Below are 144,179 nucleotides of genomic sequence, written 5' to 3' on the forward strand. Positions count from 1 at the left end.
ACCATATTTCCCCCAATATCAAGTGTTTTCTAGCATTAAGTTCATTGGTCTTGTCCATACACATTTCCTTAATGGAAACACTATTATTGTCAATTTTTCTAACTTAATTCACCTTGATGATAACCTATAATTAAACAATGTTCTTTATATCCATGAATTCCAATTTAGACTTATTTTAATATCTAAAATATGCCTAAACTTAAATGCCAGATAAATTTCTCAAATAATTCATGTCAAATACATGGTGTGTCTACAAAGAGGATGATTTGTCAAGTAGATATGCATAAAAAACCTCTACATCCTCCACAAGACATCCATCAGCACACACTATATTTGCAATGTCACTAGTAGATATGTTGATTTAAAGAAAACTTCTATTTGGATCCTTGACTCTAAGGTGCCAGACCATATTTACCCCCATATCAAGTGTTTTCTAGCATTAAGTTCATTGGTCTTGTCCATACACATTTCCTTAATGGAAACACTATTATTGTCAATTTTTCTAACTTAATTCACCTTGATGATAACCTATAATTAAACAATGTTCTTTATATCCATGAATTCCAATTCAGACTTATTTTAATATCTAAAATATGCCTAAACTTAAATGCCAGATAAATTTCTCAAATAATTCATGTCAAATACATGGTGTGTCTACAAAGAGGATGATTTCTCAAGTAGATATGCATAAAAAACCTCTACATCCTCCACAAGACATCCATTATCACACATTATATTTGCAATGTCACTAGTAGTTGTAACCCTAATCTTGCTTATGAAAATGTCACAAATATGTGTAATTTTACTACTATTATTGACAATGCTTTGCTCAATACTTTATATGTTTGACACTATAGATTAAGCCACTCATCTAATAATGTTTTGCAATATATATCTACTTATTTCCTCTACACCAAATATCGGGAGAATTTTACTTGTCATGCATGCCATCTTTCTAAACAATGTAATCCACCTTTCTCTACTAGTTCTTTTGTTACATCAAACTTTTTTTGACTTAGTCCATATGAATATTTGGGGTCCCATAAGGATCCCTTCTTTAGATGGTTTTCAGTATTTTCTTACTATTGTGGATGATTTTACTCGTTATACTTGAAATTTTCACTTGTTTCATATCTCCTCATCACAATAGATGGTTGATATATTCACCAAACCATTGAACCTACAACATTTTAATAAAAATTTGCTTAAACTCGGAGTTCATATTTTATACTCTCCTCAAACTTACAGTGGGTATTAGAACATTAATTTATTAGTTATTAGGTTTGTTATGTTTGTTACTATTATGTTAAGATAGTTATGAACATAGATCAAGTATATCTACTACTTTGATCATTGTCTTGTATGAGCCAATTAATTTTGCTTAGTAGAACAAGTATTTGTAATTCAGTCAATTAACTTTGCTTAGTAGAATAAGTCTTTGTTATTCAATATGTGTGTTTGTTCTGATTCATACATATTACAAATGTATATGTAATAGTAAATAACATATATTTATATTAAAAATTATGTAACCTTATACATGCAAAATCATATTAATGAAACTCATTTTTTTTAAGAAAATGGAGATGATCCATCCTTGAATCCAACACTTGTGTCGGTGCTTTGGCTTTGAGAAAAAATAATGTGAAATTTTCTTCTGATGAAATTAGATATTCCTGCTAATATTAATTTCCTTTTTGACAAATATTTAAAGGGAAATTATTCCACTATAGCCGTGCCTTTTTTACAAGCAAAAATATTATTAATAAAGAAAATACGAAGTATTTTAACCCTTATAAATAATAAAGGATAAAAAAGATCCAGAAACTAAAGGTAACATTTGTTACATTACATAAGAAATGAGAAAAACTAGGGATAGCGAAAATATATGGTGGAAGAGGATGAGCTATGCCCATTTTAGCAACAACAACGCTTTTGATAAGTGTCAAATTACTTAATTATCATAAGCCCTTATTAACTTAAAACATAAAGAATTCACACGAAAAACTCTAATTTATCATAAAAATAAGATAAAACACCTGTGTGGACATTTTGACTGCGCAATTCATGAATACAAGTGAAAATACATAAAAGAAAACATAAACTGCATAAGTTGATATCATACAACTCACTAGGCGTGACTTAAAGCTCGCCTTGTCCGAGACAGGCAAAAAACAAGGTAAAACATGACACCTTGCTGAATCCATCTCTCCAGGTGAAAAAGATAAGATCTCCAGACGAGCACAAGTGGTTGGAGATTCCTTCCAGGCCAAGTTACTTCAGGTTTAAGCTAGACAACTCGCTAAGCGAGGTGGCAAGCTCGCAAAGCAAACACATGTAGTTTATAAGACCCTCTGTTTAAGTAACTTAGGCGTGAAGGAAGAGTTTTCTCGCTTACCAAGCATAGAGGCTCGTCAAGCGTGGTATGTCAACCAAGTCCAAGTGGGACAATTGGACGAGTTGAACTTGACTTAATGATAAAGAAAAGTTGAACTTGTTAAGAGAGTCAAAGACCTCACCAAGTGAGGATACCATAATAGAACTATATAAATAAGGTTATGAATTAGTTCTTATCGATGAATTCCATGTTTTATTAGTTATATGGTCCATATCGTAATAGTTAATAATCTTTACCACAAGAGAGAACTGGGAAGATAATTCTCAAGAAAGATATCGAAGAATTGAAGGTGGAAGCTCTATTCGAGCGAGAGATCGTCATTGATGCTTTTTTATCTCCTTCTTTATGATCATCATTGTAACTCTACCATGAATAAGTATATCTAAACTCTCTTGTGTTAGGGTTAGATGTCATATTTGTTAACCAACTAAGATATTATCTATTAAGAAATACAATTGATTTCATGTTGTTGTTTAGACATAAACAACATACGCATATCAATAAGTGATAATATTAATTGATGGCTAAAAGTATACATAACTTATCACGAAAATGCATGAGGGTAAGATAATGAAATTAAATTCCAACTATCTCAATTCTATATGTTAAACTCTTATTTTTATTTGCAATTACTTTAATATGATTACCGAATAAATCAAACTTTTGAAACATTTGTACTTAGAATTGTAGAAATTATTGGATGATTTTCAATATCCGCACCAATCTCTGTGGAGAGAATACTAACAAATACTATATTTTATTATATTACAACAACTTTGGCATGTAAAATGATTTTTCGAATTCACCATAGCTTCAAGAGTTCAATATCAGATTGTTTTGGAAGAAATTGGTGTTCACGAGGAAAGAGTCGAAGATCTAGATCTTCGTTGGAGAAACAATGGTTCTTTCTGGAATACATAGAAATCTGAAGTTAATTTTTACATACGACACTGCTGTTCAATTTAGAACTAGAAATGGTCGATAAATTGGTGAAGAAATGTCTTGATGCGATAAATTTGTGTTTTCGGTATGACGAAGAAGGGGTTGACTTGCAAGATTAACACTTTAATGCCAAAGTCAATGACAAAATAAGGAGTAATGTGAGAGTTAGAGGTGATAAAAATATACACAAGAAGGGGGTTGAATTATGTATAAGGAAATTTAGTTCTTTTTCTTAAACCTGTTCAGAACCTGAGATGTCAAACTCAGATTCTGATCCAAGTAAGAGTCTGAATCAGATCAGAGTCTAACTTCAGCGTTTATTGCACAACGGAATGTAATGCAAAAGTAAATAAAGAGACACACAATATATCTTGGTTCCTCTTAACTCGAGAGTATTCTAGCCCCCTTGCAACATAATAGATTTTTTACTATAATCAATCAGATTACAATTTGCTCAATCAAACTAGAAAGAGACTTCTGCCCAAGCCCTCAAGCAAGAGACTTCATTTCCTAAACAACCTGTTCAGGACTTCCTGCTCAATCCTACAAAAAGATACTTCTTGCTCAATCGAACCCTGAAAGAGACTTTTTGCTCTGCCCTCAAGCATGATACTTTAATGCTCAATCCATCTATAAATATACTTCCTACCTTGCCCTCAATCATGAGACTTAAATGCTTAAATCCTTGGTTCAAGACTTCTTTGCTTAAGCACTCAGCAAGAGATTTTGCTTTCTCAATCATCAAAAATAGACTTACTCTGAGCACCAAGGATAAAGTCTTCAAATTCTCTTAACAAAAGAATTTGGTATTAACCTTGTGTTTATACGTGTGTTTCTAGGTTAAGCAGATACACATAGGTTTTACACTCTTTAGAAAAATACAAATTGACTGCTCCTTAATGTAGAAGAAAGAAGTTTTCAATCTTCTTCTCTTCTTGCACATATTTTCTTATTTGTTGTTCCTTTCTGTTCTGTTGATTTTCTTGATCATATTCACATATTATTTCTTTAAGTCATATGTGAATATGCCTCACTCTACTCTTACACATTTAACCATTCTGGTTACATTTCCTTTTTTTTTTGTGTGTTTCTTTCACCTGTGTTTTTTGTGTAACACACACACACACACACACTCAACCCATTTTATAAACTGATATCACATCTTTGTGAACACAATCACATATTCTTTAAGCCCCACTCATTCTCCATAAAATCATGGTTTGCATGTTTTCAATCTTCTTTTTATATAGATGTTGAGAATATATATGTTCAAGATTGAAACTACCATGGTACATGTAGCCGTTGAAGGTATTTAGCTAGAGTACATAAAGTAAAATATAAACCCAACTAGCATAAAGACGTTGGGAAGAACAAAGTAGAATTCAAAATAGTTGGAGAGATAAGATACTGACAATGTTAACTTTTGCTTGATTAAACATAAAGTAATGTATCATTGTCACATGATCTTCTTTAGATAACTTCTGATCAAAGACTTCTTGTAGACATTTATTGAAGCTTGATCTGAGTCATTGTTATCTTTATACTTAATTTCTTGAATCACAAACTTTTTATAAAATTAGTTAAAGCATGATCAGAAGTTAAAGTATGTCTTCAGAACCTAGTTGGAATGAGACTTCAGAGTCTTTGGTTCACAAGTTCTGAGTTTTTCTTTATCAGATCCTTGATCATAACTAATCTAGATAAACACTTTCAGAGTTATTGACTTGATATAGACAAAATTCCTTTGAAGCAGAATCTTTAGAACTGCTGATGCAACTTGTTCAGAAGTTGCAGAATCATTCCTTATGATAGAGTCTGCTTGCTTCAAACGACTCCATTATTTAGAACCTTGTTGATCTTTGAATAAGGTTGATCATCTGAAAGACTTGAGTTGACTCTTCAGAGTCAAAAGACTTTGGTTCTGATCCTTCAGATTCAGAACTGCTTTGCTTCTCTTTAATGATTCTTCTAAGTGATTAACTTGATTTATATCAAGGTTAATGTCTTTTGATCCTACACACTTGAATAACCATTAATAAACCATATTGTTCTTTAAATACTTTGTTATCATCAAAACTTTTTAAGGGTATGAATTTTTTTTGTTCCAACAAGAGTGAGAGTGAATTTAAATACCTGAAATTATGCACTTTCCTCTTTATATAGTGTAAGTGGTTAAAATCGTCAACATGAGAGGCGATGCGTTGTACGAATGACCATTAAATCCATCAGACGATGAATGACGAGTCTGTAGGATAAAATCATTTGCTCTTAGTTGAATGAGAGACGATCTACTTCACGCTCTCTTCCGCTGTATGCTGCTTTGGACCTTTCGTTATGGATAGTGTGAATTGTCCAAAATACTTAGTTTTATGTTATCTTTTATATTAGTTTATTAATTTCATTCCTATAATATTGATATTGGACAAAATTTTATGATATAAAAAAAAGTCAGAAATAAGAAGAAAATATATTAGCATGATTTTTGCTCATTTACATTAAAATCTCCGATCCAATTCTTAATTCAGTAGGATATTCGAGTAAATGGAAGAATTTTAGAAGGAAGGGTCCACTAACTAGTCTTTATTTTATGCACGTATGTTTAATTAAAGTTTATAATTTGCATGTGAATGGAAAGATTCTTTGCTTGCGCTTAAAAGTTTTTTTTTTGACTGGTTGAAGTTAAAAACATGTTTTGATTTTCCATTATTATCTTTTGCATATAAGAGGTTATAATACATAGTGAGGTTTCACATGTTAAACATGATCACTTTTAATGATTACAATATTATTCAAAGATCTTGATTTAAATTATTTATTTTAGACGTTTTGAAATATAAAATTATCTATTAAATTAGTATAACTAATATCAGTAAATATTTTTTTCCAGACGATAATAAAGTCAATGCCATTTTAAAAATGATTTCGATAATATAGAGCCCACCTGTATTTTATTTTGTATTTTTTTTATCTAAATAAATCAATAACAAAATTAAATAAAAAATTCTACGCATGTTCTTACGTGAGTTATCTTAATTATTTATATTTATTATAATAAAATTAAATTTGAATCCTTTAATTTTTTTGTCTCTCCTCATTTAAATAATTTTTATTTTGTTCCAAAAGTGTGGGCACTAAAATAATCATTTTCTTTCTAACTTTATTTATTTAAATAATATAATTATTTGCTTCATGGTTCCCAAACAATTCATTTCATTGTCAATTTTCTTAAGAATCTTAGATTTATCAATATGAAAAAAAAGAATTGTACCTAGACTGTTTTTTGTGTATAGAGAGGAGTCACAGGAAAAGAATAATTATATATAGCACAAAAAACATATAAAAATATTCATATACTCGGAACAAGATGAAAAGAATATTTTCTTGAAGAATAATATATATATAATAAAATTTGTTTGAATGTATGATGTGTAGGTTTTAAGTAAGAAAGTGACAATCAAGGTATTAATTAGTTTGAAAATGAAAGTTAGAAAAGGAAAGATAAAAGAGTTGGCAAAATTTAAGAAGAATAAGAAAGGCACAAGTGTGACACGAGCAAAGTGTGTGTCATATATTAGGTGGCACTTGAATGCCCCATGCCTTTGTAAGCATAAGCTTGTCTTGCTTTGGATACCACATTCCTCTTCCATGTATCAATCTTCTTTAATTCATTCCACCAACTCGTACTTCATCGATTTAGTTTCTTCAAAGTATTAATAATTTTAAAATACATAGAAAAAAACAATAAACAATAAATATTTTATTAATATTTTAAATAATTTTAGATATGAAAGCTATGCTACAATTTGAGTATTTTTCTTGATGTAAATTTGTTTTTCCTAAAAAAAAATTATACTTATCATTTTTGTTAGAAGTTCCAACTACAAAAAATAGAAGGAGTGATAATTGTAAAAGAAAAATAAATTTATGCTCTATCAAGATAGTTGGTTGCTAGGGATGAATATTGATTATCTTTCTAATTAACATAACCTTAAAAAGAGAGTGTAGTTAAAAATGGGGTTTCAAGTCAAGTATAAGAGCCAATTTATTACAATTTTTGAAATATATATTTTTAAATTAACAAGGAAATTTTAAATAAAATTTGGTTTAATACTTTTATCAAAAAAACATTTTAAGTATCATTTTGCTATAATTTCTATATCAAAACGCTTTTAGGTATTTACCTACTATACGATATAAAAATGTTATGTGGTTTAACAATGTTGTCAGACGAACAAGTGCAAATAATGGGTTGTGTAATCCTAGAAACCACACGTGACGAACGTGCGAATTCTAGGGCGATTGACGTCAATTACCTTATTGTGGATGCCTTGTCACCATACAACGTCATCCTAGGATGACCCGTCCTCAACGCGCTTGAGGCAGTTGTGCACCTTGTACTTAACCCTAAAATATTTGTTTCTCGGAGGGCAAGTCGGTACAATCCGAGGAGATCACAAGGTCGACTGGGAATGCTATCAGAATAGCCTGACAAAAAATATGGAAGAACTTTCATTGGTTGATGCCACCCTTTCAGGGGTTCCAAATACTAACATCGAGTTTTGGGAACCTAGACTGGGTACAGAATCAAAAAGACTCACATCCACAAAAGATTTGAAGGAGGTTCAAATAGGTCCTCACGCCCATCAAGTGACGAATATAGTTACTTTGTTGTCCACATAGGAGGAACAAGAACTACTCTACCAACTCATTAAGAATGTCGACATATTCGCCATGATGGAGTTAGTTCTAGCTGCCCAAAGTCAAGCTTCACCAACTCCTGCAACTCCTCCCGCGAGGATGGTCATTTCCGAGATAGCTACTACAACGGTGCCTGCTGCCACAACCCACTTCGCTCCTACTATGCCAGTTGGATTCCCTTGGGGAATGCCATCCAACTTAATGCCAGAGGGTTTTGCCCCTACTCTTGCTTCTATGCCGACATCTAGCCCGGTCCTGTCTGTGCCACCTCCCGTTGCGCACACCCTCCCACGTGTAGAAGATACCATTTATCATTCCGAGCCGTCTGAGGGCCGGGACGTATATGAAAAAATGGACGAGATGAAAGATCAATTCCTTGAGTTGCGCAAGGAGTTGAAAACTTTGAGGGGTAAGGACCTCTTGGGGAAAAGTGCTGTTGAGTTGTGCTTGGTGCCCAACGTTAAAATCCCTGTTAAATTCAAAGTGTCTGACTTTGAGAAGTACAAGGGAAATACATGTCCACTCAGCCATCTTGTGATGTATGTTCGCAAGATGTCAACACAAACCGACAACGATCAACTACTGATTCACTACTTTCAGGATAGCCTGACAGGTGTTGCGCTCCGGTGGTATATGGGGCTGGAGAGTGCAAGCATCCGCACTTTCAACGATCTAGGCGAGACCTTCGTAAAGCAGTATAAATATAATGTGAACATGGTTCCAGACAGGGACCAATTGAGGGCAATGTTCCAGAAAGACAAGGAGACCTTCAAGGAATACGCCCAGAGATAGCGAGAATTGGCTGCTCAGATAGTGCCACCCTTGGAGGAGAAGGAGATGACAAAGATCTTCTTGAAGACTTTGAGCTCTTTCTATTACGAGCGCATGATTTCTAGTGCTCCCTCGGACTTCACTGAAATGGTGAATATGGGGATGATGCTAGAAGAGGGGGTCCGTGAAGGACGTTTATCTCGTGATGATGGTTCCTCAACAAAGAAATACGGAGGATTTTCTAGGAAGAAGGAAGGGGAGACTCATGCTGTTTCTTCCCATGTCAAAAGAAGACCCTCTGTGAGGAGGAAGGAGGCCCGTCTGACTGTCAACCAACACCAGGTGGCTCATATAGCACCTGCTTTCAGAGAAGTTCAACAACAACCACAACAACAACATCGTCCACAACAACAGGCTTACCAGCCTCACAACAACACCAACACCGGCACCAACAACTACGAGAGGAAGAGGTTGACTTTTGACCCGATTCCGATGACGTATGCTGAACTTTATCCTTCCTTAATTGATAGGAAGCTGATAACTCCTCGTGATCCTCCTGTTGTACTAGCCAATCCTCAATGGTGGTACAAGCCTGAACTTCACTGTGTGTACCATTCCGGTGCTCCCGGACATGATGTGGAGAATTGCTTTCCATTGAAGACCAAGGTGCAAGACCTGGTGAGGAGTGGGATACTGTTTTTTGAGAGTGTAGGCCCTAATATGAAGAAGAACCCATTGCCCGAGCATGGGAAGGCAGTTGTTAATATGGTTCAGGGGTGCCCTGGCAAGTACACAGTCCTTTATGTGAATGACATAAGGCAATCCTTAGTCGAGATGCATAAGTTGTTGTGTGAGCATAGTCATTATGAGCACGATCACGATAGGTGCCAGGTGTGCACTATCAATGAGAGAGGATGCCGTCAAGTGAGAAAGGACATCCAAGAGATGTTAGATCAAGGGATGATTGAGATACTTCAGAATCGTAATGAGGATGAAGTTGATGTTATCACTCCCATATTCAAAATTCTTGATCCTGTTGTTATCAAGTACGATGGCAGCAAGAAGAAAGTATCGCCAACTCTTGTGATCAAGCCAGCGGGTCCGGTCCCGTATGTATCAGACAAAGCGGTCCCATACCGATATAATGCAGTCATGTTGGAAGATGGAAAGGAGGTGTCGTTGCCTTCAACCTCTGTCGTGAGCATTTCTAACGTTAGTGGAGTGACCCGTAGTGGTCGTGTTTTCTTGGCTCAGCCGAAATCCCACGAAGATGTTGTGAAGAGAGTTGCTGTTAATCCTGCCAGTCATGTGGGGACTTCTTCTTCAAATAATTCTATTCCTGTTGTGAAGGGTGTTGACCCTGTTGTTGCGAAAACCAATAATGCTCCTATCCTAGTTGGCCAGTCTGGCATTTTGAAAGACGATGGTGATGGGATGCTGAGGCTCATCAAGAGGAGTGAATATAATGTTGTGGATCAGTTTCTACAAACTCCATCAAAGATATATGTCTTATCTTTGCTGATGAATTTAGAGCCACACCGTGAAGCATTGCAGAGGGTGTTGGACGTGGCATACGTGGATCACGATGTCACGATTGAGCAGTTTGGTAGCATATTTGCAAATATAACGGCCTGCAACAATTTGAGCTTCTGTGATGCTGATCTTTCCGAGGAGGGAAAAGACCACAATTTGGATTTACATATATCCATGAACTGTAAAGATGATGCCCTGTCTAATGTGTTGGTGGACACAGAGTCTTCACTCAATGTATTGCCAAAATCCACTCTTGCCAAACTTTCATATCAGGGGCCTCCCATGAGGCAGAGTGAAGTGGTAGTGAAGACGTTTGATGGATCGCACAAAACTGTGATTGGTGAATTAGAACTCCTAATCAAGATTGGACCTAGTGATTTCCAGATCACTGTCTAGGTTATGGATATTCATCCGTCTTATAGCTGTTTGCTCGGTAGACCATGGATTCACGAGGCAGGCGCTGTGACATCCACCCTGCACCAAAAGTTGAAGTTCGTGAAGAACTAGAAGTTGGTGGTGATAGGGGGAGAGAAGGCTCTCTTGGTCAGCCATTTATCTTCCTTCTCCTATATTGATGTTGAGGATGAGGTTGAGACTCTGTTCCAAGCCTTATCTATTGCTGAGCCTTCTAGGAAATGACTTTCTTCATTTGTCTCCTATAAGGATGCTAAGTTGGCCATTGAGCATGGTGCAACTACTGGTTTGGGGAAGATGATCAAGTTGGAAGATAACAAATCCCGGGCTGGCATAGGGTACTCTTCTGGTGTTTCCAATGATCTTGGGCTGTTTCAGAGTGGGGGTTTCATCCACACCGTTGAAGATCAGGAAGCTGCTTCCATTGTTGAAGATGATGAAGAGGAAGACCTTGGCAACTTTGTCATACCTGGAGGATTCTGCAATAATTGGGTCATTGTTGATGTTCCAACGGTTATCCATAAGTCAACGTAATGTGTTCATTTTGTTTAAAAACCCTTCTCCCATGCCAAAAGGAGAAGTGAAGACATTGTTGGCATAATTGATTAATACAATGATATTCATTCAATAATCACATGTTAAATGTTTGTTTTCTCAAATTATTTTTCCTTTTTCCTTTTTGCAGGAAATTGGTGATCACCATAAAACCCTAAAAAGAGAATAAAATCAATTTTCCATCTGCATAATGATTTGCCTTGTTTGAATTCTGAAATCTCTTTATACTCGAAATCATTATGCAGGTTAACCAAACCCATTGAACATAATGATCCAACACCATCTCCCAACTTTGAGTTCCCTGTATTTGAGGTAGAAGAAGATGATGTTGAAGAGATTCCTGATGAGATTACCCGTCTGCTTGAGCACGAGTAGAAGATCATTCAGCCACATCTTGAGAATATGGAAATAGTCAACTTGGGGTCTGAAGACTGCATTCGTGAAGTGAAGATTGGGGCACTCCTTGAAGAATCTGTTAAGAAGGAGTTGATCGAGTTGCTACGAGAATATGTCGACGTCTTTGCCTGGTCGTATGAAGACATGCCTAGTCTAGATACTGATATCTTGCAACATTTCTTGCCGTTGAAGCCCGAGTCTGTGCTTGTGAAGCAAAAGCTCAGAAGAACTCATCCTGATATGGCAGTGAAGATTAAAGAAGAAGTTCAGAAGCAAATTGATGCGGGGTTTCTGGTGACTTCTACATATCTTTAGTTGGTGGCCAATATTGTGCCTGTGCCTAAGAAAAATGGAAAAGTCCGAATGTGCGTGGATTACCGTGACTTGAATAAAGCTAGTCCAAAAGATGATTTTCCTCTACCACACATTGATATATTGGTAGACAATACGGCTAAATTCAATGTCTTTTCATTTATGGACGGATTTTCCGATTATAACCAGATTAAAATGGCACCCGAGGACATGGAGAAGACAACATTCATCACACCTCGAGGAACATTCTGTTATCGAGTGATGCCCTTCGGTTTGAAGAACGTCGGAGCCACGTATCAACGCGCTTTGACTACCTTGTTTCATGATATGATTCACAAGGAGATCGAGGTGTATGTTGATGATATGATTGCCAAGTCGAAAACGGAGGTTGAACATGTAGAACACTTGTTGAAGCTTTTCTAGCGTTTGAGGAAGTACAAACTCCGCTTGAACCCGAACATGTGTACATTTGGAGTCCGTTCCGGGAAGTTATTAGGCTTTATTGTCAACGAGAGAGGTATTGAGGTTGATCCTGCCAAGGTCAAAGCAATACAAGAGATGCCTACGCCCAAAACTGAGAAGCAAGTCCGAGGTTTTCTTGGCCACTTGAATTACATTTTGAGATTTATATCCCACATGACTGCCACATGTGCGCCTATATTCAAGCTCCTCCGGAAAGATCAGCATCATGATTGGACCGAGGATTGCCAAAAAGCTTTTGATAGTATCAAAGAGTATCTGTCCGAGCCTCCGATTCTGTCTCCGCCTGTTGAAGGGAGACCGTTGATTATGTACTTGACCGTGCTTGATGATTCCATGGGTTGTGTCCTTGGTCAGCAAGATAAATCAAGAAAGAAAGAATATGCAATATACTACTTGAGTAAAAAGTTCACTGACTGTGAGTCTCGGTACTCAATGCTTGAGAAGACGTGCTGTGCTTTGGCTTGGGATGCTAAGCGTTTACGCCAGTATATGTTGAATCATACAACTTGGTTGATATCCAAAATGGATCCGATCAAGTATATCTTTGAGAAGCATGCTTTAACTGGGAGAATTGCCCATTGGCAGATGTTGTTGTCTGAGTATGATATCGAGTATCGAGCTCAAAAAGCTATTAAAGGTAGTATCTTGGCTGACCATTTGGCGCATCAACCAATTGAGGATTATCAGTCAGTGCAATACGACTTCCCTGATGAAGAGATTCTGTATTTGAAGATGAAAGATTGTGATGAGCCTACGCTCGATGAAGGGCCAGAGCCTGGTTCCCGATGGAGTGTGGTGTTCGATGGTGCTGTCAATCAGTATGGAAATGGTATTGCGGCAGTGATTATTACTCCTCAAGGCACACATTTTCCTTTTACAGCAAGGCTAACTTTCAAATGCACAAATAATATGGCGGAGTATGAGGCTTGTATTATGGGTTTGGAAGAATGTATTGATCTTAGGATCAAACATCTTGATGTTTATGGTGATTCGGCCCTTGTTTTCAACCAGATTAAGGGTGAATGGGAGACGAATCAGCCCGGCCTCATCCCATATAGAGATTATGCAAGGAGGATTTCAACTTTCTTTACTAAGGTTGAGTTCCATCATATTCCTCGAGATGAGAATCAGATGGCGGATGCTCTTGCTACGCTTGCTTCAATGATTGTTGTCAAGTATTAGAATGAAGTTCCCAATATTACTATGATGCGCTTGGATAGACCAACTTGTGTGTTTGCAGTTGAAGAAGTGAAAGATGATAAGCCGTGGTACTATGATATCAAGTATTTTCTCCAAAGTCAGACTTACCCGCCTGGGGCATCTGTTAAAGATAAGAAGATTATCTGACAGTTTTTACCTTAATGGTGATGTGCTTTACAAGAGAAATTTCGATATGGTTCTGCTCAAATGCGTGGATAGAAACGAAGCAGACCTATTGATGACTTAAGTCCATGAGGGTTCGTTTGGTACTCATTCCAATGGACATGCTATGGCTAAGAAGATGTTGAGAGCAGACTATTATTGGCTGACAATGGAGTCTGATTGTTGCAAGTACGTGAAGAAATGCCACAAGTGTCAGATCTATGCGGATAAGATTCATATTCCCCCGACACTTCTGAATGTTATTTCATCACCATGGCCTTTCTCCATGTGAGGAATTGACATGATTGGCATGATTGGAATGATTGGCATGATTGAACCTAAGGCGTTGAATGGTCACCGATTTATTCTCATAGCTATTGATTACTTCACCAAATGGTTTGAAGCGGCATCGTACGCAAATGTGACCAGGCAGGTGGTTGTGAAGTTTATCAAGAACCAACTCATATGCCGATATGGTGTGCTAGACAAGATCATTACGAATAATGGATCTAACTTGAACAACAAGATGATGAAAGAGCTGTGTAGCGAGTTCAAGATTGCACATCATAATTCTTCTCCCTATAGACCCAAGATGAATGGGGTTGTTGAAGCTGCTAACAAGAACATCAAGAAGATTATTCAGAAGATGGTTGTTACGTACAAAGATTGGCATGAGATGCTACAATTTGCTTTGCATGGCTATCATACATTTGTCCGCACTTCAACAGGGGCAACCCCTTTCTCTCTTGTATATGGCATGGAGGTTGTGCTCCTCGTAGAGGTTGAGATCCCATCAATGAGAGTCTTGATGGAAGCCAAGTTGACTGAGGCTAAATGGGTTCAGAGTCATTATGACCAATTGAATCTGATTGAAGAGAAGAGATTAACTGCCATGTGCCATGGTCAGTTGTATCAGCAGAGGATGAAGAAATCCTTTGATAAGAAGGTCAAACCTCGTATGTTCCGAGAAGGTGACCTCGTGCTCAAGAAAGTCTTGTCTTTCGCTCCTGATTCCAGGGGCAAGTGGACTCTAAACTATGAAGGTCCATATGTTGTTAAGAGAGCCTTTTCAGGCGGTGCTTTGTTGCTTACAACTATGGATGGGGAGGATTTCACTCGTCCTGTGAATTCAAATGCAGTCAAGAAATACTTCGCCTAAAAAAATAAAAATAGAATAGCTCGCTAAGTTGAAAACCCGAAAGGGCGGCTTAGGAAAAAATGAGCGTCTCGGTGGATTGAAAACCCGAAAGGGCGATCCAGGCAAAAGTTAGAGACATAAAAAAATTAATATATGTCCCGCTAGATTGAGTACCTCACCCTGGGGCAATCTAGGCAAAAATTAGGGATTTGGCAAGTAACTGCATCTTGACAAGACTTTGTTCTACAACTGTCATCTATCAAGGATTCTCGCTCAGTCATCATCAATTGAAGCTTCGAATACAGTGGATTCAGAGTTGGTGGAGAAACGGTCATTAAGTTCAATGTAGCCCTTTTTCCATGTATATCACCAATTTCAAATTTGTAAAGATCCATGGAGTCTCGCCATTTGCGGACTACCATTCTATTAAATAAATTTGAGCCTTTATCCAATTCTTTGCACTCTTATTTGTTTCTGTTTAACAAATGTTTGCATGTTTTAATTGATGAATATCACTATTTTAAATAAATAAAGTTTGCATAAATAAACTGTTTTAAACAGAATGAACGTTCACAATGACTGAAAGGATAAGTGGAATGTCCTCAGTGCTTTCCCAAGGATAGTATGATTTCCAAAGGGTAAGACATTTGTTCATGTTCTGGCATTCTTGTATCCTTTTCATCAGCTTTCAGTTGTCTCCCCAGTGAGCACAGAAAGATTAGTACATCATCAGCTTCCCAAAGAGTCTGGTATGAGAAGTTCTCTCTAATGGCAGTGGATTAATCTATCTTGATGGATTGCTTTCCCCTAGTAGAATTTGCGGATGTTCATCCAACACATTCTCGGGTAGCTTGTTTGTGCATACATTCGTGTTTCTCCCCGCGGAGTCTTAGCAATCCGTTTTTGGTCGCATGGTTGATTTGTGAATGATCCCTCCTGTTCCAGTCCTTGCCTTGATCTTTTAGAGACGTGTATTCCTCTATATCAAGCACTAGCATTTGTGTTTTATCAATTATATGGTTGTCATCCCTTGTGTGGACTGACCTAAAATCCCTTATAGATTGATAAAAGTTGATATGCTATTCTACTCACAAGAACTTTGTCTTTCCCCAGCATGAGTAGAATTCCCCAGCGGAGCAAGCATGTGTTCCCTGGAGAGCTATCTTTCTAGACAATTGTCTCCTCAGCAGGAAACTGCCTAGAGCAATTGGTGAAGGGCTTGTTTCCCTTTTAATCCCCAGATTCCATTTGTTGATGATGGATTCATTTCCGAGCTCCTCAGCCAGGGTAGTTCCTTCGAGCATTTACAGCTTCTCCCCGGTAGGATTTCTAGATCAGAGTTTGATGGTTGTATCCCCTCTGAATCTGAAGAATTCTTCTAGCATTGAGAGTTATTGTTGAAGATGTGTTTGTTTCCTTCCCCAGTGGAGCAAAATACTATGTCTCCCCTCAATAGAGTTTCCTCTCCAGTAGTTAGAAAGAAGTTGTTTTTGATTGATGTGTATCCGATTGATGGTTATCCCCATAAAGTTTCACATCATTCCTTGATAAGTTCCCCAGTAGAGTTTCCTCTCCGGCGAATCTTATTGCCTGTCCCCAGCTGTGGTCGACGCCCTCCCATGGTTTTTCTTCTTCCAGAGATCATCCCCACCAGAGTTGAGTTCTCTGTTTGGTTATCTTCTTTCGTTACTCCTGAATACATCTTCGTCGTATCCTTAACGAGTGTAGCTTTGGGATAGTATTTGATATCCCTGATGATTTATTTTCATCCTGCTCGGGTTGTTCCCGAACTGAGTTCTCCAGTAGGCTTCGCCCTTCTTGTTGAGATGTTATGTCGGGTGTTTGTTTGTGATTCTCAGACTTATTTGTGTTAGATCTGTCTGTTTGTCAGCATTAATCATACACAAATCACGCATATACATGCATAATCATAGCACTCAGATATTCATGTTGCATTCTTTGCCATATATTTTTGCTTGTTATCTTCTGCTATTGGTGAAATATTCTTCCCCAAGCAGATGTTTGTGTCTGATCTCTCATATAGAGTCAGCCCCATAGGCAGAAAGTGTTTATCTTTCCTTCTTTATTCCCCACTGAGTTATGTCCTCGTGGATGATTATTGCTTCAGTTTCCTCCCCAAGTGTGTTTTGGGATGGAAATTACTCCCCTGAGTTATATCCTTATCGGGTTGAGTCTTGTTTGATTGTGTCTTTCTAGTTTGTTCCTGGATTGACTTTCCTTCCTTGTTATCCCTTGCAGTTTCCCTGTGGTTTAGTTGTTCAATTGCTCAGTAACCAGTCATTGTCCATCCTTTCCCCAGCGGATTCTGTGGCCTTCTACCCAGTAACCAGTAGTTGTAAGTCCTATTTCTGTGGTTTTCTACTCAGTAACCGGTAGATGTAATCCCCTCTTTGTTGGTTATCTTTACCCAGTAACCGGTATTGATATTCCTTCGTTTTTTAGTATACCACCTAGTAACCGGTGATATATCTCTTGGATAATTGCGATTGTCAGGCAATTTATCCCTTGAGAGTCATCTTTCATTTACCCTTGTTTGGTAATGATTGTTTCTCCTTCTGATTGGTCATCATTTTATACCCAGTAACCGGCATCCCGATGTCCTTTCTTTTCGGTCGATTTATCCTTTATTAACCCAGTAACCGGTTGTGGATAATCTTCCATGTGAGTATGTTATCTACGTTATGACGGTAATAGATAATATATCTCATGCGCTCTTCAGTCGAAGTCTTTTTCTTCCCCAGTTGAGTAAGGTTCGTATTTCCTTGTGGAATCGAATGCCCATCCTGTGAGTCGAGTTTACTGTTCTAGCCCTCATTTGGATGATGAGTGTCTTGGATATGTTCCCAATTCACGCCTGGTTGGTCACCTATTATATGCCCAGTAACTGGTATCCCTAGTGTTCCTTCCTTCTGCTCCCTATTACGACTTTTTGTCCCTTGTGGAGTTAGATTTTTCCTGATTCGAGATGTGCCTTTTGGGTCCACCTCAGATGCTTCGGATGATTGATATCTCTCACCCTTATACCTGTCTTAGATATTCTTTCTCCCTGAGCGTGTTGTTCTCTCACCCAGTAACCGGTGTTTTGATAACATGTCTCACTTTGAGTTTATTACCCAGTAACTGGTAATATCTCGGTGTTGCTTCCTCAGCTGAGTCCTTTGTGGACCTCCTCGTCTGAGTCCAGATTTTTTTATCCGATGTGTCCTTTATGGATAGTTTTGTTGTATTGGGGTATTCCCCAATACATGCATCCTTGCGTCAGCTCGAGTCTTTCCATCGATTTATTTTCTTGGAATCCCTTCGTGTCTCCCAGCAAGTTTCCAAGTCGTGACCTGCTCACGCATTTTCACCTTATTTCCTCCCAGAGTCGCTGTCTCCCTAGTGAGTGTGTTACTCCTTTGGATTTTTCAGTCTCTTATGATTTCTTTTCCTTTGTGGCAATTATTCACCAAAAAGATTTTACCTTTGTATGCATACATTTGCAACATGAGGTCTCTTAGGGACCAAAATTCGCCTCTTTGTTTTTATTTAAGCCCATTCTATCTCGTCAAGACGAAGATTTTAACCTTCATATCTCCGTCTAGAATGACGTTAAATAGGGGCATCTGTAAGACCCTAATTTTGACCCTAAGATCCCTCATGGCATCATGTTATTACACAAGTGCATTGCCTCAAGGATCATAACATGTTTGTCTCCTTAACCTAAGGGTTGGGACTTGTTTGAGTGTTGTGAGACCACCAAGCGTGCTTGTATTGTATATTATTGTTTTTTTTTAATTTTTGATTACTAACCAAAAGCACAAAAATATGTCACCAACTCTTTTTGTTTTGAAGCTCAAGCGATCATGTGCTCCAATGCTCCTAGGAGGCTCCTAAGCCCAATGAAATGGCCAGATGAAGATGAGAAAAAGCATGAAAATAGTCCACAAAGCTCCTAATCATCATATATGTCTCCCAAGTATCTCAATTTGCCAATTTGATCAAGATAACCCAAGGGGCTTGAGGATTGTTTCCAAGGAAACCCTAATTCAACTATGCTTTGACTGTGCCTTGCCCATGAAGCAACCTCAACCTATGATCAAATTTAATCAATGGAAGTTCTTTAATTCATCATTTTATGCATATATGAGTCTATTTGAGAGTCCTCAATCATTTATCCATCAAGATTGGAAGTTTGGCCTTGAAAAGTTGACCAGTCAAGTCATCTGACTAAGCTAAGCACCATTGAAATATAACTTTTGATGTGTTTGTCAAATGAAGATGACCCCAAGATGAAAAATGTTCTTAGGAACCATAGAAACAACTTTAATGTTCATAAAAATTCCATCTTAAACTTGTAAGGTCATCATTCATTTCAAAACATTATAGGTCATTTTGACTGAAACCCTAATTTTGGGTCAACCTACCAAGGGCATAACTTTCTTAATTTTTATGATTTTGAGGTGAGACCAAATGCATTGGAAATCTTGAGATATATAATTCAAATGTTATTTTGGACAAAATTTCATAATCATAAAATAAATACATGTGATAATACAAAACATTATAGGTCACATTGGACCTAAGTCATTGAATTTGAAAAGGTACTTATCTTAAAATGCTCATAACTTTGTCATTGAAAATCCAAATGATTCAAAATTTGAGTCTAAATTTATCATCTTGAAAGGATCTACAACTTTTATGTTTGAGGTGTTTTCATTTGAAGCTTTCATCTTGAAAATAGAGGGGTTTGAATAGGCTTTATTTTGGTGAAATTTTTCAAAGGTGACTTAAACATGTTTTGTACCTAAATTTTCACAGTGAGTTTTCATTAATTTCCAAATGCCAAATGAATTTTTGCTCAACATGACTTTCGTTCCTTATTTCAAGGGCTTTCCAACAATTACTCATATTACTTTTTTGGACCTGTCATTGGTGAGTTCTGAAGAGCTCTTCATTTATGTGCATTTTGACATTTCATGATGAAATTTGTGTATGCAAGCCAGTTCCCTCCAAGTTGCACGTCCAAATCCATTCCATATGAACTCAACATGGTTTTGCACTCATCATTGGGCCTCACATGCGCCTGTACAGGCCTATGCATATCCATTTTCAAATGCCATGCACACGAGGTAAGCATGATGCACAACCAATTTCAACTATAAATAAGCACTCCTTCTCATTCATTCATCAACCTTTTGGAGATCTGAAACACTGCAGTGTTGAAACCATAGCCATACCAAAGGAATTTTCCGTAAATTTTTCTGACTTTCAAGCTTGAAATTCAACATCATTAGTTGATTTTCGAAGCTCAATTCCTTAGCCTATCATCTCCACTGCATCCCTAGAGCAAAGAGGAGCCAAGATCTTGAAGGTTTCGTGGCCTAAAGAGCTCCAATTTAGAGGTGTACCTTCACATTTTTTGGATCTAGAACTTGCAATTCAATGTAGCATTCTCTTGTTTGTGTGGTTTTCTGAAGTACTCACATTTGAGGCAAGCCAATGGTGGTTTCAATTTTCTATTTCGTGCATTTACAGTTGATACACCATGATCTTCCACCTCACATTTCTCTCAATATAGGAAGAGTGAGGAATATCCATGGATACAATTGTGATCTCCATCGCACAAGCTTCAATTTCATATCCTTATTTTCCATTTTTGTTAAGAAAAATTTCTCTGCAACTGGTGGCCGGAATTGGTTGGTCCACCAAAGAAGATGGTGGTTTCCACCACCATCACCACGTGTACACATCCACAACCTTTGGATTTGGTTCTCACGTTTTAATCTTGTGCATCCATTATGTGTACTTCATTTAATTCATTATGCCACGCGTTTGACTTGGTTACACCGTGTTCCTCATGATCTGGACCGTTTCTCCTTGCCATGTCAATTAATGAGGTCTATCCCGTGGCTGCGCATTTTTCTATTATTTCTATTTTCTTTTATTTTCAGTTAATTCAATTGATTTTCAAAAATTCATAAATTTTTTATTTAAAGTCAGAAAAATATGAGACCAATTCCATTTTTTTTTGAAAAATCTAGTTTCATATTTTGATTTTTAATTATTTTTGTGACTTCATTTAATATTTTTTGTGAATTATTTGATTTTTAATAGTTTTAATTCATTTTAAAATACTTTCTGACTCTTGAAAAATCCAAAAATATTTTCCTAGCACCTATGGATCATGATAAGTCAATGAAAAATAGTCTCATCAATTTCTTATTTGATTTGAGATTTATTTGAGATTTTAGTTCATATTGTGTTATTTTTTTAGGTTTTTAATTGTTTTTAAATACTTTCTGATTTTAAAAATTGGTGAGAAAATTAGTCAAAGCTTGTTTGACCATGTTAGACCTATGAGAATTCAATTGGACTTGTTGAAGTTGATTTGAATTGAATTTGAGGTTTGACCTTATTTGATTATTTTTATTTGCATTTTATTTTAATTCAAAAAAATACTAAAAAATCTTGTTGACTTATTGACTTGTTATCTTCATTTCTTTTCTGTTTGACATTGATTGATGATGATTTGATTCACATTTGATCAATTGAACTTGATACTTGTCTTCTTTTCCATTCCCTTTCTTCTTCATCCCATTATTTCCATCAATGGCCAATGAGTTAATGTCTTATGGTTGGGCTTGACAATGAGAGGTTTAACCTTCTTTGATCCAAACCAAACTCAACTTGATCCATGATCAAGTGAGTTTTTTTGTGTCCAAGATATGTTGCTTATTGGTCAAGCAAATAACCTAAAGTCCATACAAGGCCCTTCCCCTTTTGTTTTGGCATGACAAGTTTGTGGAGCTTGGCTTACTAGTCATTATCTCTAACTTGTGTTTTTTTGCCTATATTTTTATTGACCAGCCTCAGATAGGTGTGACTACTACATTAGTCCACTTACGATTGCTTAACATAGCGCTACATTGTCTCATGGCAAGCTAATATAACCTTTACTAATTACTAACTTTAATTTGAGCATTTAATTTCTTGCCCTTTACTTTTAAAGCCATTTATTTCTTTCTCATTTATTCATATTGCTTTTTCCGTTTGCTCATTTGAGCACATATTTTATGTTTATGTCATTTTTCTTTTGCTCATTTGAGCTCATTATTGTATATAAATATATTGTTATCTTGTGTTTGCTTTGTGTTTGTTTTGTGTGAACCAAATGCAAAAGGAGAAAGGACTTAGAATTAGGACTTACCTATGCTTAAAGGAGTTCAAGAGCAACTAGGCCTCATGCCTTTAGAATGCTAAACTTGTTGAAGAGCAACTAGGCCTCATGTCTTTAGAATGCTAAATTTCAAAGTTGATCTTAAAGGACTTCTCATCCAAACTTATTCTTTGTCCATTCCCTTTATTGTGTTTGTGAACTTTTTGATGTTTGCTTTTGTGTGATAGGGATCCTACCTTGAGATTGTGAAAAGAGGACCATTGTCATGAGTAGCCAAGTTAAGAGACAAGCCAAATGGAGATCCTAGGAGCTTGAATCCAAATTGGTTGATTGCTTGTTTGTGTGTGCTAAGTCCAAAGGAAAGGAGCATCTTGAATCATTTCTATGATTTCAAGAAAAGGAACTCCACGGGTTTATCTTTCCCCTCTTATATTTATATGCTTTAGGACTAGCCCTTCTCTTCTTCTCCCCACTCTAACCAAGCCAAAATCTTTTCTTCAAACTTTGACTTTGTTTTAAATTAGAAACCTAGGCCTTAAGCCTTTGGCTTTTCAAAACTCTTTTCATTAATACTCATTGTGAATAAATCTTAATCCAACTTTGACTTCATTTTTGTAAATAAATCAAACTTGTAAATATAACTCACTTCAAGTTGTTTTTGTGGTTCCAATGGCCACCTTATTAAAACCTTTTCAAAAACATTAGTCATAGGTTTGAGTTATCATAGTGGTTGATGTAAATCTTACCTCATCCTTAGTGGTTGGATTATAAGTCTTCCATGCTTATTATAGGGTTAACCCCTCCCTAGCATGTTGAAGCCTTCCTCACATGGTGGATTGTTGGTTTAGGTTGAGTTTTCTCCCTTTGATAACAAAAGACCTTAAGGCTTTTGATCAAAACAATTCACCAATCTTTGAGATTTTTACCCCGAACTACGAGGTTTTGATCCTCCTTTGTGATGGTACGTAGGCAATGGGTTCATCCATTCAAACAACAAAAATTTGTAAATATAATCTATTCTCTTCCCATCCCTCCAATCTTTTTGCATAAATCTTTTCACAAATACCAACCTACAACACATATTTGAAAAAAGGGTCACCTTAGAGTACTAAGGATGTTTTGGGTGCGTAAAACCTTCCCATTTCATAACCAACCCCCTTACCTAGATCTCTGACATTTTTATTAGTTTTTTATTTGAAAAACTTCTTACCTTGGCTTTTGTTTGCTTTTTAGCCTTTCCTTTGGACAAATAAAAGTGCGGTGGCGACTCGAATTATATGTTGACTTTTGGTTTAGTCAATAAACCTAAAGGTAACGAAAACCCCGCTGCAGTATCTCAAAAAACAGGCGTACCCAGAAAATGCATCAGTCACAAACAAGAAAGCTTTGAGGAAGCTCTCCTCTAAGTTCTTCTTGAGTGGAAATGTATTGTATAAACGAAGTTATGATTCAGTGTTGCTCAGATGCATGGACAGACGCGAAGTGGAACAAATTATAACTGATGTGCATGAAGGTTCGTTTGGGACACATTCTAGCGGACATTCAATGGCTAAAAAGATCCTTAGAGCAGGATACTACTGGTTGGCTATGGAAACAAATTGCTTCTGTCACGTGCAAACTTGTCACAAATGTCAGATCTATGTTGACAGGATACACGTACCTCTAGTACCTCTTAATGTCCTTTCATCACCATGGCCTTTCTCTATGTGGGGCATTGATGTGATTAGACGTATTGAACTAACTGCTTCGAATGGGCATAGGTTCATCTTCGTCGCCATCAACTACTTTACCAAATAGGTGGAAGCTGCGTCATACGCAAATGTCACCAAATAAGTAGTAGCTCACTTTCTGAAACGTGACATCATCTACCGCTATAGGATTCCCAACAATATTATCACAAATAATGGTTCGAGTCTTAATAACAAGATGATGAAGGAATTGTGAAAGAGCTTCAAGATCGAACACCACAATTCTTCACCTTATCGGCCAAAGATGAACGATGCAGTGGAAGCAGCCAATAAGAACATAAAGAAAATGGTGAAGACATACAAGGATTGGCACGAGATGTTACCCTTTACACTACATGGCTATCGTACTTCAGTACGAACCTCGACCGGGGCAACCCCTTTCTCTCTGGTGTACGGTATAGAAGCAGTGCTCCCAATCGAGGCAGAGATCCCATCTTTGAGAATCCTGGAAGACGTCAAGCTGGATGAAGCAGACTGGGTTCAAGCCAGACTCGAATAACTGAACCTCATCGAAGAGAAACACATGACAACTCTGTGCCATGGCCAACTTTATCAGAAGCGGTTGAAGAGGGCCTTTGACAAGAAAGTGCGTCCTATAGGAACATCCAGGTCGATGACTTAGTACTTACAAATATCCTGCCTATCCACACAGACCCTCAGGGAAAGTGGACCCCAAGATACGAAGGACCATACATCGTGAGAAAGGTTTTCTCAAAAGGAGCCTTGATTCTCTTGACTAAGGATGGGGATGATCTAGCATCACCCGTAAATGCAGACGCAGGTAAAAAATATTACGCCTAATATGTGACCCACTAAGTTGATACCCCGAGGGGAAACTTAGGCAAAAATGGGCATCCCGATGGACTAAAAAAAGAAAAGGTCCGGGCAAAAATTAGGGATATAAGACAAAAGAATTGAAAACCCGCTAAGTTGATTCCCCCCAAAGGGCAACTTAGGCAAAAAGGGGTGTCCCGCTAGAACGAAAACCCGAAAGGGCGGTCTAGGCAAAAGTTAGGGACTGATAGGAAAAGACTGCGTACTGTTCAGGGTTTGTAAATACGTTATCCCAAGCAGTGGAAACTCGAGCGAAGGGATCAATCCAATCACCATCGACTGAGGCAGAGTGCTAAGATTCAAAAAGTATAACGGATATAGCATGATTGGACCTTAATGGAAATCCAAGACTTTCTCCTCTCCAATATTTTTTTATGCAATTACCTCATTTAGGAATTGCTTCCTTATTGTAAAACGCCCATTTATGGGCTCAATTTCAATCAATAAAATTTTCATTCAGAATCTCCTCGTTTTACTTTTTCTGCTTGTGTGCGAAATATAATTGTTATTTCTATATAAACAATGCATTGAAAACTTCAGGGATAACAACAATAACACTGAAATGAAAACTTGATTTTACGTTGATCGCAAAGTGTCTAAGGGTAACCACGATGCCCAATTTGTTGCATACAACGCACAGAGACATAAGATCGCGAATGTCCCGAGACCTGTAGGACTACGACCTGAGAGATTACAAGAATCACCATTCACCTTGGTAACCCCCCCTGTGTATCTACACACCATTCTGGGTGTCAGAAGATTCATGGAAAATTCCTTCTTTCAACAGCAGCGGGAAGGCAAGACGTTGGGAAGTCACGCGAGACGCATCCCACATCATACAAATTAGAAGCCTTGTAAACCAAGAAGATATACCTCTGTTCAGGGCACACCACGCCCAAACTTGGGGCATCTGTAGACCCTCATACCATTGCATAAGCCCGTCATGCACAATTCATCGCTTCATGCATATCATTCGATATAATCATGAAGCTCTCTAACAAGAAAGAAGCAAGCCCAAAACTATCTTGGCACTACTCAATAGCCCATTTCTGTTGGCACCTTCCTTAAATCCTACCCTGTGGATAAACCCTTTTCCAAATGCATCATCAAGAGTCCAACTCAAGTCAAAAGATCATTTGTAAGCCCTGTCCCGTTGGCTAAACCACCCCCGGCGTCCCGTTGCGTTGACAATCCCCTCCATAAATTTATCAAGCCCAAACTTTGTTTTGGCCTCTCTACCCATTTCCCCAGCTGTGTCAAAAATACATAATATCAGACCTCCCTATGTGTCTTTGCAAATTGAATATGTTTGACCAAGCCTTCCATTTGCTCTAGAGTGAGTCGTATGGCTATAATAACCCTTCTTTACCGGTCCCGATAAGGTTAACTTCGGAAACCTTCTTCTCTTCGTGATGAGGTCAACTTCAGGATACATTTATTTTCTTCCTGATAAGGTTAACTTCAGGATCATTTCCTTCCCTTTCCGATAGAGTCAAGTTCGGAATCTCGTTCCCATCTCTTCTCTTCCTGATAAGGTTAACTTCAAGATCCTTTTCTTCTCTCCCCGATAAGGTAAACTTCGGGATCCATTTATTTCCTTCCTGATAAGGTTAACTTCAGAATTCTTTATCCATTTTTTCTCTTCCTAACAAGGTTAACTTCAGGGTCTACTTCTTCTCTTCCTGATAAGGTCAACTTCAGGATTCATTCCTTTTCTTCCTGATAAGGTCAATTTCAGGATTCATTCCTTTTCTTCCTGATAAGGTCAACTTCAGGATTCATTCCTTTTCTTCCTGATAACGTCAACTTCAGGGTTCATTTCTTCTCTTCATGATAAGGTTAACTTCAGGATATTACACTTTCTCTCCCCGATAAGGTTAACTTCGGGCCCCATTTCGTCTCTTTCCTATAAGGTTAACTTCGGAAACCCGTTTTCATTTTTTCTCTTCCTGATAAGGTCAACTTCAGGATACCTTTCTTCTCTTTCCGATAAGGTTAGATTCGGAAACCCGTATTTATTTCTTCCCTTCGTGATAAGGTTAACTTCAGGACCCTCTTCTTCTCGTTCCGATAAGGTTAACTTCGGGAACCTCTTTTCCTCTTCTTGTCTTCCTGATAAGGTTAACTTTAGGATCCTTTTATTCTGTTTCTGATAAGGTTAAATTCGGAACCCTTTTTTTTTCGTGTTGTCTCTTCCCGATAAGGTTAACTTCGGGACCCCCTAGTTTTCTTCTCTAGTTCCAATAAGGTTAACTTTGGAATGTTTCCCCAACGATGTCGTCATTTCTTCTCTTCCTGATAAGGTTAACTTCAGGATCCTTTTCTTCTCTCCCCGATAAGGTTAACTTCGGGATCCATTTCTTACCTTCCTGATAAGGTTAACTTTAAGATACTTCATTCTCTCCCCGATAAGGTTAACTTTGGGATCCATTTCTTCCCTTCCTGATCAGGTCAACTTCAGGGTTCTTGACCCATTTCTTCCCTTCCTGATAAGGCCAACTTCAGGATTCTTTATCCATTTCTTCTCTTTCTGATAAGGGTAACTTTAGAATTCATTTCTTCTCTTTATGATAAGGTTAACTTCGGATCCCCACTGTAAGACCCCAATTTTTGCCCTAAGATCCCTCATGGCATCACAACATTGCATTTGCAAAGCCTCATGGATCATAAGCATCTTGGTTCCCCTTGCCTTTGGGTGAGACCTCTTGTGAGTAGTTTGAGATCACCAAGCATGCTTGAATTGTATACTATTGCTTTTCTCATTTTATTCACTAATCAAAAGCACAAAAATATGTCACTAACATTTCTTGTTTGTAGCTTGAGCAATCACAGGGTCAAAAGCTTCTAGGAGATCCTTTGTGCAATAAAAAGATGAAAGCAAGCATGGCAATGGTTCCCAAAGCTCTCATATATCAAATATGCATCCCTAGTATCTCAATTCATCATTTTGATCAAAGCAAATCAAAGGGTTTGAGGTTTGTGTCCCAAGGAAACCCTAATTCATCTGTGTACCAAGTGTGCCTTGCTCATGAAGCAACCTCAGCCCATGGTCAAATACAATCAAGGGAAGTTCTTTAATTCATCATTTCATGCATATTTGAACTTATTTGAGTGTCCTCAATCATCAATTCATCAAGATATGAGTTGTGGACTTGAGAAGTTGATCAGTCAATTCATCTGACTATTTTGAAATGCACTGATACCTAACCTTCTGTGTATTGGTAAAATGGAGATGATACCAAGAGAAACAATGTTATTATAGACAATATGAACAACTTTCATGTTCATCAAAATTGGATTTGAAGCATGGAAGGTCATCGTCCATCCCAAGACATTATAGGTCATTTTGACTGAAACCCTAATTTTGGGTCAACTTCCCAAGGACATAACTCATTCATTTTTTATGATTTTGAGGTGGAACCAAATGCATTAGAAAGCTTATTGTGTCTACTTAAAAAGTTATGTTGAACAAAATTTCAAAATATCAAAATAAATACATGTGATAATGCAAAACATTATAGGTCACTTTGGGCCAAATGCATTGAAATGGAAAAAAGTCCAACTTCAAGTGCCCATAACTTCTTCATTAAAAATCCAAATGATGCAAAATGTAAGTCCAAATTGAGTGTCTTGAAAATCTCTACAACTTTCATGTTGAAGGTTTTATCATTTAGAGCTTGCATCATTGAGACAAAAGGGTTTGAACATTGGCCAAATTTGGAAACTTCACTTTTGCATGTTTTGCACCCTATACTTTAAACTCAAAATTCACTAATTTCCAAGGCCCAATTGAATTTTTAATCAACATATCATTTGTTCCTTATGCAATAAGCTTTCTAACCATTACTCATTAGGTAGCATTTGGAGTTTGGAAGCACCATTTTGGAAGACATGAAGATCGAATGCATTTTGTGAAATTCCATTCAAATTGCCATGCATGAGCTGTTTATACTTAATGTACACGTCCATTTGCAATTCACATGAACTCAGTAGCTTGTTTCAGTCTTCATTAGGCCTTCCACATGATCACACAAGCCCATGCAATGAGAAATCCATTTGCCATGCTGTAACACCCCAAAATTTGCCCTCCTCATTCCTGCATTCATTTAGCATTTCATATTGCATTTCATCATGTCAATCAGAATTAGATCCGAAAAAAAAAGAAAAAAAAAAAAAAAAAAAAAAAAAAAAAAAAAAAAAAAAAGAAAAAAAAGAAAAGAAAAAAAAAACGAAAAAAAAATAAAAATAAAAATAAATAATTTTTTACAAAATAAATAAATAAATAAAAATAATAATAAAAAATAATAAATAAAATATAATAGAAAAACTTGGACTTGGACCTCTCTCATTTGAGCCCACAGGTCCACAAAAATCAGGTTATAAATTCAGAGTTTTAGTGAAAGAAATTTTCATTCTATTCCTATTTCCCTGTATGGGAAAAAGATAGTGAGAGAAGGACCCTGTCTGGGAAAAAGAAGGAAGAGAAGCAAAATACTCTGAAGTTTCCTTGGAACAAAACCCTGGACAAAACCTGAAGAGAAACCTGACAGAGAACTCAGAGCAGCCTCCAAACCCTGAAGGGCCTAACGGGTGCAACTCAATTTCAATCAAGCTCTCCAATCAGGTTTGCCCTATTCCCATTATTTTACGCCTTCAATTTGAATGTTCTAAATGTGTGATGTATTATGAATGGGTGAAACCTATGCCTTGAATGTTTAATCACATGATTTCTGAAGTGTATGCCATAGGGTTTGAGGTTTCTGAAACCATACTGTTATCCATGAAAAAAATGCTTATGGTGTTTCACTAACCCTTTTGTTGAGTTTTTGTGAGGGCTCACATGACTTTTGCAGGGATAACTTGCGTGGTTTCCCACTTTATTTGTGGGATAACCCTTGGAGGTTCATTCCGATTACCTGTACTGACCCACTTTCTTTGATGATGTTAGCTTGGAAGGATCTCAGGGTTTCCCATTCCTCTAATTGCTGTTACTTCGGATCTTTATCTGCGTGGTACTTTTACATTTTTCCCGCATTTTACTGCTTTCCTAGCTGGAAGACCTCGATAGGAGGAAATGTTTTTGTGTTTACTTTATGCAGGTTCCTTTGTCCAGGGTTAAGAGCTATGAGGTCTTATCCTCATTACCCTTTTGCATGCGCGTTCCTACAATGCAAACAAACCCTTCATTGATTTTTCTTCTCCATAACACACGTTTACTCCTTCTACTACAGGCGAGTAAGTCTCCAAAGGTCGAGCATCCGGTAGATTGCGTAGTGACGTCGTTCGCCCAAAACCCAATCCACAACCCCGTAGTTAGCCAAACTACGACTTGCTCTGATTCTCATTCCAGATGAGATACGTAGGCATAAGACACGATGTCTTAGCGAGCACACATCCCCCAACCCATAGGTCAGCCGAGCTACGAAGACTCTGATTCTCATATTCAGATGAGATACGTATGCAGTGGATGCGACATCCGCGCGAGTCATTTTCATTTAACCCTTTTTTTTTGGTAAACAGCACAAGATAAACTCACACCCTTTAGACGAAAACTACAAAAGTGGATCCCGTAGAGTACTACGGATGCGTAGGGGTGTTAATACCTTCCCTTCGCATAACCGACTCCCGAACCCAAGATTTGGTTGCGAGACCCCGTCTTGTCCTTTCCTTTTTCAGGTTTACTTCGAGCGTTTCCTTTCCCTCCTTTGGGATGAATAACGCATGGTGGCGACTCTTCTGTCTTTTTTCTTTCGCCGGTTGTTTTTTTCGCGCACTGTATTTTTCAGGTTGCGACAGCTGGCGACTCTGCTGGGGACTAAGAAGTTGACCTCTTGCTGGTCCATCTTCCCTAAGCGAGTCCCTCCTAGCTTTTATGAATTTCTTGTTTATTGGGTGTTCATGCTTTTGTACATTTATTTGCTTACCTGCTTGTATGCATCTGTTGTATCTGCTGGATCTGTTTGTTTGTTTGTTGGGATGGGATGTTCTATGAGAGATAAGCCCATTACCCAGGCTTGAGTGTACACACAGGTTTTAGAGTGGATGATCATGAGGCTTGCGTGACATGTTGCTACGTTAAGTCGTTCGTGAAGAACCACACCTAGACGAGGTTTCTTTTGGATATATTATGTCCTACGGATGTTCCGTAACGACATGGTGTTCCTTTAGAAATCGTCGACTCTGGTGACCATTTCCCGAGAACTCAGTCGAGGCCTCTCCTCCGAGACGTGATTATGTTAGCTCTGGTGGGCGTATTCTCGCTGATCAATCCGAGGACCCCGAGACTGGGAACTTGCTTTAGGATGTCCTGTTGAGGGGAGTCAGTGGAGGTCTTTTATCCCATAATAATGTCAAACCTTCAGTGGTAAACGTATTATTCGCGACTGAAGGGCTGAAGCTGACGAACTTCTGTTCTTAGAACCTACCAGTGAGGGGTGGGCTAAATTCAGGAAATCTTAACCTCCAACCAACCCGGTTTTCTGGAGCAGAGTTTTGGTCTTGTATTATATTCCTCAGTGAATTTCTCTCCAGGAAGTGCAACCTGACAGATGTTCAAGCGGATCCATCAATTCTGATTGACATGCCTTTGCATTGCATAACATCATCTGCATATTTGCATCCAACATCTCATGCTTATTCATTTGCAGGGTATTCCCTTTCAAAACGGGGGTGCCTTAAAACTGAACAAGCAGTGCATCGCATACCATGCATATTAACCCTTGTCTGTTTTGCAGGTGTCACCGCAGTGTCTAATGTTTGTTCCCTGTATCAGGCAGTTATTGGTCCCAAGCGAGTTCACAGATACCCGACAAAGGAAAACCGTCCACGACTAGCGATGGACCAAGTTTAGAAAGAGCTGGCTGATATGCGTGAAAGGATGGATCAGTTCATGACATTGATGACTGGTATGGCAGCAGGTCAAGAAAAGCTGAGGGAATTGGTTGGGCAACCGAGGCCTGAGGTGGAGATACTAAATGCTGAGGGAAACCCTGGTAACCCTGGGAACGCCAATAACCCTGTGAACACTGGTAACGCGGGTAACGCAAATGCTTATGGAAACCCGGGTAATGTTGGCAACACAGGGAATGTTGGAAATGGTATTGGCGGAAGGTACAATGTGAATCAAGGAATTCGGATTAACGGGCACCCCGTTACTGAAGATTATCAGTATGATCAATTTTCTTTGCACGACGAGGCCCTCGAGACCACTCGCCGTATGGATGAGCTTGCTGAGAAGCTCTGTAAGACCCCAATTTTGGGCCCTAAGATCCCTCATGGCCCATATCATTCATATCATAACCTCAAGGATCATTGCATGCCTTTGTCCCCTTCTAGTGGATAGATTGCCTTGTGGGTTTGTTTCTTGATCACCAAGCATACTTTGCATTTGTATATCTTTGCTTTCATATGTTTATTATTCAAAAAGTACAAAAATATTGTCAGTCTAACCTTGTTGCTTGCAGTTGAAGCAATCATCAGCAATTAGGTCAAAGTCAGTCATTGATCAGTCAAAGCAATGGATGGTGGCCATTCTTACAGAATTTGGGCACCATGATCAATAATCAAAGGTTCATACATCTTGGGATATCATTTGAAGTCAAGATCTCAAGGAATTAGGGTTTGGAATTCATCAGAAGTGTTCCAGTCATGCAAAACCCCAGACAGTCAAACTTGGTCAACTGTTGATTTAATCGAGAATTTGATGGATAGAATTGATCTGAAGGAGTTCATTCATGCTTGTATAAACCTCATCTATCATGTTCAACCTCATCATGGAAGAAAATCAAGCCAATCAGAAAATTTTCCAGAAATAGAAAGTGGACCTGTAATTTCAACTGCCAAAAATGGAAACTTCTTGATCTTAAACTTACATCATGATACAAGCTTCAAATGAATTTTTGCCCAACATGAAAGTTGAAGATCTTGTTCTCCCATTTTCAAAAAGTCCAAGAACATCAAAATCCCATGTGTGGTTGTCAAGATATGATCAAATCATTTTCACCAATTTTTGAACTTCAACAAGCCATATCTCTCAAACCATAAGGCCAAATTTGGTGGGGTTTTTTCCTACAAACCACATTTTTCATCCTCTTTCCAAAAATATAAATTTCATGACCTAAAACCCTGCCAATCAAAATGACATTTTTGGACCTTTCTCATTTAAATTCAAAGTTTGACCAAACTTTGACTTTTTGAGTTTTTGACTTTGTCTTGATTTGGCCAATTGGGAAATGTTCCATATCACATTTGTGACTTGTCTCAAGCCTTAAACCATCATCATACCACCATTTTCCCATCATTTTGAATCAAAATGCAAATTTGGCAATGTTGCAAATAGAAGTACAAAAGAGTAAAACCAGTACAGCATTTTCTGTACAACCAAAAACAGCATTTGGGTGGTCCTTGACAGCCTGTTTAGAGCCCATCTGAGCAGCCTTGCACCTCCCATTTCCCACTTTGTCCACAATTAGCAACTTTGCAAATGAAGGCATTTGCACTAAACTAGCTTACCACTTGATTAACAAATGCTAAACAGACCCTTATAAGCTTTCTTCTGTCACATTTTTGCCCTAGTTTTGCAGCAGCCACACAACCAGAAAACACTCTCTCCTCTCACTCTCATATTGCATTTTTTGGCAAAAAGGAAAATTCTGCAAAACCCTCGAAAACCCTTAAGCCTTTCCACTTTGTTCCTTCATCTGAGCACCATTTGGAGCTTCTTTTCAAGCAAAGAACATCAACTGTAATGGTAGCTTCATGTCCTGTTCTTCAAAGCACACAATAATGGCAGTTGGAGCTACTGAGTGTTCCAAGCATTTTTGAACCTACCTTCTTCAAGTATTCAGCATTGCAAAGCACAAGGGTCATCTTTTCAAGTATAGCAACCTCAAAATACCACTGTTTCATCCATTTCTTCATAACCAAGTAAAAATCTCGATCTCTTCTTTCTTTATGCCATGATATGCTTTAGATAGATTACATAATGCTGATTCTAATGAGTGTTCATTTGCTTGAAATGGTTGGTTATGCTGAGAGAAACATGGTTTTCATTTTTTATGCTTGAAGTTATTTTCCTTCGATTTACTCACATGGTTGTGATTTCATGAAAACCCTTGCCATATGATGCTTGTATGTAGTTTGATGAAGCTATTGATATGCATATGGTTGATTTCTGGGCATGTTGATTTTTGGTGATTTTGCATGTTGAATGGTGTATACTGATGTTAAATTACCTGTCCTGTCCAGATTTTTGATTGGATGTTGTATTGGTGTGTTGTTGAATGATGTTGCTATACCAATACAATGTTGTTTGTGTGGTTTGGTCGAGTCATTTTGTTTGATGTTGGTGACAACGTGAGTATGCTGGCTGTTATTGTGTGATGTTGCTTATGAGCTGAACAGGTTAGCCATGATGTTGTTTGGTTGCTTGTTGGTTGGAACTTCAATTAATGATGATTTTGATGAACACATTATGTCATGCTAATTATACCATGCTGATATGCTAAAACCCTGCTGTTATGATGAATGTTGCTACTGCTGTTATGATGCTTTGCTGTTGTTTAAACATGACCATGACCAGAATTTCCTATGGTTAATGATTGTTTTGTTGTGGTTATTGTTGCATGAGGATAGTTTGGCATGACTATTGTGTGATTGTTTATTGTGGATGCTGTTGTTCATGATGAGCACATGATGATGAATACTGCTGCTGTTGTCTGTTTTAATTGCATGAGCCACTACCACTTGCTATGCCATATACCTTGCTGTTCACCATGTATTTTTTTGAATTTTCGACTGATGAAAACATGTGGATGCTGTTGTTGCTGCTGTTATGCATGAACCATGCCATACCCAGAAATTCACATTGATTTATGTTCTGTTTGTTTGTGTTAAGATGCCAGTTAAGTGTTGATGCCATGCTGGTTGTTTGTTTGACATGATGATGAATGTTTACATGCTGCTGTTTGCAACCTGCCTTGCCCAGAAATTTGCATGAGTTTGTGCTTCACTTGTTTGTGCTTTGAGGTTGCATGATGTTAGTTGTTGACATGCTGTTATGATTGTTGTTCGAAACTTATTGGATGATTGATGAACCATACTGCTAAACCATGCTGCTACAACCAAACCATGCCCATAACTTTTCCTGCTTGTGTTTGCCTTGTTGTTCATGTCATGATTAACCTTGTTACCACCTTAATGTTTGCATGATGGTTGCATGATAATGTATGGACCTACTGCAATGCCAATGTTGCTGTTATTGAACCCTGCTGCTGTCCTGTCCAGACTTTGGTTGTAATGTTGGTTGTTGGTGTTGGCTTCCATTGCCTTGCTGTTTCTAAAACCCTAGTGGCTGCCCAGATTTTTGAATGCTATGCTGCTATGTGCTTTTGTTCATGTGTTGGGTGATTTAAATAATGAACATGATGCTGCTAGTTAAACCCTGCTGTTGTTATTTAAACCAGACATCATGACCAGAAAATCCATGAAACATGTTGTTGCTGTTGTTTGTTTGGTTTGATGATAATGAAGTTGAATGCTGAATACCATGGCCCTGCTGCTCGACTGTCTAGAACTCCCATGATTATGCTTGTGTATTGCTGAATGATGATGCTGTTACCATACTATGGAAATATCGGTTGATTGTTGAATGTTAGTGATGATGTTGCTACTGCTGTTACATGAACTATAACTCTGCCCAAAACTTGCATGTTTATCGTGTTGGTTCGTAGATGCTTGATCATGGTTTGATGGTTATGTTGCATGCTGCTGTTAGGTGATTTTGTTTTGTTGGATTGCTTGAACATAAGTTGCCTTTGCCATGTATGCTGTGAAACCCTAAGGGTTTTATGTGAAAAAACAGAATTTGAACTCCATTGGCCAAGTTTACTGTTCTATTGGTGAGGACCAATAAGAACATTTCCCGTGTCCTGCTTAAGCTGTGTCGTTTTGTTAAGTAATGCTGAATATTACACTAATGCCATCCGTTGACTCATTGTTTGACCATTTGCCATGTCATCTTGTTCATACTTCATTCAATTATTCATCAACTTCCACAATTCATTTTAAATTCATTTTAACTCCAAAAATTGTGAGATTTTTTGCATTAAACTCATGAATGTGTCTAGTATTTTATGGTGAATTTTAATTAATTTTTCATGTTCTGGATTTTAAATGATAAATGATTTTTCAACATGTGTGCATAAATGATACATTGTGCCATTCCTTTTGTGAAATTGTCATATTGCATCCAATGCCTTTGAATTTTTTGTGGTGAAACTAGACACATTGATCTTCATTTCCATATAGAGTTTGTGCATTTATCATTTGTGGATTGAGAGTTATGATTTTTTGAAGTCATGTGTTGCATTTGGTGTCATACCATGATCATGCATTTTCACAATTTTTGTTCACATGCTTCCTCTTATCCAAATCACTTCAAATTTTGCATGAATGATCCCTTGTATGTCTAATTGATGTATGAATTTTCTTGGAATTAATCTTGCTGTTTTCCATTTGATTGAGAATTTTCTTCCATATGTGGTCATTTGTTGACTTTTTGTGCTATACCTTGCCAAATCTTTTGTGAAATTCTCAAATCTTATTGTATGACCATGAAATTTCATATGTGATAACTAGACATCTCAAGCTTTGCATTGGTGTTAATCTCATTCATTTATCTTCTGTTTTCAAATTGATATGATTTTTTGAAGTTGACCCATGTTTGTTGACTTTCACCATGCTTACTTGAATTTGGTTTGACTTCATGATTTTACTTGAATGCCTTCCTCTCATCCAAATGCATTGAAATTTGACATGCTTGCTATGTTAGATGTTAGGATTGAGTGTGATTTATTTCATAATTTTTGAGATTGTTTGAGTTGACTTTTGAATGAAGTCTTTGATGTTGACTTTTGCATGCTTCTCTTGCCATGCTTTGCATCCTTTTGCATATGAAATGCCATTGATGCATGATATAATTGTGAATCCAATTGAGAATGCTTCTCGAATGTTTAAAGTTGGTTTGGGTTGACTTTTCCTTGCTGCCTTGACTTTTTCTTTCATCTTTGACCCTAGGCTAGTCCTAGTGGTCTTCTAAGCTTATGTTGAGTTCATCTGTTTCAGGTTGAGCACCAATGCCCCAAAGACTTTTCAATTTTGATTGAGTTGGTTTGTTTATCATGTGCTAACACTTGTTTTGTAGGTTGACTCCTATGCTTGAGTCTTTGTGCCTTGCACAATTGGTCCCTCTGTGGTTGACTTTGGGTTATTTCCTTTTGATTTTGACTGTTGACTTGTTTACTAATGAGTTTGACTTTTGCAGGTACTTTAGTTGCTTAAGTTCTCTGAACTTGCTTGCTTTGCTTTTTAGCATTTGCTTTGAGGTATAAACCTTTCTTCTTCATGTAGTCTGGAGACCCGGTCTGTTATTTGACCGGGCAAACTGTCTGAAGTCCTCCTTAAGAGGCAATGCCTGTGTTTGTTTATATTTGTCCTAAGCAGGAAAAGTCCTTCAAGTAAGGCAATTGGTGGAAGGTAGGGATAAGCAATCTATCCCCCACTATTCAGTGTGTCCTCTCTTTGCTCCCATTACATGGTTGAAGCAATGAGATAAATACCCAAGATCTAATCGAGTCAATAATGTGGAGAGAGTTCCTACTTTCTGAACTCCCACACTTTCTTTGATGCTCTCTCTGATTTGAGATAGAAGCAATGAGGCACACCCCTCATCTCCTTTTCATCTGCTTCACTTGAGCCCCTCAATGGCCAGGTTAAGAGCAACCTTCACCCATTACAGTGGACTTTTAAAGTCAAACCCTCTTGTGTGAGCCCCCATTGTTTGGCTATAGAGTGTGCTGTTTGCTATTCATTGATTGATTGATTGCTACATGTGCACTTGCTTGCCTGTATGTTATGCATCTATCATCATCAATTGCCATTAATGCATGATCATCTCATTTATCTTTGTAATGCTATCATTGTTGTTTGCCCATTGAGGACAATTGCAAGTCCATTGCCTTGGCATTTGTTCCTATGATATGGAAGGATAGAGTGTAAGACCTCATTGGTCACTCATATCTTCTGTTTATCTGTTTGTATGTGAGGATACAGTTATAAGTCCCTGTAAGTTGGCATCTGTTGTCCTATGATCATGATTTGATCTGTTTGATTTGTATGTGAGGTTGCAGTTATAAGTCCCTGTAAGTTGGCATCTGCTTTCCTGTGATCATAATTTGTTCATCTGTTTGTATGAGAAATTGCAATTGTAAGTCCCTGCAAGTTGGCTTTTGCTTTCTCATCATCTCATGTTGCATAGTTCTTGTATGTGAGGATCCTTGTAAGTCCCTGCTACATGGCATTGGTATTCCTATGATCATATGTGTGGGGTTAACCTAAGTCCAGACAGATTGGCAGTTAACTTCCATTTTCTCATCTTTGTTTTTCTTTTGAGGAGATTAGTGTAAGTCCATTGAGTGGCATCTGATATCCATTTCTGTTTTAGGAGACTGGTATAAGACCATTGATTGGCATCCGGTATCCGTCTTTCTTACTTTGTTGTTTGTTATTGCTTATTTCCATTCCAAAGGACACACTTGAATCATCTCCCATATGATCTCAAGAAGTGAACCTTCTAAGAAGTTTTACTATCCATCCTCATCCATTCATCATTCATTATGTCCTAGACTTTTTCACACTTTACCTTTCAAATTTGACAAAAGTGTTGTGCAAACATCTTCATGTTTTCAAACTAAAAACCTGGACTCAAGTCCTTGACTTTTTCAAACTCCATTTTCATAATACTTCTTTTGAATCAATCTTAATCATACTTTGACTTCATTTTCATAATCACAATCAATTAACTTCACTCATTCACTTGTTTTGGCTCTGTCCATTGTTAATCTTTTCATGCATTAGCCATAGGTTTCAATTATCTTTGTGGTTGATGTAAATCTTGCCTATCCTTAGTGAGTCGACAGTAAGACTTCCGTACTTCAAACAGGGCTAACCCCTCTAGTACGTCGAAGCTATCCTCGCATGGTGGATGTTGTTTTGGTCGAGTGTTCTCCCATTGATAATGAAAAGCCTCAGTGCTTGTGTTTAAAACTGAATCCACCAACCTTTTGGAAATCTTTTAGCCGAACTACGGCGTTCTGATCCTTACCTTTGATGGAAGGTACGTAGGCAACGGGTTCATCCGTTCGGACCCAATACCCAATAATAATAAAAATGTATATTCTTTTCTCATCATCCCAATCATGTTTGCACAATCTTTATGTCATAACAAATAATAATTTTTGCATAACAAGTGTGAAAAGGGCTCCCTAGGAGTACCTAGGACGTAGTGGGTGCCTAACACCTTCCCATTGCGTAATTTACCCCTTACCCAGACTCTCTGATCTTTTTATTAGTTTTCTACGTGTAAAACTTCTTAGGCTTTTGTTCGCTTTTTAGCCAGTCCTTTGGATAAATAAAAGTGCGGTGGCGACTCGAAATTGAATGTATCTCTAGCTTATGATTTAATCGATAGATCATATAGCGACGAATACACCGCTACAGAAAAGTGGCGACTCTGCTGGGGAGACCTCACCAGAATCCCTGGTGGTATTGCCTACTTTTCACCCTTGTTGTGCTATATTGTTATTCTTTATCTGACATATTTTTGTACAATTTGGGATAACTGTATTGATTGTAATGTGTGAATTGCTTGATATACATTTGCTGTTTGCTTTGGTGATCTGTGAGATGAGTTCTGTACCCGAACTCGAGTGCACTCTAGGATAGGAGAATGGCATAGTCTTGTTGACTGGTGTGGTGTAGTCCTTAGCCAGTTGACTTGCGAGTCCATTCACTTGGTGGAGGTCATGTTGAACTAATAATGTCACACAAGTTATTTGTGGTTAGGCATTATTCTTTCAATCATGTTCCGCAGAAGCCAAGGACCTTAGTTTACCAAACCCATCTTGGCCTATTTTTAGGACCGTAGTGCGGAGGTCGTTCAGATGTCAGTTCTGATACGATTGTTACGCGATACTACACTCATAAGAGTTTCTCTTGAGAATATTCTTGGAATACGAGTATTCGTTCCTCCGATAATATTCGAAAGATGGAACGATGATTATGGGAACCTCTGATAGAACATGTCTGGCAGGTTTAAACCCTAGTACACTCCCTTTGGGTGGTTCTTAACCGAGACTTCATGCTCGTGACCCTCAGCAAACCCGTGATTCGTGGTTGAGTCGTTCAAACATTGTTAATATCAATGGATCCCGGATCAGGTGTAAAACCTAAAATCCACCAAAGCGGCTGGTTGATATTAAGAATGTCTGAACCGGTTCATGTACCGTTAATATCAATGGAACTTGGGTGTTGATAAGGTGAAAACCTAAATCCACCAAAATGGATGATTGATATTAGGGATACATAGAGCTTTCCCACGACCTTTGTTTGGTGTGTTTTGCTTGATCCTTGAGTGTGTTTGTTGCATTCATGCATTCACGCATTCATCCGCATCCATGTCATCAGAAAAAGAAAATTTTCAAGGAACTCAAAGGAGTTTATTTGCAAAAATTTTCAAAACATGAAAAAACCGGGAAAATTTTTTCACCTGATATATCTGATGAGATATTCTCATGTATGATCAAGATACTTAAATATTTCAAAGTTTGCAAATAAAACCCTCGGGTTCCTTTGATATAAAAAAACAAGCATATGCATAAACACTTCATGCATCATTTGCATAAGCAGGTGTTTTGTTCCGGTCTCCCGTCCTGTGGTCTGACCCTGCGATCTTCATTTATTTTGAAGACACACTTTGCCGGTATTATACCAGAGCCGATTCTGCCAGATTGATGGATCATCCTGAGCAAGAGAATTGTGAACTCAAGGAGGAATTTTCCAGACCAAGTGCTTTTAATGGATCTATTCCTGCTGATGGATTTATTCCTGTTGATGGATTTATTCCTGTTGATGGATTTTTTGCTTTTAATGGATTTATTCCTGTTGATGGATTTATTCCTGTTTAACCAATCCCGGGCTGGCATTGGCTACTGTTCTGGGGCACTTAAGGAGCAAGGTTTATTCAAGTGGAGGATTCATCCATGCCAATCAACCCGAAGAAGCTGCTGCTATCTTGGAAGTATATGCAGAAGATCTGAACAGTTTCATCATTCCTGGTGGTGTCTGCCACAATTGGGTCGCTGTGGATGTTCCTACGGTCATTCATAAGTCAGCGTGATTTGTTCATTTTTGTTTAAAACCCTTCTCCCATGCCAAAAGGAGAAGTGATGACATTGTTGGCAGCATTTAATACAATGATGTTTTCATTCAATTAATGCATTGCTTAAACATTTGTTTTTCCATTTGTTTTCACTTTTTGCTTTTGCATGAAATCAGTGATCACAAAGAACCCATGAAAAACACAACAGCTTTTTCATCTGCATCAATGATTTACTTGTTTAAATATCAAAAGCTTTTCATTATCCAGAATCATTATGCAGGGATTTCTAAACCCATTGAACATAATGATCCAACGCCATCTCCCAATCTTGAAGTCCTTGTATCTGAGGCAGAGGAAGATGATGTTGAAGGGGATTCCTGATGAGATTACCCGCCTTCTTGAGCACAAGAGAAGCTCATTCAGCTGTATCATGAGAATCAGCTAAACAGTCAAACTGGGGCATTAAAAAAAAAAAAAAAAAAAAAAAAAAAAAAAAAAAAAAAGGAGGGTGAAAAAAAAATAAGAAAAAATCAAAAACCAGGAAAATTTTTTCAAAATTTTTCCAAGGGAAAAAGAAAAATTATACCCTCAAGTCCCTAGTTGGCTGATGCTGAATGGATTCAGAGTCGTTATGACCAGTTGAATCTGATTGAAGAAAAGAGATTAACTGCCATGTGCCATGGTCAGTTGTATCAGCAAAGAATGAAGAAAGCATTCGACAAGAAGGTCAAGCCTCGTGTGTTCAGAGAAGGCGACCTTGTGCTCAAGAAAGTTTTGTCTTCCGCGCCCGATTCCAGGGGCAAGTGGACTCCAAACTACGAGGGTCCATATGTTGTTAAGATAGCCTTTTTAGGCGGAGCTTTGATGCTTACAACAATGGATGGGGAGGATTTCACTCGTCCTGTGAATTCAGATGCAGTTAAAAGATACTTTGCCTAAAGAAAAAGAAGTATATGCAAATGAAAAAAACAAATGAAAAAAAACGGAATAGCTCGCTAAGTTGAAAACCCGAAAGGGCGGCTTAGGCAAAAATGAGCGTCTCGGTGGAGGACCCGCAAGGGTAATCCAGGCAAAAATTAGAGACTTGGAAAAAAATAATATATTTGCATACCCGCTAGATTGAGTACCTCACTCTGGGGCAATCTAGGCAAAAATTAGGGATTTGGCAAGTAACTGCATCCTGACAAGACTTTCTGGTTCATCAGTCGTCATTTCGTCAGAAGATTCTCGATTCGTCGTCAACTGAAGCTTCGGATACATCGAGATTCAAATTGGTAGAGAAAGGATCATTATGTTCAATGTAGCCCTCTTCCAATATATATCACTGATTTCAAATTTGTACAGATCTATGGAGTCTTGCCATTTGCAGACTACCATTCTATCAAATCAATTTGAGCTTTTTATCCAATTTATTTGCATTCTTATTTGTTTCAATTCAACAAATGTTTTGCATGTTTTAAATTGATAAAATGTCATTGTTTTAAACAAATCAAATTTTTCAAAAATTTTTGTTTTAAACAAAGTGAACATTCACAAGATTGAAAGGATACTCAAGAATATCTCAGTGCTCTCCCGAGGGTGGCATGATTCCCAACAGGTAAGACATTTGTTCATATTCCTGGCTTGGTGGTATCTTCTTTCTTCAGATCTTTGTTGAGGTTGTTCCTCAAACAGAGTTGTTGTTGGGGTTGTTCCCCAGTACAGTCGCAAACAGAGTGTTGTTGAAGACTTCGTTTTCTCCAGCAGCAGTATTTCCCTAGCATGGGTGTTTTATTGTGAAGTTTCGGCGGTTGATGGTTTGTCATCTTGGTGCCCCGTTACTTTCTCCAGTGGGTCGTATGCCCCAGACTTTATTTGTCTCCTCAGCACAGTCATGAGTATAGCTGATTGATTGATACTCCCCTCGGAGTCGCGAGTAGGGCTGTTATTAATATCCCCACCAGAGTTGCAGGTGGAGTTGTTACCGCTTTTCCCCATGCAATGTTGCCAGCGGAACTGTCTGTTTCCTCAGCATGATCGCTTTCTTTTTGAAGACTCGGTAAGTCAGTGGTTTGATACCCGGTACTTTACCCTTTCCCCGGCGAAGTCGTCCGTGGAATTGTGGCTATCTCTCCATCAGAGTTATTCTCTTCAGCAGAGCAGGATTTATTTTCCTATTCAGTGGTTGTTTGGGCTGACATCCCAGTATTGCAATCATCTTTTCCTCAGCGTAGTCTGCAGGATGTTTGTTGTGGCAGTTTTACCTGTTGAATACTCCTTCAATCCCCCGATATGGTCAGATGATGGCTCTAGCCTCCAGTGAACGGATTTGATTTCCTGACTGTTTGAGATCCCCAGTAGAGTGGCTTATGTTGCAGAATCTACTTGTTGCGATCAGTTTTGCTGTGTATTCTCCCCAAGTGGAGTGGTTTGTGCAGAATATATTTGTTTGATCTGTCCTCCCTCAGTGGTTCATTCCCAAGAGAGTAGCCGACAGTTTTCCCCAGTAGAGTTGCTTATGCAATCAGATTCTATTTGGATGATATCATTCTCCCTCAGTGGGTTGTTCCCCCAGCGGAGTTGTGTGGAGTTGCTTCTACAGCAGTTCGTGCTTATGCATCTTTTGTTTCTCAGTTAACACTGGGATCCCTTGCAGATACTTTGGGACCTCTATTGTTCCCCTACAGATTTGTCTTGGTGGCTGTCTTGCCCGTTGTGACTTTCTGTACCCTGATTGGGTTGTTTCCTGATATTTTCTGATTCTCTGCTTCTCTAGCAGTACTTGCAGATCCTTGCTTTTCAGCATATAGATCTCCGCAGATTGACTCTCCAGCTGGTTTTTCCCCTGGAAGTATAATACCGGACGTTCGATTCCTGAACCTGTTTGTGTTAGAATTGTCTGTTTTGTCAGCATTCATCAAACATAAATCACGCATATTCATGCATATTCATAAAACATTCAGATATTCATGTTGCATTTCTTGCCATATATCTTTTGTTTGTCGTGTCTCCTGCTATGGTGATATAGATCTCTTTACAGATATCCCCAAGCAGATGTCGGGTGTTATAAAATCTCTCCATATAGAGTCAACCCCCATAAGCAGAAAATATGTTGTCTTTCCTTCTGCAGTTCCCCACTGAGATATATCCTCATGGATGACGGTTTCTTCCGTTTCCTCCCAACACATATATTGGGATGGATTTTCCTATTTGAGTTATATCCTCATTAGGACGTGTCTTGATTCAGTCTGTCTTTTCGGATTATTCCCGAATCGACTATTTGTCAAAATATCTTGTGCTTCCCAGTGGGTTGTTTCCCAGCGGAATGTTTTTGGGCCTCTACCCTCATACCGGTAGTTATAAGTCCTATCTTTCCTGGCCTTCTTGACAGAATTTGTGGTTATACACCTTTTATTCTCCAGCCAGAGTTTTGGTTTTCTACCTATTACCCGGTAGTTGTAAATCCTATTTTCCGGCTCTTCAGCAGTTGGTGGTTTGTTATAAACCCTATTTTGGTTTCCCGGGCGGATTTGTGATTTGTTCCACCCCACGCGGAGTTTTTGGTCTTCTACCCCGTATTCGGTAGATGTAAACCCTAATTTTATGGTTATCTTCATTCAATATTTGATGTTGATTTTCCTTTGCTGGTGTAAGTTGCTCAGATCAGCACTTGTATACTCAGCAAGTCTTTTGTGGATAATTGCCGTATGCTAGCAATTTTATCCCCAGTGGGTCTTTTCACCGTATGCTAGTGATTTGTTCCCCGGATCATTGGTTGTTTACCAGTGCATCCCCAGCTAGTCTTCTGTCGATAATTGCCGGATGCTTGCAATTTATCCTCAGCAGTTCGCCTTTCATTTACCCTTTTGTTGGTAATGTCTGTTGCTCCTTTTGATTGGTTATCATTATATACCTAATTTGGTATCCCGATGCCTTTCTGTTTGGTTGATTTATCCTTTGTTAACCCAGTAACCGGTTGTGGATAGTCTTCCATGCGAGTATATTATTCACGGTCTGCCGGTAATGAATAGTATATCTCATACACTCTTCAGTCGAAACCTTTTGCGTTTCCCCAGTCGAGTAAGATTCGCTATTTCCCTTTGTGGAGTCGAATATCTTTGTTGTCGGATAATTGCCGGATGCTTGCAATTTATCCCTTTGAGTTGTCTTTCGTTTACCCGTATGCTTGGTATCGATTGTCTCTCTTTTTGGTTAGTCACCTATTATATACCCAGTAACTGGTATCTCTGGTGTCTTTTCCTTTCGAGTGTATTATTCACGGTCTGCCGGTAATGAATAATATATCTCATGCGCTCTTTAGTTGGAATCCTTTGTTGATTTTCCCCAACTGAGCAAGATTCGTATTCTTTGTAGAATCGAATATCCATCCTTTAACCAGTTTGTGTTTCGGATGATGAGTGTTTTGGAAGTGAAAACCAATTCACGTTTTCGGTAGATCACCTATTATATACCCAGTAACCGGTATCTCTGGTGTTTCTTACCATGCGAGTTTATTATCTACGTTCTGACGGTAATAGATAATATATCTCATGCGAGTATCTTATCCACGGTCTGCCGGTAATGGATATTATGTCTCATGCACTCTTTGGGTTTGTGTCCCCAGTTGAGTAAGATTCGTTTTCCCGTTGTGGATTCGAATGCCCATCCTGTAAGTTGTTTCGCTTTTTCAAGCCCTCCTTTCGGATGATGAGTGTTTTGGAAGTGAAAACCAATTCACGTCTTCGGATTTTTATCCTATAAACAACCCAGTAACCGGTTCAGGATAATTTTCCCTTTCGAGTATATTATTCACGGTCTGCCGGTAATGAATAATATGTCTCATCTGAGTATTCTATCCACGTTCTGACGGTAATGGATATTATATCTCGTTCACTCTTGAGTCAATCTTTTGATTGTTTTCCCCTCAGAGTAAGATTAATTTTCCTTGCGGAATTGAATGTCCATCCTATAAACAAGTTTGCTTTTCTAGCTCTCTTCAGGGTGATGAGTGTTTTGGAAGTGAAATCCAATTCACGTTTTGATCGGTCACCTATTATATACCCAGTAACCGGTATCCTTGGTGTTCCCTCCTTTCCGCTCCCTATTATGACCTCGGTCCCCCTGTGGAGTCAGATTTTCCTGAGTTTGTTACCCGTATGCCTGGTAACATCTCATTTTGCTTGTTACTTCCCCAGTGAAGTTTTCTGTTGTTTCTCCTCCAGGAGTCAGCTTGTGTCTCTCCAGTGGATTTATTTTCCTTTGAAATTCTCTTCCCAGTGTGAGTTCTTCACTTCCCAGTGAGTTCTCCAGTCTGTTTTCTGTTACCCTAATCAGAGTCGTGTTTTGTTCACGTTATGACGATTTTGTTTTTTCCCTAGTTTAGAGTCGTGTATTGTCCACACATTTCTTTTTCTTTTATTATCCCCATAGAGTCTGGTTAGAGTCTCTGTTCCTGGTGAGTGTATTACTCCGATGGATCGTCTTTTCTTCTGTGTGAATCATATTCCCCACAGAATTTGTGTCTTTTGCATACATACATCTGCATCATGAGGTCTCTTAGGGACCAAAATTTGTCTCATTACTGTTATTTAAGCCCATTCTACCGCGTCGAGATGAAGATTTCTAAACTTCACTTCTCCGGCTAGAATGACCTTAAATAGGGGCATCTGTAAGACCCCAATTTTGGGCCCTAAGATCCCTCATGGCCCATATCATTCATATCATAACCTCAAGGATCATTGCATGCCTTTGTCCCCTTCTAGTGGATAGATTGCCTTGTGGGTTTGTTTCTTGATCACCAAGCATACTTTGCATTTGTATATCTTTGCTTTCATATGTTTATTATTCAAAAAGTACAAAAATATTGTCAGTCTAACCTTGTTGCTTGCAGTTGAAGCAATCATCAGCAATTAGGTCAAAGTCAGTCATTGATCAGTCAAAGCAATGGATGGTGGCCATTCTTACAGAATTTGGGCACCATGATCAATAATCAAAGGTTCATACATCTTGGGATATCATTTGAAGTCAAGATCTCAAGGAATTAGGGTTTGGAATTCATCAGAAGTGTTCCAGTCATGCAAAACCCCAGACAGTCAAACTTGGTCAACTGTTGATTTAATCGAGAATTTGATGGATAGAATTGATCTGAAGGAGTTCATTCATGCTTGTATAAACCTCATCTATCATGTTCAACCTCATCATGGAAGAAAATCAAGCCAATCAGAAATTTTCCAGAAATAGAAAGTGGACCTGTAATTTCAACTGCCAAAAATGGAAACTTCTTGATCTTAAACTTACATCATGATACAAGCTTCAAATGAATTTTTGCCCAACATGAAAGTTGAAGATCTTGTTCTCCCATTTTCAAAAAGTCCAAGAACATCAAAATCCCATGTGTGGTTGTCAAGATATGATCAAATCATTTTCACCAATTTTTGAACTTCAACAAGCCATATCTCTCAAACCATAAGGCCAAATTTGGTGGGGTTTTTTCCTACAAACCACATTTTTCATCCTCTTTCCAAAAATATAAATTTCATGACCTAAAACCCTGCCAATCAAAATGACATTTTTGGACCTTTCTCATTTAAATTCAAAGTTTGACCAAACTTTGACTTTTTGAGTTTTTGACTTTGTCTTGATTTGGCCAATTGGGAAATGTTCCATATCACATTTGTGACTTGTCTCAAGCCTTAAACCATCATCATACCACCATTTTCCCATCATTTTGAATCAAAATGCAAATTTGGCAATGTTGCAAATAGAAGTACAAAAGAGTAAAACCAGTACAGCATTTTCTGTACAACCAAAAACAGCATTTGGGTGGTCCTTGACAGCCTGTTTAGAGCCCATCTGAGCAGCCTTGCACCTCCCATTCCCACTTTGTCCACAATTAGCAACTTTGCAAATGAAGGCATTTGCACTAAACTAGCTTACCACTTGATTAACAAATGCTAAACAGACCCTTATAAGCTTTCTTCTGTCACATTTTTGCCCTAGTTTTGCAGCAGCCACACAACCAGAAAACACTCTCTCCTCTCACTCTCATATTGCATTTTTTGGCAAAAAGGAAAATTCTGCAAAACCCTCGAAAACCCTTAAGCCTTTCCACTTTGTTCCTTCATCTGAGCACCATTTGGAGCTTCTTTTCAAGCAAAGAACATCAACTGTAATGGTAGCTTCATGTCCTGTTCTTCAAAGCACACAATAATGGCAGTTGGAGCTACTGAGTGTTCCAAGCATTTTTGAACCTACCTTCTTCAAGTATTCAGCATTGCAAAGCACAAGGGTCATCTTTTCAAGTATAGCAACCTCAAAATACCACTGTTTCATCCATTTCTTCATAACCAAGTAAAAATCTCGATCTCTTCTTTCTTTATGCCATGATATGCTTTAGATAGATTACATAATGCTGATTCTAATGAGTGTTCATTTGCTTGAAATGGTTGGTTATGCTGAGAGAAACATGGTTTTCATTTTTTATGCTTGAAGTTATTTTCCTTCGATTTACTCACATGGTTGTGATTTCATGAAAACCCTTGCCATATGATGCTTGTATGTAGTTTGATGAAGCTATTGATATGCATATGGTTGATTTCTGGGCATGTTGATTTTTGGTGATTTTGCATGTTGAATGGTGTATACTGATGTTAAATTACCTGTCCTGTCCAGATTTTTGATTGGATGTTGTATTGGTGTGTTGTTGAATGATGTTGCTATACCAATACAATGTTGTTTGTGTGGTTTGGTCGAGTCATTTTGTTTGATGTTGGTGACAACGTGAGTATGCTGGCTGTTATTGTGTGATGTTGCTTATGAGCTGAACAGGTTAGCCATGATGTTGTTTGGTTGCTTGTTGGTTGGAACTTCAATTAATGATGATTTTGATGAACACATTATGTCATGCTAATTATACCATGCTGATATGCTAAAACCCTGCTGTTATGATGAATGTTGCTACTGCTGTTATGATGCTTTGCTGTTGTTTAAACATGACCATGACCAGAATTTCCTATGGTTAATGATTGTTTTGTTGTGGTTATTGTTGCATGAGGATAGTTTGGCATGACTATTGTGTGATTGTTTATTGTGGATGCTGTTGTTCATGATGAGCACATGATGATGAATACTGCTGCTGTTGTCTGTTTTAATTGCATGAGCCACTACCACTTGCTATGCCATATACCTTGCTGTTCACCATGTATTTTTTTGAATTTTCGACTGATGAAAACATGTGGATGCTGTTGTTGCTGCTGTTATGCATGAACCATGCCATACCCAGAAATTCACATTGATTTATGTTCTGTTTGTTTGTGTTAAGATGCCAGTTAAGTGTTGATGCCATGCTGGTTGTTTTGTTTGACATGATGATGAATGTTTACATGCTGCTGTTTGCAACCTGCCTTGCCCAGAAATTTGCATGAGTTTGTGCTTCACTTGTTTGTGCTTTGAGGTTGCATGATGTTAGTTGTTGACATGCTGTTATGATTGTTGTTCGAAACTTATTGGATGATTGATGAACCATACTGCTAAACCATGCTGCTACAACCAAACCATGCCCATAACTTTTCCTGCTTGTGTTTGCCTTGTTGTTCATGTCATGATTAACCTTGTTACCACCTTAATGTTTGCATGATGGTTGCATGATAATGTATGGACCTACTGCAATGCCAATGTTGCTGTTATTGAACCCTGCTGCTGTCCTGTCCAGACTTTGGTTGTAATGTTGGTTGTTGGTGTTGGCTTCCATTGCCTTGCTGTTTCTAAAACCCTAGTGGCTGCCCAGATTTTTGAATGCTATGCTGCTATGTGCTTTTGTTCATGTGTTGGGTGATTTAAATAATGAACATGATGCTGCTAGTTAAACCCTGCTGTTGTTATTTAAACCAGACATCATGACCAGAAAATCCATGAAACATGTTGTTGCTGTTGTTGTTTGGTTTGATGATAATGAAGTTGAATGCTGAATACCATGGCCCTGCTGCTCGACTGTCTAGAACTCCCATGATTATGCTTGTGTATTGCTGAATGATGATGCTGTTACCATACTATGGAAATATCGGTTGATTGTTGAATGTTAGTGATGATGTTGCTACTGCTGTTACATGAACTATAACTCTGCCCAAAACTTGCATGTTTATCGTGTTGGTTCGTAGATGCTTGATCATGGTTTGATGGTTATGTTGCATGCTGCTGTTAGGTGATTTTGTTTTGTTGGATTGCTTGAACATAAGTTGCCTTTGCCATGTATGCTGTGAAACCCTAAGGGTTTTATGTGAAAAAACAGAATTTGAACTCCATTGGCCAAGTTTACTGTTCTATTGGTGAGGACCAATAAGAACATTTCCCGTGTCCTGCTTAAGCTGTGTCGTTTTGTTAAGTAATGCTGAATATTACACTAATGCCATCCGTTGACTCATTGTTTGACCATTTGCCATGTCATCTTGTTCATACTTCATTCAATTATTCATCAACTTCCACAATTCATTTTAAATTCATTTTAACTCCAAAAATTGTGAGATTTTTTGCATTAAACTCATGAATGTGTCTAGTATTTTATGGTGAATTTTAATTAATTTTTCATGTTCTGGATTTTAAATGATAAATGATTTTTCAACATGTGTGCATAAATGATACATTGTGCCATTCCTTTTGTGAAATTGTCATATTGCATCCAATGCCTTTGAAATTTTTTGTGGTGAAACTAGACACATTGATCTTCATTTCCATATAGAGTTTGTGCATTTATCATTTGTGGATTGAGAGTTATGATTTTTTGAAGTCATGTGTTGCATTTGGTGTCATACCATGATCATGCATTTTCACAATTTTTGTTCACATGCTTCCTCTTATCCAAATCACTTCAAATTTTGCATGAATGATCCCTTGTATGTCTAATTGATGTATGAATTTTCTTGGAATTAATCTTGCTGTTTTCCATTTGATTGAGAATTTTCTTCCATATGTGGTCATTTGTTGACTTTTTGTGCTATACCTTGCCAAATCTTTTGTGAAATTCTCAAATCTTATTGTATGACCATGAAATTTCATATGTGATAACTAGACATCTCAAGCTTTGCATTGGTGTTAATCGCATTCATTTATCTTCTGTTTTCAAATTGATATGATTTTTTGAAGTTGACCCATGTTTGTTGACTTTCACCATGCTTACTTGAATTTGGTTTGACTTCATGATTTTACTTGAATGCCTTCCTCTCATCCAAATGCATTGAAATTTGACATGCTTGCTATGTTAGATGTTAGGATTGAGTGTGATTTATTTCATAATTTTTGAGATTGTTTGAGTTGACTTTTGAATGAAGTCTTTGATGTTGACTTTTGCATGCTTCTCTTGCCATGCTTTGCATCCTTTTGCATATGAAATGCCATTGATGCATGATATAATTGTGAATCCAATTGAGAATGCTTCTCGAATGTTTAAACTTGGTTTGGGTTGACTTTTCCTTGCTGCCTTGACTTTTTCTTTCATCTTTGACCCTAGGCTAGTCCTAGTGGTCTTCTAAGCTTATGTTGAGTTCATCTGTTTCAGGTTGAGCACCAATGCCCCAAAGACTTTTCAATTTTGATTGAGTTGGTTTGTTTATCATGTGCTAACACTTGTTTTGTAGGTTGACTCCTATGCTTGAGTCTTTGTGCCTTGCACAATTGGTCCCTCTGTGGTTGACTTTTGGGTTATTTCCTTTTGATTTTGACTGTTGACTTGTTTACTAATGAGTTTGACTTTTGCAGGTACTTTAGTTGCTTAAGTTCTCTGAACTTGCTTGCTTTGCTTTTTAGCATTTGCTTTGAGGTATAAACCTTTCTTCTTCATGTAGTCTGGAGACCCGGTCTGTTATTTGACCGGGCAAACTGTCTGAAGTCCTCCTTAAGAGGCAATGCCTGTGTTTGTTTATATTTGTCCTAAGCAGGAAAAGTCCTTCAAGTAAGGCAATTGGTGGAAGGTAGGGATAAGCAATCTATCCCCCACTATTCAGTGTGTCCTCTCTTTGCTCCCATTACATGGTTGAAGCAATGAGATAAATACCCAAGATCTAATCGAGTCAATAATGTGGAGAGAGTTCCTACTTTCTGAACTCCCACACTTTCTTTGATGCTCTCTCTGATTTGAGATAGAAGCAATGAGGCACACCCCTCATCTCCTTTTCATCTGCTTCACTTGAGCCCCTCAATGGCCAGGTTAAGAGCAACCTTCACCCATTACAGTGGACTTTTAAAGTCAAACCCTCTTGTGTGAGCCCCCATTGTTTGGCTATAGAGTGTGCTGTTTGCTATTCATTGATTGATTGATTGCTACATGTGCACTTGCTTGCCTGTATGTTATGCATCTATCATCATCAATTGCCATTAATGCATGATCATCTCATTTATCTTTGTAATGCTATCATTGTTGTTTGCCCATTGAGGACAATTGCAAGTCCATTGCCTTGGCATTTGTTCCTATGATATGGAAGGATAGAGTGTAAGACCTCATTGGTCACTCATATCTTCTGTTTATCTGTTTGTATGTGAGGATACAGTTATAAGTCCCTGTAAGTTGGCATCTGTTGTCCTATGATCATGATTTGATCTGTTTGATTTGTATGTGAGGTTGCAGTTATAAGTCCCTGTAAGTTGGCATCTGCTTTCCTGTGATCATAATTTGTTCATCTGTTTGTATGAGAAATTGCAATTGTAAGTCCCTGCAAGTTGGCTTTTGCTTTCTCATCATCTCATGTTGCATAGTTCTTGTATGTGAGGATCCTTGTAAGTCCCTGCTACATGGCATTGGTATTCCTATGATCATATGTGTGGGGTTAACCTAAGTCCAGACAGATTGGCAGTTAACTTCCATTTTCTCATCTTTGTTTTTCTTTTGAGGAGATTAGTGTAAGTCCATTGAGTGGCATCTGATATCCATTTCTGTTTTAGGAGACTGGTATAAGACCATTGATTGGCATCCGGTATCCGTCTTTCTTACTTTGTTTGTTTGTTATTGCTTATTTCCATTCCAAAGGACACACTTGAATCATCTCCCATATGATCTCAAGAAGTGAACCTTCTAAGAAGTTTTACTATCCATCCTCATCCATTCATCATTCATTATGTCCTAGACTTTTTCACACTTTACCTTTCAAATTTGACAAAAGTGTTGTGCAAACATCTTCATGTTTTCAAACTAAAAACCTGGACTCAAGTCCTTGACTTTTTCAAACTCCATTTTCATAATACTTCTTTTGAATCAATCTTAATCATACTTTGACTTCATTTTCATAATCACAATCAATTAACTTCACTCATTCACTTGTTTTGGCTCTGTCCATTGTTAATCTTTTCATGCATTAGCCATAGGTTTCAATTATCTTTGTGGTTGATGTAAATCTTGCCTATCCTTAGTGAGTCGACAGTAAGACTTCCGTACTTCAAACAGGGCTAACCCCTCTAGTACGTCGAAGCTATCCTCGCATGGTGGATGTTGTTTTTGGTCGAGTGTTCTCCCATTGATAATGAAAAGCCTCAGTGCTTGTGTTTAAAACTGAATCCACCAACCTTTTGGAAATCTTTTAGCCGAACTACGGCGTTCTGATCCTTACCTTTGATGGAAGGTACGTAGGCAACGGGTTCATCCGTTCGGACCCAATACCCAATAATAATAAAAAATGTATATTCTTTTCTCATCATCCCAATCATGTTTGCACAATCTTTATGTCATAACAAATAATAATTTTTGCATAACAAGTGTGAAAAGGGCTCCCTAGGAGTACCTAGGACGTAGTGGGTGCCTAACACCTTCCCATTGCGTAATTTACCCCTTACCCAGACTCTCTGATCTTTTTATTAGTTTTCTACGTGTAAAACTTCTTAGGCTTTTGTTCGCTTTTTAGCCAGTCCTTTGGATAAATAAAAGTGCGGTGGCGACTCGAAATTGAATGTATCTCTAGCTTATGATTTAATCGATAGATCATATAGCGACGAATACACCGCTACAAGCTCAAATCTTTGGAGTCTCAAAATTCCTTAGGCTTTGATGTCACAAATCTTGGTCTGGTTCAGGGAGTAAGGATTCCTCACAAGTTCAAACCCCTTACTTTTGAGAAATACAACGGGGCTTCTTGCCCACGCACTCATCTCCAATCTTATTTGGGAAGGTTGGGAGCTCACACGGAAGATGAAAAACTGTGGATGTACTATTTTGAAGACAGTCTAACTAGAGCTTCTCGTGAATGGTATTCTCATTTGTCTCGTACTACCATCAAGAGCTGGAAAGACTTGGCAGAGGCTTTTGTCAAGCAATATCAATACAACTTGGACATGGCTCCAAATCGGACCTTGTTGCAAGGTATGTCCCAGACTGCCAAGGAGACCTTTAGAGAATATGCTCAGTGTTGGAGACAGATTTCTGCGTCCGTCCAACCCCCTATGTCTGAAAGGGAGATGGCGGACATGTTCATGAACACTTTTCAAGGCAATTATATTGAGAGATTGGCTGCTTGCCCGTCAATCAGCTTTGTAGAGATAATTATTGCTGGAGAAAGAATCGAGAGTCTGTTGAAGATGGGCCGAATTCAAGACAATAGTGTTTCCAACCCATCAGGTCCCAAGAGACCGTTTGCTGGTAACGGTCAGCAAAGAAAAGAAGGCGAGACAAGCGTTGTGTATGCCGACAGAGGCAGGAGTAAAGGACGCCCTAATTATTATCAAGATCAAGTGGCCGCAGTCACTATTCCAACACCTGTTCCTCAACCGCAATATCATCCGCAACAACAACCCAGGTACAACAATCAACAACAAGGAGGTAATCCGGGTCAGCAGAGACACTATCAACAACGTCCAAGGCAGACGGACCGGGTCATCGAGCCAATCCCAATGCCTTATTCAGTATTACTTCCCAAGCTGATTGACATGAATCTGGTTACGTTGAGAACTCTGGCCCCACCAATCGATCCCAATAATTTGCCTAGAGGTTATGATGTCAATGCTAGATGTGCTTTTCACTCCAACACACCTGGCCATACTACAGATAATTGTAAGGCTCTCCAGTTAAAGGTACAAGATTTGAGAGATGCCCAGGCTATCAATTTTGCTCCGGTGCCTAATGTTATCCAGAACCCGATGCCGGCTCACGGCGGGCAGAGGATTAATGCTGTTGATAGTGGGGAAACTTTGAATTTGGTTTCTGATGTGACTAAGGTGAAGACTTCGCTATCGGTGGTTAAAGACCGACTTCTGAAAGGACAGATTTTCCCGGGTTGTGGGGAAGAATGCAGAAATTGTCAAGCTGCCGAAAACGGATGTGACAGTTTGAGAAGGGGTATTTAGCAGCTGATAGATGAAGGTTGTCTTCAGTTTGATCAGGCCCGTCCGGTGAAGAATGATGTATCGACGGTGACGTTTTATTTCACTCCTGAAGAAATATATGTTCCCGAGAGACTCGCTCCGACAACAATATATTTCCCAGAAAGTACAGAACCAACAGCGGTGAACATCGAAAGTTCAGCACCAGTCGTAATTTACTCTAACAGCCCTCAACCGACTTTGGTTGGTCCAATCACCATCACGGTACCAGGACCTGTTCCGTATGAGAAAAACAGTGCTATCCCGTGGCACTATGGGGCTGATATCTACTGCCAGGGGCAGAAAGTTAACGAAGAAGACATTGACATTGGTAGCTCCGCTGTAGACAATGTTGGAGGGGTTGGTGGCTTCACTCGCAGTGGACGCCTATTTGCACCATCAACATTACGCGCAAATACTGAAGCCGAGGAAGCTCCCAAGGCTAAAGGGAAACAGGTATCCACCGAAGAGGTTACTACTGAGGAAGATCCTCCTAAGACCGCATTCGAGAAGGAAGTGGATGAGTTTATGAGGATTATCAAGAAAAGTGACTACAAGGTAGTCGACCAGCTAAATCAGACACCCTCAAAGATCTCCATTCTCTCACTATTGCTGTGCTCTGAGGCGCACAGAGCAGCCTTGTTGAAAGTACTGAATATGGCCTATGTTCCACCGGAGATAACTGTTAACCAGTTGGAGTCGGTAGTTTCCAATGTAAACGCTAGCCGGGGGCTAGGTTTCACCGATAATGACCTGACACCTGAGGGCAGGAATCACAACAAAGCCTTGCATATCACAATGGAGTGCAAAGGGGTGGTGCTTTCCCATGTTTTGGTTGATACAGGCTCTTCTCTGAATGTTCTTCCAAAGAAAGCCTTAATGAAGTTGGATTGCGATGGCATCATCCTGAGGCCAAGTAACTTAGTTGTGAGGGCTTTTGATGGCTCTAAGAGAGCTATCTTTGGCGAAGTTGAGTTGCCAGTTAAGATTGGACCGCAGGTGTTCAAGAGCACCTTTTATGTGATGGATATCCAGCCTGCCTACAACTGTCTGCTAGGTCGGCCTTGGATTCATGTTGCCGGTGCTGTTACTTCTACCCTCCACCAGAAGCTAAAATATGAACTAGAAGGTCAGATCATCACTGTATGTGGTGAAGAGGATATTTTTGTTAGCCACCTGTCTACATTTAAGTATGTAGAGATGGATGGCGAGATGCATGAGATGCTGTGTCAGGGCTTCGAAACTACAAACATCAATGAGGTCGCGCCCGAAGCTGCCTTTTCACCTGAGTTTGAGAAGGTCGGGACTTCTATCTCTTCATACAAGCAAGCTGTCGAAGTGGTTAAAGCTGGTAATGCCCAAGGCTGGGGCAAATTTGTGGAGCCAGTCATCAAAGAAGACAAGTTTGGATAGGGGTATGCTCCGGGATCTCAGAAGAATGAAATCGGTACTCTCTCCAGCGGGGGTTTGGTTTCCCCCCACATCGTCAATGCTGCAGATGAAGACAAGGCTGACAGCGACTGTGACTTAGATAGCTGGATTCGCCCGTGTGTCCCGGGAGAAAAGCTCGACAAATGGTCGTCTGAAAAAACCGTCCGGGTTACTCTGCTGAAAGAGTGATTTTTATTGTTTTCCTTTATTACATGCATAATAAAGTCTTACACTTTGCCCAAGGTGTAACGGCTCATTTGTAGGGCCATCCATTTAGTTACGTTTCACAATTATTTTTATCATCAATAAAGGACGACTTTTGCAAACAATTTTGTGTTCTCTTTCTTTCAGTTTTTTTTACTTTTTACAAAAAAAATGGCAATGTTTCTTTTTTCGTTTTTCCTTTCTTTCAAAAAAAAATCTCTCTCATTCTAAGGTAAAGCATGATCCTCCATCATGCAGAGCCGACCACTCGGATCTCACTGCTAACGACACTGCTATGGTCAAGTATGACTTCGACAATCCTATCTATCAAGCCGAAGAAGGGGCTGGGGAAGATTGTGAATTGCCTGAAGGGTTAGCCAGATTGTTGAAACAGGAGGACCGAGCTATTACACCTTATTAGGAGGTGGTTGAGACCATCAACGTTGGTACCGAAGACGACAAGAAAGAGATCAAGATCGGGGCCAGTCTACAGGCCGAGAGGAAAGACCGTTGATCATGTACTTGACTGTGTTAGAAAGGTCAATGGGTTGTGTGCTCGGTCAGCATGACGAGTCAGGTCGAAAAGAGCATGCAATATACTACCTTAGCAAAAGTTTATCGACTGTGAACAAAGATACTCATTGCTCGAGAAAACTTGCCGTGCTTTGGCATGGGCTGCTCGCCGACTAAGACAGTATATGTTGACTCACACGACTCTATTGATATCAAAAATGGATCCAGTCAAGTATATTTTTGAAAAGCCATCACTTACCGGAAAGGTTACTAGGTGACAAATGATACTGACAGAGTATGACATCCAATACACTTCACAAAAAGCCATCAAGGGAAGTGTCTTGTCAGACTATCTTGCAGAGCAACCGATTGATGATTACCAACCTATGAGGTTTGACTTTCCTGATGAGGACATCATGTTTCTCAAATCGAAAGATTGAGAGGAACCACTCCCGGAGGAGGGGCCTGACCCTGAATCCAAATGGGTTATGATGTTTGATGGGGCGGTCCACGTCAATGGTCGCGGAGTTGGTATAGTGTTGATCACACCGGAAGGGGGTTCATATGCCATTTGGTGCCAGAATAACTTTTCCCTGCACCAACAATGAAGCCGAATACGAAGCTTGTATCTTAAGACTTGAGGAAGCCGTCAATATACAGATTAAAACCCTGGATGTATACGGGGATTCAACTTTGGTCATCAATCAAACCAACGGGAAATGATGCTATGCTAGAACTACGTACCCAGAATTGACGTATCTTGGTCAGAGACGAATGAAGAAAGCATTTGGTCAGAAAGTGCGCCCTCGGGGGTATCAAGTCGGTGAATTGGTACTCAAAATATTTCTTCCTCCCAACACAGATCACAGGGGCAAATGGACACCGAACTATGAGGGTCCGTACGTGGTTAAAAGGATTTTCTATGGCGGAGTTTTGATGCTAACAACCATGGATGGCGAAGGATTCCCGTCCCCTATTAACTCAGACGCAGTTAAAAAAAAATACTTCGCATAAAATAGACCCGCTGGACGATAAAAAGAATAGTCTGGGCAAAAAAAGGGCATCCCGACGAACCAAAAAAAAAAGAGAATAAAGAGGTTCGGGCAAAAATTAGGGATATAAAAAAAGAGTACACCCGGTGAGTCGAAAACCCAAAAGGGCGGCTCAGGCAAAAATGGGAATCCCGATGGATTGAAAACCCGAAAAGGGGGCGATCCAGGCAAAAGTTAGGGAATAAGCGAATGACTGTGATCTGAGTTCATCAGTGTTATATCACCGTTTCATTCAATCCGGCAATCTTCGAAGGGTAAAGATCGACTAATCATCCACTTCAGAAAGCAAGATGAGCAGAGCGTCTTAAGGACATACGAGTCATAGCAGAGTCGAAACTCAGTGGGACCCCGTATCCCCGTTGTCATTAGGATAGTTCTCTTTTTATAGCGATCACCTCTTTTCAGGGATCAGCTTCCTGATACCCTCGCCTATTCCTGGCACAATTTTTCTCCCCATTAAGAGTCGAATAATTCAGTTAAAGAGCCTCTTTATTTTTCATTTATCAGTTTGTTTGCAAAAATGTCCGAATTTTTGATAAAACATATTGCATATGAACATAATGGTGGCTTTTGCAGATGATTTGCACAGGAAAACATTTAAAATTTCTTTGAATGTGCTTAATCCCGAACGGTGAATTCAAACCGAGTAATTCCCCCAAGGCATACGTGTATTTTTGGTTGTAGGTCACAGGAACCGGATGCTAAGTCATGAATCCTCATCCCCAAGCGGTTGACAAAGTCTCTCCTCAGCAGAGCATGTTCCCCAACAGAGTTGACAGTATCCAGACTGTCTATCCCCAGTAGAGTTGACAGTATCCAGACTGTCTATCCCCAGTAGAGTTGACAGTATCCAGACTATATATTCCCAGTGGAGTTGACAGTGTCAGACTGTATCTTCCTAGCAACAGCGGAGTGGTTGCATAACCAACAGATGAGAGGGTGGCGTTCCCAGTGTTCATCTCATTCCCCAGCAGATTATTTTTAACAGATTTGTTAATCCCCAGCTTGAGGGCGATTAACAAGTTCATATCCCCAGCAAAGGCCGTTTCCTACGACATTTCCCCAAGAAGTGTTTTCCCCACAGACTCTCCTCACAGAGCCTCGCCGAACAAAGTTTCTATAGTTGATACTCCCCCCGCAAGGTCAACTTTTCAAGCAGCCAATTTATTTTTGGTGGCTCATTGGTCCCGGCAGACGGATCATTCCCCACAGAGCATTCAAGGATTGATACAGCGATCTGTTCCCTACCGGAGTTTGCTTCCCCAAGCAGATTTCTTTTTACACCATGCATAACATTTGCATTTGCATGCATATCATATCAAGCATACACATAAGCTGATAAACAGGTTCTTCCAAGCAGACTGAAGAATTACTTTACAACCAAGGTCATGAGATCCAACCAGAGGATCAAGCGTGAGTGATCCAACCTGAGGGTCATTTTGAAGATTCAACCTGAGAATCGTTTTCCAGTGATCCAGCCTGAGGGTCATTTTGAAGATTCAGCCTGAGAATCGTTTTCCAGTTATCCAGCCTGAGGGTCATTTTGAAGATTCAGCCTGAGAATCGTTTTCCAGTGATCCAGCCTGAGGGTCATTTCGAAGATTCAGCCTGAGAATCGTGTTCCAGTGATCCAGCCTGAGGGTCATTTCAAAGATTCAGCCTGAGAATCGTGTTCCAGTGATCCAGCCTGAGGGTCATTTCGAAGATTTAGCCTGAGAATCGTGTTCCAGTAAGCCAACCTAAGGCTCAATTTGAAGATTCCCCAGTGAAGTCGCCTACAAGCTTTATTTCCCCAGCAAGCCCAAGTCTAATTGAGGAGTCGTTACAACATGTTCTAGCCCGAAGAATATGTACGAAGCCCAAAAGTGGAATATGCTCGAAGCTGCATATCTAATATGAAGGTTGGGTGTAGATTTCAAAAGAGGGTCAACCAGCGCATGCCTCAGATGCGGGATCCTAATGACGGGAATTTATCATCAAAACAATCCAGATCTAGCCAGAAGATCGAAGTAGATTCAGCCAGAGAATCGAAATAAAGAAGATCTAGCCAGAAGATCGAAAATCGCAACAATTCAGAACTAGCCAGAAGATCGAAGTAGATTCAGCCAGAGAATCAAAGGAAATAGATTCAGCCAGAGAATCGAAACGGAGGAGATCTAGCCAGAAGATCGAAGAAGATCTAGCCAGAAGATCAAAATCGTATCCAGCCCGAGGATCAAAATTAATATCCAACCAGAGGACTAAATTGAGTATAGGTTCAGCCAGAGGATCGAAACTCCAGATTAAGCCAGAGGATCGGAAGAAAAATAAACACCACGGTGTATTTCCGCGTTTTTGTGGTGTTCTCGGAGCGCAAATTTTCGGTCTGTCTTTGGTATTCAATCACAGCTCACCCCGTTTGTCTGATAAGCTGTTCGCTTTCATCCTACTCGGTTTAGTTGATGATTGAATAGGGGCAGCTGTAACACCCCAAAATTTGCCCTCCTCATTCATGCATTCATTTAGCATTTCATATTGCATTTCATCATGTCAATCAGAATTAGATCCGAAAAAAAAAAGAAAAAAAAAGAAGAAAAAAAACGAAAAAAAAAGAAAAAATGAAAAAAAAGAAAAGAAAAATAAAACGAAAATAAAATAAAATAAAATAAAATAATTTTTTACAAAAAAAATAAATAAATAAAAATAATAATAAATAAAATATAATAGAAAAACTTGGACTTGGACCTCTCTCATCTGAGCCCACAGGTCCACAAAAATCAGGTTATAAATTCAGAGTTTCAGTGAAAGAAATTTTCATTCTATTCCTATTACCCTGTATGGGAAAAAGATAGTGAGAGAAGGACCCTGTCTGGGAAAAAGAAGGAAGAGAAGCAAAATACTCTGAGGTTTCCTTGGAACAAAACCCTGGACAAAACCTGAAGAGAAACCTGACAGAGAACTCAAAGCAGCCTCCAAACCCTGAAGGGCCTCACGGGTGCAACTCAATTTCAATCAAGCTCTCCAATCAGGTTTTCCCTATTCCCATTATTTTACGCCTTCAATTTGAATGTTCTAAATGTGTGATGTATTATGAATGGGTGAAACCTATGCCTTGAATGTTTAATCACATGATTTCTGAAGTGTATGCCACAGGGTTTGAGGTTTCTGAAACCATACTGTTATCCATGAAAAAAATGCTTATGGTGTTTCACTAACCCTTTTGTTGAGTTTTTGTGAGGGCTCACATGACTTTTGCAGGGATAACTTGCATGGTTTCCCACTTTATTTGTGGGATAACCCCTGGAGGTTCATTCCGATTACCTGTACTGACCCACTTTCTTTGATGATGTTAGCTTGGAAGGATCTCAGGGTTTCCCATTCCTCTAATTGCTGTTACTTCGGATCTTTATCCGCGTGGTACTTTTACATTTTTCCCGCATTTTACTGCTTTCCTAGCTGGAAGACCTCGATAGGAGGCAATGTTTTTGTGTTTACTTTATGCAGGTTCCTTTGTCCAGGGTTAAGAGCTATGAGGTCTTATCCTCATTACCCTTTTGCATGCGCGTTCCTACAATGCAAACAAACCCTTCATTGATTTTTCTTCTCCATAACACACGTTTACTCCTTCTACTACAGACGAGTAAGTCTCCAAAGGTCGAGCATCCGGTAGATTGCGTAGTGACGTCGTTCGCCCAAAACCAATCCACAACCCCGTAGTTAGCCGAACTACGGCTTGCTCTGATTCTCATTCCAGATGAGATACGTAGGCATAAGACACGATGTCTTAGCGAGCACACATCCCCCAACCCATAGGTCAGCCGAGCTACGAAGACTCTAATTCTCATATTCAGATGAGATACGTATGCAGTGGATGCGACATCCGCGCGAGTCATTTTCATTTAACCCTTTTTTTTTGGTAAACAGCACAAGATAAACTCACACCCTTTAGACGAAAACTACAAAAGTGGATCCCGTAGAGTACTACGGATGCGTAGGGGTGCTAATACCTTCCCTTCGCATAACCGACTCCCGAACCCAAGATTTGGTTGCGAGACCCCGTCTTGTCCTTTCCTTTTTCAGGTTTACTTCGAGCGTTTCCTTTCCCTCCTTTGGGATGAATAACGCACGGTGGCGACTCTTCTGTCTTTTTTCTTTCGCCGGTTGTTTTTTTCGCGCACTGTATTTTTCAGGTTGCGACACATGCACACGAGTAAACTCATGCACACAGCCATTTCCAGCTATAAATACATGTGCTATGCTTCATAATTCTCCAACCTAAAGGCGCCTGAAATGCTGCAAGAGTGAATCCCTAACCATACCAAAGGAACTAAATTCACTTTTCTTCAAAAATTCAGATCTGAAATTCAATTGCATTTGATTGAATTTTCAGATCTAAAGTTCCTAAACCTTCATCATCTGATCCATTGAAGTTCTGTTTTGTAAAAGGAGCCAAGGAAAGAGACTCAAAGCTTCACAATCCAAAGGTTTTGATCAACTGTTTTTTGCTTTAAATCTCCTTATTCCTTGATCTATTGAACTTGATATTGTGTTGTCTGAAGTCCTCTCTATAGAGGCATCATTGTTGTATGCTTAATTGTTGAAATCGAGCAAGTTCATAATGAACACCATCAAACTTCCATCTCTGATTTCTCTCTTAATAGGAATCTAGAGTAGAAGTGAGTGGTATAGAAGTGATGTACATCACTTCACCTTTCGAACAGTGCCTGGATCGTCCATTTTAGTGAGCATTTGAATCTCTGCATTTTTTGGCCTTCGCCGGAGCTCATCGGAGAAGACGGTGGCGCTGGCCACCGTCTCATTGCCAGATTATATCTGGACCGTTTGATCACTTTCCCAGATTGAATCATGACCTTTGTTTGTTATGACTTTTTTAAATGCATTGTGTGACGCGTTTGACTAAGACATTTGGTAGGCGCGCGTTTGAGATCCATCTGATCTGCCAAGTCAATTAATGAACTGGATCCAACGCCTCTCCTTTTTTCTGATTTTTCTAATTTCCATTTTATTTTTTTTATTTCATTTTATTTCAAAAATTCATAACTCATTTTAATTCCAAAAAATATGGGACCAATTGCATTATTTCTCTTTTTAATTCTAGTTTCTAAAAATGATTTTTAATATTTTTTATTTTGTCATTTGCTATTTTTTAATAATTTTCTCTTTTCTGTTTATTTTTAATTCATTTTAAATAGTTTTTGATATTCAAAAAATACAAAAATATATTCTCAACATATTTGAATGATGATGGATTTATGAAAAATATTCTTATCAATTTTTTAATTGATTTGAGATTTATTTGAAATTTTAGTTCAATTAGGTTATTTTTATTCATTTTTAATTGATTAAAAATAGTTTCTGACTTTTAAAAATGCTAAAAAAAATTGTCAAACTTTGTTTGACCTTGTTGAACTTGGGATAATTCACTTGGACTTTTCAAAGTTGATTTGAGGTGATTTTGAAGTTTGACCTTTCTTTAATATTTTAATTCAAGTTTACTTTCAAATATTAAAAATGCCAAAAATATTTTGTTTATTTCTTGACTTCCAATCTTCATCCCACTTCTATTTTTGATTGTTTGATCATGATCCTCAATGTCTTTGGTCAACTCTTAATAGATTGGTACATTCCTTTCCATTTTAATGAACTTTAATTCTTCATCTCCATTATCCATCTTCTTCTTATTCTTCTTTTCTTTTTGATGCATGAGTTAAAGGTTGATAAGTTAGCATTGATTAGGGAGGTTTAATCTTCCTTGACTCAAATCTAATTCATCTTGATCAATTGATCAAGTGAATGGCTTTGCATTAAGGATAGATTGCTTCCTAAATCATGCAAAGGACTTAAACCAATACAAGATCATTTCTCTTTTTTTTCTTTTTGGCATGGCAAGTTGTTGGAACTTAGTTCACTAGTCAAGATTTCTAACTTGTGTTGTTGCCTACATTATTATTGACCGGCCTCAGATAGTTGTGACTTCTACATAAGTCCAATTACGATTGCTTAACATAACGCTAAATTTGCCTTATGGCACACTAATTACTAACATTAACCATTAACCATTAACATTTACTTCTTGCACTTTACTTTTATGCAATTTATTATCCTTATACATATTATTCATTTGCTTTTTCCTTTGCTCATTTGGGCACATGTTTATGTTAATGCAATTTGCCTTTTGCTCACATGAGCACATAATTGTGTATATATCATTGTGCTTGTGTTTTCTTTTGATTGTTGTGGACCAAATGCAAGAAATGGACAAATGGACTTAGACTTTAGGACTTTCCCTATGCAAATTTGGAGTCAAAGAGCAACTAGGCATTGAGCCTTTAGAGTGCTATAAAAGTCAAAGAGCAACTAGGCATTGGGCCTTTAGAGTGCTATAAATGTTGAAGAAGACTTTGAAAGGGCCAATTTCTAAACTCCTTCTTGTTCATTCTTGATTGTTTGATGGAACTTTTTAATGTGTGTGTTCTTGTGATAGGTATTCCAACATTTAGCATAAGTGAGGAACCATTGCCATGAGCTTCCAAGAGAGAGAGATCTAAAAGCCATTGGAAGATTCCTAGGAGCTTGTTGTGATTATGTGCTTGATTGCTTGGATGTTTGTTTATTTTGATTGCATATTCCAAAGGATGGGAGCTACTTGGATCATCAATATGATCTCAAGAGAGGAACTCCATTTGTGGTCTTGTTCTCTTACCTCTTACCTCTTGTATGATTAGGACTTTAGCCATTCTTCTTCTTCCCTCCACTCTAACCCAAGCCAAAACTTTTTGTGCAAACATTTAACACTTCTTTTCAAACATTAGAAACCTAATCCTTATGCTTTTGATTTTCAAAGTTTCTTTTCATAACACTTATTTGGAATTGAATCTTTAAATCAACTTTGACCATATTTTTGTAAATACTTTTCATTGGTAAATATAACTCATTCAAATGTCTTTTTGTGGTTTCAATGACCATTTTCTTAATCAAACTTTTCATAAACTTTAGCTATTAGGTTTGAGTTATCCTTGAGGTAAATTGTAATACTCACCTGTATCCTTAGTGGTGGACAATGAGTCTTCCATGCTTATTATAGGGTTAACCCCTTACTAGCATGTTGAAGCTATCCTCACATGGTGGATTTGTGGTTTTAGGTTGAGTTTTATCCTTTGGATAACAAAAGACCTTAAGGCTTTTGGACCAATCAATCCACCCACTCATTTTGAGATTCTTACCCCGAACTACGAGGTTTTGATCCTAATCTTTTTTTTAAGATGGTACGTAGGCAATTGTTTTATCCATCCAAACAAAATGTAAATAAACTTGTATATTCTTCTCTCATCTCCCCAATCATGTTTGCACAAATATTTTTCACAAATACCAACCTACCTTACAACAATTGTGAAAAGGGCTCCCTTAGAGTACTAAGGATGTCTTGGGTGCTTAAAACCTTCCCATTGCATAACCAACCCCCTTACCCAGATCTCTGACATTTTTACTAGTTTTTGATTCGATAAAACTTTTAAGTTTTTGTTCGTTTTCTAACCATTCCTTTGGATAAATAGAAGTGCGGTGGCGACTCGACTTGTATGGTTTACCTTGGATTTAGTCAATATCTCTAATGGTAACAAATACCCCGCTACAGAAAAGTGGCGACTCTGCTGGGGAGGTTTTGCCTAGTGGATTTTGCCTACTTTTCATATGTATTGTATTGTATATTGTTTTGTGACATATTTTTTGTGCAATTTGGGATGACTGTATTGATTGTAATGTATGAATTGCTTGATATATATTAATTCCTTGTATGCTTGGTGATCTTTGTGAGATGAGTTCTATACCCGAACTCGAGTGCACTTAGGATAGGAGAATGGCACGGTCTTGTTGACTTGTGTGGAGTTATTCCTTAGCAAGTTGACTTCCAAGTCCATTCACTTGGTGGAGGTCATGTTGGGATCAATAATGTCACACAATTAGTTGTGGTTAGACATTACTCTTTCCAATATAGACCTTAGAAGCCAAGGACCTTAGTTTACCAAGCCCCTCTTGGCCTATTCTTAGGATGTAGTGCGAAAGTCGTTCAAGTGTAAGATTTGATACGATTGTTACGCGATACTACACTCATAAGAGTCTCTCTTGAGAATATTCTTGGAATACGAGTAGTCGTTTCTCCGATAATATCCGAAAGATGGGATGATGACTATGGGAACCTCTTGTAGAACATGTTTGACAGGTTAAACCCTAGTACACTCCTTTTGGGTGGTTCTTAAACCGAGACTCCATGCTCGTGACTTGCAACAAACCCTTGATTCGTGGTTGATCCGTTCATGTATCCTTAATATCAATGGAACTTGGGTGTTGATAAGGTGTAAACCATAATCCACCAAAATGGATGATTGATATTAAGGATAATATGATCCATCCCATGACCTTTGTTTGGTGTGCTATGCTTGATCCTTGAGTGTGATTGTTGCATTCATGCATTCAGGCACCCATTTGCATCCATATCATCAAAATAATAAGAAAATTTTCAAGGAACTTAAGAGGTCTATTTGCAAATTTTCATACATGGAAAGACAAAGAAGGAATACAAAGAAGTACAATTTCAGACGACCAGACTTGAAAGAGCTAAGGAAATTGACATCCTATGTATTAGATCCTTTGGGTTTCAAGGCTCGTTTTGGGAAGCTTCTTCCTCTTCTGACTACTCAGGTGGACGAAGGGTTAATGAGTGTATTGGTGCAGTTTTATGATCCTTTGTACCATTGCTTCACATTTCCGGATTTTCAACTTTTGCCCACGCTTGAGGAGTATGCCTATCTTGTGGGCATACCTATTTTAGACCAGTTGCCGTTCAGTGGCTTGGAGAGTATTCCTACTTCTCAGGAAATCGCTGATATGTTGCATATAGATGAATCTCTGGTTGGTGCTCATATGACTACCAAAGGTGGAATTTAAGGTCTCCCTTCTGAGTTCCTTATTGCTCAAGCTACTGTGTATGGGAAGGCCATGAGTGAGGACGCCTTTGAGGCCATATTTATACTTATCATCTATGGGTTAGTGTTATTCCCCAACATCGATAAGTTTATGGATGTGAACGCTATTAGGATTTTCTCTACTCTTAATCCCGTTCCGACTCTGTTGGGTGACACTTATTTCTCTTTGCATATGAGGAATGCAAAGGGTGGTGGTGCCATTGTGTGCTGTTTGTCTCTATTATATAAGTGATTTATTTCTCACTTACCGCAGACGATCGCCTTCAAGGAGAACAAAGGATGTCTACGGTGGTCCACGAGACTTATGTCTCTCACTAATGATGATATCTCTTGGTACAACCGCGTGTATGATGGTGTGCAGATTATCGACTCTTGTGGTGAATTCTCCAATGTACCTCTTCTTGGTACATGTGATGGGATTAGCTACAACCCCATTTTGGCATGTCGTCTGCTTGGGTTCCCCCTGAAGGATAAACCTAATAACATTCTGTTTGAGGGTGTGTTCTTTCAGGAGGGTAAAGATCCCCAAGGCTTGAAGGACAGGATGGTCCGCGCTTGGCGCAAGATTCATAGGAAAGGAAGGAAGGAGCTAGGTCCGAAGAATTATGTCGCTTTGGAGCCTTACACTGCTTAGGTTAGGAGGAGAGCTTCTGAGTACCTCATGCCTTACGAGTATCCAAGACCTACACCTTTGGTTGTGGTTGGGCCTTCAACCCTCCCTGACGAAGGAGTAGAGGAGTTGAGAGACGAAGACCGTTCACATGCTTGGATCCGTGAACGAGAAGAGTTGCTTCAGCAGATCAAGGAGAAGGATGCTTTGATTGAGTTTCTCGAGCATCAGGTTATTGATGATCCTAATGATGTATGGACTTCTCTACTTCCTCAGTCTTCCAGGTTTTGGAAGAGGAAGTACGATCGACTCGCCAAGGAGAAGGTAGATATGGAGGCAGCCTATGAGGAAGAGGTGAAGAGGCTTCGTGCATCTTATCTTCCTGTGTCCCGAGCTTTAGATGATTGTTTCTAGGGATCTATAGGATGATCATTTTCCTTTTTTCTTGTATTGTATTTGGTTACCAATGCTGTACTTCTTTGGTGTAAAAATACTTTCCAGATATTATGATATGTTTCCATATATGATAAAAGTGTAATATTTCCCAAAATTTGCAAATAGAACTCTAAAGTTCCTCTGAAATAAAAACAAATCATATGCACAAGCATTGCATACATCATGTGCATAAGCAGGTTTTGCTCCAGGCTTCTTGTCCTATGATCTAACTCTGTGTTCTTCATTTATTTTGAAGACAAGCTGACTCACCGGTACTACACCAGGGCCAACTCTTCGAGACTGATGGATCATTTGGAACAAGAGAACCACGAGCTGAAAGAAGAGGTAGCCAGATTGACTGCCCTGATGGAGTCATTCTTGGCTACCCAGAGCCAGTCTTCTCCAACACCCTCAACTCCTCCCCAGAGGACGGTCATTTCTGAGATTGCGACTTCTAATGTGCCTGCTGCAACAACCCATTTTGCGTCATCTATGCCAGCCGGGTTCCCTTGGGGAATGCCCGCCAATTTTGTGCCAGAGGGTTTTGCTCCTACTCTTGCTTCTTTGCCGGCATCTAGCCCGGTCCTTTCAGTTCCACCTCCCATTGTGCACACATTACCAAGAGTTGAAGATACCATCTACCATTCTGAGCTATCTGAGGGCCCAGACGTTTATGAGAAGATGGATGACATGAAAGATCAATTCCTTGAGCTTCGCAAGGAACTGAAGACTTTGAGGGGGAAGGACCTCTTTGGTAAAAGTGCTGTTGAGTTGTGCCTTGTGCCCAACGTGAAAATTCCTATTAAATTCAAAGTACCTGACTTTGAGAAGTATAAGGGAAACACATGCCCTCTCAGCCATCTTGTGATGTATGCTCGCAAGATGTCGACGCAAACTGATAATGACCAATTGCTCATCCACTATTTCTAGGACAGTCTATCTGGTGCCGCTCTCCGGTGGTATATGGGTCTGGAAAATTCGAACATCCGCTCTTTCAACGATCTTGGCGAGGCCTTCGTCAAGCAATATAAATACAATATGGATATGGCTCCTGATAGGGACCAGTTGAGGGCAATGTCCCAGAAAGAGAAAGAGACCTTTAAAGAATACACCCAGAGATGGCGCGAGTTAGCAGCTTAGATAGTACCACCCCTTGAGGAGAAAGAGATGACCAAGATCTTTTTGAAGACCTTGCGTTCATTTTACTACGAGAGAATGATATCCAGTGCTCCCATAGTCATCATCCCATCTTTCGGATATTATCGGATAAACGACTACTCGTATTCCAAAAATATTCTCAAGAGAGACTCTTATGAGTGTAGTATCGCGTAACAATTGTATCAAATCTTACACTTGAACGACCTTCGCACTACGTCCTAAAATAGGCCAAGATGAGCTAGGTAATCTAAGGTCCTTGGCTTCTAAGGCATATATTGGAAAGAGTAATGCCTAACCACGACTACTCGTGTGACATTATTGATCCCAACATAACCTCCACCAAGTGAATGGGCTTGCAAGTCAACTTGCTAATGAATAACTCCACACAAGTCAACATGACTATGCCATTCTCCTATCATAAGTCCACTCGAGTTCGGGTATAGAACTCATCTCACAAGAGACCACCAAGCATACAAGCAATTAATATATCAAGAAATTCATACATTACAATCAATGCAATCATCCCAATTTGCACAAAAATATGTCACAAATAATATAAACAATACAATATAACAAAAATGTGAAAAGTAGGAAAAACCCACTAGGCAAATGAATCCCCAGCAGAGTCGCCACTTTTCTGTAGCAGGGTATTCATTACCTTTAGATTTATTGACTAAATCAAAAGTAAATCATACAATTCGAGTCGCCACCGCACTTCTATTTATCCAAAGGAAAGGTTAGAAAGCGAACAAAAACCGAGAAGTTTTATCGAATAAAAAACTAATAAAAATGTCAGAGATCTGGGTAAGGGGGTTGGTTATGCAATGGGAAGGTTTTAAGCACCCAAGACATCCTTAGTACTCTAAGGGAGCCCTTTTCACAATTGTTGTAAGGTAGGTTGGTATTTGTGAAAAATATTTGTGCAAACATGATTGGGGAGATGAGAGAAGAATGTACAAATTATTTACAATTTTGTGTTTGAATGGATAAACCCATTGCCTACGTACCATCTTAAAAAGATTAGGATCAAAACCTCGTAGTTCGGGGTAAAAATCTCAAAAGAAGTTGGTGAATTGATTGGTCAAAAGCCTTAAGGTCTTTTGTTATCAAAGGGAGAAAACTCAACCTAAAACCATAAATCCACCATGTGAGGATAACTTCAACATGCTAGTGAGGGGTTAACCCTATAATAAGCATGGAAGTCTTATGGTCCATCACTAAGGATATAGGTGAGTATTATATTAACCTCAAGGATAACTCAAACCTAATAGCTAATGTTTATGAAAAGCTTTGGCAAAAAGTGGCCATTGAAACCTCAAAAACAATTGAGTGAGTTGTATTTACCAATGAAAAGTATTTACAAAGTATGGTCAAAGTTGACTTTAGGATTCAATTCAAAATAAGTGTTATGAAAAGAAGTTTGGAAAATCAAAAGCATAGTGCTTAGGTTTCTAATCTTGAAAACAAATGTTAATGTTTGCACAAAAGTTTTGGCTTGTGTTAGAGTGGAGGGAAGAAGAAGAATGGCTAAGTCCTAAACATACAAAGATGAAGGAAGAGAAATAAAACCACAAATGGAGTTCCCTTCTTGAGATCATAGTGATGATCCAAGTAGCTCCCATCCTTTGGAATAGCAAGTAATAATCAAATAACTAAAGCAATCAAGCACACAATCAAGCAAACTCCTAGGAATCTTCCAATGGCTTTTGTATCTCTCACTTTGGATGCTCATGACAATGGTTCTTCTGCTTGGCATGTTTTGGAATCCCTAGCACAAGAACACACAAATCAAAAAGTTCCACAGAACAAATAAAGAATGGACAAGAGGGAGCTTAGAATTTGGTCCTTTCAATGTTCATCTTCTAGCTTTAAGCATTCTAAAGGCATGAGGCCTAGTTGCTCTTTGACATTTATAGCATTCTAAAGGCATGAGGCCTAGTTGCTCTTCAAACTCCATTAACTTAGGTAAGGTCCTAGAATCTAAGTCCTTTGTCCATTTGCATTTGGTTTCACACAATCAAAACAAAACAAACACAATAGTATATACACAATAATATGCTCAAGTGAGCAAAAGGCAAATTGCATTAACATAAACATGAGCTCAAGTGAGCAAAGGGCAAAAGCAAATGAATTATATGTACAAGAATATTAAATTTGCATTAAAGTAAATTGCAATAATTAAATGACTTGAATTAAAAGTTAATGGTCAATAGTTAGTGTTAGTGTGCCATAAGGCAATTTAGCGCTATGTTAAGCAATCGTAAGTGGACTAATGTAGTAGTCACACCTATCTGAGGCCGGTCAATAAAAATATAGGCAACAAACAAAAGTTAGAGACCTTGACTAGTAAGCCAAGCTCCTAACACTTGCCATGCCAAAAGAAAATGAGAATGATCTTGTATTGATTTAGGTTTTTTGCTTGACCAAGAAGCAACCTATCCTTAATGCAAAGCCATTCACTTGATCTATGATCAAGATGAATTAGATTTGAATCAAGGAAGGTTAAGCCTCCCATATGTCAAGGCTAACAACCAATCTCTAACTCATTGATCAAAAAGAAAAAGAAGAAAAAGAAGAAGATGAATAAGAATGTACATGAATTGAAATTCAAAAGAGATAAGAAAAGTACATTGACCAAAGATGAATGGGATCAAGGTCAAACAATAGTAAACAGAAGCAAAATGAAACTTAGAAGTCAAGAAACAAATAAAATATTTTTGGTATTTTTCAAAATTAAAATAATACTTGAATTAAAATAAACAATTAAAGGTCAAACTTCAAATCCATTTCAAATTAACTTTGAAAAGTCCAAATGGATCATTCTAAGTTCAACAAGGTCAAACAAAGTTTGACAAAAAATTTCAGCATTTTTAGAAACCGGAAACTATTTTTAAACAATTAAAAATGAATAAAAAATAACCTAATTGAACTAAAATCTCAAATAAATCTCAAATCAATTAATAAATTGATGAGAATATTTTTCATAGATTCATCATCATTCAAAGAGGTTAGGAAAATATTTTTGTATTTTTTTGAATATTGAAAACTATTTAAAATGAATTAAAAATAACCAGAAAAGAGAAAATTCACAAAAAATATCAAATGACAAAATAAAAAATATTAAAAATCATTTTCAGAGACTAGAATTAAAAAGGGAAATAATGCAATTGGTCCCATATTTTTTGGAATTGAAATGAAATAGTTATGATTTTTTGAAATAAAATGGAATTAAGAAAATAAAAAGAAATTAAATCAGAAAATAGAAAATGGAAAAATATCTGGCGCGTTGGATCAGCCTCATTAAATGAGGTGGCACATCCAAGGATGGAGAGACGCGCGCGCACCATATGCCTTAATCAACTGAGACACACATGGAATTAAAAAAAGTCATAAGAATAGAAAGCTGAGATTAGATCTGGAGATTCAATCCAACGGTTCACAACGCATCTGGCAACGGGGACGGTGGTGTACACCACCGTCTTCTCCAGCTAACTCCTCAACTCTGGTGGAAGTTGCAGGTATGGAAAACTTAACCAAATGAAGCGATCCTCATATCATTGGAAAGCTGGGGTGCTGTACATCACCCATGTACCATTGGTTTCTCCTCTAGACTCTCATAGGAAGAGAAATCAGAGAGAGAAAATCATGGTGTTCAATCTGAACTTAATGAATTTACAAAATTAAATGCACAATTCAAATGCCTCTTATGAGAGGACTTCAGAGGAGCCAATAACCACAAGAAAAGAGCTATAATCAGTGAGTTTCGATTGAAAAAAGTTTGGATATCAACCTTGGAAATGCAGATCTATGAAGCACGATTCCTTCCAACTCTTGACTGCAGTGTGTTCTTGAGATGGAGATGGAGAAAGGCTAAGGAATTTAAGTCCAATAATCAACCAATGAAGTTGAAAATTAGATCTGAAAAATGAAAGTGAAATTGCACAATTCCTTTAGAGTGAGGTTTGGATTGAGTTTTGCAGCATATAAGGCGCCTTGAGGTTGGAAAATGATGAAGGTATGCACCTGTATTTATAGCAAAGCAAGCTGCAAGGCATGGGAAATTCATTTGCATGAGTGATGAGGGCCTCCATGCATGGGCCTGTACAGGCGCATGGAGGGCCCAAATCCAATTGGAAATGCAAGCTTAACATCAGCATAATAGTTTTGGACGTGCAGATGTAATGGAATTGGAGTGTGCATGTAGTTTTCAAATGGTTTCTAAAAATGCACATGAATCTTCTCCTCTTTGAAACTACCTCTTACCAAAATCAAACATGGCCTTGTAGGTAATGGTTGGAAAGGTTTTGACATGAGGATCAATTGTTATGTTGAACAAAAATCCATTTGGGATTGGGAAACTAATGAAAATTGATCATAAAGTTCAAGGTGCAAAACATGTGCATGTGAAATTTTCCAAAATGGACCAACTTCAAGCCCTCCGTTTCAATGATTCAAGCTCCAAATGACAAAACCTTCAACATAAAAGTTGTATATCTTTTCAATAAAATCACTTTGAACTTAAATTTTGTATCATTTTGATTTTGTATGATAAAGTTATGGGCACTTGAAGTTGGGCTTTTTCACATTTCAATGCCTTTGATCCAAAGTGACCTATAATGTTTTGCATTATCACATGTATTTATTTTAGGATTATGAAAATTTGTTCAACATAACAAATGAATTAGACATCTTAAAATTTCCAATTAATTTGATCCCACCTCACAGTCATAAAAAATGAAGGAGTTAGGTCCTTGGGAAGTTGATCCAAAATTAGGGTTTCAGTCAAAATGACCTATAATGTTTTGAAATGGATGATGACCTTACAAGCTTTAAATAAATTTTTGATGAACATGAAAGTTGTTCATATGGTTCTTAAGAACATTTGTTCTCTTGGGGTCATCTTCATTTGACAAACACATTAAACGTTAGGTCTCAGTGTACTTCAAAATAGTCAGATGAATTGACTGATCAACTTCTCAAGTCTAAACTTCAAATCTTGATGAATGAATGATTGAGGACACTCTAATAAGCTCAAATATGCATGAAATGATGAATTAAAGAACTTCCCTTGATTTTATTTGATCATGGGTTGAGGTTGCTTCATGAGCAAGGCATAGTTGATGCACATATGAAATAGGGTTTCCTTGGGAAACAATCCTCAAGCCCTTTGGTTTATCTTGATAAAAAATGACAAATTGAGATACTTGGGAGGAATATATTATGATTGAGAGCCTTGTGAACCATTGTCATGCTTGCTTTTACCTTCACCTTGCCATTCTTTGAGCATAGGGTCTCCTAGGAGCCTTGGATCTTATGATTGCTCAAGCTACAAAACAAAAGATATTAGTGACATATTTTTATGCTTTTGGTTAGTAAACAAAATGAGAAAAGCAATAATATACAATTCAAGCATGCTTGGTGGTCTCAAACCAACTCAACAAGTTCCCACCCAAAGGTAAGGAGCTAAGATGCTCTGATCCTTGAGGCAAATGCAATATGCAATGATATGATGCCATGAGGGATCTTAGGGTCAAAATTAGGGTCTTACACTATCTCAAATTCGTTTTTTGGTTTTCATTTTGTTCTCTCATCTCCATCACTCTCAACAATCGACGAAAATTCATCTTCGTCTCTCTCAACTCAATCCTCATCTTTGTCCCTCTCAATCATCCACGTCTCACACATCCTCAACCACACGCTCATATAGCACCTACAGACTATCGTATAGAGACGAAGAAGAAGGTGGTGAGAGACCAAAATATCATAGCATTTACCTCATTTGCTTCTAACATTTTCAACCTCCGATCCGTTCCGAAGAAGTAGGTGGTGAGGGACCAAAGCTCAAAGCGTTTATCTCTGTCTTTAATCTCTGATCTGTTTCCGATAGGTTCTTCTTCACATCCTCCTTATTCTTTGCGTTTCTTGTTTCCAATCAAATACATGAGTATTATGGAGTGATATCCTTATGGCATCGGGGTGGGATTAGGCTCAAGTGAGAGTTAATTTAGGATTTCCAAGTCTAAGGTCCTTGACGTTTGTGTGTCGATTTGAACTGTTGATGAGGAATTAAGTGAAATGGTGTATGAATCCTAGTAGGGGGTAAGAAGACGGAGGGTGTGGTGTAATTTTGGTCGCATTTGGTCCTCCTCCGCCACCGGAGGCGATTTCTAGCACGACGAAGGGGGTGATGATGAACGGATTTGCGATGAGGGAAATACGTTTGGTTTGTTTACCAGAATTATGTCTTCACTTAAGGAACATTTGGGATACCATGTTCATTGAATTCATACGTGTTTCATGACACCATCAGATTGGACCACATGCAATCTTAACTGCGCATCCATTGACAAAACCGTTGCGCCGCCATTCCCTGCCACGTGTGTTTCCATTTCATTCATTGGATGCTGAACAGTTACAAGTCCACATGCTGGATATGCAGTAGGCCTCATGCCCTGAGCTGATCCACACCCTCAGTTCGCTCCATGCACCCCCTGGTAATCCTTAGAACAAAGTGATGAACCCTATGCCTCGAGGCCCAATGAAAAGACTCTTTGTACCATATTTTCCAGACGCACCCCCTGGCCCATTCTTGTTTTTATTTTATTTTCTTCATTACTTCTTCATGATTTTAATTTCTTATTCTTCTTAAAGCTTGACTCTAATTGATTAATATGATTAGAAAATATTAGGATTTTGTTTGTTAGATTTTTAATTGAGTTTAATTAGGATTTTAACATGTTTAGGATTAATCCATTTGATAATCACGAGAAAATGCCAAAAAATAATGATGATTAACCATTGGATTTTTGGTTTGTGTGATCACTAATATTTTGCCATGTTAATTCAATCATTATGTCATGTTAGGAATAAAGGATTGATTTAAATTCATATGCCATGTTCATGTATTGTGTGACTTTAATTCCATTTAATTGAATTGTTCATTCTTTGATTGTGGTTATTAGGTCCAAATTGAAAATGATATTTCAATTTGATATGATGTGTTTGCATGTCCTTTATTTTCTCACCATGATCATTATGTCATTCCATCATTTCAACATTTCATCCATTTGTGTTAGCATTTTAAATCTGTTTTATTAATGCATACTAACCATTGTTGTTTTGTGGTGACATGTGAATGAGAGATCCAAACCATCCAAGTTATTCCTTTTATTTTTATTCATTAGTTTGTGTTGCTTGAAGTTCCATGCCTCTTGTATGGTTTAGGCATGGTACACAATTTTTAAATTGTATTTCCCTTTCATGCCGTTATGTTGTATTATATGGATCAATCCCCCCATTATGGGTTAAATGTTCCCCCCACCCTATAGTTATGTAATAGCTTAGATTTATTCCTTTCTAGTTAATTCACCATGCATGTTAATAACCAAGATAAAATACAAAATGATAAATAAAGCATTTTAAAAGAAACAAAAGGTACTTGATTCAATGTCAAGTTGTTTTTCGAATAAAACTCACACCATTGCAACGTGAATGCTTGATCCAACGTCAAGCATTCTCCATCCGTTCCATGATCCATTATCCACATCCCTCCTTCATTCCTTTCTCAAACTCATTCTATCATCTCTTCTCCATTCTCTTCTCAACCTTATTCTATCTCTCACTTCTTTTCTTCACACACTATTTTTCATAATAAATTCAAATGCTTGATCCAACGTCAAGTACCTTTTTCAAAACATTTTCATAACAAATTGGAATGCCAAATAGGGTGTACGTGTTTGTACACAACATTCAAGTAATTGGGTTGTAGGCCGTACTTAGCGTGAGGACCCGACACTTGAATTTCCCTATTAAAACATCTAATGATTCAAACAATTTAGATCTAGGTTCTATGAGGAATAAAAAGAAAAGTTAGGACTCCATTGTCCTCTCAATTCCCAAGTACTCTGATTATTGACTGTACTTAGTCAAGGGTTAGAGACTTGTCTCCCTCTAAGTTCCAATGATTATACTTGCCAAACTCTTTTCAAAATTCGAATCTCTTTTTTGGATGAAAAAGAGTGGTTAGGACAACATTATCCTCTCAACTCCCGAGTTATTGGACTGTTGACTGTATCTAGCCAAGGGTCTGATGCTTGTCTCCACGCATAAAATTGACCCCAACAAATCAAATCATCTTTTGCCTTAGGGCTTTCTCTTCAAAACCTTTCAATAAGGACGTGTTACTTCCGTTCTACCGTGAACGAAGCTTAAGCCTCCATGCGCGAGCAAGTAATGTTTAACTGCTAGAGTGCGAACCAAGCGTATCCACTTTACTGCAAACAAGTAAATACTTTCCACTCCCATGACAGAGTATACCAGCAAGTGAACAATAGCGCACGAATGTCAATACTGTTCAATAAAAACAACCTAACAAATACTTCATTTTTGATTCGAACTACAAAGTTATGACTTCCTTATTGCACGTATGAGGGTACGTAGGCACGAGGGCCCAAATCCTTGGCGAGCACACTAAATTAAGACTTATTTTCTCCCCACCTTATTCTTTAATCTCATTCTCAATAGAAAGCAATATACAGATAAATAAAAATCCATACGCATTGATACAAGCAAGTGGTTCCTATGGAGTACCATGGATGTGAGGGGTGCTAATACCTTCCCCTTGCATAACCAGCTTCCGAATCCGCTCTTGGTTGCGAGACCATTTCTCTCATTTGGGTTTTTATCGCTATTTTCCCTTTCCTTTGGAATAAATAAAATCTGGTGGCGACTCTGTATTTTTTGCGGCGCTTCACCTGACTTTGAAAAGTATAAGGGAAACACTTGTCCGCTGAGCCACCTTGTTATGTATGCCAAAAAGATGTCTACTCAAACTGATGATAAGTTGCCGATTCACTACTTCCAAGACAGTTTGACCGATGCTGCTTTGAGACGGTATATGGGGTTGGACAGTGCAAGTGTCTGTATTTTCAATGACTTGGGTGAAGATTTTGCTAAACAGTACAAATACAACGTTGATATGGTGCCCGATAGAGACCAAATGAGGTCTATGTCTCAAAAGGATAAGGAGACATTCAAAGAGTGTGCTCAGAGGTGGAGGGAACTTGCTGCCCAGATTAGTTCGCCATTGGAAGAGAAAGAGATGACGAAGATATTCATGAAGACTTTGAGTTCTTTTTACTAAGAACGTATAATTTCCAGTGCCCCCAATGACTTTACCGGAATGGTAAACATGGGGATGAATCTAGAAGAGGGAGTTTGTGAAGGACGTCTGTCCAAGGAAGAAGCGTCGTCCAGTAAAAAGTATGGTGGTAGTTTCTCCAAGTGGAAGGAGGGGGAAACTAATTCAGTATTTGTGGGGAGGCAGAGGAGGCCTCGTGTCAGAAAGAGTTCTCAACCACGTCAGCATCAACATCAAATTTCATCAGTGATTCCTGTATTTTCCAACAATTCCAACAATCAATCTGTTCCGATTCAACAACAACAACAACAACAACAACCGCAATAAAGAACCAACTACAACAACATCAACAATAATCAACAACAAAATTTTGAGAGGAATAAGGCCTCCTTTGACCCTATTCCTATGTCCTATGCATAATTGTATCCATCTTTGGTTCTCAAGAACCTTATTCAACCAATAAATCCGCCACAAATTCCCGAGCCACTTCCATGGTGGTTCAAATCTGAACTACGTTGTGCCTTTCAACAAGGAGCCCCTGGCCATGACATAGAGAATTGCTATCCGTTGAAGTATGAAGTACAAAAGCTTGTGAAGAGTGAGATGGTGTCCTTTAAGGACCGAGCGCCTAATGTGAAAGCTAATTTGTTGCCTGCTCATGGTAATGCTTCAGTCAATATGGTAGATGGTTGTCCTGGTGAGTTCAAGATTTATGATGTCCGCTATATCATAACATCCTTAGTGGAAATGCATAAGGATATTTGTATGGTTAGTGAATGTGAGCATGATCATGATGGTTGTGCAATTTGCAGTGTGAACCCTCGAGGATGTGTTATTGTCAAGAGGGATATTCAAAGGTTAATGGATGAAGGTCTTATCCAAATTTTCCAGTCCCGTCACTTGGGAGATGATGTGAATGTAATCGTGCCTGTGTTCAAGACCCCTGAGCGGGTAGTAATCCAACTTGATAGCAGCAACAATAACAATGTCAATAGATCGGTATCGCCATTGGTTATACGGTTAGCGGGCCCTGTCCCTTATGCATCCGATAAAGTTATGCCATATCAATACAATGCCACAATGATGGAAGATGGTCAAGAGGTTCCTTTACCAGTAGTAGATTCTGTGGTGAATATAGTTGATATTGCAAAGGTGACCCGTAGTGGTCGTGTCTTCGGTCTGGTCTTTCCAAAAGGAGGTAGAAGATGCTGCAACCAGCAAGAGGGTGGAAATTCCAGTATCGAATCCAGTTAGTGCTCCACTATGTCAGTCTGGTGAATCCAGTAAGCTGAATACTAATGATGATGATGAGGTATTGCGTTTGATAAAAAAAAGTGAGTTCAATATGGTGGAGCAACTACTCCAAACCCCATCAAAGATTTCGGTGATGTCTCTGTTGATGAATTCCGAAGCACATAGGGAGGCATTGCAGAAGGTACTCGAGCAAGCCTACGTAGAGCATGATGTGACCGTGGATCAGTTTGACCATAATGTTGCTAACATTAGTTCCTGCAATAATCTATGTTTTTGTGATAAAGAGCTTTCTAAGGAAGGTAGAAATCACAATCTCGCACTCCATATTTCAATGAACTGCAAGGAAGACATGCTACCCAATGTGTTGGTCGATACTGGTTCGTCTCTGAATGTACTTCCAAAGTCAACCTTGTCCAGACTTTCTTATCAAGGCTCCCCGATGAGGTACAATGGCGTGATTGTTAAAGCGTTTGACGGTTCTCGAAAAAATGTCATTGGTGAAGTGGACCTTCTGGTTAAGATAGGTCCGATTGATTTCCAAATTACTTTTCAAGTGATGGATATCCACCCGGCCTACAATTGTTTATTGGGAAGGGCATGGATTCATGAAGTTGGATCAGTGACATCTACTCTACACCAAAAGCTTAAATTTGTGAAGAACGACAAGCTTGTCGTTGTTGGTAGAGAGAAGGCGCTTTTAGTGAGCCATTTGTCATCTTTTTCTTATGTTGAAGCTGAGGAGGAGGTTGGAACGCATTCCAAGCCTTGTATATTGCTGAAAAAGTGAAGAAAACTGGGGCACCCATGTCTTCTTTGAAGGATTCTCAGAAAGCTATTGAGACTGACAAGACTGATCAGTGGGGTCGTGTGATAGAAATTGCCGAGAACAAGAATAGGGCCGGATTGGGATTTCAACTAGAGTCGTTCAACATCAAAGCTGAAGATGTGCAACCGAGTTTCTGTAGTGAAGGGTTCATTCACGGTAATGATCAACACTCAGTTGCTGTGATCGAGGATGATGATAATGAAGCTTGCGCCAAATTTGTGATGTGTGGCAGACTTGCAACAATTGGGTTGCTGTTGATGTTCCTATTGTTGTTCATCGATATAAGTAATTTTTTGTTCATTTTTAAGAAAAATCCTCCTCCTATGCCTAAGGGAGAAGTGAACATTGTTGGGCATTTTAATTATCATCAATGAAATACAATTTTATTGATCCACATCTATGATGTTTTATTTTTACTTTTTTCTTTTCTTAAAATGGTAATCACAAAAAACATGAATAAATAATAATCTTCCATCTGCATAATATTTGGTCACAATTCACTTCTCTAAAATCAAAATATCAAACCATTATGTAGGTTAATTCTCAAATCCATTCAGACGTTCATAGAGTAGATTGAGCTAGTCAACTTGGGTTCTGAAGATGATGTGAAGGAAGTCAAGATTGGGTCTCAACTGTGTCCAGAGGCTAAGAAGGGGTTGATTGATCTTCTTCGAGAATATTCTGATGTGTTTGCTTAGTCCTATCAAGATATGCCTGGGTTGGATTATGATATTGTGGAGCAAAGATTGCCGTTGAAGCCAGAATGCCCGCCAGTCAAGCAGAAGTTGAGAAGAAGTCATCCTGACATGGCAGTTAAGATCAAAGAGGAAGTGTAGAAACAAATTGATGTTGGTTTTCTTGTTACCTCTGAGTATCCACAGTGGGTGGCCAATATTGTGCCTGTTCCTAAGAAGGATGGAAATGTTCGTATGTGTATTGATTATAGAGATTTGAACAAAGCTAGTCCGAAATATGATTTTCCTCTGCCACACATTGACATGTTGGTAGACAATATATCTAAATTCAAAGTATTTTCAATTATGGACGGATTTTTCGATTATAATCAAATCAAGATGGCACATGAAGATATGGAGAAGACCACATTCATTACACCCTGGGGAACATTCTGTTATAGAGTGATGCCTTTCGGTTTAAAGAATGCACGTGTAACATACCAGAGAGCTATGACCACTCTTTTTCATGATATGATGCATAAAGAGATCAAATTTTAGGTTGATGATATGATTGCCAAATCAAGTGATGAAGAAGAACATGTTGAGCATTTTTTGAAGCTATTCCAGCGTTTGAGGAGGTACAAACTCCGCTTGAATCCCAATAAGTGTACTTTTGGTGTTCGTTCTGGTAAGTTGTTGGGCTTTATTGTCAGTGAGAAGGGTATTGAAGTTGATCCTGCCAAGGTTAAAGCAATATAATAGATGTCTGTGCCCAAAACTGAGAAGAGTGTCAAAGGTTTTCTTGGCCGCTTGAATTATATATCAAGATTTATATCGCATATGACTGCCACATGTGCGCCTATATTCAAGCTTCTTCGGAAAGATCAGTCTTGTGATTGGACCTAAGATTTCCAGAAAGCTTTTGACAGTATCAAAGAGTATCTGCTTGAGCCTCCGATTCTATCTCTTCCTGTTGAAGGAAGACCTTTGATCATGTATTTGACTGTGCTTGATGAAAGTATGAGTTGTGTTCTTGGTCAGCAAGATGAGACTAGGAAGAAAGAGTATGCAATTTACTACCTCAGTAATAAGTTCACCGATTGTAAGACTGAGTATTCTATGCTTGAAAAGACTTGTTGCACATTGGCTTGGGCTGCTAAGCGTCTGCGCTAGTATATGTTGAATCCTACTACTTGGTTGATATATAAAATGGATCCAATCAAGTTCATTTTTGAGAAGCCTGCTTTAACTAGAAGGATTGCCCATTTCCAGATGTTATTATCTGAGTATGATATTGAATACCGATCTCAGAAAGTTATCAAAGGTAGTGTCTTGGCTGACCATTTAGCTCACCAACCAATTGAAGATTACCAGTCAGTTCAATATGATTTTCCTGATGAAGAGATCTTGTACTTGAAGATGAAAGATTGTGATGAACCATTGCTTGATGAAGGGCCAGAAACTGGTTCCTGTTGGGGCATGGTATTTAATGGATCTGTTAATTAATATGGAAATGGAATTGGGGAAGTGATTATTACTACTCAAGGCACTCATTTTCGTTCACAACTAGATTAACTTTCAAGTGTACAAACAATATGGCAGAGTATGAAGCTTGCATTATGGGGATTGAAGAGGCCATTGATCTCCGAATCAAATATCTGGACGTCTATGGATAAAATTCCTATAAAATGTACAAAATTTATCCTCCTAGTTTACTTTTTTTTTCAAATAGAGCATGTCCCCCGTGAGCAAAACTTTCAAGAGGACATCTTGTCCAAGCTTGCCACATCAAAGACAACAGGTTTCAATATAACAATTATCCAAGAGATTCTCACCTCCCCCAACATTGAGGCAAGTGAGGTGTACTCCCTAGAAGTTGTCCATAATCTAGGTGGATGTCGCTGTTACTGCATTATTTACAGTATGACGAACTTCCACTAGACGAGGGAGAAACAAGAAGGATTAAAAAATAAGTTGTAAAGTACACACTGCTTTCCAGGAAACTTTAGAGAATGAGGAGGGTTAAGCCTGTGTTGTGATGCCTAGGAAAGTACAAAATTTCTTTGGTACTAGCGGAGGTGCATAATGAGGCCTACAACAGTCACATTGATAGAAAAGCCCTTGCCCACAAACTATTAAGAGTTGGGTATTATTGGCCTACCTTAATGAAATATAGTATCACCTTTGTCAAAAGGTGCGATCAATGCTAGAGACATGGTGACCTTCATCACGCCTCAACTGACTCCTCCAATTGATGACTTTGCCCTAACCTTTCTACTAATGGGGCATGAACATTCTGAGCATGTTTCCCTTGGTGTCGGGCCAACCGAAAATCTTGATATTAGGAGTCGATTACTTCAACAAATAGATAAAATATGAATTCGTAGCCAAAATCACGATGAAAAAGTGTGTCATTTCTACTGGGAAAAGATAATATGCATGTATGGACTTTCTAGAGCCATTATCTCCTACAATGGGACCAAGTTCTCTAGTACTCTAGTTACTGACTTTTGCAAAGACTTGGGAGTACAAACAAAATTTGTGTCTATTATACACCTGAAGCTAACAATCAAGCCTAGTCAGTAAACAAAGTAATTCTGAAAGGACTTAAGAAGAAGGTTGATGATGCCAAAGACTTATGGTCGGAACTACTCCATAGGATATTATGGTCATACCACACCACTCTGTATTCCACCACCAAGGAAACTCCATTTTCCATGGTCTATGGAGCGGACTCTATGATACTTGTAGAAATTGACACACCCTCGTGGCGACGATCCTAATTCAATAAAGAGGCGAATGAGATAGGCTTGAACTGTGTGGTAGACCTAATTGACAAGATGAGGTAAGTCGCCCATGTATGAGAGTTTTCCGCCAAACATAAGGCCATCGGAAGATATAACTCTAGAGTCAACCCAAGAGAAATACAAGAAGGCAACCTGGTCTTGAAGTAAGTAGTCTTACATGCGCAGTAGGGAAAACTACAACTAAACTGGGAATGACCTTACCACATATTTCAAAAGCTTCCTCACAGAGCATAGAAGTTGTAGGAACTGTAAGGACGTGCTCAAAACCTGGAATGTTATTCATCTCAAATATTATTCCAGTTAAATTTATATGTAATTTATCCTATAAGTGTCTTTATCATGTACTTGTGCATAATTCTTGAGCAATTTATTCTCAAGAGAGATGTTTTCCCTTGATGTTTTATGATGGACTTCCTAAACGAAAGTCCTTGCGTCCCCTTGAGGAAATGTGTAATACCCCAATTTTGACCCTAAGATCCCTCATGCTATCTCATCATATGTATTGAATTTGGGATCACACCTTAGCATCCTCCTTACCCCTCATTCATTGGGTTTGCATTGGGAGAGATTACCAAACACATTTTTATTGTATCATACTTTGTTTTTCATTATTTACTAACCAAAATACCAAAAATATGTCAATGTATAGTTTACTTCTTTTGTAGGTAGTGTGTGGGTTCACCTATGCTCCATCAAGCTCATATCTAGGGTTTGAGATTCAGCTTTGGTTATGAATAAAATCAAAGGTGAATGTGAGACGAATCAACCCGGTTTGATACCATATAGAGACTATGAGAGGAGTATTTCAACTTTCTTTACAAAGGTTGAGTTTCATCATATCCCTCGAGATGAAAACCGGATCGCAGACGCTCTTGCAACGTTGGCTTCAATGATCGTGGTAAAATTCTGGAATGAAGTTCCTAATATGATTGTGATGCATCTTGATAGGCCATCTCATATGTTTGTTGTTGAAGAAGTTAAAGATGAAAAGCCATGTTATTATGATATCAAATGTTTCCTCCAAAGCCAGATTTACCTGTCCGAGGCATCTTTGAAAGATAAGAAGACTTTGAGGAGATTGGCGGGTAACTTCTACCTGAATGGTGATGTGCTTTACAAGAGAAACTTCGATATCGTTTTGCTCAGATGCGTGGATAGACACGAAGCAGACCTATTGATGACTGAAGTCCATGAAGGTTCCTTTGGTACTCATTCCAATGGAGAAGCTATGGCTAAGAAGATCTTGAGGGCAAGTTACTATTGGTTGGCATAGGAATCTGACTGTTGCAAGTTTGTGAAGAAATGCCACAAGTGTCAAATATATGCAAATAAGATTCATGTTCCTCCGACAATGTTGAACGTAATTTCCTCTCCATGGCCCTTATCCATGTGGAGAATTGATATGAATGGCATGATTGAACCCAAAGCTTCGAATGAACATCATTTCATTCTGGTGGCCATTGATTACTTCACCAAGTGGGTTGAAGCGACATCGTATGTGAATGTAACCAAGCAAGTTGTTGTAAGGTTTATCAAGAATCAGATTATATGCCAGTATGGTGTGCCAAGTAAGAACATTACTGACAGTGGATTGAACCTGAACATAATATGGTGGAAGCTCTTTGTAAAGACTTCAAGATTGCACATGATAATTCTTCTCCCTACAGACCTAAGATGAGTGGGGTTGTTGAAGCTGGAAATAAGAAAATCAAGAAGATCATTCAGAAAATGGTTGTGACGTATAAAGATTGGCATGAGATGCTCCGATTTGCTTTGCATGGGTACTGTACATCCGTCCTCACTTCAACAGGGGCAACCCATTTCTCTCTTGTTTATGGTATGGAAGTTGTGCTCCCCGTGGAATTTGAGATCCCATCACTGCATGCCTTGATGGAAGCCAAGTTGACAGAAGCTGAATGGTGCCAGACCAGATATGACCAACTGAATTTGATTGAAGAGAAGAGGTTGACTAGCATGTGTCATGGTCAGTTATACCAGCAAAGAATGAAGAAGGCATTTGATAAGAAGGTCAGGCCTCGTGTGTTTAGAGAAGGTGACCTCGTGCTCAAGAAGATTTTATCTTTCAAACTAGATGTTAGGGGCATATGGACTCCTAATTACGAAGGCCCATATGTTGTTAAGAAAGCCTTTTCAGGCAGTGCTTTGATTCTTACAACTATGGATAGTGAAGAGTTCACTCGTCCTGTGAATGCCGATGCAATCAAGAAATACTTCGCCTAAAAAGAAAAGAACAGCTCGCTAAGTTGAAAACCCGAAAGGGCGACTTAGACAAAAATGAGCGTCTCGATGGATTGAAAACCTGCAAGGGCGATCTGGGCAAAAATTAGAGACATAAAACAGAAAATTCGTCCTGATAGATAGAGTACCCCACCTTGGGGAAATCTATGCAAAAAATAGGTATTATGGCAAGTAACTGCAGTCGGTTGATCCCCTAGTCATGGGAGCAGTTTTGAGCAAGTCAGTCGGTTCAGATTCGTCATTCTCAATCTAAGCCAAGAGCGCAACGGATATTGAAGTTGGTAGGAGGAGAGTAGTGGTCATTTTATTCAATGTAGCCCTTTTCCATGTAAATTACCATTTTCAACTATTTATAAAGATCTATGAAGTCTTACCATTTACAGACTACCATTCTTTTAAATAAAGTTGAGCTTTTTGTCCAATTGTTTCTACTCATATTTATTTTTTAGCTAAATAGAATTGAATTTTATGCTGATAATTTTGAAATAAATTAAATAATAAAAATTATTTTTTTCTTAAATAATGAAAGAAATTACTTTAAAAAAGCAATCAATTACAGTAAGGAATATCAACAACAATTTGAGAACAGGCAAGTCCTAAAGTGCGAAACATTTTTGGTCTTCCCCAAGCAGTGGGTTTGGTAAACTTTTCCTCCCCAACAGTAATTAGGTATACCCGACTGAGTTTGTGGATCACCTCCACAGTTGAGTTGTAGGCTCACATCCTCAACAATTTGCATGGACAAAGGCTTATCTCCTGTAGTCCCCAGTGGAGTTCATTTCTGATTCCCGATGGTGTGGATTCAGAGCAGTGTTTGATTTAGTCCCCTGCGAGGTTATCTCCCATTTGATATGATGTTGATCTAAAATTCCCCACAGAGGTAACAACTTGGATCCTCGACATATATTTTTCTCTCTCCCCATCCAGGATTGAGACATTTAGAGCCAGATCATTTACGTTCATCCCTAACATGTTTCTCCAATTGGTGTTTCCATCTTGTAGAGATTAGCCTAATGTTGTAGTGATGATTCCAATCTATGACATTTGTATCCTTTGCGATAGTTTTGTCAGCATAATCATATATAAACAATCAAATATTTCATTTTTTCATTTTTTATTGCATTTGATTCTGATTCTCTATTTTGGTGATAATATTTCCCCATGCAGTTTTGGTGTGTCTGTCCTCCTTCAATTGTAGAGTGTCGGCTCCTTTAAGTAGAAAGTGTTTAACCTTTCTCTTTCCTCACAAAGTTATTTCCTCGTGGATGATTATTATTTCAGTTTCCTTCCTAGTTAATTATCTGGATGAAACCACTCCCTTTGAGTTATATCCTCATTGGGTTGAGTCTTTGTTTGACCGTTTCTTTCTAGCTCTTACCTAGATAGATACTTTTGGTCCCCCTAAAGTCTATTGCCCAGTAACTAGTAATATTCTTCTTGATTTTTGAGTACTTTACTTTTACCCAATACCCGGTAAAAGTAACCTACTTCCTATATTTTCCCCATCGTATTCGTTTTCACATTTCCCTAGGAAGTCTATCCTTGATATGTTCATCGTAACTGGTGATAGATGTTCTTCCTTTGTGGTTTTCTACCTAGTAAAAAGGTAGTTATAATCCCTACTTTTCATTCCCCAGAGAATTAATCCTTGATATGTTCATCCTAACCGATGACGGATTTTCTCCACTTTGCGATCTTCTGCCTAATAACCGGTAGTTGTAAATCTTGCTTCCCCTTACTGAGTCTATCCTTGATATGTTCATCCTAATCGGTGACATATATTCTCTCTTTGGTTTGTCTATCCAGTAACCGATATATATAATTCCTACTTTTTCCAGGTAGTCTATCCTTGATATGTTTACTCTAACCGGTAACAGATATTCTTCCCATTTTCTCAGGTGGTTTATCCTTGATATGTTCATCCTAATCGATGATGGATATTCTTCCCCTGAGTCTATCCTTGATATGTTGACTTTAACCAGTGATGAATATTCTCTCTCTTTGGTCTTCTGCCCAGTAACCGGTAGTTGTAAACCCTATTTGATATATTCCCCAGTAGGCTATTCTTACCTAGTAACCGGTAACAAATACACCTCCTTTTTCTCAGCGAGTCATCCTTGATATGTTTACCCTAATCGGTAACGGATATCCCTCTCTCAGAGTATGCTATCCTCCCACCCAATAGCCGCTAATAGATAATGTATCTCTGGTACTCATGTGTTAAAGTTTATTCTTCCCCAATTGAGTTTGACTTAGGTATTTCAACTTTGCTATGATCTACCTATTTCCCCCTGCAGAGTTTCCTGGTTCCCTAACCGAGTCTTTCCATTGATTTATTTTCATGGAATTCCCCTCGTGTCTCTAGCAGTTTTCAAGTCGTAGTCTGGCCTACGCATAAAGTTTTATTCCCCAGAGTCTCTGTCTCCCCAGTAAGTGTTTTCCTCATGGAATGCATTATACTCCTGTGGAATTTTAGTCTCCCTGGGCTCTTTTCCTTTGTGGCAATATTTTCCCCATAGAGATTATTTTTTACATTTATATCATATGCATCATGAGGTCTCTTAGGGACCAAAATTTGTTTCTATAGGTTGTTATTTAAGCCCATTCTACTGAGTCGATACGAAGATTTTAACCTTCACTTCCTCAATTAGAATGTCCTTAAATAAGGGCAGCTGTAAGAGCCCAATTTTGACCCTAAGATCCCTCATGATATCTCATCATATGCATTGACTTTGGGATCACACCTTGGCATCCTCCTTACCCCTCATTCATTGGGTTTGCATTGGGAGAGATTACCAAGCACATTTTTGTTGTATCATACTTTGTTTTTCATTATTCACTAACCAAAATACCAAAAATATGTCAACGTATAGTTTACTTCTTTTGTAGGTAGTGTGTGTGTTCACCTATGCGCCATCAAGCTCATATCTAGGGTTTGAGACCCTCAATGAAAGGATACTAATCAAGAGATGGTTCACTTGACTCTAGACATCATATATGGATCCCCATGATATTCACACATCATTTTGATCAAGAAATCATCAAGAGTTTAAGGATTGTTTACCTTGAAAGCCCTAATTCATCTGGGCATCTTGTGTGACTTCCTCAACAAGTTTCTTCACCATTTGATCCAATATTTCAATGGATACTTCATTATAAATCATCCTACACATATATGTGCCTCCATGAGTCCCAAATATCAAGAGAATGTCAAGATAACAAGTTGGTTCATGGTGGTTGACCAGACAAAGTCAACTAGTCAAAACTGGGGTTCCCTAGACCCTATCTCCTACAATTTTTGTCACATGAAAATGATTCTAATATAAAAGTTACTCCTTATTACATTAAAAACAACTTTCATGTTGAATTCAAGAGCTAGGTTTTCTTGGAAAGTCATTTTTTATGGTGAAAGATTATAGATCATTTTGGGCCATTACCATTGAACAAGTGATTTTCCTCAACTTCTAAAATGCATAACTCCTTCATGCCAAATCAAAATGAGGTCAAACTTGTTACCAAATTTAATAGGTTTGAAAGAACTACAACTTGTATGAAGAAAGTTTTTCCATTTGAATCCCATAGAAAAAGTTATTCAAGATGGAAGAAGTGAACATTTGACTTGGTACTTAGAAAATTTTCTAATATGTTTGATTTTCCAAAATTCCACCTCAAAATTCATCATGATCCAAGCTTCAAATGGAAAAGTGTTCAACATGAAAGGTTTTCCCCTTGATCTAAACTTTCCAAAAAGTCCAAGATAATCTAATTTGGATAAATTTTGAAGGACTTGCAAATGAGTGTAATGCATGGCACCATTTGGAAGATTTTCATGACCAATTTCCATTTCACATTGCATGGTTTCATGATTTGCATTCAACATCACATGTGCATAATTTTGGACCAACTCCAATCATTCTTTGGGCCTAGCACATGCCCATGAAAGCTTGCATGAGGTCATTTCTATTTTTGGATATTTTAATGGAAGTGTGCAAAAAGCATTTGAAAGGTTATAAATACAAGTGCTCTCAGCTCAGAAATGCATGAACACCTTGCCCAAGCTTTGCCAAGACAACTCAGACCCTTCACTCGATAGAATTTCTTGAGGATTTCATTGAAATCGAGTTTGAATTTCACCTTCTGTTTTGAAATTCAAACTCCAAGAATTCATTTCCCTTTTCATCTCAATTGATCACTACAAGCAACAGGAGGAATAATCAAGCAAATTCAGATCAAGATCAAGCAAATTTGAAGCTACACGAAGGTGAAAATTTAGAAACTTCATCTCTTCGATTCTCTCTCAATTATTCACTATTCTTTGTGATTTTTGGTTGGCTAAAGTGATACCAATGTAGGAAACAAGATTGAGTTGCTTTGAGGTCAAATCGAAGCAACTCAGTTCATGATCCTCAAAATTCAAATCCCTGTATCTTTTTATATACGTGGAATTGGAGAAAATTGAGGCAGATTCGTGATCCTGAGCATTTTCTCTTCAAATTAGTGTCCTTGTTTTCCATTTTTCATGAAGTTTAGGTTGGACCAGTCCGGTGGTCCTCACTGGAGAAGATGACCGGAGCTAGGGCTCTGGTGGTGTGTTGGCAAGGTTCCAACCATCTGATCTTGGTCCAACGTTTTAATCTTAGCCATTGCTTTTGCATACCACACATGTACACGCGTTGACTGAGATGTTGGATGGAAGCGTGTGCTTGGCCATCAGATCTGCCACCTTAATTAATGAGGGAGATCTGATGGCCCTTGTTTTTTTGAATTTCTTTTTATTTTCTGATTTTTCATTTAATCCCTTTATTTTGTTTAATTCATATTAATTTCATTTTTAATCCAAAAAATATGAAATTTTCACCAAAAATCTTTAAATATTTCTCTCTTTCATTTTCTGAATTAAAATCATTTTTTGGATTAATTTTGATATTTTTCATGAATTAAATGTTTTTGTGCATATTTTTAATTATTTAAAAATACTTCTGACTTTTCAAAAATGATGAAATTTTTTGTCCAAGGTCCTTTAACCTTGTTTGACCTAGGATAAATCTCTTGCGCCATTTATTTGGTGTTTTGAAGAGGTTTTATGTTTCGACTAAACTAATTTGTATTTTAATGCATTTTTAATTTGATTTTTAATTGATTAATTGTGTAAAACTTGTTTTGAGCCATTTTTATGGTCTTGTGATGTTTGACTATTTGTTTGGGCCTTGGTAAAAGTTGATTTGACTTTTATTGGATTAAAATTATTGGATTTAGGGGATTGATGAAATATACATTTCATCTCCCAAAATGAATGAATGATTTTAATTTGGTAAAATTCCTTCCATAACCAATTTGTGTTTCTCTCATTCCCCCCCCCCCCCCCCCCCCCCCACCCCCTTTCATCTTTATCCCTATTCTTTCCCATCTCTTTCATAGACCAATAAAGTTTCAATATCCTAAGGCTATTTGGTTCATCAATAACCTTGTGTCAGATGAACCAATACAAGTATGTATGAGATATATCCATCCCTTTTGATCTTTTTTTGTGTGTGGTATATTTTAGGAGTTTAGTTCATTATACCAAATATCTAACATGCATTAACACCAAGATTTTTATTGCTCGGTCTTAGATAGTCGTGACTTCTACATAAGTCCAATTACGATTGCTTAACATAGAGCTAAATTTGACCCTAAAGGCATATCATTCTAGTAAGTGAGATTGTAAGTCTCCCATCTTTCATGGTATTGTGTGGAAACTTGGCCTTTTTTCCTTCCTATGGAAGATGTATTGGTTTAAGGATCCATGCTTGTGAATAGATGGTTGTGTATTCTCCAAAGAATGACTTAATCAATTAAAAAGCAAAACACCACTAACATTCAAACTTTAGCTAACATTTGACTAACTCTTATTAATATTGCTTTACTTTCAAGTCATTTACTTTATGCAATTTAATTTCTAGTCATTTATCATTCATTTCCATTTCCATTTCATTAAACTTGTTTATGTTTATGCCATTTTTACTTTGCTCATTTGAGCCATATATTGTGATTGTATATATTTGTTTGTGTATTTTGATTGTGCTTGTGGTCTTAGGACCTTAAAATACTTAATAAACAACAAAAACCCTAAAAAATCTTTGAGTGGACTGTTGAGCTTGATCTGAACTTTGGACTTAGGATTAGGCAACATTCCATATGCAAAAGGACTTGGCCAATGCCAACATTTTGAAACCAAGTTATTGAGAATTGAGCCTTCATCTGGTGCAAGTATTGGAGATTTATTTGAACTCATCTACTACATGGTCTTGATGCAGCTGTTATTTTGATCTTGTGTCTAATGCCTTATTCTGAGTTAATCAAGGAGTATTTCATCTGATACGTGAGAAGACAAAGAAGACTGCTAGTTATGGGATCTGCTTGCTTGGATGTGGCTATCTTTATGATGCCTTGATCTTCATGATGCCTGATATTGCTAATTGCTTGATTCAAAGTCCAAAGGGAAAATGGGTTTTCTATAAGACATTATTGTCTGTTGGATTGCATCCCATTGTCAGATCTTTTCAACTCTTAACTTTTAATTTTATGCCTAGGTTAGCCTCTTCATCTCCTCCCACTTCTTAAATTTCAAAATCTCTCCCCCTTTTCAAAAACTTTTTTTGCTTGTGATTCCAAACTTGGACTCTGTTTAAATGATTAGAAACTTTGGCCTTATGCCAATGAATTTTCAAACCTTTTTCTTAAATCAAACTTGTAAATAAATCTAATCATATTGACTTAAAGTTTCAAAAGACAAAAAGAACTAACACTCATTCAAGCTTTTGGGCCCTTTGTGCCTCTTTTTACTTAAATTTTGATTAAAAAGCAATCCACTCTATCGCACCTTGAAAAATGAGAACACGACGCACGGTCGCACGCTTGCGGGATGGACTGAACAGAGTCGCCACCAAAATTTATTTATTCCTAAAAGGAAAGGGGAAATATCGGTAAAACCAAAAAATGAATGACAATGATTATGGTCGTCACAACCAAATCAGGGTTAGGGAGTCAATTACACAAGGGGAAGGTATTAACACCCCTCACGTCCGTTGTACTCAACGGGATCCATTAGGTTAGTTGTGCACGTTAGTGTTAGTTTGAAATGTTAGACTTCTCAAGTTATTAGGTGGGAAAGAAAGAATATAAGAGAGAATAATGTTTTTGGATTTTTAACGAAGGAGACTAAACCCAAGTTTTTTATTAATGGGTCTGGCAAGATTTACAAATGCCGCTCCTACGTATCTCCGGGTGCAATAGAGAACTAAAGGCTTACGTAGTTCTGAATCTATGCGTCCAAACAATTTTCGAAAGTTAAAATGAATTTTAACTCTGAGATCGCAACACAATAATAAACCAAACATCAACCAAGCATATTATTATTACATCAATATTACAATTGTTTTTATTTTTTTAATTTTTATATCAACTCAAAATAATCAAAAAAACAGAAAGTTAACACAACACACATGCGCTATCCACGATGAATCTGCATTGCTACAAAATTGAAATAGAACTAAAATAAAATAAAATATGAAAACAATATTAACAATAAATATATATATAGATATATATATATATATATATATATATAATATATATATATATAATATAGAAATATAGATATATATATATATATATATATATATATATATATATATATATATATATATATATATATATATATATATATATATATATATATATATATATATATATATATATATATATATATATATATATATATATATATATATATATATATATATATATAAACTCACAACAGTACATATATATTTATATTGAACTAAAAAAATGAAATTATATAAACATAAAACTTAAAATTAAAAGTATATATGTATAAATTCAAACCAAAGGTATAAATGTATATACATAAACTCAAACCATGTGTATATAAAACAAAACAAAACAAACTAAAAGTAAATATATAAATATAAAACTTTAAACTAAAAGTGTAAATAAATAAGTATATATATAAAACAAATAATAATAATAAAATTGAAAGTATATATATAAATATAACTTAAAATAACAAATAAAAGATAAAGAAGATAGAACAAGTAAAAAAAAATACTTGAAGATCAGAGAAGAAAATGAAAGTATACCGGAAGGCAATCGGTTTTACGGTAGTCGGGAATGAGATGTTTTTTTCGCTTGTTGAAAAATGGTGGATGATGCTTGGTTGTTTTAATGAGTATGGTGAGAGTTATTTTAAGATGTGATTTTAATGGTGAGTTAGAGAGATTTATGAAGTAAGTTATGGTGTTGGTGGTTGATAAAAATATGAAGGTTATGTTTGTGTTGTAAAAATGGTGATGAAAAATGAGAGTGAGAAATCTATGTGAGTGTGTAGAAAAATGGTGTTAATGGTTTTCTTGAGTTTGAGGTTTTTTACATGGTGAAAGGGTTGTGTTCTTGGTGGTATTATTGTAGAATTTGTTTTTTATGGTGTGAAGTGTGAATTATGGTTGACTTGTGTAGTTAGAAGAATGGTGTTGTAGGACTTGCGTTTGAATTGAAATGTATAATGTGAATACTATACTATCAAGATGGAACATCTCATGTTGCTTTTCTTTTTCTGTTTTTTTTTCTGCATCTCCAATTTTGAAAGTGAATAGGTGTGAGCGACACAACTTTTGATGGGGATTGGTCTCCTTAATTCATCAGCTACCACATGTATACATAGTATGGTTAAATTTGGGTTACCAATTTTTTTCTCCAAAAGTGCCCCTTAGATATTTTTTTGAATTCAAAACAAGTTCATATTAATAAAATCAAGTAAAATTCAAACAAATTAAAATAATCAGAATAAAATTTAAATGAAAACATAAATATTCCTATTTATATTTTATGAACATGTTGACAAAAAGATAAAAAGGAATAAAAATCGGAAGCAAAAATACTCGAAAAAATAAAATGAATGCACTAAAATGATAAGCGCGAAATAAAATTCTCCAAAACATACAGGTTTTTTTTCAAATTTTCAAATGGAAAACACCCGGTTAAAACGCTCAGACGGACCAAAATATGACCGAAAAATTAGCCGAAAAATAAATAGAGCACACTAGGTTAAACTACGTAAAATGTAGATTAATAAAACTGATGTCAGCAAGCTTGATTTTGAAACTTTTTTGCCCGATGTTTTGACACACATTTGATAATTGATTCAACCGGTTTTCCTGTAGATCCGAAAATTTATTTCGACTGACATCTAGGCATTATGTGGTATGAAATTAATGTTATGCTATGTAGAGGTGTAAAAACTATGATGAATGTGTTAATTGGTGATTCAGGGTTAAAATCGGGGTGTGACAGTTGTCCCTATTTAAGATCTTTAACTAGAGAATATGAATCAGGACACTCTTCATATGATCATAGTAGGAGATAGTTAAATACTAGGAAGACCCAGATTTTGATCCTGAAATGCAAATGATATGATATGAGATATTATGACTCTATTTATTTTTGATTTGCTGGGAATATGATCAGACATAAGATAAACCCTAGCAGGATGTTTTATGATGAATCAAGAACGAAACAAAGATCGGTGGGGAATGATGAAGACATATGGTAAAGGTGACCCGTAAAAAATAAAAAATGAGGGTAGAAATTCATTGGGGATAACAATCCTGCTGGAGGATAGACAACTAGGGAATATGCAAAGAGATTTTAACAACAGGTTCGTACATGATCTGACAAACACCACAATATTCAAAGAATTTTCAACAGCAGGTTCAAACATGACCTGACAACACTTAAATATTCAAAGAGTGCTCAATTAACAGGTTCAAACATGACCTGGTAGCATTAGGGAACTTACAAAGAAGATTTGAATGACAAGTCTAACCATGACCTGATGACAACTTGAATATCAAGAAAAGTTTAATTAACAGGTTCATACATGACCTGACAACACTGGAAAAATTAAAGAATTCCATCAATAGGTTCATAAATGACCTGACCATTGGAATATTCAAAGAGTTTCAATAAAAGATTCATACATGACTTGACAATACTAGAAAATCAAGGAAATTTTAATCAATAGGTTCATATGTGACCTCAACATTTGGATATTCAAAGAAAGTTTCACTCACAGGTTCAGACATGACCTGACGACACTTGGGAAAAATCAAAGGGAGTTTTATCAACATGTTCATACATGACCTGACGACACTGGAAAATTCAAAGAAAGTATATCCACGGGTTCATGCATGACCTGGCAATTTTGGAGGATTCACAGAGGTTATAAAATAGATTCATATGTGACCTGACAACACTAGAAAACCCAAACAAAACTTCAACAACAGGTTCATACATGACCTGACAATATTGCAAAACTCAAAGCAAGTTTCATCAATAGGTTCATACATGACCAGACACTTTAGAATACATCTGATAGTTTTGAAGATTTCTCACAAGAAATTCATCCGATCAAAGATTTTGGAGATTCCTAAAAGGGAATTTATACAAAACAAAGATAAATGGGAGTCTTCTTATAAGTAGATCATCCATGCAAAAGGCTACGATGATTCTTTACAAAGAAATCAAACAAAACCAACATCATTGGAGTTTTCTGACACGAAAAACCTCCAAGCTTCTGGGAAATCCTCAAGATGATAAGCCATACATGACTTTCACGAAACAATAAGGAAAGACAGGGTAATCAAACTCTATGTACGTGCCAACAACAATTGGACTTTGACCGTAAGCAATGGATTAAAACTAGCTTTTAACAGATTTTGCCAACAACAATTGGACTTTGACCGTAAGCAATGGATTACAACCAGTTTTTAATGGATTTTGCCAATAACAATTGCACTTTGACCGTAGGAATTAGTAAAACAATTACTAGCTATAACGGAGTTTTCCAGCAACAACTGGACTTGAAATTATGTTGGCAACAACCAAACTTCAGATACCAATTACGATTGTATTTACAAACGGAGTGATAGTGACGACAACGACAATTGGGTTTAAAATGAGTTCTAGTAACAATTGAGCTTGGAATAATGCTAGCGATAGTTGAATTTTAGGAGACACCAATGAGCCTTGAAATAATGCTAGGGAATGGCATATGGGTTCTGGAAGTGTGTCAGAACAAAAATGACATGTCCGGGAATTCATTGGAAAGTAAAAGAAAAGAATTCTAAAAATACATCAGAATTACAAGTGATATTCTGGAAATACATCAGAGTACAGACACATCCGGTAATACATCGAGGAAATTCTGGAAATACATCAGAATACAAGACAAACATATTTGAGAGTACATAAGATAGATGGGGAAACATCTGGAAACACATCAGACAAGTTATGGGAATACATTAATAAACAAAGGAGTAATCCAGAAATTCATCGGATAATCCAAAAAGGAATTGAACCTCGTAGACAAATTTTTGATAGGTGCCAACTGAGTTGGACTTGAAAATGATTGTGAAAACTGGATGATGGTTTAAAGGCACCAAAGACAAACTGGAATTAGAGGTCAAAGGATATAGGATCAACAACAAGACCCGAGTCAATGCAAAATGAGCACGAAATACATTTTGGCTATGCATGATTTGAATTTGTTTTTATGCATGATATATGAATGATCATGATATGGAAATGCTGACACTTAAGTGGACTGGGAGTATGTAAAGGCTTTTTTTGGAGGTCATGATTCCTCAACACCGAGAGCTCAACCAAATATTTTGTGATAGATGTTGTCCAAGGAGAATTCTATCAAGCTTGACAGCCACAACTTAGCCAAATGGATCCTTTTCGAGGATTAATGAGTCGTGCTAGCATAATTTTCGGGCACTCTTCTTAAACTCAATAGTTATTGATGTACGACATAATTTGTTTGAGCAGTTTAAAAGCATGAAGGGGGTCTGCCCCTCTGTGGCTCATCTTGCCCCAGTCTGTTGGGTCTTTGAAAATGTTCACCTTGAAAGTGAGTTTGAAATAGCTTGACATGAGACAGTCTCGAGATGACTTGCCCGAAGTGTTTGAAACTTGTAGTAGTCTGCCCCTGATTAACCAAATCTTGGAATGGTAGTCTTCTGATCGACTGTCCTTGGATAGTTGGACTCAATGAGCTTCTGAGGTGACTTTCCCCAGTCTGAGTCTTGAAGCAAATTACTCTTGACTAAATGACCCTTGGGGTGATTGGCTCGGATCAACTGTTACTCAAAGTGATTTCTCCTGACTAGACTTCTTTCACTCTATCAAGTTCCTCAATTGTATATTATCGGAATTTCTTTAATGCTAAGTGCTGACTCACAAATAAGATTGTTCATTCAAAAATGGTAATTTTAATGCAATGCTTATGCAAAAATTTGAAATCAAAATTTATACAATGAACGAGTCACTGATAAGAACACAATGATGATCTAGTCACTCACAGTATGGAAGATGGTGTGATTAATTTGAATGATTAACAAATATTGTTTGGAGTCAGGTTAACACAACCTTGATGTAATATGCTTTCAAAATAGACCCTGCCTCAATTAGGTCTTTTAAGGGTTGTAATGTGGTCTGATTCACAATTTTTCTGAAACAAAAGGATATAAGGCTAAAAATTTAATTTTTACCTACCCCTTCTTCTTGACGATCTCTAGTTCCTATGTTCAGTTAATTCAATACACGGATTCGACTTTGAAGGTGTGAAGGTGAAAACGAGGATTCAAGATGAGATTTTCTTGAAATGGTAGTCACCTTATTTTGTTTTTGTTGAGGATTTAGTGACCTCTTTTGATTTTTTATATCCCTAGGTTTTGCCTGGACCACTTCTTTGAAGCTTTTGGTCCATCGGGATGCCCTAACTCTTGCCTAAGTCATTTTCTTTTGCGGTGTTTGACCTAGAGGGCTTTTCTTTATAGGTGTCGAATGCCACATTATTGGTGAATAAGGATCAACCAACACTAATTTTAGCTCTTCTCAGCTTCGACACTTCAACATGTGTGCGAAGGATAACATGTGGTTGAACCTAACTGGAGGGTGTACAAATGGACGAATTATTTTGAAAGATCGAATGCACGGTCAAACTATTTGAACATAACTACGCTGCCCCAGGTTAAGATTAAAGGTTTTAGATCCGAAAGAAACACCAACTTCTAGGCTCAAAGCGGTTTACTAGGAATTAACTTCTTATCTCTTCAGTGTTTGGGGATTTGAAACAATGCATTATATCATCGACAAGGTTTTCTTCAAAAGCATACCACAACCACTTTAGGTGATTCGTTTTCATCACCCTCCTTCCAATCTTTGTTAACACAACGGTTTGGTAAACAAAAGTGAATGAGAGAAGTATTTTTGTTTTTAACATAAATGAAAAACGAGTGAATACGAATGGACTAATTCAAAAGATGCATAAACATTTCATTAATCTTACCAATTCAAAGAAAACGACTATGCTTAAAAGCAACTAACAATCAACATGCAAGGAAATTACAAAAGAAATGCTGAAACAGCCAAATGATTGCCAGCTTTAGGGAATTGACTTCTTCAAACTTGATCGATTAACTTCGAGAGACACCCCTTGAGGTCTTCGCACTAGGTGATAAGTTGACATTCACCACCAAGCTTCCTTCTTGAAAGGCTATGTACCTGTTTTCAGTCAACTGTTGCACTTTGGCTTTGAAAGTGTTGCAGTCTTCAGTTGAATGCCCTTTTGATTCGGCATGATATCCATATTGCACATTTGGGTCATACCCGGGTGGGTAAGGTTATGGAACCGACTTAAGAGACTTGGGAACCACCAACGAGTTTTGAATCAGAGGTTGAAGAAGTTGGCTATATGTCATGGGAATTGGATGACGAGAAGTATTCTTTATTTCCAAGTAATTTTGAGGCCTATGCTGATTCTGATGTTGGTTTCGATATCTCTGGCCTTCGGCTCGTTGATTTGGATAAGTAGCAAACCAGGGTTATTGAAAATGAAGACCAAAAGGTAGTGGTTACTGGTATGACACTTTGGGTGTTGCTAACTGCTCATTTTCATCCACTTGAAAGTTGGGATCAATAAGCTTTTTGACATTGACACGACGATCTTCAAGTTCTTTTCCTTCAATCTCATCATTGGACACATCCATCTTGGATCCACTACTCACTTCTCCTTTACTTCCATCGGCATGGGTCGTGACATTGGAAATCCAAGGCGATATTTAAATGCTCTTACCGGGAAACGATGATATCTCATTAGCTACATCCCTGACCTCTTCATTGTGGTACAAAACCTTGAGGGGTTTTAGGGGTCCTTTTCCTTCTCACTACTTGGCCCAGAAATCAAGATGTATGTACCCGAGATTTCCTCCTTGAGTGTTGGTGACCTTATGTCAATCAATCTTTGCATCTTGAACTTAAAACTCTTGCATTCCTCGATGGAGGGCCCCATTGTTCCAGTATGGTATCCGCACTTGACCTTCGGGTGATCTTCTTCAAAGACTAAGCTCTTTTTGTTAATCAGTTCTCGTACCAAGGCTTTCAGTGCTAAGCAAGAATCCATGTCATGTTCCAATGCTCCTTTATGGAATTCACATGTTGTATTTGGATTGTACCATGGTAGGTATGGTGATGTAGGTGTGAGAGCTCGAGGGGTCACCAAAGCATTCTGGATCAGCTGTTGGTAGAGTTTGCTATATGGCACTGAAATTGGGTCATTGTGATCTTTGTTCCCCTTGCTCTGACTCTGATTTTTTTTCCGAACCTGACTTCGGTGATTTTGAGGAGGAATATCCAGAGGATTTTGATGATGACATCCGGCGGGAGGGTCATATGCCGGTAGATGAGGAGTTGCCGCATAGAATTTCCCTTGACTTAGGGTAATACCGGATGGATGTGGAGTAGTAGCTCCCTCTATTGCAACAATAGGTATGAAATGACCCTCTTTTCTCAATAAGGATTGCAGGGTTTCCACGACCCATCTGATTTGGCTCTTTAAAAGATTAAGTTCCTCCTTCAATGCTTCTTGACTTTTCCTTAGCTCGTCCATCATCTTCTGAGACATGGTTCTTTGTTCTAGACGCGTGTTGGGAATCACTTTGCTGATCATAGACAAATGATGGATGAGTTTTTTGTATTTTTCCTGGAAAATGACATGCATTATGATGAGATGCAGATGCAATGGAATGTGAATGGATGCAATGCAAGCTATGTATATTTGTTTTTTTTAATACACATGTTCAAAAGTCTGAGGTACTGATGAATCTAATTGCTTTGTATGGAATAAGGTGCTCACTAGGTATGGTCTAGGGTTTCAAAAAATGTTCCTAGAGTCATGGATCCATTAGACTGTTTGCTTCATGTGGCAACTTACCTGCCAGGCATCAAATCCATCAAAAGAATCTACTCTAAGTGAGGTTCTCGCATCGACCAAACGAGAAATTCATCTCGCGGACCCACACCATGCAACCACATTTCTTATTTGGACACATGACTAAGGTTCTATAAATGGTCCTTAGATTCATTGATCCTAATGAAAATATCAAAGCTTAACAACTTACTTGTCGGGAAACAACATCCTCCCAAGGATCTACTCTAATTAAGGTTCTCGCACTGACCCAACGAGAAATTCATCTCGCGGACCCGCACTACTCAACCTCGTCCTATCTTATGTTTTTACTTGAGACTCGGGTAAAAAAGTATTTCCCACAAGGTTTACAATCAGAGTATCCAAGTACCAAAGCATAATGGAACCAATACAACATATTATATTAATATGACAATAAAGATAGCAAAAGCAAGAAAGAAAATCCACAAAAGTAAACAAACAAAGGAACATAAACGACCTAACTAGGCTTGACTCACTTAGTAAGTTATTCCCCAGCAGAGTCGCCATCTATCACACCTTGAAAGATGAGAACACAACACTCGCGAAGCACGATAGCACGCTTGCGGGATGGACTGAACAGAGTCGCCACCGAAATTTATTTATTCCTAAAAGGAAAGGGGAAATATTGATAAAACCCAAGAATGAATGATAATGATTATGGTCGTCGCAACCAAATTAGGGTTCGAGAGTCAATTACGCAAGGGGAAGGTGTTAACACCCCTCACGTCCGTTGTACTCAACGGGAACCGTTAGGTTAGTTGTGCGCGTTAGTGTTAGTTTAAAATGTCAGGCTTCTCAAGTTATTAGGTGGGAAAGAAAGAATAGAAGAGAGAAGAATGTTTTTGGATTTTTAACGAAGGAGACTAAACCTAAGTTTTTATTAATGGGCCTGACAAGATTTACAAATCCTGCTCCTACGTATCTCCGGGTACAATAGAGAACTCAAGGCTTGCGTAGTTCTGGGTAGAAAATGTTTGTTTGTTGGTCGATTTTAGCGAAAAATATATTGTATTAATCGACGAAAAACATTGTTTTATCCAAAATAGACGAGGAACGGACGTATACCAGACATCGAATGAATTTACAAATCGACATTCATAAAAACGTCATTTATCTCAACTCAACAATTATGGACGAAGCATTGTTTCACATCATCTTAAGACAATATGTCTTTTGTTTATGAAAAGGTTTTCCTGATCAATCGCACGACGGCGAAAAAAGAGTTTGATTGGTTGAATGTATTTTTGGGCTGAAAAGATGAGTATTTATGACTTGCAAGCTCTTACGACTTGGGTCTAATACTCGGGATTACGTCTGGACCTTTCACCCAGGTAATCTTTTCCTTTCAATTTTATTAAGAAAAGAAGTTTGAATATTTACAGGTGTTTTGAAGGGAAGATGAACACTTATGGCATACAAGCTCTTACAACTTGGGCCTAACATTTGGGACTACGACTGGACCTTTCACCCAGGGAATCTTTTTCTTTCAATTTTTTTTAAGAAAACAGTTTGAAGTGATTTGAGGGTAATTGAATTACAGACAAGTAAATGCGAGCACTCGAAAAGAAAATAGCTCATTGTAAGAAGATCCAAGAATAAGCCACGTGACTGAAAGCCAATCGAAATCGAGAGCAAACTGAATTTAGCTCTAAGTTAACTTAGAGTAAGAACCACTCTATAAGAAGTTGAGCCAACTGAATCTATGCGTCCAAACAATTTTCGAAAGTTAAATTAAATTTTAACTCTGAGATCGCAACACAATAATAAACCAAACATCAACCAAGCATATTATTATTACATTAATATTACAATTATTTTTATTTTTTTATTTTTTATATCAACTCAAAATAATAAAAAAAATAAAAAATTAACACAACACACACACGCTATCCACAATGAATCTGTATTGCTACAAAATTGAAATAGAACTAAACCAAAATAAAATATGAAAACAGTATTAACACTATATATATATATATATATATATATATATATATATGATATATTATATATATATATATAATATAAAAGTAAATATATATATAGTTAAAACTGAAAGTGCATATAAACGAAACTTAAGCTTGACTATATATATATATATATGCTATAAAGATTATATATATATATATATATATATATATATATATATATATATATATATATATAGTATATATATATATATATATATATATATATATTATATATATATATATATATATATATATATATATATATATATATATATATATATATATATATATATATTATATAATATTATATATATATATATATATATAAAACTCGCAACAGTACATATATATTTATATTGAACTAAAAAAAATGAAACTATATAAACATAAAACTTAAATTAAAATATATGTATAAATTCAAACCAAAGGTATAAGTGTATATACATAAACTCAAACCATGTGTATATAAAAAAACTGAAAGTAAATATATAATATATATATATATATATATATATATATATATATATATATATATATATATATATATATATATATATATATATATATATATATATATATATATATATATATATATAAAACAAATATAGTAATAATATTAATAATAAAATTAAAAAAATTGAAAATATATATATAAAGATAACTTAAAATAACAAATAGTAGATAAAAAAGATAGAACAAGTAAAAAAATACTTGAAGATCAGAGAATAAAATGAAATTATACCGGAAGGCAATCGGTTTCGCGGTAGTCGAAAATGAGATGTTTATATATATATATATATATATATATATATATATATATATATATATATATAATATATATATATATATATATATATATTATATATATATAATATATATATATATATATATATATATAATATATATATATATATCTATATATATATATATATATATATATATATATATATATATATATATATATATATATATATATATATATATATATATATTATATAAAACAAATAATAGTAATGGTGAGTTAGAGAGATTTATGAAGTAAGTTATGGTGTTTGTGGTTGATAAAAATTTGAAGGTTGTGTTTGTGTTGTAAAAATGGTGATGAAAAATGAGAGTGAGAAATCTAGGTGTGTGTGTAGAAAAATAGTGTTAATGGTTTTTTTGAGTTTGAGGTTTTTTACATGGTGAAAGGGTTGTGTTCTTGGTGGTATTATGTAAGAGTTTGTTTTTTATGGTGAGAAGTGTGAATTATGATTGACTTGTGTAGTTAGAAGAATGGAGTTGCAGGACTTGCGTTTGAATTGAAATGTATAATGTGAATACTTTACTATCAAGATGGAACACCTCCTTTTGCTTTTTTTTTTTTTCGTTGCATCTCAAATTTTAAAAGTGAATAGGTGTGAGCGGCGCAAATTTTGATGGATATTGGTCTTCTTAATTCATCAGCTACCACATGTAGGGTTAAATTTGGGTTGCCATTTTTTTTCCAAAACTGCCCCTTAGATATTTTTTTTGAATTCAAAACAAGTTCAAATTAATTAAATCAAGAAAAATCAAATAAATTAAAATAATCATAATAAAATTTAAATGAAAACATAGATATTCCTATTTATCTTTTATGAACATGTTGACAAAAAGATAAAAATAAATAAAAATCGGACGCAAAAATGCTCGAAAAAATAAACTGAATGCACTAAAATGATAAGCGCGAAATAACTTCTCGAAAACATACATGTTTTTGTCAAATTTTGAAATGGAAAACACTCGGTTAAAACGCTCAGACGGACCAAAATGTGACCCAAAAATTAGCCGAAAAATAAATCCAACACCATAGGTTAAACTACGCGAAACGTAGATTAATAAAATTGATATCCGCAAGCTTGATTTTGAAACTTTTTTGCCAGCTGTTTTGACACATATTTGATAATTGATTCAACTGGTTTTCTTGTAGATCAAAATATTTATTTCGACAGACATTCTAGGCATTATGCGGTATGGAATGCATGTTATGCTATGTAGAGGTGTAACAACAATGATGAATGTGTTAAACGGCTGTTTCATGGTCAAAATTTGGGTGTGACACACTCATTTTGAAATTGATACGACGAACTACGAGGTTTTGATCCCTCATTTTTATGTTGGTACGTAGGCACAAGACCGAAGGTCTTGTCAAACACAAAAATATAATCAATGAATTCTTTTCTGATCTCCACACTCTATTTCTTCAAACATCTTTTATACCAAAACACATACACACATAAAAAAGGGCTCCCTAGGAGTACCTTGGAGACTTTGGGTGCTTGTAAGACCCCAATTTTGACCCTAAGATCCCTCATGCAATTTCATCATATACATTAGCATTGGGATCATACCTTGGCATCCTCCTTACTCCTCTTTCATTGAGTTTGTTTTGGAAGAGATCACCAAGCACCATGTGATTGTATCATACTTGTATATTATCATTTTTACTAACCAAAATACCAAAAATATGTCTTTGCCTTGGTCTAACTCTTTTGTAGGTAGGGCATGATCACCTTTGATCTATCAAGTTCACATCTAGGGTTTAAGACCCTCATGGCTAAGAGCACAACCAAGGATTGACCCACAATGTCTCTAAGCATCATATATGAACCAAATGATCTGTACTATTTTGATCAAGATTTTTTCAAGTGTTTGGAGTTGGTTTGCCATGGAAACCCTAGTTTATCTGGGTATCTTGAGTAACTTCTACAACAAGCTTCCTCACCAATTGATCAAATTTCTCAAGGGAAACTTCAAATTATATTATCTCATGCATATATGATCTACCGTGAGCCTAAAAAGTCAAGATAATTGCAAGTTAGCAAGTTGGTTGATGGTGGTTGGCTAGATGAATTCATCTATTCAAAACTGGGTCTCCCTAGACTCTATCTCCTACAATTTTCATCATATGAAAATGACTCCAAGAGTAAAGTTACTCTAAATGACATTTGAAACAACTTTCATGTTGATGTCTAAATCTAATTTTGCTTGGAAAGTCATTTTCTATGTTGAAACGTTATAGGTCATTTTGTCTAAACCCTAATTTGAAAGTCAACTTCCCAAGGTCATAACTTGCTCAATTTATATGATATGAAAGATTTCCAAGTTGCACAATCAAATTCAAGGTTTATACTTCAATTTTTATGTTTATAATGAAAGATAATTAAAATTTTATGAGCATGTGGTATGAGGATACATTATAGGTCATTTTGGACCAATACCATTTAACAAGTGATTTTCCTCAACTTCAAAAATGAGTAACTCACTCATTACAAATCCAAATAATGTCAAATTGGTGACCATTTTGAAGGTATTTGAAATAGCTACAACATTTATGAATACACTTTGCTCATTTGGAGCGTACATAAAAATTTAAGCAAGGTGGAATAATGAAGTATGTGACTTGACACTTAGAAATATTTCCAACATGTTGAAATTTCCAAAATTTCACCTCAAAATTCACCATGATACAAGTTCCAAGTGGAAAAGTGTTCAACATAAGAGTTGTTCCTCTTGATCTAAGCTTTCCAAATAGTCCTAATTTATTCATTTTGGATGAAGTTTGAGGGGTATGCGCATGGTGTAAATAGGGTTGTATCAGTTGGCAAGATTCAAGCTTCAAATGATCAAATAACTTTGCCTTGCCATTCAAGCTTCATTCAAACTTCATTTCATTGGATTTTGGATCTAATTGATATGCTTCATGGGCCTGTACATGTCCATGCACACGTGCCATTCACATTGCCAAATTTGGAAAAAATTTCAAGTGTACAAATAAGACTTCATTTTGCTATAAGTAGAGACCCTCTATGCTCATTTCAAAGGACCCTTCCGCGCCAGCTTTGCCTCCATACTTGAAACCCTCATATTTTAAAGGAAAACCTGATAATTTTCATTTGAAAATTGTGTTTGAATCTCACTGTTTGGAGATTCAAAAACTCCAGGATCCAAAGCTTTGTACCAATCCTAAGTCACTTCTGCAAGCTTCCTGAGCAAGATCAAACACGATTTGAAGCAAAAGAGATCAAGTTCTGCACAACATTGAAGGTACTTTCCAGATTTTTTCTTCTCTTCAATTCTCACTCAATTCTCATCAATTCTCTTGGATTTTTGGTTGTCTGAAGTCCTACCAATTTAGGCAAGAAGATTGAGTTGCTTTGAGGTCATATTGAAGCAACTCAATTGACACACCTCAAAATTCAACTCCACATATCTCTCTATATATTTGGAGTTAGTTAAAATTGAGGTGATATTCGTGATCTACGCCATTTTATCTTTCAGATCATGTCTTCCTTTTTCGTTTATGTTATGGTGATGATTGAACCAGTTCGACTAGGGTCATTGGATAAGATGACCGACGTTTGGCTCCGACAGTGATGTGACACGGTTCAGATCCATTGATTCATTTTAAAATGTTTTAATCTGGGGCGTCCAAAGTAATTACCACACGTGTGGAACATTTGACTTGGTGTATGGTGGAACGCGCGCTCAGATCCACTTGATTTGCCACCTCAATTAATGAGGGAGATCAAGTGGTCCACGTTTTTTTGATTTTTTGATTTTAATTTTTATTCCTTTGATTTTCATTAATTAATATTAATCCCAAAAATATGAGAGTTTCACTAATTTTTTAAAAATAAAATCCTTTTTCATATTTTGAATTAAAATTATTTTTTGGATCATTATTCATATTTTCATGATTTAATTCATTTTGTGAATATTTTTAATTGTTTAAAAATACTTTTAGGTCTCCAAAAATTCTGAATTTTTTTCTCCAAGGTTCTTTGACCTTGTTTGACCTATGATAAATCTCATGGCCATTTCTTTGGTGTTTTGATGAGGTTTTAGGAAATTGACCAACCATATTTAATTTAATGTATTATTTTTAGTATTTTTAATTGAATAAATGCCAAATAAATTGTGTAGAGCCATTTTGATTGACTTTGGAAGTTTGACTTGTGTTGTTGGACGTTGGTCAAGGTTGATTTGACTTTGCTAAGTTAAGATCATTGGATTTAGGGGATTGATGGAATGTACATTCCATCTCCCAAAATGAATGAATGATCTTAATTTGGTAAAAGTCCCCCTTTGTCCAATTTGAGTTTGATCAACTTCCCCTCCCTCTTCATCTCATTCCCATTCTTTATGCATTCATATCATAGACCTATGATATATCAATATCCTAAGGCTAGTTGATTGCAAAATCAACATAAGTATGGATGAGATTAGGTCCCCCACTTTGCATATTGTGTGTGGTATGTTTCATGAGTATAGTTCATCATACTATGTCTCTAACATGCATTAACACCAAAAGTCTATTGTCCGACCTCAAATAGTTGTGACTTCTACATAAGTCCAATTACGATTGCTTAACATAGCGCTAAATTTTGACACAAAGGCATAACATTCTAGTTAGTGAGATTGTAAGTCTCCCCTCTTTCATGGTATTGTGTGGAAACTTGGCCTTTTTTTCCTTCCTTTGAAAGATGTCTTGGTTCAAGGATCCATGCTTGTGATAAGTGGGTTGAGTGTTCTTCAAAGAATGACTTAAACAAAAGAGAAAAAGTAAAAGCAATACTAACTTCTAACTTATTAACAACTAACATTTAATTTCAAGTCATTTACTTTTAATGCACTTCATTTTTATGCCTTATTCATTTGCCATTATTCATACCATTCTAATTGTTTATGTTAATGTCATTTTCACTTTGTCCACTTGGACCATATTTTGTGATATATTTTGTTTGTGTTTGTTTGTGTGGTCTTTGACCATTAATGTACATAATAAGAACAAAAAACCCTAAAAAATATCTTGTGTGGACTATTGGTTTGATTTGAGATAATTGGACTTAGAATTTAGGCAACACTCCCAATGCAAAGGACTTGGCCAATGCCAACTTTCATGTAACCAAGTGCTTGTGATTTGAAACTTCATCTGATACATCATTGAAGATGCATTTGAGTTCATCTGCAACATGATCATTATGAACCTGTTATTTTGAACCTATGATTTATGCCATCTTGGAATTCATCTGCTACATGGACAAATTTGAAGAAGATGATGGAGTTGCTGAGCTTTAATGTGGCTATATTTATTTGATGACTTGCTATTGAAGTTGATATTTTGTGCATTGTTTGTTGCTTGATTCTAATGTCCAAGGGAATTTGGGTTTCTATATGACATTCTTGTCTATTGGATTTCAGCCCATTGGTCAGATCTTTTCAACTCTTAACTTTTAAATTTATACTTAGGATTAGTCTCTTCATCTCTTCCCCATTTCTTTAATTTCAAAATTTATCCCTCCTTTTAAAAACTTCTTTGATTCTGATTATTTTTCTAAACTTAGACCATATTGCAAACTAGAAACTTTGGTCTTATGCCATTGCATTTCAAAACTTCTTTTCTTAAATCAAACTTGTAAATATACTTAACTATACTTGACTTAAAATTTTCAAAAGCCAAAAAGAATTAACTCAATCAAACCATTTTTAGGCCTTTGTGCCTTTCAAGCCTAACTTTTGTTAAAAGCAATGCATCCACTTTGAAATTTATACCATGAACTACGAGGTTTTGATCCCTTATTTTTATGTTGGTACGTAGGTATAAGTCCGAAGGTCTTGTCAAACACAAAAATATAATGAATGAATTCTTTTCTCATTCCTCCCATTCTATTTGCTTGCAAACATCATTTGTACAAAAACACATATGCACACAAGAAAGGGCTCCCTAGGAGTACCTAGGACACTTTGGGTGCTAACACCTTCCCTCTGTGTAACCAACCCCCTTACTTGTAATCTCTGGAATTTTATTAGTTTTGATTTGAAAACTTCTTATTCTTGGGTTTTGTTCGTACTTTTCCCTTTTCCCTTGGTAACAATAAAATCGTGGTGGCGACTCTTGTTATTTGATGTCTTGTTTATCCATAGCTTGACGATCATGAATTTACCGCTACAGAAATTAAGTGGCGACTCTGCTGGGAGTAGTCTCCAGTGGGTTTAGCCTACTTTGTTGTGTGTATATAATTGTATGTTTGATGCATGTATATTGGTTTGTATGATATAATCTGCTTGTTGTGCTTGGTGATCTCTGAGTTGTGAGAGAAGTTCTAACCCGAACTTGAGTGCAATTAAGATAGAAGGATGGTATAGTCATGTTCGAATTGTGTGGAATAGTCCTTAACAAGTTGGCTTGAGATCCATCTACTCAGTGGAGACCCTTTTGGATTTGGAAATGTCACACAAGTATTTGTGGTTAGGCATTACTATCTCTAATATGGGGTCCGATAAGCTGAGGAACGTAGAACATTTAACCCCTCATGGCCTATTTAGGACGTAGTGCGGAGACTGTCCAAGTGTAGACTTGATCACAGTTGTTATGCGATACTACACTCAGACGAGTTTCTCTTGAGAATATTATGGGTTGATGGGTCAGTCATCCTAACCTGTAAATCCGATAGATGGAATTAAGACTATGGGAACTTTTTAGAACATGATCTACAGGTTAATATCCTTAGTTTACTCCTTTGGGATGGTTCTTACCCAGACTCCATGCTCGTGACTCACAACAAACCCTTGATTCTTGGTTGATCCAATCAAGTTTTATCAATATCAATGGAACTTGGGTGTTGATAAGGTGTAAACCATAATCCACCAAAATGGATGATTGATCTTGACAATGACTTGATTCATCCCTTGACCTTTGTTTGCCTTGTGTGTGATCCCTTATTTGTGATTGTTGCATTCATGCATTCATGAGCATCATAACATTCATCACATGAAAATTTCAAGGAACTGAGGTATTATTTGCAAATATTTTCAGACCATGGATTGTGGATGAAGGAACACTAAGAAGTATAGTTTCAGATGTCCCAAATTGAAAGAGTTAAGGAAGCTAGTATCTTTTGTATTAGATCCCTTGTACTTCAAACAACATCATGGGAAGCTTCTGTCCATCTTGTCTGCTGATATGGTTGAAGGACATTTGAGTGTGTTAGTCATATTCTATGATCCTCTCTACCGTTGCTTCACTTTTCCCGATTATCAGCTAGTGCCTACGTTGGAGGAGTATGCCTATCTCTTGGGAATACCTGTTTCTAACAAAATGTTGTTTAGAGGATTTGAAGAGATTCCCAGATCTCATCTTATTGGTGAAGCTCTTCACTTGAAGAAGTCTGAGATAAAGGCTTATTGGGCGAAGAAAGGAGGATTGTTTGGGTTTCCATCTGATTTCCTCATCAAGAAAGCTATGCCTTTTCTCAAGCCGATAGTGTGGACGCTTTTAAAGCTATCTTTGTGTTGCTCATCTATTGTTTAGCTTTGTTCCCTAACATTGACGGTTTTGTTGATGTTAGCGCCGTTAGAATTTTCTTGATGGGGAATCATGTTCCTACTTTGTTGGGTGATATGTACTTCTCTTTGCATCTAAGGAATTTTAAAGGTGGTGGAACTATTGTCTATTGCATTCCTCTTCTGTACAAGTGGTTTATTTCACACTTGCCTCAGACACCTGCTTTTGTGGAGAACAAACAATGTCTACGGTGGTCTCAGAGACTTATGTCTCTCACTAATCATGATATAGTTTGGTATGATTCTTCATTGAGTAGCTTGGAGATTATTGATTGTTGTGGTAAATTATCTAATGTGCCTCTCATTGGTACACAAGGAGGAATCAACTACAACCCTGCTTTGGCTCGTCATCAACTTGGGTTCCCCTTGAGAGACAAACCTAATAACACTTTGTTAGAAGGTTTTTTATATCAAGAGGGTAAAGATCCCCAATGTTTGAAGAAGAAGATTGTGCAAGCTTGGCATAATGTGCATAGGAAAGGAAGGATCCGAGCTTGGTCCGTGCAATTGTGTAGCTTTGGAAGCTTACACTCTTTGGGTGAAGAAAATAACTTTGGAATTGAAGATGCCTTATCCTTGTGAGAAACCTATGTCTATGGTTGTGGCTGAGTCATTGACTCTCCCTAAATAAGATATAGAGGAGTTAGAAGACGCATTCGCCAAGATGAAGCGAGAGAAGGAAATGTGGGAAGAGCAGTTCCATGCTTTGAGCAAAAAGCATGAGGAGTTGCAACTTGAGTCTAAGGACAAAGATGCACTTATTGGGCTACTTGAAGATCGAGTGACAAAGAGACAGAGAGAGTCGGAGGTTTCATCTTCCTCTAGCATGCCTCAGCCTTCCGTTGCTTGGAAGAAGATTGTTGATCAGCTTGTCCTCGAGAAGACTCAGATGAAGACTTCTTTTGAGACCAACATCCGACGCATTCGAAGGAAGTACGCGCCTACAGTCAAATCTTCTGACGTTGTTGTTAGGGATCCTTAGGATGACTAGTCTCCTTTTCTCTTGTATTTTTAATTTGGTTTCTGAAATTGTACTCAGTGTAATCCTTCCAATTAGTATAAATAAAAGAGATTTTTTTATAGTCATATCAAATTGTTGCAATTATTGTTAAATATAAATTTGCAAATAACATAGTAAGTTCCTTGGAAATAAAAATAATCAAGCATTGCATTTCATGCATCATTTGCATAAGCAGGTTTCTCTTTCGCCAGATGTCTCATTGGTGTTTCTTCTGTGCTTCAGCGAAGCTGACTCATCGGTACAATACTCGCGCCAATCACTCCAGAATTATGGAACATCTTGAGCAAGAGAATAGAGACTTGAAAGAGGAGATCGCCCACCTGTCTTCCATGATAGAGTCAGTTTTAGCGGCGCAGAGCCAGTCTTCTCCAACGCCTGCAACTCCTCCTCCTCAGAGGACTGTTATTTCAGAGGTGGCTACCTCTACTATTCTCGCAACTGCTGCTCACTTTGCGCCCAACATGCCTGCCGGATTCCCGTGGGGAATGCCACCAAACTTCGTGCCTGAAGGCTTTATGCCTACATTTGCTTCTATGCCAGCATCTAGCCTAGTTATACATGTGCCACCGCCTGTTGTGCATACCTTACCTCGTGTGGAAGACACCATGTATCATTCCTATCCGTCTGAAGGCCCGGATGTGTATGAGAAGATGGATGAAATGAAAGATCAATTTCTTGAGCTACACAAGAAGTTGAAAACTTTGAGAGGTAAGGACCTATTTGGGAAGAGTGCTGTTGAGCTATGTCTTGTGCCGAATATGGAGATTCTAGTGAAGTTCAAAGTGCCTGACTTTGAAAAGTACAAAGGGAACACATGTCCACTCAGTCATTTGGTGATGTATGCCCGAAAGATGTCTACTCAAATGGACAATGATCAGCTGTTGATCCATTACTTTCAAGACAGGCTGATTGGTGCCGCTCTGAGGTGGTACATGGGGTTGGATAGTGCGAGCATCCGCACGTTCAACGATTTGGGCGAAGCATTTGTGAAGCAGTATAAATATAATGTTGATATGGCTCCCGATAGAGATCAGTTGAGATCATTGTCTCAGAAGGATAAGGATACATTCAAGGAGTATGCTCAGAGGTGGAGAGAACTTGCTGCTTAAATTACCCCTCCTCTAGAGGAAAAGGAGATGACCAAAATTTTCCTGAAGACCCTGAGCTCATTTTACTACGAGCGGATGATTGCCAGTGCCCCCAATGATTTTACCAAAATGGTAAACATGGGGATGAGGCTAGAAGAAGGTGTCTGAGAAGGACGGTTGTCTAGAGAGGAGGTATCGTCAAGGTATTCGATGTACGCTTCATTAGAAGGTCCTTGGTGACGATGCACAAGGATATTTTCTTGGTGAGCGATTGTGAGCATGACCATGATGGTTGTGCTATCTACAATGTTAATCCTAGAGGTTGTATGATTGTGAAGAGGGATATCCAGCGGTTGATGGATGAAGGCTTGATACAAATTGTTCAATCACGTCACATAGATGATGATGTTAATGTGATAGTGCCAGTATTCAAGACACCAGAGAGAGTGGTGATTCAATATGATAGCAACAACAGTAACAGTATCAGCAAGAGATCAGTATCACCGTTGGTCATACGGTTGGTGGGTCCAGTCCTGTACGCATCTGATAAAGCTGCTCCTTATTAGTACAATGCAACTATGTTGAAAGATGGTCAAGAGGTTCAATCACCTACGACCAGTTCTGTCATAAGCATTGTTGATGTTACTCAAGTAACCCGCAGTGGTCGAGTGTTTGGGCCGATGTTCCCAAAAGATGTAGAAGATTGTTCAGTCGGTAAGAAGGTGGAAGTGCCCGCTGTAGATCCAGTTAGTGCTCCAAAGAGTCAGTCTGGTGAATCCAGCAATTTGAAGACTAACGATGATGATGAAGCAACTGCTTCAAACCCCCTCAAAGATTTCAGTATTGTCTCTGCTAATGAATTCGGAAGCACACAGAGAAGAACTGGAAAGAGTTCTTGAGCAAGCTTTTGTAGAACATGATATTACGGTGGATCAGTTTGATCATATTGTGGCTAACATCACTTCCTGTAATAATCTCAGTTTTTGTGATGAGGAACTCCCTAAGGAGGGTAGGAATCATAACTTGGCTTTGCATATCTCTATGAACTACAAAGATGACGCTTTATCCAATGTACTAGTTGACACCGGATCCTCGCTGAATGTGCTTCCAAAGTTAACCTTATCAAAGTTGTCATACCAAGTGTAGCAAGTCTTCAGACAAAATTAGGTCAACTGATCAGGAGAATCAATCAAACCAGCAAGCATGTGCAATTCTCAAGGAGACAAAGCCCTAGGGTTGGTTTAACAAATTCACATGACCTAGGGATCATTTTGAAGTGGTTTGACCAAAGATTGGATGGTCAGAAGTCATCAGTCAAGCTGAATTGCATCTGAAACCCTAGAAAGTCAACTGTGGTCAACTGTGCCTGATTTTATGGATTTGAAGGTGGGAGATGGTTTGAAAGGCTTCATTCATGTCCATATAAGTCTCCTTTGACATTTCAAAGATCAAGATTGAAGAATTTGAGGTCAGACGAAAAGTTTCCAAAAATAGCAGGTGACCTGTAATTGGAAACTGCCAAAAATGGAAAGTTCTTCTCCTCAAATTTACTTCATCATACAAGCTTCAAATGGAGTTTTGTCCAACATGAAAGTTGAAGATCTTGTTCTCACCTTTCCAAAAAGTCCAAGAACACTCATTTCTCATGTGTGGTTGGCAAGTTATGATCAAATCATTTTCAGAAAAAGTTGAAATTCAAAGTGCCATAACTTTTGAATGGAAAGGCCAAATTGGATGATTCTTTTTTGAGCAAGTCACATTTGACATGTACCATCACATTGCATCATTACATTTCATTAAAAATCAACACATCAAAATGGCATTTTTCAAGTGGACTAATTTGTATTTTGGTGGGAAAAAATGTGTTTTTTGAGAAATACATGGCATTTGCACTACAAACCAATTCCAACACATTATAAATGACAAATATGACTTGCTCAAAGTGGACTTTTACTGTTACATTGGCTGCATTGTGAAAAGGCCATTTTGGACAATTGTGCATAAAACTTCATTTTGCTAATTCACATCATATTTGCTTAATCTTGAGTAGCATTTGGATTAGCACACCATATAAAGTCTCTAATCATAACAGAAACTCCTAATCACAATCACTTTTTCAGATCCAAACTCAGAAATCACCAAATTCTCTCAATTTTCTTCAAAACTTTTTCACACTTTTTTCACTTTTCCATTGAATTTCTTCACTCTCTTTGCTGGTACTTGTGTTGATCTTCTTTTGCAGGTATTGGTGAGGAACTGTTGCACAAAATCGTGGCCAAATCCTTGAAGATTCTCGACTGTTGCATCCAAGCTCTCTCATGGGAGTTTGATGATTCTTGGATCTGGTGCATAATCGAGCTGAAGTACCTATTCCAATCATCTTCCTAAGCATTAACCTGCATCTGTTTCACACTTTGGAGCATTGAAATCACCGAATCAAGACCTGCATCATCCAAACGGTTAGAACTCGACCGAGCTAATTCTCAAAACTATGATATGGCTTTGATAGATCTCCTATTGTAGAGCATGCTGCAACTTGTAGAATTGAATTTCATTAGGTTTTGAATGAGATATTTGGATTTGAACCTTTGAATATGAAACTTAATTCGATCGATCCCGTTGATATAGTTAGAATTAGGTTGAATCATGTGGATATTGTTGATGTGCTTGGTTAGACGGTTCGATCCATATGCTATTTGTCTATTTTCGTGATGATTTGTTCTTGCTGGATTTCTGGATGGTGAACACTATGAACATGCGAAGAACATTTTCCCAGACGCGTTTAGATCTGATTGGCCTGGCCTTGCATTTGAATTTGTGTTTACCGCGTCCTCCGTCCAGTCACACGCTGCCACGCGTGTAAGTCAAACGCAGAGTTTCACTTAAAGACCTTCATATTTACCAGTTTGCCATTGTGACATTTAATTTGTTTTATTTCATTTTGATTTCATTTTTAATTTCACTTTGCCATGCTGATCTTAGAAAATTCATAACTCCTTCAATTTTGATCCAAATTTGATGCAATTTTTTGTGCCATTCTCCTTGTGATGTGCTCTATTTTTTGATTATTTTTAATCATGTTGTGCACGTGTGGAAAAATTATTTGGCTAGGGCTTGTTTGAATGTGTCTTTTGTGCACCATGCTCACTCTTTTGATCATAAAATCTTGATGCCTAATTAGAAATTCATGAAATTTTTTCGTGCTTGATCTTGACATCTTAAGGAGCATTTTGATATGTGGTTTGTAATTTTTGAGTTCCTGGACTGAGAATTATGACATGATCTTTGGAGGTGTTACATTTTATGCCATGCCATGCTTTGTGCATCTTTTTGATTTTATTTTCTATGCTTGTTGAACTTGAATTGAGCTGGATTTTTGCATTAGAATACTTGTGAATGTTAAGAATACATGTGAAATTTTTCTGGAATTTTTGAATCCATTTCCTATTTGATTGGGATTTTATTTGCTGTTTAGTCATTTGTTGACTTTTTGTGATACATGTTCCCATTTGATTTGTGAAATTCTGGTTATTAATTGGATGGATGTGAAATTTGGCATGAGAATTGTAGACATATTGAAGTGCATCATGGTTTTAGTCCCATTCATTTATCATGTTTTGTCTCTGTTTTATGATTGGTTGAAGTGAATGCATGTTTTGATGCTTTGTATGAGCTTGCTTGAATTTGTCTGGACTTTATGAATTTCATTGACCTGCTTCCCTTGATCCAAATGAGCTGAAATTTGGTATGATTGACATGTTATGAATGCTGGTTGATCATGAATTGTTTGGTGATTTATTGAAATGTTTTGGTATTGATTTGATTGTGATCATTCTGTTTGGTCCTTTGAGGTTCTAAATTGCATGTTTTGTGCCTTTTCCTTCATGAAATGATAATGATGAATGATATGAATGTGAAACCACTTGGATTTGTTTCTTAATTGATTGATCTTGACTTTTGATAAGTTTCATGTTCTGTTTTGACTTTTTGATATCATTTTGACCCTAGTCTTGTACTAGTGGTCTTGTGTTCTCACATTTGAGATTTGTTTCAGGTTAAGAGCACAATTTGCTTATGCTTGATGATGTGCACTCAATTGGAGTTGGTTTGTAGCTTGTTTATGACTAACTTTGAGTTTCTTTTGTAGGATTTGAAACTTGAGTTTGTGCCATGTGGCTTGCACCTTTGTGCATTGACTGTTGTTTGACTGTATAGTTAACTGTTGACATTGTCTGTTTGCTTATTGTTTGAGCTGAGTACTGATTATATTAGATTGATTTCAGGTACCTTAGTTGCTATAGTTCCTTTGTGAACTTGATTGTGCTTTGCTTGCTAGCTTGAGCACTGAGGTATAATGATCTCTTCTCCATGTAGTCTGGAAGACCTGGCCTGTTACTTGGCCAGGCACCTGTCTGAAGTCCTCCTTAAGAGGCAATGTTTGTGCTTGTTTATTTTTGTCCCCAAGCAGGTAAAGACCTTTGTTAAGGCAATTGGCAGACACAAGAGGTGTGTAGTCCACCTCCTGCTATTCTGTTGAGTCGTCCCTTGGCTCACATCACATGGTGATGCCTTGTGGACATTAACCCAAGATCAGTGGAGTCAGTGTCATAAGTGTAGAAGGGTTCCCACTTTCTGGACCCACACTTCATTGTCTGAAGCTCTCCCTGACCAGGGATAAGAGCTGTGAAGTCTCATCTTCACTCACCTTTCATCTGGCTTCACCTTGACTCTCAATGTCAAGGTTAAGAGCTACCATTACCCAGATACAAATGGCTTGCTCTTGCAGCCTAACCCATTGATTGAGCCCTACTTGTGTGTATATAGTGTGTGCTATTTGTGATTGTTTGCTTTGCTGTTTGAGCTGATTAGGATAGGCTTGCTCCCTGTGCAAGTTAGCTAGAAACCTTGACTTAGGGATGATTTTGCATGATAACATCTAGGCTCGAGTTAGTCTCCCTAGTTGTGTCTCCCTCTGTTATCTGGTTAGGCTAACCTTGTGTCCCTTCGTAGGGGAACTACGTCGCCCTGATCCTCATACCAGATGAGGTACGTAGGCAGGAGATGAGCTGATCTCTCCGGGCGCTCTTTTTGTTTTGTCTTTGTGTGTGTTAGGAAATGGATGTAAGCCCAGCGATTGGCATTCCATATCCTCTTGTTGTGTGCTTGGAGTCCGGTATAAGTCCATCAAGTGGCATCTGGTTTCCAGTGTGGGTGTGTTTGGTTCGGAAGCTGATGTAAGTCCAGCGATTGGCGTTCGGGTTCCATGTTTGCCCATTTTTGTGTGGAGTTCGACGTAAGCCCAGCGATTGGCAGTCGATTTCCTGTGTTGCTTTGTTTGTGTGCGTGAGCCGAGCTACGGATGCTCTGATTCTTCATCCAAGAAGATACGTATGCATAGGATACGACATCCTAGCGAGCATGTGTTTTCCCCAGTTCGAACTACTTTGACTCTGATGTCTATGCTTGATAGACTAAGTAGGCCCAGGATGCGATATCCTGCCGAGTCAGTCTTGTTTGTTTTCTTGTGTCTCTTTCAGCCGGTGTTTGTTTGTTTATGAGTAGTGTTTTAGCAACCATTTTCCTTCCTTCTGTGCGTGGATCCCGTCGAGTACGACGGATGCGTAGGGGTGCTAATACCTTCCCTTCGCATAACCGACTCCCGATCCCATTCTCTTTGGTCGCGAGACCATGCTTTTTCCCAGGTTTACTCTGAGCGTTTCCTTTCCCTCTTTTGGGATAAATAACGCACGGTGGCGGCTCTGTTGTTCTTGTTTCCCGCCGGTTTTTCGCGTAATGCGACAGCTGGCGACTCTGCTGGGGAATAGGAGAAGTTGACCTGTGCTGGTCCATCTTCCCTAAGCGAGTCTCTCCTAGCGTTCTCTAGGTTAGGGTTTTGGTTGCTTTGTGCTGCTTTATTTATTGCATTCATTTGTATATATGTGCATTTCTTGTTTGCATTAATTGTGTGCATTAATGTTTGCATTCATTCATATTCATCTGTGCTGGCTGTGCTGTGTTCCTCTGTTTGGGGTGGGAGTTACTCGAGGTAAAAGGCCCAATACCCATGCTATGAGTGAAATCTAGGAAACCTAGGAATAAAGTGATTCATGGGAAGCAGGTGGTATGCGCCACTTAGCGGAACATTGATATCACGAGCAGTTCAGACCCTGGTGGGGTATTATCGTTATATACTTCGGGTGTGTATATAATGATATTCTATGAAAGGTTATTTATGCTGCGTTTCTCTTGACTTTACCCTGGCCTAGATGACACCCGTGAGTGGGGAGGGAATGATCATTTTAACAGGTACAGTCGGTGACTTGTTGGTGACTCTTGGTACTGATGGCGACTGTGAATTATGGACATTTATTTCTGGGACGCCGGAGTTCTGTCCGTGGTTTATCAGCGGGTTCCGTTTATTTCGGATCCCCGGGTTGAATTTGAGAGTACCTGTTCAGAGGATCTGGCTGTCATCCGTTCAGCGGATGTTTCTGTGATGATGATGTAATCTCCGGTTCCGTTTATTTCGGAACTCCCCAAGTCGGATTTATGGTGACTCAGTTGACTGTGAATGGTTCAGAGAATGGGTCTTCAGCTGACTAGATGGCACAGTGACCTTCATTCATGCATTTGCATCATCCCATTTTGCATTCATCTGCATTCAACCCATGTCGATCCGTACTCAGGGTCCATTGTTGATTGAGATTCTGGTTGAGAGACATCCAGATGTCAGATTGTTATTGATGAAAAATTATTTGTCTCAGTGACGCTAGAATCAAAGGAAGGAATATTCCTGGTACGGATAGACATTGCATGTGTGAGTCATACTAACCCATTTGCTGTTTTGTAGGTGTCAACCAGTGTGTATAGCTCGTTTGCTCATATATCCTGCTAGGGGCAACAAATCCAAACTGATAGATCCTCCCAACGCCGACATCCTTGAACTGAAAGAGATGGTGAGGGATTTGTTCAGTGTTGTGCAAGGGCTTGCCTTGGGGCAGAAAGCCATGGCTGAGAGATTGGACAAGATTGAGAAATGGCTGATAGTGGAGAAAGTTCAGGGGAAGGCTCCGTCCTCCGAAGTGAACAAACCCTTTGGTACCGTAGCCAAGAAACCCTCTGACAGTGGTCCGTTCAAGAAGGAGGTTGAGTCAGTTGGTATGCCGGTAAAAAGGGAACGCAGTCAGGATCGTTATCACCCTTATGCTGTCACTGTAACCACTCTTGTTGGTAATCCACCTGTACCGCAGCAACAACCACCACCTCAACAGAAGGCACCGAGAGCTAAGAGCCAGGTGAAGAAGAAGAAGGAGGATCGTCAGTTTGAGGAGCCGCCTGTGACTTATACCCTTCTGTTCAGAAGATTGAGGGATTTGGGGTTAGTCCGGCCGAGGATATTGATTCCCATAGAACGGCAGCGGAGGCCTGCACACTACGATGAGAATGCCAGGTGCGAGTTTCATTCTGAGGCACCCGGGCACAGTATTGAGGGTTGTAGGGCTTTCAAGCATGTCGTCCAAGACATGGTGGAATCCAAGACCATCAGCTTGGCACAGATAATGAATGGGGAGGCCAACCCTGTACCCAGGCGGGGTCCTGTAAAGATGAAGATGGTGAAAAAGGTCAAGAGAGGAATGAGGGTGACTGAGGAAGATCAGTTAAAGGGTCCGATGCATGCGGTCCCAAAACCTCTGATGCAGGATGGAGTTCTCCCTGTTGTTGATATTTGTTGTGCGGCTGCCACCACAGAGGGATTGATGAGAGACACGACCCAGAAGATGGTGGAAATGGACAGTGAAAAATTTGAAACACACAGTCAAGCAATCGAAACCGTCAAGGTGGAGAATGTTGTTGTTACTGAGAAGGAGAAGAAGTTGTCAATTTCTTCTTATAAACAAGCTTTGGAGGTGGTGAAGAACCAAGAGGCCCAAGGCTGGGGCAGGATCATTGACATAGTGGTAAAGGCAGACATGTTCGGGATTGGCTATCCAGATCAAGAGTCGTCTAGACCAAACAGAGGACGTCGTCTGCCGTACATCTTTGTCAGTGCAGGAATGCTGGATTCTGATCATGCTTGTTCAGTGAGTGAAGAGACCGACCGTGACCGCGAGCTCGAGTTGTGGATAAAGTCGTGCGTACCAGGCAACTGGAAGGCCTCCAAAATCACCACTGTCACTCATCCTGAGGTGTAGGATTTCTGGTTTTATTTTGTTTGCATGAAAGCCATGCGTTTTGCCCGAAACGTAATGGTCCATTGTAAGGGCCATCTCATGTGTTTCATTGTGCAACATTGTGCATCAGTAATAAATGGATGTTTTTGTGATTAAAGAGGTGTTCCCTGTTTTCCACTTTGTGCAGTTTTAAAAAATAAAAATAAAAATGGCAATGTTTTTATTCTCTTTCCTTTTGAGTCATTTGGTTCCGACCTCAAAAGTGATTACCATCCTGATCTCATCGATAACAATTTGGTTACACCTTTGCATGACTTCGACAATCCGATCTATCATGCCGAAGAAGAAGGCGAAGAAGATTGTGATCTGCTGGAATTAGCCAGGCTGTTAAGACAAGAGGAGAAGGTGATTCAACCGCACGAGGAGCGCTTCAAGATTGATAATCCAGGCGCCGCCGAGGTCAGAAAGGAAGTGAAAGTTGGTTCCGCCTGGAGGCGAGTGTCAAGAGCGAAGGCGATGCCAATCGGTCTCAGGAACACCGGTGCCACGTATCAGGGTGACTTTGTTTCATGATATGATTCATCGTGGAATCAAATGCTATGTTGATGACATGATAACAAAGTCCCAAGCAGAAAAAGGGCATCTGGTTAGTCAGGGGCACGTCGTTTGACCGGGTTGAGACAACTCAGACTGAGGTTGAGTCCGAATCAGTGCACTTGTGGAGTGCTGTCCGGTAAGTTGCCGAGGCTTATCGTGAACGAAAGAGGAATCGAGGTTGATCCTGCAAAAAATAAAAATAAAAATAAAAAATAAAATAAAAAAGAACAGAGCAAAAAACGCCTGAACCAAAAGCAAGAGAAATCACATGGTCAGGTGGAATGATGACTGCCAAGGGGCATGGAAAGGTAAAAGAATGAGCAGCAGGAACCTCTGATTCTGACGCCTCCCGTGGAAGGAATAAATGTTGATCTGGTACTTGACAGCCCTCAAGGGGTCTATGAGGTGTATTGGGTCAGCATGACGAGTCTTGTCGAAAAGAGCATGCAATTTACCTAAGCAAAAAGTTTATTGACTGTGAAACAATACACTCACTGCTCGAGAAAACTTGATGTACTTTGGCATAGGCTGCTCGCCGACTGAGACAGTATGCTGATTCATACCACTTTATGGATGTCCAAAATGGATCTGATCAAGTATGTGCTTGAGGAGACAGCATTGAACGGACGGGTTGCGAGAGGGCAAATGGTGTCGACTGAATACGATATTCAGTATACCTCCTAGAAAGCAACTAAGAGGAGGGTATTGTATGGTTATCTCGCCCAACAACCCATTGATGATTCTCAACCAAGGAAGTCTGAAGTCCCTGATGAGGACATCTCGAGGTACTCGAATCGAAAGATTGAGAGTGACCGATCCCGGAGGAGGGGCCTGACCCTGAATCCGAACGGATTCTGATGTCTGATGGGGAGAATTTAAAGTGAATGAGCTAGTGCTTCCCCGATAACATTTGAATGCACCAACGATGGTGACTGAGTACGAAGTTGGTATCCTGAGTGTCGTACTTCGGTACGTGCATCTACTGGGGCGACGCCTTTCTCACTCAGATATGGGATGAAGGTTGTACTACCATTTGAGATTCAGGTTTCGTCATGGGGTCCCGTTGGACGTAAACTTGAAAAAGGACGAGTGGATGAGGACTCAGTATGACGCATTGAGCCTGATTGCGAAAAGAGGCTGACAGTTACTTGTCGTGGGGCAGTTGTACCCAGTAAATGAAGCGTGTTGTTAACTAAGAAGTGCGATCTCGTGCGTGCCATGGAAGAGATGTGGTGTTGAAAAGGATCCTTCTTCCTCAAGACGATCGTGGGGCAAGTGGATATACAGTCATGAATCCCCAGCATGGTCAAGAAGGCTTTCTCCGACAAAGCCTTGTTGCTGACAACCATGAGTGGCGAGGATTTTCCATCCCCTGTGAATGCGGACGCAGTTAGAAAATACTTCGTAAAAAGAGACCCGCTGGACAAAAAGAATAAAAGAGTCCAGGCAAAAAAGGGCATCCCGGCGAACCAAAATAAAAAGAGAAAAGGTTCGGGCAAAAGTTAGGGATAATAAAAGAAAAGAACTGTACACCCGGCAAGTCGAAAACCCCACAAGGGTGACTTGGGCAAAAAAGGGTATCCCGGTGGACTGAAACCCGAAAGGGCGGTCCAGGCAAAAGAGGGACTGAAACGAACAACTGCGTCTAGCATGATCGTTTGAGCTTTAGATGACTCGGCTAATCTCCGACAGAGATCGATCGGAAGCGTCTGGTTTAGAAGGCCGAAAGTGCGGAAAGTCTTGAGGACATATGGGGTGTAATCGAGTTGGAACCCGATGAGATCACGGTTTCACATTGCCATTAGGATAGGTTTTTTCCTTTTGTGCGCAATCACCTCTTTCCAGGGTTTGCTTCCTGTGTGTTGCTCGATTCTGAGCCACCCTTTTTCAGTCAATAAATGCGTGTTCAGTCAAATAGTTTTGTTTTTGTTTTCATTACCGCTTTGATTACGAAAACATCCGTTCGTTTTGATAAGAATATTTGCATTTTGAAGCATAGAGGTCCCTTCCGATGCGTGCTTATAAGATTGAAATCTGGAAATCTTATTCGGAGGATTGAGTGACCTAGATGTTGAAATATGGGGCACGCCTGGGGCACGCTTTTATCTAACAATCTCTTGTGCAGGTACTGTTAGATATCTTCATTCGCTGGCAGGTAGTGGTATGAAACCTTTTGACAAAGGAGATCCCTGCAGAGCCCGACCAGGGGCAATGGAAAGACGAACGGTGAAAGGCCCGTGACAGAGTTGTGACGACGATCCCTGAAAGCTAATCAAGAAGACTCTTCAAAGCCTAAGGACTGGAAAGGTTGTATGAATCCCAGGAATTCGATCTTCGTGGGATGAATCAGAAAAGTCCAGATGAGTCTGGGAGTTCTCAAAAGTGGAAAGCCGACACTGTGGGTGGACGATGGACGCCGCTGTTCGGCGACTCAACAGGTGGCCCATGTCCAATAGGCTGTATTTCCCCAGTGGGTGTGAGAGGGTTATCTCCCTAGCAGATTCGAGATCGGTGCCTCCTCAGCAAGCCTGAAGTACACCATACCCCCAGAGGAGTTGTGTTTGTTTTCCAAGTCTGAAGCTGTCTCCCCAGCGAGGTTTGTCTTTTCCCAGCAGGGTGGAAATGGACGTGGTAATGAAAGCTTCAGCGCAGTTCTTGGAGCTCCCCGGTGTTGTCTCTGAAGGAGATGTGTTTTTTATGCATTCATCATGTAGATAAGCATAGCATATTGCATCACTAGTGCGTAGCATTTCCATAACCATGGGGCATTACGCTAAAAAAAAACTCATGCATCAGCATTGCAAGCATATCCATTAGCCCAGGCCGTGGTGACCATCCGAGAATGGATGTTGGAAGGAGTTTAGCCTCGCGCCTTTGGATTGATTTCGGAATTGGGTTCCCCAGCAGGGTTGAGAGAGGTGTTTCCCCAACAAGTGACTCTTTAGTCGAGTGGGTATCCCCGACAGTGTTACTCCCCAGAATTGGTAACATTTGGCATGCTTGGATCCATTCCCCCAGCAGATGTGGGTATGTCTGATCTCTCCATGTAGAGTTTACCCCTTAAGCAGAAAGTGTCTACCATTTCCTTCTGCGCTCCCCACTGAGTTTTATCCTCGTGGATGACGGTTGTTTCCGTTCCCTCCCCATACCTAATGGGATGGGTTTGCCCTATTGAGTTCTTTCCTCATTAGGATGAGTCTTGATTCAGTCTGCCTTTTTGGATCGATCCTAAATTGGCTTCCTTGGGCTGTCTTTTGTGCTTCCCTGTGGTATAAATGAATGGTTGCTCACTAACCGGTAATCATTCATCTTATCCTCAGCAGATTTTGATGGCCTCTACCTACGAACCGGTAGCGGTAAGTCCTATCTTTGTGGTCTTCTACCTACTAACCGGTAGATGTGAATCCTCTGTTCTCCCCGTGGTGGAGTTAACCTCTTGTGCTCATCCTAGTGATGACGGTTACTGTTCCGTGGTTTTCTACCTACTAACCGGTAGATGTAATCCCCTCTTTGTGGTTATCATTATCCAGTCGGTATTGATATTCCCTTCCCCTTTCGGATATTTGCTTTGATTAAGCAATCTTATCCCCCAGCGGGTTTTCACCTTTGGATATTTGCTCCGAGTCAGCAACCTTATCCCCAGTGGGTCCTCTTTCATTCGCCGTTTGCTGGTAATGTTTGTGGTTTCCCCTTTTGATTGGTCATCTTTGCATACCTAGTCTGGTACCCCGATGCCTTTCTTTTCGGTCGATCTATCCATTTTACAACCTCCAGCCCGGTTATGGATAATTTTCCATGCGAGTGTATTATCTACGTTTTGACGGCTATAGATAATATATTTCATGCGCTCTTGGGTCGAAGTCGTCCTCCCCAGCTGAGTAGGATTCGTATTCCCTGTGGAATCGGATGTCCATCCTTTAACAAGACTGCTTTTCTAGCCCTCTTCAGGATGATGAGTGTTTTAGAATACAAACCAATTCACGCTTTGGTCGGTCACCCGTTTCATACCTACAACCCGGTATCCTTGGTGTTCCTTCCTGTTTGCTCGCTGTCGAGTTTTTCCTATGCGTCTGTTGGCGTATAGTTGATATCTTTCCCCACAGGGTCGTCCCCAGAAGATTTCCTCCTCTCCGTTGGTGTCGATAAACGTCGAGTTTTTCCTATGCGTCCGATGACGTATAGTTGCTTGTTCCCCACAGATCATTTGGCATTGCCTGATGATTCCCCTCAGGGTCCTCCTCTCCGTTGGTGTCGATAAACATCGAGTTTTTCCTAGTTATCCGTTGATATCTAGTTGTATTTTCCCCAGTTCATCCGTCGTCCGTTGATGTCTGGTATCCTTCTCCGTTGGTGTCGATAAACGTCGAGCTTCTCCCTTTCGTCCGTTGACGTCTGGTCAAGTCTTTCCAGTTCATCCGTCGTCCGTTGATGTCTGGTCTCCTTCTCCGTTGGTGTCGATAAACGTCGAGCTTCTCCCTTTCGTCCGTTGACGTCTGGTCGAGTCTTCCCAGTTCATCCGTCGTCCATTGATGTCTGGTCTCCTTCTCCGTTGGTGTCGATAAACGTCGAGCTTCTCCCTTTCGTCCGATGACGTCTGGTCGAGTCTTCCCAGTTCATCCGTCGTCCGTTGATGTCTGGTTACCTCTCCGTTGGTTTTGGTAAACGTCGAGTTTTTCCTGGTCGTCCCTAGTAGAGTTACCTCTCCGTTGGTTTTGGTAAACGTTGAGTTTTTCCCACTATGTCCGCTGACATGTGGTTGTATCTTTCCCAGTTCATCCGTCGTCCGTTGATGTCTGGTTACCTCTCCGTTGGTTTTGGTAAACGTTGAGTTTTTCCTAGTTGTCCGTTGGCATCTAGCTGTGATTCCCATTCCCTTTCATCGTGTTGTGATGTCTGGATGTGACAGTACCTTTAGAAAAAGAATCAGGAAAATCAAAATCCTCAGTCAAAATATCAGATCCCAGTGGATGTTTCCGTTGGTGGATCCCCGCAGTGTGCAAATTTCTACGGTTCTTGGTATTCAATCCCTGTTTACCCTGAAAGTCTGATAGCCGTTGCTCTCATCCGTTCGGGTTCCCAGTTGATTGAATAGGGGCAGCTGTAGCACCTCAAATTTGCACCTACCTTTTGTACATACATTTCACATTAGGTCATTAACATAACATAGTCCATTGCATAACATTGCATTGTCCTTTGCCCAAGTGCAAGTCTTCAGACAATATTAGGTCAACTGATCAGGAGAATCAATCAAACAAGCAAGCATGTACAATTCTCAAGGAGACAAAGCCCTAGGGTTGGTTTAACAAATTCACATGACCTAGGGATCATTTTGAAGTGGTTTGACCAAAGATTGGATGGTCAGAAGTCATCAGTCAAGCTGAATTGCATCTGAAACCCTAGAAAGTCAACTGTGGTCAACTGTGCCTGATTTTATGGATTTGAAGGTGGGAGATGGTTTGAAAGGCTTCATTCATGTCCATATAAGTCTCCTTTGACATTTCAAAGATCAAGATTGAAGAATTTGAGGTCAGACGAAAAGTTTCCAAAAATAGCAGGTGACCTGTAATTGGAAACTACCAAAAATGGAAAGTTCTTCTCCTCAAATTTACTTCATCATACAAGCTTCAAATGGAATTTTGTCCAACATGAAAGTTGAAGATCTTGTTCTCACCTTTCCAAAAAGTCCAAGAACACTCATTTCTCATGTGTGGTTGGCAAGTTATGATCAAATCATTTTCAGAAAAAGTTGAAATTCAAAGTGCCATAACTTTTGAATGGAAAGGCCAAATTGGGTGATTCTTTTTTGAGCAAGTCACATTTGACATGTACCATCACATTGCATCATTACATTTCATTAAAAATCAACACATCAAAATGGCATTTTTCAAGTGGACTAATTTGTATTTTGGTGGGAAAAAATGTGTTTTTTGAGAAATACATGGCATTTGCACTCCAAACCAATTCCAACACATTATAAATGACAAATATGACTTGCTCAAAGTGGACTTTTACTGTTACATTGGCTGCATTGTGAAAAGGCCATTTTGGACAATTGTGCATAAAACTTCATTTTGCTAATTCACATCATATTTGCTTAATCTTGATTAGCATTTGGATTAGCACACCATATAAAGTCTCTAATCATAACAGAAACTCCTAATCACAATCACTTTTTCAGATCCAAACTCAGAAATCACCAAATTCTCTCAATTTTCTTCAAAACTTTTTCACACTTTTTTCACTTTTCCATTGAATTTCTTCACTCTCTTTGCTGGTACTTGTGTTGATCTTCTTTTGCAGGTATTGGTGAGGAACTGTTGCACAAAATCGTGGCCAAATCCTTGAAGATTCTCGACTGTTGCATCCAAGCTCTCTCATGGCAGTTTGATGATTCTTGGATCTGGTGCATAATCGAGCTGAAGTACCTATTCCAATCATCTTCCTAAGCATTAACCTGCATCTGTTTCACACTTTGGAGCATTGAAATCACCGAATCAAGACCTGCATCATCCAAACGGTTAGAACTCGACCGAGCTAATTCTCAAAACTATGATATGGCTTTGATAGATCTCCTATTGTAGAGCATGCTGCAACTTGTAGAATTGAATTTCATTAGGTTTTGAATGAGATATTTGGATTTGAACCTTTGAATATGAAACTTAATTCGATCGATCCCGTTGATATAGTTAGAATTAGGTTGAATCATGTGGATATTGTTGATGTGCTTGGTTAGACGGTTCGATCCATATGCTATTTGTCTATTTTCGTGATGATTTGTTCTTGCTGGATTTCTGGATGGTGAACACTATGAACATGCGAAGAACATTTTCCCAGACGCGTTTAGATCTGATTGGCCTGGCCTTGCATTTGAATTTGGGTTTACCGCGTCCTCCGTCCAGTCACACGCTGCCACGCGTGTAAGTCAAACGCAGAGTTTCACTTAAAGACCTTCATATTTACCAGTTTGCCATTGTGACATTTAATTTGTTTTATTTCATTTTGATTTCATTTTTAATTTCACTTTGCCATGCTGATCTTAGAAAATTCATAACTCCTTCAATTTTGATCCAAATTTGATGCAATTTTTTGTGCCATTCTCCTTATGATGTGCTCTATTTTTTGGTTATTTTTAATCATGTTGTGCACGTGTGGAAAAATTATTTGGCTAGGGCTTGTTTGAATGTGTCTTTTGTGCACCATGCTCACTCTTTTGATCATAAAATCTTGATGCCTAATTAGAAATTCATGAAATTTTTTTGTGCTTGATCTTGACATCTTAAGGAGCATTTTGATATGTGGTTTGTAATTTTTGAGTTCCTGGATTGAGAGTTATGACATGATCTTTGGAGGTGTTACATTTTATGCCATGCCATGCTTTGTGCATCTTCTTGATTTTATTTTCTATGCTTGTTGAACTTGAATTGAGCTGGATTTTTGCATGAGAATACTTGTGAATGTTAAGAATACATGTGAAATTTTTCTGGAATTTTTGAATCCATTTCCTATTTGATTGGGATTTTATTTGCTGTTTAGTCATTTGTTGACTTTTTGTGATACATGTTCCCATTTGATTTGTGAAATTCTGGTTATTAATTGGATGGATGTGAAATTTGGCATGAGAATTGTAGACATCTTGAAGTGCATCATGGTTTTAGTCCCATTCATTTATCATGTTTTGTCTCTGTTTTATGATTGGTTGAAGTGAATGCATGTTTTGATGCTTTGTATGAGCTTGCTTGAATTTGTCTGGACTTTATGAATTTCATTGACCTGCTTCCCTTGATCCAAATGAGCTGAAATTTGGTATGATTGACATGTTATGAATGCTGGTTGATCATGAATTGTTTGGTGATTTATTGAAATGTTTTGGTATTGATTTGATTGTGATCATTCTGTTTGGTCCTTTGAGGTTCTAAATTGCATGTTTTGTGCCTTTTCCTTCATGAAATAATAATGATGAATGATATGAATGTGAAACCACTTGGATTTGTTTCTTAATTGATTGATCTTGACTTTTGATAAGTTTCATGTTCTGTTTTGACTTTTTGATATCATTTTGACCCTAGTCTTGTACTAGTGGTCTTGTGTTCTCACATTTGAGATTTGTTTCAGGTTAAGAGCACAATTTGCTTATGCTTGATGATGTGCACTCAATTGGAGTTGGTTTGTAGCTTGTTTATGACTAACTTTGAGTTTCTTTTATAGGATTTGAAACTTGAGTTTGTGCCATGTGGCTTGCACCTTTGTGCATTGACTGTTGTTTGACTGTATAGTTAACTGTTGACATTGTCTGTTTGCTTATTGTTTGAGCTGAGTACTGACTATATTAGATTGATTTCATGTACCTTAGTTGCTATAGTTCCTTTGTGAACTTGATTGTGCTTTGCTTGCTAGCTTGAGCACTGAGGTATAATGATCTCTTCTCCATGTAGTCTGGAAGACCTGGCCAGGCACCTGTCTGAAGTCCTCCTTAAGAGGCAATGTTTGTGCTTGTTTATTTTTGTCCCCAAGCAGGTAAAGACCTTTGTTAAGGCAATTGGCAGACACAAGAGGTGTGTAGTCCACCTCCTGCTATTCTGTTGAGTCGTCCCTTGGCTCACATCACATGTTGATGCCTTGTGGACATTAACCCAAGATCAGTTGAGTCAGTGTCATAAGTGTAGAAGGGTTCCCACTTTCTGGACCCACACTTCATTGTTTGAAGCACTCCCTGACCAGGGATAAGAGCTGTGAAGTCTCATCTTCACTCACCTTTCATCTGGCTTCACCTTGACTCTCAATGTCAAGGTTAAGAGCTACCATTACCCAGATACAGATGGCTTGCTCTTGCAGCCTAACCCATTGATTGAGCCCTACTTGTGTGTATATAGTGTGTGCTATTTGTGATTGTTTGCTTTGCTGTTTGAGCTGATTAGGATAGGCTTGCTCCCTGTGCAAGTTAGCTAGAAACCTTGACTTAGGGATGATTTTGCATGATAACATCTAGGCTCGAGTTAGTCTCCCTAGTTGTGTCTCCCTCTGTTATCTGGTTAGGCTAACCTTGTGTCCCTTCGTAGGGGAATTACGTCGCCCTGATCCTCATACCAGATGAGGTACGTAGGCAGGAGATGAGCTGATCTCTCCGGGCGCTCTTTTTGTTTTGTCTTTGTGTGTGTCAGGAAATGGATGTAAGCCCAACGATTGGCATTCCGTATCCTCTTGTTGTGTGCTTGGAGTCCGGTATAAGTCCATCAAGTGGCATCTGGTTTCCAGTGTGGGTGTGTTTGGTTCGGAAGCTGATGTAAGTCCAGCATTGGCGTTCGGGTTCCATGTTTGCCCATTTTTGTGTGGAGTTCGACGTAAGCTCAGCGATTAGCAGTCGATTTCCTGTGTTGCTTTGTTTGTGTGCGTGAGCCGAGCTACGGATGCTCTGATTCTTCATCCAAGAAGATACGTATGCATAGGATGCGACATCCTAGTGAGCATGTGTTTTCCCCAGTTCGAACTACTTTGACTCTGATGTCTATGCTTGATAGACTAAGTAGGCCCAGGATGCGATATCCTGCCGAGTCAGTCTTGTTTGTTTTCTTGTGTCTCTTTCAGCCGGTGTTTGTTTGTTTATGAGCAGTGTTTTAGCAACCATTTTCCTTCCTTCTGTGCATGGATCCCGTCGAGTACGACGGATGTGTAGGGGTGCTAATACCTTCCCTTCGCATAACCGACTCCCGATCCCATTCTCTTTGGTCGCGAGACCATGCTTTTTCCCAGGTTTACTCTGAGCGTTTCCTTTCCCTCTTTTGGGATAAATAACGCACGGTGGCGACTCTGTTGTTCTTGTTTCCCGCCGGTTTTTCGCGTAATGCGACACCAAGGAGCGCCTATGAGATATAGTGGCGTGATTGTCAAGGCCTTTGACGGTTCGCGCAAGACGGTGATTGGTGAAGTGGACCTTCCAGTAAAGATAGGTCCGAGTGACTTCCAGATTACTTTTCAAGTAATGAATATCCACCCGACCTACAGTTGTCTATTAGGAAGGCCATGGATCCATGAGGCGGGAGCTATTACCTCCACATTGCATCAGAAGCTCAAATTTGTCAAGAACGGGAAGTTAGTCATTGTTGGCGGAGAGAAGGCACTGTTGGTTAGCCACCTGTCATCTTTCTCTTATGTTGAAGCTAAGGATGAGGATGAGGATGAGGTTGAAAAATGCAAGGAAGATTGTTGAAGAAGGAATTGTTGATCAGTGGGGATGGGTGGTAGAGGTCTCCAATAACAAGAATAGAACCGGTATGGGTTTTCAGCAAGAATCGGCAGCTGCTAGATCAGAGGATATGCAACCCATCTTCCATAGCGGAGGGTTCATTCATGGCATTGAACAACACTTAGCTGCTGTGCTAGAGGATGAGGAAGAGGAAGACTGCACCAATTTTGTGATGCATGGAAAGGCTTGCAATAATTGGACTGCTGTTGATATTCCTGTTATTATGCATCCATCTAAGTAATTGCTTTTATTTGTTTTGAAAATCCTTCTCCTATGCCTAAGGGAGAAGTGAACATCGTTTGGGCATTTCAAATTGATCATTAATAAAGTATAATTCTATTCATCCATATCTATGATGTTTTGTTTTTACTTTTTTGCTTTATTCTGAATATGGTAATCACAAAAAACATAAATAAGTAATATAATTGTCCATCTGCATAATATTTGATTGCAAATTCACTTCTCTAAAATAAAAATATCAAATCATTATGCATGTTGGTTTCTAACCCCATTGAATACAATGATCCTTCTCCTTCTCCAAATTTTGAATTCCCTGTGTTTGAGGCTGAGGAGGAAAGTGATGAAGAAGTGAGTGATGAATTGTCTCGTCTTCTTGAGCATGAAGGAAAAGCCATTCAGCCATTCGAAGAGCAGATTGAACTAGTCAACTTGGGTTCTGAGGATGATGTGAAGGAAGTCAAGATTGGGTCTCGACTGTGTCCAAATATGAAGAAGGGGTTGATTGATCTTCTTCAAGAATATTCAGATGTGTTTGCTTGGTCCTATCAAGACATGCCTGGTTTGGATTCTGAGATTGTGGAGCATAGATTGCCATTGAAGCCAGAATGCCCGCCAGTAAAGCAGAAGTTGAGAAGAACGCATCCCAGTATGGCAGTAAAGATCGAAGAAGAAGTACAAAAGCATATTGATGCCAGTTTCCTTGTAACTGCCGAGTATCCGCAATGGGTGGCCAATATTGTGCCTATTCCAAAGAAGGATGGAAAGGTCCGCATATGTGTCGATTATAGAGATTTGAATAAAGCCAGTCCGAAAGATGATTTCCCTCTGTCGCACATTGATATGTTGGTAGACAATACAACTAAATTTAAAGTCTTTTCGTTTATGGATAAGACCACATTCATTACACCCTGGTGTAGCGGTGTATTTGTCACCGAAGATATGGAGAAGACCACATTCATTACACCCTGGTGTAGCGGTGTATTTGTCACCATTGGAAATATTAACTAGATCCAAGGTAAATCATACAAAGTTGAGTCGCCACCGCACTTCTATTTATCCAAAGGAATGGTTAGAAAGCGAACAAAAACCTATAAAGTTTTACAAACAAAACTAGTAAAAGAGGGTCAGAGATCTGGGTAAGGGGGTTGGTTATGTCATGGGAAGGTGTTAGGCACCCACAACATCCTAGGTACTCCTAGGGAGCCCTTTTCACAACTTGTTGCAAAGGTTATTATTTATGAAATTATTTATGTGCAAACATGATTGAAGAGATGAGAAAAGAATATACAAGTTTATTTACATTTTTGTGTTTGGATGGATGAACCCATTGCCTACGTACCTTTTTATGAAAGATAAGGATCAAAATCCCGTAGTTCGGGTAACAAATTTCAAAACAGATGAGTGGATTGATTTTAAGCAAAAGCCTTAAGGTCTTTCGTTATCAAAGGGAGAAAACTCAACCTGAACAACCACAAGTCCACCATGTGAGAACAACTTCAACGTGCTAGTGAGGGGTTAACCCTATAATAAGCAGGGACGTCTTACAATTCAATCACTAAGGACAAAGGTGAGATTCACATCAACCACTAAGATAACTTAGATCTATGGCTAATGCATGAAAATTTGATTAAGAAGTGGACAAGGGCCACAAAAGATAATTGAGTGAGTGGAATTAACCAATTAGAAGTATTCACAAACATGTCAAAGTTGACTTAAAGTTCAATTCAAAATAAGTATTATGAAAAGAAAGTTTTGAAAATCAAAGGCATAAGGCCTAGGTTTCTAATGTTGAAAACAAGTCAGATGTTTGCACAAAAGTTTTCCGGTTTGGGTTAAGGATGAAAATATGGATCAAAGTTAAGCATGCAAAATGTGAGGATTAAGGGGAACAAAGCCACAAACAGGGTTGCTTTCTTGAGATCATAGAAATGATCCAAGTAAGTTCCTTTGGAATTAGGCAACACAAGGTAAAAATAATAAGCAAAGTCTCATAAGAGAACAAACAAAACTGGAAACGGAAAGCCAATCAATGGTCTTATATCCAACTCCAAAAAATAAAATAGGAAACAGAAAGCCAATCAATGGTCTTACATCTAACTCCACAAAACAAATAGGAAACAGATAGCCAATCAATGGTCTTACATCTAACTCCACAAAACAAACAAATATGCATGAAAAGCAAACACATGAAAGATTCACAAGTAAGCAAACAAGCAATCAAACATCACTCTCTATATACAAACAAGAGGCTCAGACAAGTTGGTTGGGATTTAGTCAAGGGGTCATATCAACCTCGACAAACAAGCCAAAGCTGTAGGGTGTTCTGAAGCTCTTAACCACTAACATTGAGAGTTAGGGTGAAGCTGATGAAATGGAAATGAGGATGAGACCTCATGCTCTTAACCTTGGCCTGGGTGAGCTTATGATAAAGAAGGTGTGGGGATCCAGAATGAGGGACCCTATTCCACATGACTGACTCTATACAAGATCTTGGGTGTTTATTCAAAAGCATCAGCACGTAGTGCGAACATAGTGAAAGACTCAACTGAATAACAGGGGATTGATTGCAAATCCCTTATATCTGTCAATTTCCTCTTCACTTAGGAGGACTTAACAAATGACATGCCTCATTTAGAGGTCTTCAGCACAAATATAAACATACACAAACATTGCCTCATAAGGAGGACTTCAGCCAAATGCCTGCCAAAAAGGTAGCAGGACTTCCAGACTACATGGAGGAAGAGAGTGGCTACCTAGGTGGTGTACCAACCACACTCCAAAGAAAAGCTCAAGCAAGAGCTAAAAGCGACTAATGTACCTGTACAAAAGCTAATCAGTTAGTATCTCAGTCAGACAGTCAAACAGCAAACAGAGAAACCAAACAACAACTCAATGAACAATGCTCAAGCCATCAAGTGAGGCAATGAGCATCAATTAGAACCTAAAAAACATCAAGAGTTAGTGATAAAAGCAAATGGCATCTCATGTAATGAGATCACCAACCATTAGTGCTAAATACCTGAAACACAAAACACAATAGATGAGTACAAACCACTAGTACAAAGACTAGGGTCAAAGACAAATCAAATAGTCAAAACAGAAGTCAATATTTCACATGAAGCACATTCAAACAAACAAGAAAGAGTCCTCAAAAGGACCAAAGCCAAATCATTAAGCAAAGCTATCATATAATCAAGATAACGCAAAGGCAAGTAATGTGATCAATATTGGACATCAAGAATAGAAAATTCACATTAAAACAGAAACACATCCAATGATCATGAAATTTTTTATATGAATACAACATGTTATGGACAAGCATCATACTAAAAATTAAGTCCAGAAGATAACAAATGGTGTGTGAATGAAAATGCACAAGTACAAGGTCAAGAATGTGACACCAAATGTTACAACATATGTCCATGTGTCCAAAACAGTGGTATTAAATGGAAAAATTCCAAACAAAAGCCAAAGCATCATGTTACATGTTATGAATAAGCATGTCAAATTTCAAGGCAATTGGATTAAAGATGAGCATTTCACAAATCAATTAGCACAATATGTCATTTTGGCATCATGTTCAAACAAAAGTCACAAAGTAAAAATCCAGCAGCACAAAAATCAGGAAAATCATATCAAAAAATAAAAGACATCAAAACAAACATGTGGAAAAAAGTTTGAATTAATTTGGATATGTATGCTATTTTTTATGATTTTTAGAAGTTAATGAACAAAATGAAATAAAAGGAAAAATCATGTAAAAAATGAAATGTGAATGTAATTGGAAACATGCATCAGGCAAGGATTGAACACACGCCAAGCAGGTAAAAAACAACGCTGGAAAATAAAATCAGAAATATGCGCTAGGCCAGGCTTGAACTCAGGTTATCCAGGTCCATGAAGCGCTTGAAATTAAAATCCACAAATGGCATAACCAGGAATCGAACTGAGGAGGCAAGGGTTCAAGAAGCGCTGGAAATTAAATCACAAATGTCATTTGCCAGGATTCGAACACAGGTTGAAGAGGTCAAAGGTGCGCTCAAAACGCAACACTTCATTTAATGAAGTGGCGCACACTCAGCATGGTCAATGCCACACAAGCAAGGTCAAAGGAATATGGACCAACGGAATTGCCAAGCGAGCGCACAGTCAGCGCTGATAGGGCAAAAACCCTAGGCAAAAGCCAGGCGGCGGCGGACAGTTGTTTCAACCGTCTTCTCCGGCCAGCCAGGCGGAGGAGACGCAATTTTTTTTCCAGAAATGGACAAAATGCATACGGATCGAAAGGTTTTTCAACAAGGAGCATGAATATCACAATTATAAGTCCTAATTCTCCATGGATTAACCGGATCGAATGAAAACATATTGCATATCAAAACTTCAAGTCAACATATCTCATTAAATTCTTAACCAATTCTAGATCTAAACACATCAGGATCATCAACACAACAAGATCTATCAGTTCATAGCAAGAAAATGGCAAATAATGAGATTCGAATTCCAACCTTTTTGAAGAGCAGTGGTGGAAATCGTGTCCTCAAGCCTTCTAAAACGTCCAGATCTTCCTCCTTTGGTCTCTAATGAAGCTTTATGTGCAAACTACCACTTGACACAACCTGAATCAAGCTCAATTTGAAGCTTCCATTAATGTGTTCAAGCTCTTGGCATGCACGAAATTGAACTGAATTCCACCAAATAAACCTTGAATCTTGCTCAATAGCACTCCATGATCATGATTATGCAAGAAAATTTCAGAAATATGTGAAGAATTTTTGGTTTTGAAGAGGGAGAATTTTTGGAGGAAAATGCAATTCTAGATCTAAATTCTGTTGTTATGGCAAATGCAGTTAGGATTAGGCTTATATACTCTGTGTTAATCATGCTGAAAATGAGATTAAGCTTTGGTTAATGGAAAATTAAGGAAATATGAGGTGCATGGCAAAATTGGTAAGTACACCTATGCATGGCAAAAGTACACGTGAACAGTACCATGTAGAGGTTCAAAATCACTTAAGATCAGCTCATGGACATGATTAGATTGGTATTTGGCTCATGTGATCAACCAATTTTGAATTATGCATTTTCCCTCCAAAATGTACATGCATGGACATTTGGTCATGTGAGCTTTTTTCATGTAAGGCAATGAATGATTTGGAAAGTGTTGGTCACAAGGAACATTTTGCAAAAAGAGTGGTTCAATTTGGAGTTTTGGATCAAAAGTTATGGCATGTTGAACTTCCATGTACACATTGTGATCATTTGGTCATATCTTCTCAAGCAATCATCAGATGGACATGATATAGGACTTTTTGAAAAGAGGAGAGAAATATCTTCAACTTTCATGTTCACCAAAAATTCATTTGAAGCTTCTTTGATGTTGGAAAGTCAAGTTGAATGTGAACCAAAAACTTGCCATTTTTGGAAACTTGAAATTACAGGTCACTTTCCATTTTTGGAAACTTTTGCAATGACTTCAAAATCTTCAAGGTATATGTTTGACATGATGAATAGGCCTTGTTTGAACATGAATGGAGTGTCTCAGATCATTTCCCCCACCTCAAAGCCTTCAATTGACTGCACAGTTGATTGTCATGGTCCTCGGATGACCTGAAAATGCCTTGATGAATTTGAACCTTTACCACTTGGGGAATTTGCTCCAAAATGAAACCATAGCTCATATAAGCTCAAGATGATATCATGGGGTCCTCACACCAAGAAAATACCATCTGCTCTTGCCCAAAGGATGCCCTTGAATAGCTTGACCTGTGCTTGCTTAGACTGCAAAACAAATGTTAGATGACATATTTTTGGTGCTTTTTGGTTAGCAAAAAAAAAAAGAGAAAAACAATGATATACAATGCAAGCATGCCTGATGATCAACAATCACTCACAAAGAGATCCCAACCATAGGCAAAGGAAGCCAGATGCTCAATGATCCTTGAGGCTTATGCTATGAGATGCTATGATGCCATGAGGGATCTTAGGGTCAAAAATTAGGGTCTTACACCTGGGAAACATTCTGTTATAGAGTGATGCCTTTCGGTTTAAAGAATGTTGGTGCAACTTACCAGAGAGCAATGACTACTATTTTTCATGATATGATGCATAAAGAGATTGAAGTATATGTTGATGATATGATTGCCAAATTAGTTGATGAAGAGGAACATGTTGAGCATTTGTTGAAGTTATTCCAGCGTTTGAGGAAGTATAAACTCCGCTTGAATCCCAATAAATGTACTTTTGGTGTTCATTTTGGTAAGCTGTTGGGCTTTATTGTCAGCGAGAAAGGTATTGAAGTTGATCCTGCCAAGGTCAAAGCAATACAAGAGATGCCTGCGTCTGTCGCAACCTACCTGCGAAAAAAACAACCGGCGAAAAAGGAAAGACAGAAGAGTAACCACCGTGCGTTATTTATCCCAAAAGAGGGAAAGGAAACACTCGAAGTAAACCTGGAAAAAGGAAAGGAAAAGACAAGGTCTCGCAACCAAATCTTGGGTTCGAGAGTCGATTATGCGAAGGGAAGGTATTAGCACCCCTACGCATCCGTAGTACTCTACGGGATCCACTCTTGTAGTTCTTGTCTAAAGGGTATGGGTTATCTAATGTACTATTTACTAAAAAAAAGGGTCAAAAGGAAATGACTCGCACGGATGTCGCATCCACTGCATACGTATCCCATCTGAATATGAGAATCAGAGTCTTCGTAGCTCGGCTACCTATGGGTTAAAGAGGAGTGTGTGCTCGCTAAGACGTCGCGTCTTATGCCTACGTATCTCATCTGGAATGAGAATCAGAGCAAGCCGTAGTTCGGCTAACTACGGGTTAAGTTTTGGGATGAACGACGTTACTACGCAATCTACCGGATGCTCGACCTTTGGACTTACTCGCCTGTAGTAGAAGGAGTAAACGTGTTCTTAGGAGAAGAAAAATCAATGAGTTTGTTTGTGTTTTAGGGATGCTCATGCAAAAAGAGTAATGAGGATAAGACCTCATAGCTCTTAATCCTGGACAAGGTGAGCTCATGACAAAAAGTGGGGGTTCAGAAAGGTGGAACCCTCTCCACTGACTGACCGGACAAAAGATCTGGGGTTTTTGTTCTGAAGCATCGACATGTAGTGTGATCTTAAAGAATGACGCACTGAATAACGGGGGATTGACTATTGACCCCTTTTATCCATCAATTGCCTCTTCATGGAGGTCTTTAGGCAAAAAGTAGTAAAATGCGGGAAAGATAAAGGGGGTTAAGAGATCTACCACACGGATAAAGATCCGAAGCAACAGCAAATAAAGAGAGAAGAAACCCAAAGATCTCTCAAGCTAGCACCATCAAAGAAAGCGAGTCAGTACAGGTAATCGGGATAAACCTCTAGGTGGTATCCCACAAATAAAGTGGAACACCAGGCAAGCCATCTCTGCAAGAGTCATATGAGCCCTCCCAAAACAAAACTCAACAAACAGGTTAGAGAAACAAGATAGGGTAATCAAGAGTTGCCCCCAAATCAAAATGTAACCACATGAATCATGCCATTAAAATTCACAAAAAGCTCACAAGAAGCAACCAAGGGTAGGAGGCCTAAACCTCTTGTCAAACACATGCATCAAAAGGGTATCAAATTCACCCATAATACCTCATACATTCAGAGCATTCAAATTAAAAGTATAAAGTAATGGGAATAAGGCAAACCTGAATGGAGAGATCGAATGAAATTGAATTGCCCGGTTGGGTTTGCAAAGCAATCTGAGGGTTTATATGAGATGGAATTGGTTCTTTGCAGATGAGTTCCCTTCAGTCTCTGGATGTTGCTCTGAACTCTGTTAGCTCTTCTCTCACTATCTTTTTCCCAGCCAGGGTAATAAGAATAGAATGGCCTTTTGTTTCAATGAAACTCTGAATTTATAACCTGATTTTTGTGGACCTGTGGGCTCAAATGAGAGAGGCCCAAGTCCAAAAATTTTCTGTTATATTTTATTTATTTATTTATTTATTATTATTATTTATTATTATTTTTTCTTTTTCGTTTTTTTTAAACACGTGGGCTTCGCCTAGCGAGCATGGCAGTTCAAGAAATTCCTCTGAGCGTAGGTGATTCTGGTGGCTTTTCTTGGGACTCGCTAGGCGACCCATTCTGCTCGCCTAACGAGCATGACAGCTCATGAACAAAATTTTGCTCCTTCAAGATTAACGTTTTGACTGACGAATAGACCCCTGTTGAAAGTAACTCAAGTCCTTCCCTTATGTTGACTGATCATCTAAATAGAACCCACAAAGTGTCCTGGATGATGTTCAAGCTTCTTGGAGCTAATCCTGATTGACATGATGAAATGTAATGTATCTAATTCTGATTGATAATGATGAAATGCAATGTGAAATGTTAAATGTCCTAAAAATGAATGAATGAATGAGGAGGGCAAATTTTGGGGTGTTATAGCTTCCCCTATTCAGTCATCAGCTAACCCGAGCAGGATGAAAGCGAACAGCTTATCAGACAAACAGGGTGAGCTGTGATTGAATACCAAAGACAGCCTGAAAATTTGCACTCTGAGAACACCACAAAAATGCTGAAATACACCGCGCTGTTTATTTCTCTTCCGATCCTCTGGCTGAATCTGAATCAGTCTTCTGACTTAACCTGGAGTTTCGATCCTCTGGCTGAATCTATACTCAATTTAGTCCTCTGGTTAGATATTAATTTTGATCCTCGGGCTGGATACGATTTTGATTCTCGGCTAGATCTACTCCGATCTTCTGGCTAGATCTTCTTGTTTCGATTCTCTGGCTGAATCGATTCTCTTCGATTCTCTGGCTGAATCGATTCTCTTCGATTCTCTGGCTGAATCGACTTCGATCTTCTGGCTAGATCTACTTTGTTTCGATTCTCTGGCTGAATCTATTCTCTTTGATTCTCTGGCTGAATCGACTTCGATCTTCTGGATAGATCTACTTCGATCTTCTGGCTAGATCTACTTTGTTTCGATTCTCTGGCTGAATCTATTCTCTTTGATTCTCTGGCTGAATCTATTTCCGGTCTTCGGGCTAGACCTGACTTCGATCTTCTGGCTAGATCTACTTCATTTTGATGATAAATTCCCATCATCAGGATCTCGCATCTGAGGCATGCGCTGGTTGACCCTCTTTCGAAATCTACACCCAACCTTCATGTTAGATATGCAGCTCCGAGAATACTCCACTTTTGGGCTTCGTACATATTCTTCAGGCTAGAACATGCTGTAACGACTCTTCAATTAGACTTTTGTTTTTAAATTGCGATCTGCGGGCTGGACCCTCTTGTAGATTGATTTTCTGTTGAACTGTCAATCTACTCCTCTAGCTGGTTTGCTGGGGAAATAACGCTTGTAGGCGATTCTCTGGCCGAATCTTCAAATTGAACCACAGGCTGGCTCATTGGAAAATGATTCTCAGGCTGAATCTTTGAAATGACCCTCATTCTAGATCATACACACTTGATCCTCTGGCTGAATCTCATGACTTTGGTTGTAAAGCAATTCTTCGGTCTGCTTTGAAGAACCTGTTTATCAGCTTATGTGTATGCTTGATATGCATGCAAATGCAAATGTTATGCATGGTGTAAAAAGAAATCTGCTTGGGGAAGCAAGCTCCGGTAGGGAACGAATCGTTGTATCAATCCTTGAATGCGCTGTGGGGAACGATCCGTCTGCCGGGACCAGGGAGCCACCGAAAATAAATCGGCTTTTTTTTGATAAGTTAACCTTGCTGGGGAAGTATCAACTATGGAAACTTTGTTTGGCGAGGCTCTGTAAGGAGAGTCTGTGGGGAAAGCACTTCCTGGGGAAATGTCGTAGGAATCGACCTTTGCTAGGGATATGAACTTGCTAATCATCCTTAGGCGGAGGATCAAAACAAATCTGTTAAAAATAAATCTGCTGGGGAATGAGATGAACACCGGGGACACCACCCTCTTGTTTGTTGGGTATGCAACTACTCCGCTGTTGCTGGGGATACAAGGTGCAACTCTACTAGGGGGACATGCTCTGCTGAGGAGAGACTTTGTCAACCGCTTGGGGATGAGGATTCATGACTTGGCATCCAGTTCCTGTGACCTACAATCACACACGTATGTCCCGGGGGAATTACTCGGTTTGAATTCACCATCCGGGATTAAGCATATTCAAAGAAATTTTAAGTGTTTTCCTGTGCAAATCATCTGCAAAAGCCGCCATTATGTTCAGATGCAATATGTTTCATTAAGAATTCAGACATCTTTTGCAAACAAACTGATAAATGAAAAATAAAGAGGCTCTTTAGCTGAATTATTCGACTTTTATTGGTTGAAAAATTTGTGCCAGGAATAGGCGAGTACATCAGGAAGCTGATCCCTGAAAAGAGGCGATCGCTATAAATTGAACAAAAGAAAACTATCCTAATGGCAATGTGGATACGGGGTCCCACTGAGTTTCGACTCTGCTATGGCTCGTATGACCTCAAGACGCTCTGCTCATCTTGCCTTCTGAAGTGGATGATTA

The sequence above is a fragment of the Lathyrus oleraceus genome, chromosome 1 (assembly GCF_024323335.1).
Source record: "Lathyrus oleraceus cultivar Zhongwan6 chromosome 1, CAAS_Psat_ZW6_1.0, whole genome shotgun sequence".
Classification (NCBI taxonomy): domain Eukaryota; kingdom Viridiplantae; phylum Streptophyta; class Magnoliopsida; order Fabales; family Fabaceae; genus Lathyrus; species Lathyrus oleraceus.